This window comes from Caretta caretta, chromosome 4 (genome assembly GCF_965140235.1).
Source record: "Caretta caretta isolate rCarCar2 chromosome 4, rCarCar1.hap1, whole genome shotgun sequence".
In the NCBI taxonomy this organism is placed as follows: Eukaryota; Metazoa; Chordata; order Testudines; family Cheloniidae; genus Caretta; species Caretta caretta.
In genome coordinates, this window is record NC_134209.1 from 83516577 (window position 1) to 83660755 (window position 144179).

The 144179-nt window shown below is 39.3% G+C and overlaps 2 protein-coding genes and 1 long non-coding RNA gene across 17 annotated transcripts in view; 2 read left to right on the forward strand and 1 right to left on the reverse strand.

Annotated features, from left to right (window-relative positions):
• LOC125635727 (uncharacterized) overlaps window positions 1-17364 on the forward strand; it is a 21505-nt gene extending 4141 nt beyond the window's left edge. For 3 of the 4 annotated variants that reach the window (XR_012668142.1, XR_012668144.1, XR_012668145.1), the window contains exons 3-5: window positions 4676-4800; window positions 5775-5888; window positions 12140-17364. This is a non-coding gene — a long non-coding RNA (uncharacterized LOC125635727). The remainder of the gene's footprint in view (window positions 1-4675; window positions 4801-5774; window positions 5889-12139) is intronic. The other variant, XR_012668143.1, reaches the window with a different exon arrangement.
• Window positions 17365-23496: 6132 nt separating this feature from the next.
• On the reverse strand, window positions 23497-49695 carry FBXO8 (F-box protein 8). The gene is made up of 6 exons (XM_048847773.2): window positions 49508-49695; window positions 38769-39105; window positions 36797-36923; window positions 26386-26504; window positions 25030-25226; window positions 23497-24131 (listed from the first exon to the last, which is right to left on the reverse strand). The coding sequence occupies exons 2-6, from the start codon at window positions 39095-39097 to the stop codon at window positions 23944-23946; spliced, it is 960 nt and encodes a 319-aa protein (XP_048703730.1). The 5' UTR covers window positions 39098-39105; window positions 49508-49695; the 3' UTR covers window positions 23497-23943.
• Window positions 49696-49706: 11 nt separating this feature from the next.
• CEP44 (centrosomal protein 44) lies at window positions 49707-93359 on the forward strand. 12 transcript variants are annotated; one of them, XM_048847764.2, is made up of 11 exons: window positions 49707-49791; window positions 59761-59911; window positions 67546-67696; window positions 71485-71631; window positions 73415-73522; window positions 76200-76331; window positions 76824-77033; window positions 83307-83382; window positions 85644-85771; window positions 86034-86071; window positions 92867-93359. In XM_048847764.2, exons 2-11 carry the CDS (start codon window positions 59823-59825, stop codon window positions 92955-92957), a joined length of 1170 nt encoding a protein of 389 aa, XP_048703721.1. In that variant the 5' UTR covers window positions 49707-49791; window positions 59761-59822; the 3' UTR covers window positions 92958-93359. The 12 variants fall into 12 exon arrangements, with proteins under 12 accessions (XP_048703721.1, XP_048703725.1, XP_048703723.1 ...); XM_048847768.2 differs by lacking the exon at window positions 49707-49791 and adding an exon at window positions 49826-49908; XM_048847766.2 differs by lacking the exon at window positions 49707-49791 and adding an exon at window positions 49917-49996.
• The last annotated feature ends 50820 nt before the right edge of the window (window positions 93360-144179 follow it).

The window sequence follows — 144179 nt, forward strand, 5'->3', positions numbered from 1 at the left end:
CAAACGATTACAGGTTGGAAAACACATTTGAAAACAGTAAAGTCACATTACGACAAAGCTCTGGGCAGCATTAATGTGATGTTTGGAAAACAGCTGACAGTTTAGCCTCCCCCCCCCCCCCATTGGTCTTTTTTAAAAAAATAAATAAGGTTCCCCCTCTTAAAAATATAAAATAAAATCCCACCCTGCTTTCCTCTTGCAATCAGTGTGAGCATAAAAAGAGTTGTTTGTTCTTTCCATTTCTACTCTAATCGCAAATCCTCCTCCTAGTGGGAACAAATTATCTGAACAAAGTCCGCGTGAAAAGATCCTATATTTCTTGCGCATTTAACACTCTCAGACAGCCGGACCCAGCGTATTGCTCCGTAGTCCCTACTCTCATCTGGTGCTCAGCACTAAGCAGGATAAAGGACAGTGCACTTCTAATAGGACTTTTTTAGGGCGCGCAAGGGCTTCACCTTATTGGGCCCCTTATAGTAAGCTAAGAATGAAATCCTGCCGTCTTTACTTGGTCCTTACTCACTCAAAGTTCCTAGTTGTCCCAGTGAAAGCTTTGCTTTAGTAAAGATCACAGGCTCTGGTCCTTTGTATGGAAAAAGCCCAATATATAACATGTTTCTGCCTCAGAACCCCAGATGTGCCCTTCCTGCTTTTTGTATGGGATTGCTGGGAAACTGTAATAATCAAAACTGCATCTTGAAGACCTCAGTATTTGGGGTCCTTTTTTTATCACGAGGGTCTCCCCCCGATCTGGTAGTGGAGATTTAACTCCTGATTGTCCCGATTCGGAGACCCTAGCTTGTCCTTCTCTTCTCCCCCTGTCTGTGAAGGCAGCCCCTGGGGCGGAGAGGGAGGCACTTGTAAGGTTATCTGGTGTCTGGCACCCTGATATCTGGCTATGCTTGCCTGCGATTCCTCTTATCTAAATTCCTAACCTGGAGACTTCAAACAACCCACCCGAATGCAAGAAAAATACAGGTTTATTTTGTATATTCTCATTTCAAATAAACTGATAAATACTCGAGACATCGCCAGATTCCCCCGTTCATTTACACAAGGAAAACAAAGAGGAGATGTAATTGGCTCTGATAACTGCACCAGAAGTGACGCTAGAATGCACTGGATGCTTTCGCGGCTTGTTTCTGTTACAAGATACACGTGCCCTTTTTGGCTGTCCTGTAGGACAACAGGATCGCAAAGGGGCAGCTTGCAAAAAGCTGCGCGGCAAATAACCTGGTGGTAGTAGCCCAGGTTAACTCCAACCCCCACCGTGCCGAAGCGGTTTGCCCTGCTGTCTCTCCATCTTGCGGCGGGAACCCAGACGGTGATTTATGTGCTGGTGACACAGGCGAAATGACCATAAACCTGATGTTGTTTTACAATAGTTAGACCTGCAAAGGATCTAAGCAGGCTCTTAGATCACATGGAGGACTTGGTTTTTTTCTTTAATCCAATCTGCATTTGTACCTTCACAAATCAAATAAACTGTGAAATCTACATCGCTGGTGCCTAAATTATTTTCCCGAGGCGTGCAAGTTATTTCATGTTTTACACTGAATCTGCAGAGCAAAATAATGGTAAAACACAAGGGAGTTTAGGGGAGAGTTTTCAAAAAGTTATCATCCATATCACCTGTGAGGGACAATAATTGCAATATAATTTACCCTATCTACAGCCACTTAAATGGTACTAGTTGAGGCCTTACATTTGTTCTGCGATAAAGACGGAATAAATTGGCTTTACATGTGAAATTTATCTACCGAATAATCTTCGGGGATAAAATATCTTTTACTACTCAACTATGCTGTTCGGATTCTTTTGTGGCTTACATCTGAGATCAAACAGCAGCTCCTAGGGCTCTCCCCTAATCGCAGTGAAAAGATAAATGTGTGCTGTCTGCTTGGAAAAGGAAGATGGTTCCAGTAATTCATTATTACTAAATTTCACTTTCACTGAGAAGGAAACCAACAGATTTGCATCTCAGACCAATTTTGACCGATGCCTACCGATGAGATCGGTAAATCTCAATTTAGCTTGTCTGACTCTCCTCAATGACTGAAATGCCCTTTCACCATCCCTAGCATTGCACACAAGTCGCATTCGTTTTTATTTTTATTTTTGCTGTTTTGCAATTTTCTCCTAATTTGACTGAACAGTTTCAGTCCAAAGGTTCTATGCCCCAAGGGGTGACAAGATCTCTCTCTCTCTCTTCCTCTTCCTATATTAGTGCCTTTCAGATGAAGAAGGGTGGCTCTTTTCTCATGCAGTGTCTTGTATAGAAAGAGTGCGTTCTCTTTCTATGAGCGGTGACAGCCTGCATGGCATACCTTGGGCAACCGAATAGTCCACCTGATCCAGTTCTTGGGTGTCTTTTCGCAACTAGATTGCTTTTAATTATTTTCAGGGCAGATCCTCAGCCGGGGTAAACTGCCATGGCACCCTTTACTTCAATGGACGCTTTAGGTCAGTTGAAGATCTGCTGAGACTTGAGTTGCTGCTACTGCACTTGTCAAGGACAAGAACCCAGGAAAGGATTCCATCATGCCCTGACTCTCTCCGCGGGGAGAAAAGTGTACAGATCCCGCCGATTTGCATGGGAAATGGGTTTTTTTTGCCGGAGTAGGGAGTGAACAGGCGGAGCCGGAGAGGAGGCGGCAAGGGAGCTCACTTCGCTTAAGAAGAATGATTCCCCTGCACAGGAGAAGCAGCGATAGGGAGGTGCAATTGCAAATTGTGATTTCATCTGAACTGGGGATCAGGACGACCGTCGTGCACGTGTAACTACATGGATGCGCTGCCGATGGGAAGCGTACTAGAAATCCTTCATTGTTAATGCATTTATTCCAGTTTACATGGCTTAAAAAGTGCCCCAGCTCTCACCACCTAGGAAGATCATAAGACCTCCAAAAGAGTGAAATATAAAGCGAGAAGTCGCGCACCCTCCCCCCTTCAATTAGGGGTTCCCCCTTCTTTATTCTCCGGGAAATGCCCTGCCGAAGTTTAGAGTTTGAGCAAGGACAGGATGATTAATTTTTCCTGGGTCACCCTTTAAATCTCCAAAGGTTGCTTTGCTTAACTCTTTACTTATGGCAACTTCTCATGTCTCTGATGCTACAGCAGATAACTGGCACAGACCCTCTCCTCTTAAAGGTATAGTATTGTTTGATAGGGAGGCAAAATTCACACCATTTCAGCAATATTCTGTGTGTCTTCATAGAATAATAGGGTTAGACAAGACTGCAAGGGTCATCAAGTCTAACCCCCCTGCCAAGATGCTGGATTTGTTCTGTCTAAACCCTACAGAGGAATATGATCCACAATATTGTAACTCTCCTTTTGATTCTCTTTGGGAGTTCAGATATCTACAGGTAACTTACTTGTAAATTAGTACATTAAATTTTAAAAAAAAACCCTAAAATATCCTGTCCGGAGAGCCTAAAATATATTTGGGGCATAAGTGTTATTCTGCCCACCCATTTAAAAGTTCTAACAATATTAACATTTCCCCTCTAAAATTATACACCTTTCTAGAAGAAACACTACATAGAAAGAGCCAGAGACGAGCAAGATGTACAAATAATAAAGGATTTTTATTTATTTATTTATGAAGTCAGTCTTCCTTAAATAGAAAAGGAGTACTTGTGGCACCTTAGAGACTAACCAATTTATTTGAGCATGAGCTTTCGTGAGCTACAGCTCACTTCATCAGATGCATACCGTGGAAACTGCAGCAGACTTTATATACACACAGAGAATATGAAACAATACCTCCTCCCACCCCACTGTCCTGCTGGTAATAGCTTATCTAAAGTGATCAACAGGTGGGCCATTTCCAGCACAAATCCAGGTTTTCTCACCCTCCACCCCCCCACACAAATTCACTCTCCTGCTGGTGCTAGCCCATCCAAAGTGACAACTCTAACACGGCTGTTCCTCTGAAACCAGTCTTCCTTAAATGTTTTCCCTCTGCTAAGGTATACACACACACATTTGCCTTTTAATTCTCAGTGATATTTGTATTGGAGAAGACTGGAATTCAGGAATAAACTGCTGAAAAACATTAAATCTGGGAATTGTGAAATGCTTTATAATATCACTAGAACTGATCAAAGTTTACTGGAGATTCCAGTCAGAAAAGGAGTCTTTGTATTTCAGTCATCGGTAAATTTTACTTTAATTTGAAACATATTTGTAATTGAAGGCTACAGTTCTTGCTAAATATAATGCTCTGTTTTTTCCATTGAGAAGGTTCAATGGCAAAGAAATATATGAGCCTTAAAGAAAACTTGTGCACTTCTTGGAGTCAATGGGTGGTTTTGTCTGTGGGAGGACTTCAGCATCAGGACTTGGTTTACCAAACAGAAGTCACAAACCTGTTACATTTTTTATGGTGTGAAATCACAAGAGCACTGGGATAATATTTTTCCCCATCCAAATATGAAAATAATTGACTTTGATTTGGGTTAGAGTAGAGGGCCAGATTTTCAGCTAGTGAAAATCAGCATAGTTCCACTGATGTCAATAGACCTGTTAGTATAAACCATTTTAGGATCCAGCCTATATGTATATTACTCCCAGTCTGAGCTAAATAATAGAAATACATGAGGAGGTGCTATTGATGAGTTGGTTTTCTCTTATCTGAAGTAACTAAAACTTTCTTTACTTGGTTTCCCAGTTGTATATACTCTGAAGATCCTCGGTAATTGCACTGCAATATGAGCAAGAGAGAGAACGAGTGGCACACCCAATGTGAGCTAGCAGGAATAACTACAGATTTCATGGTTGTGACATCACCACCGGGTAATGTTTAATGGTTGTAATGTTAGCATCATAAAATCCAGCCAATAATATTGTACTCTATACAGTATATTGCTATCACACAAAAATGAAAATGTGAAGAGAAATGGGTTCTTAGGTTAAATTCAGATCTGGTATAAATGTCTGCCACTCCATTAAAGCCAATGAAACTGCACACTGTTCCACCATTTCTGAATCTGTCCCCTTGACTCTACAGGTACAATTCACAAATAAAAAGCACCAATCCCATACACTGTCAGAATGGGATATCTGCTCTTGTAAACTGCATAAAAGTCACACACTACTTCAAAAAGTAATTGCTTAACTCCCATTATATTCATCACAACTAATCCCCAAAACAGTGTCAACATGCACGTCAATTTTTTTTAATCTCATCTGCATTATCAACCAGTTTCCTCAGTCTCTTTCTACATCTGAAGATCTAAGACCTAAATGGTTACCCCTTCGACACATCACATAATTATTTAAAGACAGCATGTCCTATAATAGTTCCTTTATATCCCTTAAAAAGAAAAGGAGTACTTGTGGCACCTTAGAGACTAACCAATTTATTTGAGCATGAGCTTTCGTGAGCTACAGCTCACTTCATCGGATGCATACCGTGGAAACTGCAGCAGACTTTATATACACACAGAGAATATGAAACAATACCTCATATTCTCTGTGTGTATATAAAGTCTGCTGCAGTTTCCACGGTATGGATCCGATGAAGTGAGCTGTAGCTCACGAAAGCTCATGCTCAAATAAATTGGTTAGTCTCTAAGGTGCCACAAGTACTCCTTTTCTTTTTGCGAATACAGACTAACACAGCTGTTACTCTGAAACCTGTCTTTATATCCCTTATAAATTTTAGCTCCCTGTTACAGTGTGATCATGGTCATGTATATTTTTCTCATACGCACCCCAGTTAAATATGCCAGTTTTCAAATCACAGGAATCCCATTTTCTGCTTCCAGGGTCATTAAGTAAGATATGACAACTACAAGCCCCAAAATTCACCAGTTCCATTCTCCAGAAGCTTACTGCATAATTTAGACAGAGATCACAACAAATAATGAAGGCCGACTATGGTGAGTAGGAAGAAAAAATAGAGAATATGTCAAAGGGAATAGGACTTTTGGGAAAGCATGATCTTACCAGGAAAGCAGTTTACATAAGTTGTTCCTCTTTGAAGATTTCTTGTGTGTTGTAGCATATATAGACAGATAGATAGATAGCTGTTTTGTTGCATATCGGGTGCCTCAGAAGGAGTGGACAGTGCCACTGGAAAGGTTAGAATTAGATTAGTACGGATTTGAAGAGGGACTTGAAGGGGAGCAAGTTACTTGGCATTAATGAAAAGGGGGTGCTGTTTCAGGCGCAAGGCATAGCACCTAAAAAGGCACACAGCACTGAGTGGTGAGGGAGAGGAAATAAGAGCTGAGGCATTTCTATTTTTAGATATTTATAGAGGACAGATAGGGTGCATCATTGTAATTTCTGTGCACTGAGGCATGCATAGGACAAGGAATAAACTGAGTAATCAATAGCAAAAATTGAAACTGTGAACTCAAATGTAGAAATGAATTTGTTGTGTCTTGTTCATTCTTTTTGTGTTCAGTTTTGCAATATCTGAGCAATTGAATTTTACTTGCATGAATGCTTGTAGAGAGCAAATTTTATACACGTATGCCTGAGCTCTTTGGCATAGGACATTTTAAACTCACATTAGTATTTGCTCTGGAGAACACCCCCTCACACAATTACTTTGTGTGAATATGATGACAGAAAGTTAAATTCTGCATCCAGATAATTGCTCTTACCGTGGTTTCATATTTATAGGAATGATGCCTTGGGGAAGGCCTGCATGGGCCAGAAAGGAAAAGGTTTAACAATGTCTCTCTAGTTGTGTTTATTCACTATCTCAAATTCACACTGGCTTCAAACCCTCTTGGCTCCTCCTGGGTATCTAGTTGAGGAACAAAAACAATACCATGTGGCTTACATAACCAGTCATGACTAACAAAGACAGACTGGGTATAGCCTTAGGCCCTTTGTTTTCAGCTCTACCATATTTATATGAAAATTTCCCCAGTTTTTAAAAAGAAAGTATTTGGGTTTTACCCACTTTTAACCCAAATTTTGCAAGTACTTGTCTGGAACTCCCTGCACCTATCTCCTCCCATGCAGAGTCCTCACTGAATGGCATAGTGTAGAGTAACTTCTGCTTGATGTTGGCTGCTGTGCAGAGGGGGAGCAAGCCAAACAGTGGGCTGGGTCCTGGCAGCTGAGAGAGGCTCCCTGCCTGTCTCACAGTGGTTGAGGGAGGTGGGTGATAGTTCCCAACTGCTTTCCCTGCTGGACAGAGCCCCTTCCTGACCCCAGCCCTTCAGCCCAGCCCCATCTATTTCTTCTGTGTAGCAGGGAATGAGATAGGCAAATAGCCAGATTGCAGTAGCCAAGACGATCTGACCACTTAAGCAACAGACCAACGGGGAATGGAAGACACCCATCAATTCCCTGCCTGTTGCTCCTTCATTTTCAGTTTTTGCTGATTTTCATCCGTTTTTAATTTTTTTTATAAACACCGATACATTCCCAGGAAATGTTAAATAAAATAAAAAACAAAAGGCCTTACCTCCAGTGCACTATGGCTACTCTTGTGCCATGCTGCCACTATCATTCCCCCATGCATCCCCCAGGAAGGATCACACCAGTGCAAGGGAGATCCTGTGGTTGTGTAAAGCTAGTTTAGGGGCTGGTATGCCACATGTTCTCCCCATTCCCAGCCTAGCAGGGGAAAGGGGATGTTGCAGAAATGAGGGATAGGCCCACCGAAGTGATCTCAGGCTGTTGTTTTGACATTCACTAGCCATTAAAGGCTGGCATAAATTAGAGGAGCCCTCAGGCTGCTGTAACCCAGCCCAGGAGGAATAGCATGCACAGAGCAGTACCAATATTAGGGCTATGCAAAGGAAAGATTTAAGCTACTATTGCACACTACATTCTGATTTGTGTTCTATGCATTCTGGCTGTACCCAAGTACCTGGCCCATTGAGTATCAAATACTCCCAATAAACTCTTTACCATCATTCTCTAAAAGTAAAACAACAAAACAAAAATATCAGGAAAAAACTCCCATAACACAACTTACAAAAAAATTAGTCATGTACATTTGACTAGTGAATTAATTAGAAGAAATTACAATATACAGTCACTGCTCTGAGCTGCAGCTTTCTCCTTTTGTAAAATGGGAATGGTGATAAAGAGCTTTGAGGAAAGTACAATGAGAAGTATGGTCCCATCCTGCAAGCTGTTCCACGTTCTAGAAGAACTCTTGCACTCACCCAAATGGAACTACTTGCAGGATCATGACCTACATCTACAACTTTGGTTCTAAAAGCAGTTAATTTGGTCTAGCTCCAGAGCTACTGGCCATAGATTGGTACAAACTCTATTTCTTTGTGATCATATTCCCTGTATATAAGCTTTGTCCGATTTGTTCTCATTTCTTTTTTATTTAATTCATTTTATGGGCATTTCTATCACTCTCATTTGCATACTGTGGTCACCTTTTGTAATACAAATCATAGAGGGCCTGATTCAGCTCCCATTGACTTCAGTGGGATCTGCATAGGCACTATAAACCCAGCTGCAGCAAAGCACTTAAGCATTTGCTTGATGTGCCGGGTTAGATCACAGAAACCCCCTTGGGACTGTCACCTGATGTGCTAAGACTACCTCTGAGCCTGTTTTCTCTGCCAGTTTGTGCCTCCAGAACCCTGCCTTGTTGAGCCAGACATGCTAGCCTGCTGCAACATAGACTCAGGGTCTGAACCATGCTCCCCAAAGCTGCAGGCTTAACTGAAAACAGCTTAAGAAGTGCTCCTGTCTCCAGCTCCCAGACACCAAGCTCCCAATGGCATCTAAACCCCAAATGAATCCGTTTTACTCTGTATAAAGCTTATACAGGGTAAACTCATAAATTGTCTGCCATCTGTAACACTGATAGAGCGATGCACAGCTGTTTGCTCCCCCAGGTATTAATTACTTACTCTGGGCTAATATATAAGCAAAAGTGATTTTATTAAGTATAAAAAGTAGGATTTAAGTAAGAGACAGAACAAAGTAAGTTACTAAGCGAAATAAAACAAAACACACAAGTCTAAGCCTAATACATTTAAGAAACCGATTAAAGATAAAATGTCACCCTCAGAGATGTTCCAATCAGCTTCTTTTACGGACTGGACTCCTTCCTAGTCTGGCCCAATCCTTTCCCCTGGTACAATTCTTGTTAGCTCCAGGTCAGGTGGTAACTAGGGGATTTCTCATGACTGGAACTCTCTTTGTTCTTTTCCACCCCCTTATATAGCTTTGACACAAGGTGGGAATCTTTTGTCTCTCTGGGTCACGACCCCTCCTTCTAAATGGAAAAGCACCACATTTAAGATGGATTCCAGCACCAGGTGACATGTCCTATGAGACCCCCAAGCCTACATTCTTCCTGGCCTGACTCACAGGAAGGCTTGCAAGTAAACAGAGCCATTTACAACCAGTTATCCTAGTTGATGGGAGTCATCAAGATTCCAAACCACCATTAATGGCCCACAATTTGTATAATTACAATAGGACCTCAGAGTTATATTTCATATTTCTAGTTTCAGATACAAGAATGATACATTTATACAAATAGGATGACCACACTCAGTAGATGATAAGCTTTGTAATGATACCTTACAAGAGACCTTTTTCATGAAGCATATTCCAGTTACATTATATTGACATTCATTTGCATATTTTCATAAAATCATATGGAGTTCAACATCGCACTTAAGTCTTATTGACTTCAATGGGCCTTAACCAGGTGCTGAAAGCTAAGTATGTGCTTTACTGAATAGGATGGGATTATTGACATGCTTAAATCTGAACACATACTTAAGGATTTTACTGAATAAAGTTAGGATTACTCACATGCTCAAAGTTAAGCATATTTTCCTATGAATAAAATATGCTGAATTGAGGCTATGTACATTTTGTTTTTCTGACAAAAATATATATCTGAGACTCTTTTTACCACTCAGCATCACATAAGGTAGTGTGACAGAGTTCAATGTATTATTTACCAGTCTTGATTGTTGTAAACTCGGTTAATGATTGCTTTAATATTTACCGTAGCAATGGATTATATGGCATCTTCATAGCTTTTGCTATAAAAATAACTCCTTTGTCTCACTCTGCTGAGGCCCAGCTGTGGGACATAATGTAGGATGAAAATTCATATTGAAGGATGCAATTAAAATAGTAGATGAAGACTCTTGAAATAATTAATAGCTTTGACATAAGAGATGCTTTATATAAGCACATCACTATTCAGCATTCTAATTGTCGGTTGTTGAGAATAAAAAGGCTTTAGTCTGCATGTGAGTAGAATGGAGATAAATTTGTGTCTAAAATGAAGTACATAGTCCTTATCCATAAGTATCTTTGTGACAATTCGCAGGAATGGAATTTTAATATATTGTGGGAACATAGTAGCAAGCCATGTATCTTTCACCACTGGAGAGAGAGAGAGAGATCTTCCTTCATTAAAGATAAAAGATAGACAAGAATGATAAAAATAGGGCAAGATCTTGAAGTTATTTCCCCTGATATTTCCCCAAACTTTAAAATGCTTCTGTCTGACAGCATGGAAACGTATGGTGGATGGCTTTCATGATTTCAGTATGTTATTAACATGTACTGATAATGTGTACAGTTTGCTAACAAACCTAGTCCAAACCTGCTATGAAGAGATTTAAGACCCAGATGCAGGGTCTGACTTTCCTTTAGCAACAAGAACAGAGGCTTTTTCAGAAAGACTAGGAGATTTGAAAACTAATTGTTCAAGCCCATGCTGAATATATCATTATTTATGCCTTGTCCTGTCAAATTTTCTATGGGACTTTTGGGAGTAAAAAAAAAAAAAATGGGTGAAAGGTGAATATTAGACATATCCCACAGCATAAGAGGGGGAATCATATTTTTACCCCACTTAAGCTCTCAAGCAGAAGCTCTAACACTTTATGATGTGGCTGGTGACAAAGATTCTATTTCTATTTTGTAAAGATCCATTCAGAGGCCACCCGGTAGTCAGATTGTCAGCCAGAGTGTGCATCATACTGGTCAGATATATTGCTGATTGGAGTGCTCTGTTTGAGCCACAACATTTCCACAACATTCCTACAGGTGACTTGTTACTGAATACAGTATGGAAGCCTGGTAATTTATGCAAAAGAGCACCACTGTGTTGCCTGTGAGAATGTGCGTCAACTTTCTTTTGATCAGAAGAAGGGTCAGTCTTATAGTCTGGAACTCCAAAATGTGTGTGTGAGATATGGGTTCTTTTGGCTTTTGATATTGGGTTATCAACTGAGTGCGCCGATCAAAGCTGGATGCTCTTACTAAGTGTGATATCACTCACTTTTTCTTTCACATTGGCCAATGTGACACTGTACGGAATATGACAGGTTTCAGAGGAACAGCCGTGTTAGTCTGTATTCGCAAAAAGAAAAGGAGTACTTGTGGCACCTTAGAGACTAACCAATTTATTTGAGCATGAGCTTTCGTGAGCTACAGCTCACTTCATCAGATGTATACCGTGGAAACTGCAGCAGACTTTATATACACACAGAGAATATGAAACAATACCTCCTCCCACCCCACTGTCCTGCTGGTAATAGCTTATCTAAAGTGATCAACAGGTGGGCCATTTCCAGCACAAATCCAGGTTTTCTCACCCTCCACCCCCCCACACAAATTCACTCTCCCGACTTGATTATGTAAAGAGTTGTCACTTTGGATGGGCTAGCACCAGCAGGAGAGTGAATTTGTGTGGGGGGGCGGAGGGTGAGAAAACCTGGATTTGTGCTGGAAATGGCCCACCTGTTGATCACTTTAGATAAGCTATTACCAGCAGGACAGTGGGGTGGGAGGAGGTATTGTTTCATATTCTCTGTGTGTATATAAAGTCTGCTGCAGTTTCCACGGTATACATCTGATGAAGTGAGCTGTAGCTCACGAAAGCTCATGCTCAAATAAATTGGTTAGTCTCTAAGGTGCCACAAGTACTCCTTTTCTTTGTATGGAATATGTAAGTGCTTTATAATATTATTAATATCAATATTATAAAATTGCAGTTAATCATGCCAGATATGCCATGCAAGGTATCTGTGAAAATGTTATAATTGACCAAGTATGCTAATCTTGTTTATATGTTTGTATCACTTTTGTATTATGAATTATAGATATGTATGATATATCTGTATTTCCAAACTTGTGCTGTGTTTCTTGGTGATACCCTCAGACAGATTGGCATCAGCACTGAGCCTGCTGGATGGCCCATCCAGAGTCATCAGCTGTACAAAGAACCCATTGAAAGAAGCTAGGGGTTACACTTTGAGTCATCAGGACTTGTAGGGGCATGCCTCTGGACAGGGGACTCCAAGGTATTTCCATGCCATGTGCTGTGAAGCTTGCACACACAAAGTACAAACCAGATGGCAAAAGGAATATAAAGGGCAGCTGCATCATTTCCATTTTGTATTCGTTCCTGCTTCTTACCTCTGTAGTGACTTTTATACAAACAAGGGTCTGAACAAAGGAGTGAATGACCCATCCAAGCTGTGGATGTATTCCAGAGAGACTTTCAAGCCAGCAAACTCACCAATATTGCTAAGAACCTGATTTATGGACTTTGAAGTCTCTGTATGTATCTGAGTGCTTTATCATTTAACAACTCTCTTCTAGTTCTTTCTTTTTTCTTTATTATAAAGCTTTAGTTTTAGACACGAAAGGATTGGCTGTCAGCATGGTATTTTGGGTAAGATCCAAACTAATATTGACCTGGTAACATGGCTGACCCTTTGGGGTCAGAAGAACATTTTGAATAGTAAGCAGAGTTTTTAAATAACTTCTCACTGTACTGGACCCATATGCTGCTTGGGAGCCAGAGAATTGGAATGCAATAAAGGGGGCTGTATGATTTCTTTTTTCATTGTCTCAGTAACCAGTGTAGGGGGATCAGAAGCACAGTTTGTGACTCGTTGGTGAGTTTAACTTCAGTGTTACTCACAAAACTAATCGTTATCTGCTCTCCCTTTTGCAGCCTGCCCTGACCTTGGTATTTTCAATGAGCGCTGCCCCACTCACACAAGGTCACAGCCAATACACTGTTCTGTCTGTATAGTTTCACATAGTTTAAGACCAGAAGGAGCCATTAGATCTAGTTTGACCTGCATAGCATAGGCCATTACAAATATCACCCAATGACCATTGTATTGAGCCCAATAACTTCTATGCGTGATTAAAGCATATCTTGGGTTTTGCAGATCTTCCAGAAGAACATTCAATATTGATCTGAAGACATCAAGAGATGGAGAATCCACCCTTCCCTTGGTAGTTTGTTCCAGGAGTTAATCACCCTCACTGTTAAAAGAGTTTTTTCAGAGGGTGCGAGAAGTCTAGTTCTATAGTTACTGGGATTATGGCAATGTTCATCTACTTATATGGTATGCAAAAAAGAAACAATCTTCAAACTATGAAAGGAATGCTGTCAGGGGGACAAATTCTTAAATTACTAATCAGTTTTTACTCATTCCAAACACAGAGTGTATAATCCCAACCCATTGCAGACAATGCTAGTTTTGCAATTGACTTCAGTGGGGCCAGGATTTCACTTGAGTAGGTTTTTTATGCAGCATAAAAACAACATGGTTTTATTGAGTTTAGTTCCTAGTTGTTAGCATACTCATCCTCTAAAGTAGCACAAATTCTACACGAGATGCTTCATGTTGCTGTATTTTACAAAGTAATAGACAATCCTTTAAAACATAAAATTAACAATCTTGCATGGATGACTTTAATTAGATATTCCTGGTATAAAACAACCATTATGTACATTTTATGGTTATTAAATTTATTAGACATAAAGATGCACTGGTTGCAACATTTATTTGTATGATTTTGGTATGGAGCTTATATACAGCTTATATCTGTAATTTAACTTTCCAATACTCATTGTAAAATAATTTCACATTTCTAATTTCTTATGTTTGTTGCACTGTACTCTGAAAAACAAAATATATAGAATACAGTTTGTATTTTAAAAGGAGCAAGATTGTTGATGTTATAGATGTGTTGTGTATTCTAGGCCATTACCCTCTCCGTATTCAAGCTCACTACTTTCATGATGCCCATAAAAAGTGAACAAACACAACAATCTTGTAACTCAAAGCTAATCCTTCTTCTAGGCTTTCCAGGAGTCCAGGACATCCTTCTTCTCCATTTTGTCTCTTAGGATCCATGTTTATTCTCCTCAGTAACATTAAATATGACTCACTTCAGAGGATCAAGCTTTTATACTGTAAGCATTTCAGGTTATTTTGGGTGAAATTCACTACTATCTAGAGGGCTAGTAGAAGGCCTGTTTGGTATTTAAATCCTCAAATTAAGTCTTAAATAATGTGAATATTACACTGTGGCTTATATAGCACTGAGTAAATTGTCAACACTTAAATAACAACAATAATGATAAATACCAAGAAAAGGAAATAATATTAATGGGTTTATAAAAATGATGGTTGAAACAGAAGTTGCCAAAAGAGTTAGATTACTAACTATAAGTTCTCTATTTTAGTAATTGTTTAGACATTATTAGTAAAGGTGAAATTTAGTCAATTCTGATCATATTTCTAATAAGACAGTTCTAGCTTGGAGTACTTTTCCTATACACAAGTCTTTCATTGACACATCACATGAGAAATGGAAGGTACCTGCCAGTTACAAATATGACAGATGCACTTAATTAAGTGGAGTCCATTAATAAGAGCTTACATGTCATTTTACCATATGGAAAGTCTTAGTCATCATCAAGGAATATATGAAAGGAGAAACAGTTTTGCAGTTGGATAGTTTCCTTGTTTTAGCTTTGTCACACAGATGATCCAAGCTGTAGAATGCAAATGTAAGTCTTGCAATCAAAAGTGTTTTTGCAATAACTGTGTTGTTTAGGACATTCTCCGATTATAGAAGGGCCAGATTAACCCATGGTATAAAAGGCCAGCACAAAGCCCTCTATCGTGCTTGGCTCACATGGGGCTGCACGGGGAGACTGGCCAGCTGAGTGGCTGGGAGAACTGGTCTCTGCAAGGTCAGAAAGGAAAGGTCCATTTTGTGATGGCTTGGAGGTGGGGAACTGTTGATGCATACACATAAAGATCTAATGGTTTCAGTGCCCCATACAACTGGCCAAAAGGGGCTGCTGTGTGGGTGCCCCTAACCCTGGCTATGGAATGAATTTTACCTCCCTAGCCTCCTCACACCGCATTCATAAAGAGTCCAAACACGCAAGCTTTGTGTGGGCAATGTAAAATTTCTGCACAACAGAATAAAATGCAAATCACAGAAGGTGAGAAAAAGAATTTTCTTAAACAACAGAATGAACAAACAAAAAAGCACCTCCCAATGAATTACTCATTTTCTTTAATGTGGTTATTGCATAAGTGATCTTTACAGGATTATGAAATAAATTCTGACCACAATGTGTGGGCATGTATAAATTTGCCTGACTTAGGGCCTTATACGGCAAAACTTGACTTATGGTCAGTAGTTCTTTTGGCTGCAATAATCTACTCACATGCATTAGGGGTTGTAAGGATCAAACTCTCAGATTTATAATCAGAAATGAAACAGGTTGCTCCAGAAAAACTTATTTGAACAAGTTTTTGAACCATATTAGCTTGTTCACCCTTCCTTTTAATTAAAATCTAATTTCTGGGGATCTGATTTTTTATATATATTTAAAGGTAAGTTAAACGTCTGCTATGAAAACATTTTAAAAAAAAGAGTATAGTTGTATCCATTTTCAAAACCGGACTATTTAAATAATGAATGATGTTCACTTCCTCAGAATGTGTAAACGTCCTAACTTAGAGTTAAACTGTCAACAGCTGAAAGACAATACCATTGACATGTACCTGGCACTAGTTACTCAGGTTTATTTTTTCCTGGAAAGCTGTTTGGGGCGACAGAGTGGCGTCCGGGTTTCCCAGGTTGTTGTGCTGACAAACTGCAGCGGTGGTAAAGGCACGGAGTCTGACAAAATCTCATTAATCATTTTAAATTAAATCCAACATTCCGCTCCAACACTGCCAAGAATAAAGCTAAACTTTTACAAATGAACATTCCCTCTGAAAAGATTTGATATCCTGTCCTTGTTGCTCTCTAAATAAATATATTTCACACACACACGAACTAATATTATTTCTAACCTTAAAAAAACAACTTTAGGGCTGATTGTCAGACATGCTGAGCTCCTTCGGGTCCTGCTGATTTTAAATGGAGCTATGAGTGTGCAGCATCCCATCTGAAAAGCAGACCCTGTTTGTTTAGTTACTATTTTCCCAGAATCTCAGGAATAAAAACTTTGAAAAAACCTGTTAAGCAAATACGGAAATTTACTTTTTTTAAAAAAATGGAAAAACTTCCACATGAGGATAGGAAATTTTCTTTGTAATGGTTTTATATCCCATCTATTCTTTTTAGTTTGAAGGAGTAAGAAAGGAAAATTACAAACCAATTAACAGTGCTGGCAAACTCTGTAAAATGATGTAGTAACAGAAATGTGTACATTTCAAATACAGTAAAGACATTTTTTCCACAACTAATATTAGCTGAAATCTATTATGCTTTTACTCATGCATATTTTATACTAATAAAATATATCTTAAATATATCAAAAGATTTAGATTTATTTTAATTGCTAAAATCGCTATTGTAGGATTGTAGGTAGATCATACAGTTTTGTATATTATTGCTCTTTAAACCAAAATGAAACCATAGCATGCCTATGGGAGATGCAGGAAATCCTTCAAGTCTGTCCTTTGTCCATTTTAATAGTGCTTTTGAGATTAGAGCGAAAGATTTTACAACGGCAGAAAGCTAGTCGTCAACCTTAATGCTTATTAGTTTTGATACTTATTTGAAATATGTTAAAAGAAAAAAAAAATAAAAACCTTTACTTTGATTTTCAACAGTAATTCAATAGAAGGGAAGTAAATCTGATTTTTTAAAATACTTACAGCTGTGTAATTGTGTGCCTTTTCTAAATGAAAATAGCGCATCAGTGTTGCCAAGGATTGAAAATGGTTTCAGATTTGCTTCTTATAATATAGTTCACTTTACAAAACGGAGTGGATTCCACAGTGACAAGCTTGGACACAAAAAAAATCCACCATTATGAAAAGAACAATTCTTGCTGACAAATTAAATAAATAGTGTATATAAATCTATTGTGCATACATTAGAGAATGGAGCTAGTGATGCTGATTTGGGCATTTCATGTTTCTAAATACTTATTCTCAAATTGTTTACAATTTTCTCAATGATTTTCAGTGTGGGCCAATATGGTTTTATAATTGGTCTCATCTGAAAGGTGAATTTTATTTTAAAGTTTCAAGAAAATTGAACTGGTTTTGACTGGCAACTTCTATTCCCAACCTTAAAATAAACAGACCTATTTTATACTTAAAATATGTTTGTTTTTTTGTGTCATTATATCTCAGACAGCTTCATTTTATTTTAGAATGTCAAATTTGGCATAAATCTGTGATCTTCAGTGATGGATAGTAGCTATGCAAGTTAGTAACAAGTGGTTTTGGAAAAAAAAACCTTAGACATTAGAAGAGATTGAAGATGACATACTGAGCATGTGCAGTACATCAGATTCTTTAATGAAATAAGTACACAACATTCCACACTGACACACACACTAGTTTCATCTGGATGTATGCAGAACAGTTGTGCTTGTGTCACACTCGAGTATGGCTGAAGCCACCATGGTGAAAGATTTAAAATGTGGTCTCTCAGAGTATGTTTTATAGGGCTCTGACCTGGGTGTTGCTCTGAATCCCCTCCCCCCAGCCCATACACCAGAACTGTCACTCAAATTTAATGGTGCTTTCAACCTGGTCTAGCTGGCAGAGCTGGGCATATGAATTAAAGAGAGGGTTACTCACCCTGTGCGGTAACTGAGGTTCTTTAAGATGTGTGTCCCTATGGGCGCTCCACTCTAGGTACTGCGGCACCCCCTGCACCTGGGAACAGAGATCTTCACCAACTGTGCCTGATGGACTTCACATGCGCACCTCCCCTCTCCCGCGCTGTGTGCGGGACGTGTATATAGCACTGTATAATCCAACTGCCCCCAGTTCCTTCTCTGCCGCAGAGCTTATGTTTTTGGCTTCAAAGCAGAGGGGAAGAGGGTGGAGAGTGGAGCACCCATAGCGGAACACATCTTGAAAAACCTCAGTTACTGCACAGGGTGAAAAGAAAAGGAGGACTTGTGGCACCTTAGAGACTAACCAATTTATTTGTGCATGAGCTTTCGTGAGCTACAGCTCACTTCACGGCTGTTACTCTGAAATCTGCACAGAGTGAGTTACTCTCTCTTCTTTGAGTGGTGTCGCTGTGGGTGCTCCACTGTAGGTGGCTATAAAGCAGTGCTCCTAGTTGGAAGGATGGGCTTTGGAGTGACATGTACTGCCAACGATAGGACAGCATGTCCAAGGAGAGTGTGCATAATAGTGTAGTGCCGGGTGAAAGTGTCTGTCGATGCCCACGTGGCAGCCTTACAAATGTCATAAATGGGGACATTATTAAGAAAGGCAATTGAGGTAGGCAACGATCATGTGGAATGTGTTCTGACTGAGGTAGAAGGTTGTCTATCATGGAGTTTGTAAGATAAACATATACACTGTGAGATTCATTTAGAGAGGCATTGTTTCGATATAGTAGTGCCTCTGGATCTTTCGGTGGTGGAGAGGAATAAGTGTGGCAATTTCCAGAAGGGTTTAGTCCTGTCCAAGTAGAAGGGTAATGCGCACCTCATGTCTAGGGTGTGTAGAGCTGCCTCCTGTTGATTACTGTGTGGCTTCAGAAAGAAGTAAAAGGAGGTGTGTTGGTTGGTTGAGATGAAAAGATGTTGGGACCTTAGATAAGAATCTTGGGCATGGTAGTGTAACTTTGCCTTTATAATACACTGTGTATGGTGGATATACCAGGAGGGCCATGATTTCGCCCACTCATCGAGCAGAAGTGATGGTGACAAGAAAGGCCGTTTTCATTGATAGGTAGATGTAAGAACAGGTTGCCATTGGTTCAAAGGGGGCCTAGTCAGAGAATGTAGGACCAGGCTTGGGTCAGGTCTTGTATATGGGGATAGAGATTTTGAATACCCCTCAAGAAGCGCTTCATGAATGGGTGTGTGAAGATGGAGTGACCATCAATGGGTGAGTGAAAAGTAGTGATTGTCACCAAGTGTACCCTAATTAGAGCTATTGGCCAATCCTGACTGTTTGAAGTGTAGAATGTAGTCAAAAATAAGTGGCAAAAGGGCCACTGCATCAACCTGGTGTGAGGTGCATCAGCAGTGAAATCTAGTCCATGTGAATGTAAGTGCCTTTGGTCGAGTCACTCCTGTTATTGTAAAGTATCTTTTTGACTGTGTCTGAGCAGGTTATTTCCGGGCCCCAGAACCATGGAGGAGCCAAGCTTTGAGATGAAGCATCTGTGGATTGGGATGGAGAATGCATCCTATGTCCTGTGAGAGGAGTCAGCGTTAGGTGGAGAGAGATCAGTCAGCATACCATCATGCATAGAAGATAAGTATACCAGACCTGTTGGCAGGTGAGGAGGAAAAATGTAAAGTTGCGGGAGCCTCCTCTTCCTCCTGTTCTTTCTTCTCAGTTGGCACTGGTGGCAGTTCAACTTCCTGAGGGTGAGACACTAATGGAGAAGGGAGAGGTGTAGGTCTCTGGCTTTGCTTTCTGGGAGGATCCTGAATTGTGCCCTGTACTTGGCCCAAGGGTCCCCCTATGGCCAGTTTGGTGGGAGTGGCACATGTGGCTGCATCCATGGTGGTCCCTGCCAGGATTGGGGGCCCACAGGTAGTCTCCATATAGTGAGGATAAGATGGTGCAATTTGTCCAGTAGGGAACAATGGAACTCTGTCCTCCTCCTCACTGGGGAAGGGAGATGCCATCCTCAGTGGAGAGAGGGAGAAATGTCATGAGTCTGGAGAGGTGGGTAGAAGTGCGGGGACCTCCCATTGAAGAAGCAGAGACTCTGGAGTGTCACATACCAGCAGGTCTTTAGGGTATCTGAAGTCTTGTAGAAGTGGAAGGAGCATCATTGATGCCGTTGTAACACACAGTGGGGAGGGAAGAGTTTATGTCCCTGAAATTTCAGAAGATGGTGCTGAAGACTTGGCTGGTGCCGAAGATTTCTGTGTCAATGAGTCGGTCATTGCTGGTGACTTGGTCAGTGCCGATGATTTTGATGGTGCTGAGGTCTTACTCTCAGTCAACGGCTTCATCGGTGCCGTAACTCCTGCAAATGGGCTGCCTTGGTGCCCAGAGCTGGGGAACGGTGCCGAGAGCTGAAGGTTTGTGCAGATAGGATCTTGAGACTATTTATTTGAGCCAGTATACTTAAATGAACCCCAGAACTATGTCCCCTGTTGGATGAGGTTGAAGCCACTGACCTAGCCAGGGATGTTCTGGTGGGCTGCGCCTCAGAGTGTGAGGAGGAAGAAGCCCATTTCTTGTCATCTGCACGATCACAAGATGACTTTCTCTTCACAGGGCATGTGGGGGAGGCAGCAGACGACCTGGCAGAAAGTGAGGGTATCTTTGGGAAAGAATCTGGGCCCGAGCCTGATGCTGGATGTAGCATTTTCTCCATGAGGAGAAGTTTCAGTCTAATGCCCTGTCATTTCTGGCTCTAGGTTTCAGGCTGAGGCAGTGAGAACACTTTTGTGAAATGTGTGCCTCTCCCAGATATACACTGCAGGTGGCCATCTGTTATTGAGAAGGTGGACCCGCATGAAACGCACCTCTTAAACCCAGGAGAGCCAGGCATAAGGGCGAAGGGAAAAGGCTTCCCAGTTGGGAAGGACAGGAAGTGGGAAAAATGGAAACCTAAGCTATGAGAAGAACTGCAAAGTTAAAACAAAAACATTGGTTTTAAATAGAAGGAGAAGGGGAAAAAAAAAAACTAACTACACTATCAGGTAAGGCACTGTCTAATAGGAGAAGCAGGCTCTGCTAGCAGATTCCGTCCCAGATGAAAGGCACTAGAGAAGGAATTGGGAGCGGTTAGACCACACAATGCTATATACATACTGCGTGCAACGCGCGAGAGAGGAGGTGTGCATACATGGTCCGACAAGCACTGCTGGTGAAGATCTCCAATTCCAGGCACAGGGGGTGTTGCCAACCTCCAGTGGAGCACCCATAGAGACATCACTCGAAGAAGCAGCCTGGGTTATTTGCAGTGAAGATGAAGACTAAATCTGGTGCTGCTAGTCCTCCAATCCCTCCCACAATTCCTCCTGTATACCCTGAAAGACAGACAAGTTCTCCTACAATTCATGGGGAAAAGAACTATAGAGTGACTTACTGCATCACAAAGAACCATTGGAGATGCCCCCAGAAATCCTAGTGCTACTCATGGTGGAGTCACAGGACCAGGGAAGACACAGGGTGGGTTCCACAAAACTCATATTCAGCTGCCACCTAACTCTGTAGGTGCTTAAACTCAGTGCTTAAGTTTCTGTAGTAAAAGTTCCCAAAGCACCTATGTTCCTACCACTAGACATCTGATTCTAGGCCTGCCAGCTCTCAGATGAGTGTGCTACCCCTTGGGCAATGGGATATTCTGATGTGGGACCCCTTCAGTTTCTCCTGTTGAAGTTGTTCCACTTTTTAAATAACTGAGTGATTATTTTGACCTGAGAATTAAAATAACTCTCTAGCCCAGGGGTTAGGGCACTCACCTGAGAGGTAGCAGATCTCTGTTCAAAGCCCTTTGCTTCATTAGGCAGAAGGGGGACTTGACCCAGGGAGCTCTCACATCTGGTGTGAGTACCCTAGCCACTGGGGTAAAGGTTATAAGAGAAGTCCTCCACGTCCCCAGTTTTATGAAGTTAGGCAGCCTCTGAGCTCACCTACCAGATCAGCTCACCTACATGGCTCAGACAGTGGAACACCTATCTTTCCCCAGTTCGTGGATCACTAGCAGCAATAGGCATCTCCCTGCAGCCCAGACTTAGACACCTACATCCCAGAGAGGAGAAGGGCGTAAGACACTCCCTTCTCATCAGCATCTCCCAGAGGCTAGCTTAGGTGGCACTGTGCTTGTGTGCTGATTTTGTGGATTGCAGTGTTGTTCCGGTGATTTTCTAGGTGCCTAATTTCGTTTTTTTGCATCCAGGCCACTGTAACTTGAGGTTTCTTAGTAGAGTTAGGATTAACCTGTCATTGCTGCGTCTGCTCTTAGGTCTTCTGAAAGAGGATGTGCTAATAGACCTGGCATACAGACAAAAGTAGTCATGTGGTAGAACAGAGCAGTACTGTGGAACTCAGGTCGAAAGACCATCTGCAATACCAGTGGTTCTTGTCCTCTCTGGTGTAGGCTGCACAAGTACAACTGGAGTGAAGACTTGTTTTGAGGTACTGTACTTGAACCACACCTGCAATATCTGGGTGCATTTTTGTATGTGGATGAGAGATATATTAGAAATACTATAGGCACTAAATACTGCATTTACCAATAGCAGAACTCTCTTTACTTCAGTTTAAATAGCCCGTATGCAGCTTGATAGCACCTAAAGAAAGTGGCACTGTGGTTAAGGCAGTTGACTAGACCTCAGGAGATCTGAGTTCAATTCCTAGCTCTATCATGGGCTTCCTGTGTGACCTCATATGTAAAATGGAAATAAAAATACTTACAGATCTCACAGTGGACCCCAGGATAAAATCATTAAATGACTAACACAGATACTGCAGTGATGTGGCTATACATGCATCTAAATACACATCATCAGGAAAGAAAATTAAGGAATAAGTAAACCTCATGCATAATATAGAGAAATGCGTATTGAGAGTTACTTGGCTAACAGCCATACAGCTCCCCATTCATTGTAATAGAAGCTGCAAAGCTAAAAGTACCCTTTAAATTGTAAGTTAGTACATAACTGAAACTATGTTCCTGAGTCTAGAACCTGCCTACATGACCACTAGACGAGGAAAAAGGTGCTTTTAAAAACTGTGTTAGCTAATATATCACCTCATGTTGGCACAGTTTAACAACTTCACAATTGTGTTCATTGGCTGTGTTTATCCCAAATTCTCCATCAATGGAATATCTAGATTGGAAAACTGGTCGAGGTAAGGTTAAGGTTAGGAACAACATGTTAATTAACCTCCATCGTGAGCTAGTCTTGACATGCTCCGCCTTATCACACAATGAGCTAACACAATTGTAACTTCATCTCTGCTATGTGTCAAGGCTGCTTTCAAACTTGAATTTTTAAAAAATCAGTGTTTCTAGTCTATTCATCATGTAGATAGGTCCTCAGGATTTGTCTAACTACAGTTTGTGGTCCCATTTTAACTTGCATTAATAACTGACTGCCAATTAATTTAAGTTAGCTAATGCAATAGTAAACGCTAGTTTAAACACTCCACAAATGTTCGGTGTGTCCTGGAACAAACATTGATGGAATGTCATGGCCAGCATTTCTCTAACTCAGATATCTGAGAAAACCAACATCATGAAAACAAGAGCAAAGTTTGCAATGTAAAGTGAAGAAATACAAGACTATTTTTAAGAGAGAAAAAGGAAAAACTTTAGTTAAAATATTTTACAATAAAATAATGATTATAAATCTCTTTAGTTAAATATGTACACATTACATGGTATTTTAAAAAATAATGGAACTGGTTAAAGTTTTCAAGCAAATCTAATGCACAAATCCACCATCTTGTCAGCTTTAGATTGTAATGTCAGTTTAACATTCATAAATGGCTGTGTCAGACTAATGGCACTGCTTTGTGCAAAACAAACAAAATTAAGAAAAAAATCACCAAAATCCTTCCGTTCCCATGGTAAATTTCTAAAAAAGGTAGTACATACAACACACATTGTGATTGTATACAGAGGTTAGAATGCCCAGCACTAATATAACCCCCATATCTACAAAATAATTAACTCCTTGGGTAGCTTTAGTTTTTGTAAACTACTAATTCTTAGTCCTAGCAAATTGTGCTTTTAGGCAGCCACGTGGCCAATAAGGTAGATGTTGTCATAAAGGTGCCCTACAAAATCTTCACTAATGTTCTGAGCAGCACGTCGTGTGTTTCGGATAAATTCTCTCTTTGACATTTTGTTCTTCACATGAGGGCTGGTAAGATCAATGGAAAGCAGAATCAAAGAGTAGCATAGTACATAAACTGCATCTAAAGAAAAGAGAACATTATGAAGTTATTGTTTACAGAACCGTAAGTATGGATGGCACTTTACAGGCAACTAAAATTACCAGTCCCTGCTCAAGGATCTTATAATCTTAAGGGCTTGCATGAATAGATATGCACATGAGTAACTTTACTCACATGAGTAGTCCATTGAAAACAATTTATTATTATTGAAAAGTTATAATAATGCAGTGCTAAATAAACACCAATGAATTTATTTATATATATAGAGTATCTAAAGTGTGCAAAATTCTTTACAAACATGAAGGTAGACTGATCCCTTCCCTGAAGAGATTTCACTTTAAGGCCCTGATCCCACAACTGCGAGGCACATTCTAAAGACTAAGTATGTGAGCAGTCTCACTGGGTAGAATCCTGGCCCCACTGAAGTCAATGGCAAAACACCCATTGACTTCAATGCGGCCAGGAATTCACCCTATTTGCTTCAGTGGGATTATTCACAGGGTGTAAAGTTAAGCTTATGTGCAAGTCTTTACAGGATCAGAACCTATAGAGACCACAGAGATAAAGGGCAGACAAGGGTGAAGGGAAAAGATGCAACACAACTATTTTTTAAAATCACTTTTTGTACATGAAAGTTGTTTGCCTGTCAGGTATGTACAAGAGGAAAATCAGTAAGTCAAAAGTTTTTTTTTTTTTAAATTACTATTACTTGTCTGTATTACTGTAGCTCCTGACAGGTGTCTGTTTGCTTACTGTATACAATATACGCAGACCTGACCCTCTCCCAAGACTAATCTTTCTACTTTTAGAAAATTTGTAATTGGACCCTGATTTAAACCCACTATGAAAAGTAACATTTTTCAAAGTATATGTAGATAAATATAGACTGATTCAATGCACAGAAGTCCTCTCTTCTTACCAGGGCTAAGGCCAAGTTCTCTCATCAAATCAGGATTACAAGCACAGAATCTGTGTGAGAACTTTGTTATAAGAGTCTCAAGATACTCCCCACGCTCCTCAGGGGCATGAATGTGCCTGAAAAACTCTCTCAGTGCATTTGGCAAGAACTGATTTCTGAAGTTGTGCAGTGTCACAAGGTCATCCAAAACATCTCTCCTGGTTGGGGGGGCAGGGGGGAAATACAAAAAACATTTAGAGAAATTTCCTTTCTACTGTTTAAACATGAAACAAGGTTTCACAGATTAAAATGAAGATTTCTTAAAGAGTCTTAATTATAGGTATTTTCTGTCATGAGAAAATGAAGAAAAAAATCCAACAATGATAAAGCAAGAATAGGAAACACACGTTCCTCAGACTCCTACCACAGCAGCGTACAGTTCAGCCTAATACTTTAGAGAAATTATAATAAAAGCAGTATTCTAAATTTGTACACACACACAGAGTACAGAGGAAATTGAGGCTGCAACAATACCTGAGAAAACTAAGGAAACCATAGTCAAAGGAATAAATATACAATATGTTTTTCAGGGCCTATGTACATTAACAAGCAGTTAAGGCAGTACTCTCTTAAAACCAGGCTCAGCTAAGGTGATATTCACTGATGGTGCATAGGGCTGGCATAGAGGCCCTCCGCAACGCTCAGCTTCAGTGGGAATGCATGCTCAGTCTATTCCCTGAATATCAAAATGGCTTGGTGTGCAAGGGAAACTTGGAAGCAAGCCAGGGGAGCGGCAAGAGAGCCACAAATGTACTGATCCAGTGGCTGAAAACGTCCCAACTAGGGGTTGTAGAGCATCAGCATCCAGAATTCCAGCCTATGGTCTATTCTTTTGCACATCTACAATTTCCACGCCCCAGTCTAAACACAGTGTCTTGCTTAAAGCCTGGTTACTCATTCTTTCGGGAGGAAAGGTGAATTTCATTCTTAAGAAACAAGAGAAAATATACATAGCAAAATATTAAGAACAACATTCCAATGCTAGAGAGCAAAGATCTCCTATGTAAGGTGACATTCCAATTAAGCTTGGAACTGAAAACATGGAAATAAGTACACTATCTGACCTTTACTAGATAAACACAGTATGCTTATATACATATAGTGGTGCATGTGCACACATGCTAGAACGGAGTAAATGTTCTGCTTTAGGAATAATATATTTTAGCTGAATCTCTGTTTGAGCTCTTAATTCAAATTTTTCTAATTAAAGATTATTTTTCATTAGATTAGTACATGTAAGAAGAGTGATTACAGAAAGGTGCTACAGACTGAAAAAAAGGAATATAGCATTTTTTCCTCATTACAGATTCAAATTACCTTTCATCAAGATAGATCCTCAGTTTCTTCCAATTTAGTGTTCTTGTACAAAAGATAAACTTAGCTATTTCCTTTGGTGAATCATCCAGTATACCCTTGGACATAAAGTAGTTAACTCCCTGAGACAAAAAAGGACATTTTTATATAAATAAAATTGGTCTTAACAATTCTTTTATGGGCAAATATTGTAATGAGTAATATTGGAACATAAGTCTGCTAACATTTTAGCATAATACCTCCTTCATCCTCTAAACAGCATTTCAACATGCACAACACAATCTAAAATTAATATAAATCAAATGCAAATAAAATTAATGCAACATTATGGTTGAGATTTTACATGTACTAACAGTAGGAAATTCAAAATTACACAGCCCACAGCAAGCATAATTTGATTCTGTTGTATTTTCTCTTACTATTTTTCTGTCATATGTATGTACATGGTGATTAAATTATGTTTGTTGTAGGGACCATAATTTATAATTTCCTAATTATGGTGCATATAAAAATCTTGGCTTTTTGCCTTTATTTTTATCTAAAGCATTGATATCAATGTTCTTCCATGTGTATGGAATCACATTCAAATAAATGCACTATATACATTTAATTAAATGTATAATAACTCAAATAATGCAAGTGTGTTTATTCAAAGTGCAGATCAAGATACACACACATATACATATAGTATATATGTATAAAAAAATCCAACAGCACTCTGCCTCTCCCTAATAAAAAAAAAAACTAGTTTAGAAAGTGACAGAATGAACATATATCATATGCTATCTATTCAATTATTTATTACTTCTACATTACAACCATTTTTTCACACTTTGCCAAGCACACACTTTTCACTAAGAAGTATGTACATGCCAAATTTGAACATGTAAATACAATATTTAAAAATTTTTTGGATGCTTTTCTTGAATTCAAGTATCTTAAAGCATGAAAAACTACTTTTGTCATGGTCTTATAATTCAAAAGCAGTTTACTGCATTTTAACCAAAAATTTTGGGGAGGGGTGGGTAGAGGGAGAAAAACCGTGACCTATTTAAACGCAGAGCATAAAACTTTTTTGGGAAGGGGCTTAAACTCAAATTGCGTCTTCTGCAGTAAATATGGCAACACAACAGTGATAATATAATGCTGAAATATGTACCAATGTGCAATCTAATGCATTATCTTAATTTGATTTAGACATCAGTGTATCAGTGCAACTCCCTAAATCACCAAATAAGATAATCCTTACAATTTTTTTTCATTATAAATCTTCTGATTCCAGGTACTTTACAATATATTCCAAATTTCCCCTTTTGGATTAAATTATATCTATAAAGACACAGTGGGGGCAACCTAACACTTTGTTTATAAGCAACCTTCCCAGTGATGTCAATTGAAGTTCTGCATAAATAAGGAGTGCAGGACTGAGCTTTTAATCTGGAAAGTTATTTTATAAAAAGTGAAACAGTTAAGTAAGACAGAAAAGCTGAACCATGTCAAGCAAACATGATTCTAGAAACTACACCTTGAGATGATGATCAGGGACTTCACTTAAGAGACCTGAAAGACTAGCACACACATACACAACACACATAATATGCTACTTAGTCTTCTTTTTTTTAAACTGGTTCATAATTTGTTTTTATATTTGTGGAAAATGTTACCTGAAGTAACATAGTTCTTTAGTTATAATCGAAACAATGTTTTAAATATATGCAAAAAATTAAATATATGCAAACAATTTTCTATTAGGAACAAGGAATCTAGGCAACTTTAGGGCCTGATTCAGGTAAGCATCCCTATTCAGGGCAGCATTTAAGCATGTGTTTAAATTAAAGCATGCACTTGAGTGTGTGCTTAATACCCATTGACCTAATTGGGATTTATCTAGGCTTTTCCAAATAGGAATGGCCTTAAACACATGCTTAAGTGCTTTTCTGAATCGAGGCTTAAATGGGAAACTAAAATGGATTATCAAAATGATTAAACAATTGCTCACTGATGCCTCAAGTATTTTGACAATTGCTTAAATATGACAAAAAGCAAAACATCAACACTACAATATCTCATTACATCTTCTGTTTAACTCTGCCTCCTTAATCTTGCACCCTGATTCAGCAAAACATTAAAGTAGGTGCTTACCTATAAGCACGTGCTTAAAAGTGTTCAGGTGAACTGGTGCCTTGCGGAATATCCTATTTTTAAACAAGCTGTGTCCTCACAGCACTTACTCTTCTTACTACAGGGTGTTACTAAAAGAGGGAGACATTGGACAATCGGAACAGATATGGATTTACCATCTACCTTCACAATGAAAAAAGTCACCTGTTCTACACAGACAATCTGAACTTGTTCTCCCAGAACTGGGAGATGCTGGGAAATATTTCTGTGCTATATAAGGCTCTTCAGAACCAGCAGTGTGTTGTTGGTACTCATTATACAAGCGACCAGCTCCTCATTTGACATCCTCAAACCCACCCTAGCTCTACTTCCTTCTTTTATTGTAACTTCTTATGCCACTGCCATCTCCTCACTCATTTCCTTTTCCTCTTTTTCACACACACACAAGGTGTGATTGCATATTCATTCCAACACAGTAACAGTGACACTTTGGAGTTACTGTTATTTCGCCTCAAATAACAAATAATTTGAACCAAACTGAAATGGTTTCTTTTAAAAGATTTTCCCTATTTTTTGTTTGCTCACATTGAGTGAAGGTTATTTATAAGGACACTGGACAATCTGCTCGCTAAGTGTGTAAAACTGTTGTATGTTTATGGCATCTCCATCACCTTCCTCCCCAACAAAATAAATCACCTTTGTTAGATAAGCATGTTTAGCTATGAATGGACACTATTCGAAGGGCATAATTCTACAAGGAAGCGAAAACTAAATGTCAGATAATCCGCTTTAAAGTCCCATTGCACTGATCCATCTTAAGCTGGCATCTGAGGATTTCCCCAGCAAAGGGGAATCCTTGGCTGGAGTAAAGCCAGTCTATTGAGCTTTATGTCACCTGTTTCTCACCAATTTTTGGGTAAGAGTGGTTTAAGGCTGGTGGGGGCACACTGGGTGGGGTGGAACAAGGACAATATACTCTGGCAATCATGGTCTAGTGAAATGGTCCTTAGAAGACCTTTCCAGCAGCCATGATTTACAGCAGTTTCATGGCTGCTCTAAATTGTGTTTGTGGCCAGCTTTGTCCTTTGGCTATCCTCAGGACTGGGGGCTTAGAAAAGGTGATTTAGAACTACCCGTGTCTTCCTTCCTCATTGTGCTGTTTATGAGCTCAACAAAGCCCAGGATGCAATCCTAAATTTAAGAAGGGCAATTTAAAGTATATGCAACTAACAGTCATCATGCTTGACTAGGGAGGCAAGTAACTATCACAACAGGTTCTAGTTTATGGTCACTAGTTGTTCATGTCACCCCTTTCTTGTGTTACCAATTAATTTTGATGCAGTTCACCAGTTCTCATTTGCATTCCCTCTGATCTTTCCCCTTTGTCTTTAGAATACCTCCATCTTTCCTAAATGGATGTCTGAAATTGTGCAATATCGATTTAATTTTTCTTCATCAGCATTCACTTCACTCCACATTACTGCAGTACTCCTGTGGTTGTTTTCTTCTCTACCCATAATATTTTCAATACGCATGTTAGACCTTTTTAGCTACTTTTCATCCTCTGCCTTAGGGGTCCAGCATCCGTCACACATATACAAAGATGCAAATTCCATGCTGGTTAACCTTTGAACGCTGTCTTTTCCTCAAATTTAGTTTCAGATGTACTCAACATGCCAAAGCTAGACTATTCAAGATTTCTTGGCATACTATTTCTTGTAGCACATGGAAATGGATTAAAAGTAATAGATGCACAGCAGGAGAGTGGACAATTTACATGCGTGAGGGGGCTGAGATGCTCTTTGAAACATATCTGGGTGATTAGCAGACTGGATTGCCAAGCATATGGCTTGAAAGAGGGAAGATCAGATTGGAGGAATTTATTCGAGATGCCACTCAGAATTGTAGAGAATCTGGTTACTGGAAAGGGGCCAGTGTTGGACAGCTTTTATTTTTATCATTTGTTTACAGCTATATTGCTTGTAGATATATTATGGTAGGTATCTTGTAGCAGCTATTACAGATAATTAAGATTGCAAATGGTTTACATTATAACAGCTCTGTTTTCATATGCCTATAACTTTCTGCAACTATTCACCTTTTGGGCTGAAGTTTTCTATGCTTATGCCTGATGATGATTTGTTTTTTTAAAAAAAGTTTGAATAAAATTAATTGACAGTTCTGAGTTATAGGACAGTGAAGCACATTTTTGCCAATGGCATTAATCACCCTCCCCTCCCCTAAAAAACCCACCCTAACTATACTTTTCTGATCAAGGTTAATGCAAAAATTGGAAAAAGTTTAACATTTGGCATACATAGTTCTGAGTTTTGTGCATTTGCTTAGCTTTTAAAATATGTTTAAAATACAAAAAGATGATTGAAATAAAGAATCACTACTGAGCAGGTCAGTGACCATCTGCTAAGATTTTTAGCACATTTTCATTAACTATTCCTGTATGTGACAGCATGGGACATTCTCTCTGCTGGAACTCATTAGAGAGTTCACGTAGAAGCAGGGGCTGCTGTTCTCAGTCTGCTGCTAACACTATTAGTATGAATTAGTATAGATTGTAAATGCATCATTGATACACACAACAAAAACTACGAAGTATGTTCTCTCCACAAGTTTTACTGCACTCTACAATTTTCTGCAGATTGTAATCTTTTGCTTTACAAAGAATTTAAGAATACCAGACTGGGAGTCTAGTCCCAGTTCTGCCATTGGCTCACTATGTGAAGCTAGGCAAATTGCCTCCTCTCTGTGTGCTTCCTCTGCCAAAAGGGGATAATGATGTTTTATCTGCCTTTGTAAAGCACTTTGGGATCTATGGCTGAATACTATATACATATTAAGTATTATTCTACTGCACTATAACAAAGATACGGCCAGTATAAAATAAACAGTTGCAGTGTGACTGTTCTCTTCGGTTTCTGCAAGAAGGAGTTATCTTCAGCTAAACGATAGGCCTGATTCTACTTAACTCAGCATGCCTCCTTCACAGTGCCAAGCATTCTCAACTCTCACTGAGGTCCAATGGGGGCACTCATGCCACCCCCATACAATTCACCTCAGTATGCTGTATAATTGAAAGCCTAACTGGCAAAATGGAAATAGTAAATCCAGGCATTTTCCTTTTTTCCACTTTTTTTTTTAAGAAAAAGATTTCAAAAGCAACACCATCTTAAAACTTTAAGGTGCAGTTAACATTTTTTAAAAGTTAGAAAATAGAGAGGTTAAAGCTTCTACAGTAATGTAAGCTCAACTGCTTAGATTGTAAGCTCTTCTAGGGCCTTGTGTACAGTGCCTAGCACAGTGGGGTCTCTCCCTGACTGGAATTTCCAAGCACTATTCTGTTCTTCTGGTTAAATGTTAAGCTTAATACATGACTGTTTATGTACTAAAACATATTCCATTAAACATATTAAAAGGCATAATGTGTCAACATTACTATAGATTATTTATATGAGCATATTAAGGTTCAGAAACCAATCATTCAGGAGTCAAGAAATGCAGATATAATGTTCAACATTCAATTTGAACTCTACCTCCTGGTGCATATGACTTTAAAACACTGTCTTTCAACATGGGAGGCAGAGGAGATAGGGTACTAAAGTGGGATTCATAAGACCTGGGTTCTATTCCCAGCTCTGTCACTGGCTTGCTGAGTGACCTTGGGCCAGTCACATCCCCTCTCTGTGACTCAGTCTGCCCATTTGTAAAATGGGAATAATATTGACCTACTTCGTAAAATGCTTTGAGATCCACAGATCTATATATCACTTTTTATCTGTATATCTCAAAGCATTTTACAAAGTAGGTCAATATATGTACGTTATGGATTATTTTTAGCCTAAAAAATTAAAAGTTACCCAGCTTCCAGAACTTGCCATTTCTTAGAATCAGAGCTTTTTGACTTGACATCTCCTGAATATAGACTTTCTAATGTGGTTCAGCACTCTAGACGACTCTGCTTTTCAGTGTGACATATGACATTATCCTGCAGTATCCTCCACAAACCTAACTGAGTTAAGCTTAAGTATTTTAGGAGTTCTTTGTATTAAAAATGCAATTTTTAATGTAATATTAAGGGATTGTATATAAATCCACAGAGAGAGAAAATTACAACCCTTTGAACTAAGAACAGTGAGGGTGGTTAGGCAAATTCACTCAGGTTGTAACACCTCCAAAGAACTTCACCACCTGGAGAGATACTGGCACATACTGGTTCAAACTGGATTCTCCAGGCACCAACAGACCAAAAACAGACAAAAAAAAAACCACAACGGATTTTTTACTATGTAGGCTGATTTAAAACTGACTCCAAGTCCTCCTTCTTATACAGCAAGTGGACAGGACCTTTGGCCCAATGGGGAGCCTAACCCTAAGGGAAGGGTTGAAAGATCTTTGGCCCACTGAGACCTCATAAGACTTGGATGCTATTTTTGAGCTGAAACGGCGATGAATTTATGACCACGGGAAATACCCGGGTGGGGTTTGAAGGACTAATCACCATCCAAAGCTTTTGTTGGAGTTAGGGAGTCATCTCTGGTCAGCTTATTAGCATGCATGTAGGGGTTTTCTGTTGTTTTTAATTTTTTTCTGTAATGCTTTTACCTGAAGAATAAATATGCTTGCTTAGAAAGAACTAAGTTTTGTAACTGAACTTTGGCAATTACACTGTGTGCTGCCTCTGATTAGAGAAGTGATTCAGACATGCTTAGGAAATCTGTCTTTTGCTGCACAATATAGTATGGGGACTGTGCAGCCTGGAAATGCCCTGGTCAGGAGGGACAGAGATGCATGTCTCCACTCAAGAAAGGAGTCATCTGAGTGGCCTAGAGCCTAGCGTGGGTGCCCTTGTGGGACCACAGAGGGGTAATACAGATGCAGTTGCCCTGAAATGTGACATTCAGGTCAATTAAAAAAATTATAAACTACATACATATGATATTCCACTTCCAATTCTCATAACTTTAAGGCAGCTGAACATTTCCCTCTAGCTTATTCCTTAAAGATGTATAAAACAAACCAATTTGATGTTTTTACCATGAGCTGTTAAATTAACCTTGCACAAGAATTTGGACAGAAACAAATGGGAAAGGGAGTATTTTCTGCACATAAGCTTAACTCTAAAACAAACAAACAAACAAAACAGACTAATCAATTTTGCTCAAAACTTCTGAAAAAAATCACTTCTAAACTGGAAAGCATTCAAAATCCCCCTCACCAACCAAATCATGAATTAGTCCGACAAAATTAGGAGCAATTGAAAAAAAAAAGGAGGAGGATGAGAAAGTAAGCTGAATGTCCAACTTAAGTATAGACACACTATACTCACTACAATTTAGGACATTATTATATTGTATGGGTGAAATCCTGGGCCCACTGAAGTCAATAACAGTTTTACCATAGACTTCAGTGAGGCCAAAATTTCACCTTTTATCCACGAAGGAAAACATTAATAAAACCAGGAATTCAGTAAAGACTATTAATGTTAGGAGTAAAACAGAAATTGGGCATCTTTTCTGAGGCAAGTGTTCTCCCTCCCACCTCCACTTATCGTTTAAGTGCATAACTGTGCCTCATAATAATTTTGGAAGCATACTTTATGATTATGATTATTTTAGAGAGAAAGTTAAATCTACCCATGACACCTCCAAACTTTGAGTAATAACTGCATGATATGGAATGAGTATTGTGCGGGAAAGTTTCACACACTGTACATTATTTAGAATAATATATTGGCAGAAATTAAGTTGGCCTATTATAAAAAATAATTCTCAAACTCTTAAAATTCTTGATACACTTGGAAGTAAAAAACAAAATAGATTTTAGCTATGAGGATACTGCCAATGGAATAAAAATTAAAAATAAGTCTTGCACATGCATAAGGAGGTTATGTTATGTGTAAACACGTGGTCAGGCACATCTTTCAGTAGAATGTGGTCACCTGCCATGAATTATGCAAGCTCATGCACACATTCAATACAGCATATACAGCAGATTTCACAACGCCATGCACACAACAATGGCGAACCAGATAATCCTACCACAAAGTGTGCAGACGCTCTCCCCCACCCCGTGAGCCACTGCTAGCTCTGGAGCTGTTGCTGTGGAGCTTGGTTACCCATTTTCATGACATGGGCGGTGTCCTTTGGAGAATCTTGCTCCTGTGGCCGTAAGTATTCTTATTTTTACAATATTTTAATCAGGTCTGTTACTAAATGTAAAGCAGAGTTGGGCAGGAAGTTTTTAGACACAGGATTTGTAATAATGGAATGTCATTTCATATCATATCAGTCACAGTGTCCTTATAGTAATAATTCTGCCAATATCACAGTTGTAAACAAAACAAACAAGTGAATGCTCTTGGAACTTTCAGACCCAGAACACTTCCTGCCAGGCTATGGTGCTCCACAAGGAGAGAAGACCAGAAGCGCCTAGGAGATACTATGAAATTCCAGGCTCTCAAGGGACCTGAAGCTGACTGTTCATATTTCAATTGACAAATGGACCATCATGAATTCTGAAGTAGCAAATGTATTATAAAAAATTAATATATAAATTAGCCTATTTTATAGAATATTTACAAATTATTAATTTTCATTTAATATAAAAATTACTTATTTGTATATAGTACATTTTATTCTAAAGAATCCCAAAGTGCTTTACACTATACAAAAATTACTTTACCGCTAAATTGGAGCGTAACTGCACATTGCAGTTTAGGACAGGAAGTGAAGAATAATATTATATCCAATTAAAACTGCAGGGGGAACTGTATGTAGGCAGAGCTGTTACCAGATTTAGGACTTGGCCTGGCCTTGGCCTAGGGTTAGCACTTGTACTCTTGTAAACAAATCTTAAATATCTCAGTGTAAAGTTTCATTTGTAAAACTTCTTCTCTAGTAGTATCTCCACTAAGATTATTTTGGAAATTAATATATGAATCATTCTTAACCTGAGCTGCAAGATACCGATAACTTCAATGGGAGTCTAGAGTATTCTGCCCTCTTCTTGTACAGTATCAAAAGAACTGAGTATTATATTTTGTCATCTATAAAAAAGGGCATGGCTTTCAGCAGTCCAAGAAAAAAAAATGTGTGCCAGGGCAAATGAGACTCAAAGAATTTAAACCAAATCACTTTGCTGTATTGGCTTATATGACTGCTTTATAATTTTGTCCAGAAATTGTATGTTAACATTATCTGTATGATACTGGCATAGCGAATCATTTGTTTCTAAACGCAAAACTGATTTATCCAATTACCACTTGTGTGTCTTTATTATATAAATATACTTAGAAAGTGAAAACTCAGTTTTGTTCAGGGTGATTTACCATCTCTTTGCAGGAAATGTGATGCATGAGGAGTCTAATTTTATACACAAGGGAATATTTTCAAAATGCTGGTGGGGTTTTTACCACGTATATCCTAGGTTAAACCTGGTTCAACTCTCAAATTTCTCCTTACACAAGCAAAGATGTGGCTAGATTGGGAAAAAGCAGAAGTTAATTCATATAACTAATCAAAACCAAACGAATAGATAACTTTTGTTTAGTTCTGAGATTTATTTAAAATAAATGTACATATTTAACATAACAGAATGAGTTATGTTTATTAAAAAGGAAGCATTCAGAAAAATAAAAATCAGTTCTATTTACAAAAGTTCAGCCTTTAACAGTTTTGTTCCATTAGTGTAATTTTATAGTATATGTTATAGGCAGGGTAAGTTAACAGATATTATTTCAACATTTGCACCTTGAAATTAGAGGACTTATGAACAGTGTCCCCACCATCCTAGATTCAATTGGTGTTCCACTCTATGGCAGGTTTCATCTGCATTTAGGGCTTGATCCTGCTCCACTGAAGTTAATGAGAGTTTCGGCATTGACTTCAATGAAAGCTGGATAAAGGCCATATAACATAATAAGATTTTTTAAACATTTATTTCTGTGGGCATATCACAACCATTTTTGAAACTGCCCATGGTCTTATTTACCAGGATCCCACCCCCATGTCAGGATGTGGTTATGAATTTCTGACATCTGTTAGACTGCTGGGCAGAGTACTTATGAGTCAAGCAAGTAAATGATATGCCTGGGAATTGTAAGCATAAAAGATCAGTATAGGGCCATAACTTAGTATTCAGGATTCACATAGTACAACACAGTAGCCATTAAAAATTGACTTCTAATGTTGCTACAAGTTCAATGGTCTCATGTACAGTTTTTTTTAAACTGTATTAAAATTACTGCAACTGTTATTGATGTTAGCAATACTCCACTTACCTCATCAGGGTTGGCATTAAAGGTAAGACTGCCCTCATCCAGCTGCATATACAATCTTCTAAAAGAAAACCCTAGAGGTGGATTCTTATTGTATATAGAGCAGTGTCCCCAAGTGGATTTGCACAACCTACCAAAATAGGAATAAATCTAGTATGAAAATACTTGGCATATTGAACAATGGGGATAAAAAATATCGAATAGCTGCTCATTAATTGATAACCAGTCATCCTATGCACTAAATGAGGCAAGGCCCTGTGAAAAGTTATATGGGATCACGTAATTAATGACAGTATTATAATCCATATGCACAAGGGAGCTGAACAAAGACTGCACAGATGGTGTTAATTCTGACATTTCCTAACATTTGAGTGCTTGACTATGTAACCTAAACAACATTCTTACATTTTTTTTCCCATGTAAATGTATAATATACCTCAAAGGAAAAAACAGAAGAAGATTCAACTATACAGTATAGACTGAAGAGCTGATTTCTTTTCTTCTTCCTTTAGTCTTTATGCTTTATGTATACACTTTTATTTTAATGAGAATATCTGTGCCTAGTCTAAGATTTCTATGGAACCAGGACAAAACAACAGTAATACCCAGTCACAAATGGACTCATGTTAGGTCATGTGAGAGGGCTTGCAAGTTTTGATATTTATACATTTACACAGCATCATTGGGTGCAAGAAGTGCATCACTGCACCTTTCCACTGTAAAGTGTGAAATTGCCAGATGTTTAATTCTTGTGCCCAGGCGTGGTGGTAGTTGTTGGTTCCTTACTTCTTCCTGACCAGAGGAAGATAAGATGGCAAACTGTTTTTAACAGCTAAAACAAGTTTTAAAAATCACACACAATATGAAACAACCAACCAACCCAGAATGGAAAGGAAAGGCAGAAGGAGCCCACTGGCTGAAGCAAAGTAGAATTGACCATGGCACTATAAACCTGATCCTCAGCCTCTAGAAGCTCAGTCCAGGTCAGGACTCAGTGCTGGCCAGAGCCTGCTTGCAGTTTCAACGACATGTTCATTTAATTTGAAACTGGGTCTTACGAAAGGATGACTCTTATCTGAACTTTGTAAAATCAATTTTTATAGCGTTTTAAATTTAAGTTCTCTATTTTTGACGGAGACAATGGATTCCTGACTTTTCTTCTCATTACTGACTACATAAAGGTGATGTGGAATGTAGACTTACTGCCACTGCAATATGACAATTCCGCTTTACTGCATCAATCCTTTCTCTTTGTTGATGCTTTTCCATTTAGATTCTATATGCTGAACTTAGACCCACTGTGCACAACAAAGGTTAACATTTTTGTTGTCAGGCACACAGTGGGCAATGAAAAGCACCTGTAGAGACACCAGTGTGCTAGAGGGCTTGTCTTCATTTCAGTGCTAAAGTGAGCATAGATAACTCAAGCTAATGCCTTTCTAGCTTGAGTGAGAATGACAACACTGCAGACAACACTTGAGCAGCACAGACTAGCTGAGCTACCTCTACATTATCAACTCCAGCATCGCAATCACTTGAGCTTCAACCCACATCTGTTGATGGGCCAGCTAGCTCAAATTTAAAGTACCACTGAATCTGAACTATAATATTTTGTGTGTGCATGGGGGGAGCTGGATTAGGGGCAAACCTTGAATTACACTGCAGTGAAGACAAGCCATTAGTCTTCTTTCTAGAAGTGATACCACAAACAACAGAATGATTATAATTTTCACATAGATCTCTATTTGCACTGAGCTCAGATTTTCCCCTGTCAAGTCTGAATTGATCTGGGTAGTATTTGTTTGGAAAAAGACAAATAGGAAATCCTTAAAAATATATAAAACAGTTAATTAGCATGAGTTAAACAGTAACTTTTCACATTTGAAACCTTGTTTAAAAGGGTAAACAGTGTGACAACCAACAATCAATCTAGTAATCCTCTTTATCCCATGCAGATGACCCCACATTAACTTACCCTTGCCAGAGAAGCTCATCATTAGCAAGATCCTGCCAGACACAAGAAGCCAGGCAGAGGTCAGTTGCATTCAGATATGACAAAATGGTAAAACTAAGCTCAGGGGGCAGCATTTCCAGGTTAATGAATCCTTCTTGTTCTTTAGATTTTCTTGTTTTCAACAGATGATAGATGTCAATTCCTCCTTGGGCTTGTTTACGGTGACTTGTGTTTGAAATGCTGTTAGTAGCTAATCTTCTACCATTCTCTCTGGTGAGATAGCCTTGCCCACTGTATCCTTGGTGTTGCAGCTGCTGGTTCCTAGCCACTCTCCACAGCCCCTGACCCATCTGCGAGCCTGTGAGTCATAAAATCCAAAAGAAAGGTTATTTAGAAAAAAACCTCAGCGGGCATTTTAATGGCTGTTAAGGAAATTAGCTTATACATTTACAGTTGCATTGGCAATTTATGAAAAGTTTTGGGAAATATCTAGTAGATATTGAAAAGCTGAATAAAAGCAAAGGTAGAACTGACTTTCAAATAGTAAGAAAAGAGTAACCTTGTCAATTATTATGCCATAAGTTTATCTCTGTCCCCAGTAAAATGAACAGCTACAGAGAACCAAAAAAGTCAATGAAACTTAGAAAATAAAATTTGCCAAACATTATTGCAGCTCTGGACAGAATTACAAAATTCAGGGCCTGATTCTGTAAATACTACTGAGCACAATGCCTACTAATAATGCTCCATTCAACTCAACAGGACTTGCAAGAGGAAGCACCATGTTTGGAACTAGTGTTTTCAGAACTATTTGCAAATTAACTCAAATGGCCTGTCTGGAAACAATGTAATGCAGACTGAGACTATACTCAAGAGGTAATGATAAATGGTAGTGCACTGTCATGTGGGGTAGTGTGTAGTAAAGGCAGGGATTGGTATTAAGGTAAAATCTAACAACTTTGGAATCTATTCTAATTTAGGAAGATCTGCAATTATTGGTGAAGACAAAGAAATAATACTAAGATCGACTACTATTATTAATTTATTTAGACACAAACAATGCATTGTTTCTTTGTCTTCAAAATGCTCCAAAAAGAGAAGGTGGATTCATCTTTAGCTCTCATGGTTACAGACACAAAAACTTAATTTTATGTGTGTGTTGCAAACAAAATCAGATTCCTATGTATTCAACTGAGTCCAAGAACTGGGCTTTTTATAGCAGTGGTTCCCAAACTTGTTCCATCGCTTGTGCAGGGAAAGCCCCTGCTGGGCCGGTTTGTTTACCTGCTGCGTCCACAGGTTCGGCTAACCGCGGCTCCCATTGGCCGCAGTTCGCTGCTCCAGGCCAATGGGAGCTGTTGGAAGCGGCAGCCAGTACGTCCCTTGGCCCGTGCCACTTCCAGCAGCTCCCATTGGCCTGGAGCAGCGAACCGCGGCCAGTGGGAGCCGTAATCGGCAGAACCTGCGGATGCGGCAGGTAAACAAACCGGCCTGGCCTGGCAGAGGCTTTCCCTGAACAATCAGCAGAACAAGTTTGGGAACCACCGTTTTACAGATGTACAAAATACTGTCAGATTTGTAATAAAATCAAGTGCTGACAACTCTGCAACATACATTTGTAATGTGATATGGCTATAAAAAGACCAATCTCGAGCTGCATTTAAAGAAACATTGTAACACAAATTAGGGAGGTATAGTTCTTCTCAGTGTAGCTCAGGTGTGACTGCACCTGGATTAGTATGTTTGATTCTGGGCATTTTACTTAAAACATACTGAATGGGAGTAAGTTCACAGAAAAACAATTAAGATGTTAAAAAACAAAATCAGATGGCTAGGCTGGAGAGTCCGAAGAAACCTAGAAGAGCTAATCAATGTGAAAAAAAAGCTTTTGAAGAACTAAGGAATGATTAAGACAAGAAACATGATAAAGGTCTACAAATATCTGAAGGATGTATTCATCATTGCTAGTGAAATTATTTGATGATTATGATGAAAGGGGGTATAGTTAGAAGTAATAGGATGAAACTAAGAAAAATGTAGGCTGAATTTTCAGAAACATCCTGACAGTAAGATCTGTTATGATGTGGAACAGTTTTCCAAGAAAGTGATAGAAGCCCCTTTGCTTAGAAAACTTAAAAATCAGACTAGGTTGAAACACTAGAAAAAATGTCATTTTCTGTTTTCCTTCACTCTCTCAGCTAACACAAGTTATTTTCTTCTTCTTCTCCTCTTTCTTTTTTTTTTTTATATTAAAGATTGCAATATATTCTTCTATGGCAAGTTTTAAATATCATGAGATTTAGAAAGGGTGGGTTGAGGACTCTATTTTTTTAAATGTGGAATTTATGTTTCAGTAATAAAGAGAATCTTCATCACAACACAAGGCATTGGTCAAAAGGCATCCAGGCCTTTCTTTTCATCACAACCAACGTTGTACTTGGCTTAGCCCTCTTTTTACCAGCATCTTGGATGTGCAGCAGCTGTGTTTGTGACTTCTTTTCTTACTTATTGCTAGTTAGTTATGCTGTAGAGTAGTAAATGCAGCAGATTCTGAAATCTAAGTCAGCAACCTTCTGAACTAGACAATTAAATCTCAGTGACAAATATTTCAGTAATAACTTGTATTTAATCAAAGGGACAAGGAAAGTAGTTAGCTCACAAAGTAGGCCACACTTGAACTCACGACCCACATCAGGAACGTTCTTTGAATGCTAGTATGTTTTAGAACTACACAGTGAAACAGTCTTATTTTTATACCCCTGCTATGATGGCAGAACATAAATTAATAAGCACTCATTCCAGAACTCTGCAGTCTCCTGTTGCTGGTGCGCGCGCTTTCTCTCTCTCTCTCTCTCTCCCCCTCTCCCACACACACACACACAACACATCTGATCTGACTTGTGCATTTGGACACTGGTCTGGTAGGAGCTCACATGCATGCTATTATTCATATTCGGGTAGCACCTGGAAATCAGAATCAGGGATCTATTATATTAAGGGCAGACATATGATTAAATGACCCCAAAAGAGCTTAAAAAGGTAACCAGTAGGAAACTAACAATAAGAGAAGGTGGCGGGAGAATGAGGTTAATGGTCACAAAACTAAAACATTAAATTATTACAGAAGCTTGCAAAAGTGGGATATTCAAGCTATTTTGTTTTTTATTTCTGCCCATTTCTACTTTTTGAACTCTTGAATGGTTTCTATTTCTACTGGAACGTCTGTCTTTTTTTTTTCCTGTTTAAACCTCTTATTTTTACATAAACACTTCTCTCATTATATATCTATATACATACACACATACATCTTAGTGGGGAGTGGGTGCTTTTAGGAGGCTAAAAAACACTGAAGGAGGGAGCGAAAAATGAAGAAGAAGAAATGGATGGGAAGAAAAAGTGTAGGCATGGAGAAGAGGGAGTAGGTGAGGAAGAGGGTGAAAGTTCTGGTGAGGCAACCAAGTAACTACCATTAAACGTCCATTGAAAAGTCCATTAACTGCAGCTGAAGGAATCTAAGGTCAAAGTAACAAATTCAAGAAAATTTAGTTTCTATGTCAGGTGTGGATAATGGTGCCTTCCTCCCTTGGTTCTGCTCTTGCTGAGGCTGGGGTCATGAGGAAATGTGATCTTTACAGCTGTGAGATTATGGGAGTGGGGTGGGCTGTATAGTGGAAGACACTTGCCAGAATCTGGTATCTTGTGCCTTCATTTAGGCTGAATTTTGAAGGACAGATCAAATTGCCTCAGATCTGTCAACAGCCTGCAAGATTAGCTGGCAGGCTTAACAATTCCAAAATTGTATTTGAGTGGGAGGATCCTGTCACAATGTCAAGACACTGCATCAGAATGTGATGACCTGTCATGACAACACCAAAGCTATCAATGCAAACATTACATCACTTCCCCAGGCTTTGTGAGAAGGTGTTTGTGAGCAGCAGCAAAGCTTAAAATGAAAGGAGGGGCTGGTTGCACTAACTTATTAAAGGCGTTTGATGCTTTCCACTATAAAACCATGATTTTCAGTTGCTAATAGTTTTGTCAAACTATAACCATTTGGGTTGAAATGCAGGTATCCACCTCAGGCTGAATTTTTGGGGGGATAATTTCAACCAGCTGGTTCAACCATTTCTAATCAAGGCTAGGAAAAACATGTTCCCCCATGTAAAAAAAATTGGCAACCTTTACTTTGCTGTAGCACCCCTACACTTTGGATCAGGGACGTGAATGGGGTAGGGATGTGTATTTTGTGACCTGCAAAAAAAAGCCACCCAAATCTGGCCAAGTTACAAGCATCTGAAAAAAATCAGTTTGCACATGTTCAGTAGAGACTTGCTAGAGCTTAATAGCTAAAATCTCAAAAGAATCCTCACTGAACCTCTCAAAAGAATCCATTCTCCTTTCACAACTGCTAGTGCTGACCAGATGCTGTGTGTGCCATTCCCACAGAGTGACTGAGCATGCTCCAGCACAGGGCAATGGGGATTAGAAGGATTCTTTCTGTAATGGCTGCTCTGGGCCTGGGATGAGCATCAAAACTGAAGCCTGTCTCTCCTGCACTCTTAACCCCCTGCTGGCACCCCATATGTCTCAAATGCACATGCGACAAAAGCCAGTTGAGAGTGAGGAAAAGGAGTAAATTGAGACAAGAAATCTGGTGAGATAGGGACTGGAAGAGGAGGGAAGAGAGACTGGGAGCTGGAGGGAAGAGGACTAGGACTAGCTGGGCAAGGAGACTGGGACCTGCAGAGGGAAGACTGGGTCTCGGAGCTGGTGAGGGAAATGGAGGCAGGGACTAGAGACGTTGGCTGCAGGATAACACTGGGAGTGGAGAGAGACTGGGACTAGAAAACAGTGTGGAGAAAAAGAAAGATCTGAAAAGGATCTGACATAAGGGGATAACTGGGACTGGCTGGGCTAAGACTGTGGCAAGATGCTGGGGAGGAGGGGAAGATGTGTGTGTGTGGGAGAGAAGACTGAGATGGGATATGGAGCCTGGGGAGGAAGAGTGGGAGGGAGTGGGGGAGGGAACTTTGAATTGGACAGGTTGGGCAAGGGTACTGGGTGCGGTGAGGGGAAGAGGCTGGGAGTAAAGAAAGGCATGAAGATTAGGACTTGGAGAGCAAGATTGGGGTGGAGTAACTAGGACTGACTGGGCAAGGTGGCTGGAACTGTGACAGGAGCCAAGAGTGGGAAAGAGACCAGACAGGGGAAGGGTGAAGAGGCTGGGTAGAATGGGTCAAGCATGGGAGGAAATAAGCCTACTAGAACACTCTCTCTTGTAGAGCATGAAATGGAACCAAGATTCCTGAGTCCACATTTTAGTCGTGTCAGTAAATATATGGGAAATCCATTGGCAAAGTGCATCTCATCCCCCTCTAGTACTGGTCCATACAGGGGATCACAACCTACTATTGCTATGAGTTACTCCATTAATTTAAGTGGCTGAGGTCACTGCAGAACATCTAAAGGTTCTAGCCATAATGATGACTATGTGGATGTCAATATGACAGCACCTAATTACATTTCTGTATCTTCAATTTACCTTTTTAAAAATCTAGGAAATTATATAAAAGATCCCCTGCAGTAAAACAATATTATTAAGGTTGCAAAGTCAAACACTCAAATATTATAAGATGCCTGTGCTACATGAATTTGTCCCCTTTAATTCAATCACTGGGAACTGTGGATGAAAATATGAAGTATTATATAATGCTATAAGTACACTGAAAACTCAGGTCCTATCTGTCTCAAATTAGGTGCCCAACATAAGTGGCTACTTTTGATTTTAATCTCTCAGTGCATCAGTTCCCCACTTGTAAAATGAGGATAATACCATCCCCTCACATCATGGGGTGAATATAAATTAATTGTGTGTGAAGCACTTATATACCACAGCGATTAGCACCATAGAAAAGACCATGAAAAAAATATCAATAATTCTGTCTTCAGAGCAGGTTTTGAATTCAATAAGGCATGGGGTCACACATTGAACAATAAAGATAAAATCTGTTGAACAGCTGCTCATTAGTTGAGTACCATTTCCATCACTGTACACAAAAATCAAGTGTAACAGTAATGTGTTTTCAAATGCATATTTAAACTGAAATATAATTCATATACAGCCACTACAATTAATCCAATTTTTCTCTCCACTATTTTAACAAGCTGTTTCTATGAACTATAAATATCACTATATCCATTTAAAAAAAAAAAAGTCCTCTAGCAAAAGGACCAATCTAGGAAAGACCTGAAGTTGATGATATGAACATTCAACACAGATTTGTTCTTCTAAAAGTGACAGGGTCATCAACATTTACAGGAAGGGCTCCACCAGGTTTTGGGTCACATAACTAATTCAAAGACAAATGCACAAATAGCAGCTAGTGAGAGAGGTCTCATGGATTTGAAGACACAGCTTCCCTTTTCCTAGACAGGTTTTAAACGTAACTAAAAACTGAATGAGATTTGTTTTTCAGCTGTATTAAATACTTGCCTTTCCATCCCTTCATCAGTTTTCTTCTTCTTAAAAACCTTAATGATAAAAGACAGTCATAGGTAATTGCTGTTTGCAAGTTAGAAAGTGAAGATTTTTAATAAAACTAATTCCAGAAGTAAAATTCAGAAAACAGCTAGATTTTAAATTTCTTGATTCTGAAAAATTCTAAGCAGTTCAATATTTCCACATAAAAGCTTCTTAACCAGGTAAATCTAATTTGTTTCCTCACATAACTAGAACAGCACGATGTATATTTCTCAATTCAATAATATGAAACGTTTTCCCTTCCTTGATCTACTATTACTCTCTCAAATCTACAACATGGCTTACTGAATTTTACTAGACTGGACAACAGATTAAACCAGCACATGATCAACTAATCCTATTGTAAAATATTAAGCACCTATTTTAAAACTGCTTAATCACAGCATGTATAAAGTGACACAATCAATCACATACATATGAGAAAACAAGCAATTTACTTCTGCCTTTCTTTGAGAGGAACACCTAAGCTTAAAACCAAAAAACCCTCAAGGTTGTTAGCAGCTTCAATCTAATTCAATAGCAAGTAATGATCAAATTAGGAAGGTATACTTTTGAATTTTTCCTTCTTAATGTATGTAACGCAAATATAATTGTAACCATGAAAAAAATGTTCCCAACTTAGTGCAAGTCAATATTTTAAAGTGACCAGGGTTGGTGGGAAGGGGCTTATGCAGGAGTTTCTGGAAAATTTAAGTTTCATTTAGAAAAAGCAAGTTTTTAGCCCTTAACCTTGTAATGAGAACCTTCTGAACATGGAGAGAATATAAATGTAAATGTATCTTCCTCACTCTGGAGGCAGATTGAAACAAGAGGTAGCAACTGCTTAAGGCCTAAATCCTGGTCCCAGCACACAACCTGGGCAGTTGTGTTATGGAGCTCCTTTGGGATGGAGATCATCCTGAAGGGTTGAGTTGCTCAGTGGCTATTTATCTCTTCCACATGGTGAAGAATAACTGGTGGTTCTGTACAGTGGCAGATTCACCAACTCTGCTGCTTCCTGTCATTAATATTTAATTCACAGAGGCTCTGGAGTTGAGCTCTGTGGTGCCTTGTAGGCTATCAGAACCCTGCCCCCTCTCCTGCTACTGCACAGTCTAGTGGAACTCCATTTGTTTTGTAGCCACAAAGGACAGGGAAGGATTGACTCTAAGAGGCTTTAACTGTTTCCATTAATCTCTATACGGCATTACTGCTGCAGTTTGTCTTATAGCAGTCCCTAGATATGCCAACTGAGATTAGGGGTCCCCTTGTGCTAGGCACTGTACATGTACAGGTCTTCGAAAATTGGTGTGTTGCTGGATCTGTGGGAGACTTCAGCCATCCCCAGCCCTGCATGTAATTTGAGCATTGGCAGCAAGTAATTAAACTTGCAAAAACTGTAGATGTAAATGTTAGAGGCTCTTTATGTTCAGAACTTCTGATGTCTTTTTGAGTGAATAGATTACTATACTAACAGATAAACAGTAATGTTAAGCTTAAGTCTTAAGCCCATCAAAGTCTAATAGCCTCTTGTAGAGTCTAATATATCCCCACCAGTGTATATATCTAGTGACCCTGTCCTCTGAGAATATCTTCTGATATCCTGTAGTTCTTTGAAGCAGTGATGATCTTTATTTTTGCACATTGTACAGTGCTGAGGATATTGTTGGAACTAAATAAATGATAAAATAATAATTAGATAGCAGGAGATCAACACTACTGAGGTGTGAAAAAGGAGAAAGTAGGGTATGGGAAAAGAATCCTCTGGGCTATGAAAAGTGTGAGGAGAATCCCACAAATTAAGATTGCTAACTCAAGCTGTCACTTTTTCCAGTATTACAAGATGTTGAAAGACCATTTTTTTTCCAAGTCTGAGTATTCAAGAGAGGTTTACAAGTGAGAAATAAAGAGCATTATCAGAAATAGGGCATTGAATGATCACGCCTTCTGAATTATCTAGTGGACTTTAACACCGCCAGGTAAACACTCAAGTTTTTTTTTATACTAGCTTCTGATCCTCTGCAAAATGGATTATCTGTCTAAAGGTAGTACTTGTGTTCATAATGGTTGCAGGGGATTAAAGCCTTCCCTTTAGCTGTAAGTAAAGCATGGAAAAAGCAGCTACACAGGGTTTTTATACACAAAAACCAGTCAACACTCATTTATAATGAAAGAAAATAAACATGTTCTTCGTGCTCCTGATAATCTTTTCACCTCAGAAGTCAGACCACAATCACTTCTAATCAATTTCACATTAGAGAGTAATCATGGCTGATATCCAAGGATACAAATGCAAGAAGTATGGCAGAATATTTAAAAAAGCACGTTCTTTGTGAAATACTCCCATACTTTTATGGAAAGATATCAAAATCTGTTTAAAAAATCAAAATCCTTCACTAAAATCTTACTCATTATAGGAATGATAAAACAAAGAACAATAGGTATTTTAAGTTAAATACCAAATGAGCAGATTTCACAGATACGACAGATTGAGACACATTTTAACTACCTAAGCACTCACTGATCATCATAAAGCCATAAGATGTAATACACTTGTAGCTAAAAAGAAAAGGAGTACTTGTGGCACCTTAGAGACTAACCAATTTATTTGAGCATGAGCTTTCGTGAGCCACAGCTCACGTCATCTGATGAAGTGAGCTGTGGCTCACGAAAGCTCATGCTCAAATAAATTGGTTAGTCTCTAAGGTGCCACAAGTACTCCTTTTCTTTTTGCGAATACAGACTAACATGGCTGTTCCTCTGAAACTTGTACCTAAGAGTTTATCTGCCATTTGTTAGATCTGGTGTCTTATTCCCCCCCCCAATCAAGCAATTATTTTCAGTTTTGCAGTAATCAAGATGAACACTTTAGAAATTCACTATTACGTGATGGGTAAATCCATTTCTGGGCATAAAAACATCTGAGAGAAGGAGTAAATAAGAGTAAATGTAGTTGTATTATATAAAATAGTAGCCAGTTTAATTTTCTACTTGAAAGTCTCCATCTTTAATGTTTATACCAAAATAAATCATTTAGGCGTATTTCCAAGACCTCAAAATTGTACATTGTTCCCTACCTATTGAGACTCTGATGGATTGGCCTGCCCTTGTGAGTAGAGGAAAGCCAATAACACTTGTTTATATATTCACTATCCTATCTACCTTTTTTCTGTACAGACTATCACAAGTAGGCCCCAATCCTGGACACAGCTTCTGTGTGCTACTTTATAGTAAGTATTACATTGCTGGTGTGTGCTGCAGAATACTAAAAGTCAAACCGTGGTCTCACTGAAATACCATATTGTCTGAACTGTGTGAAACTGCAGTGATGTACCCTATAATGCTACTGGCCTGTGCTTACATCAGTGACTGTTTTGGTTCAAGATAAATCCCAGTTCCTTAGAGCAAATTTGAAAATCCCACCACTTCGTGAGCACAAGGGCTAGAGCACTGTGCACCTTCCCCTCTTGTCAGGTATGCAGGTCATGAAGCATCATTAATATTACTACTGAACATGGATGTTTGGAAGCCAAAGGTGCATTTATTACAGAGTTTTTTAAAAGTTTTTCAAATGACTATTTTAGTTACTTAAAAGATTATTTAGTTTCCCCATGTCCATGATTGTCAGAATTGTCACTATCTCCTTGGGAAATCCAAAGCGCCAACAGCCCCTTTCCTTTGCTGTGGACTCCAGGCAGCCCCCACTCTAGGTTACACGTTACTCACACACGCTGCTCCGAGCAACTCGGAATCACGATCAACCTGTTGTATCGTCACCTATCTGCCCCCGCCTTCAAACCAATAAAGCTCCCACCCATGGACAACAAAGGAATAAAAGCCATCAAACCCCTCCCCCGCTTTTCCCCCCCCAGCGCTCTGAGGGAGAAGGTGGAGGGATCACTCGCCCATAGGCAGTGAAGGGGGCGTGCGTGTGTGCTGGCAGGGGGTGCCTTGTGTGGTGCTGGGAGGGAGCTGGCAGGCGCGGGCACGGCGTGCGCGGCGCGGAGCAGGCAGGAGCCGGCCGAGCAGAGGCTCAGCGGTCACCGAGCAGCTTTACGGTAACGTTGCTCCCAGCGCCAGCCTCTGCCTCTCACCCAGACACAACCGGGCCGGGAAAGTTCCGCCCCTGAGCCAGATTGGCCCTTTCAGACAGCCCCACCCTAGCGCCGACCTCTGATTGGCCGGGGCGCCCATCACTCCGTACCGACCCCACGGACCAAGCTCGGGGGGTCTCTCGTACCTCTCCAAGCTCCGATCCCAACCGCCGCCGCGACGAGCCGAGTCGGTGCGTGAGCCTCGCCGGCTGGGAACAGACTCAGGAAGCACTGGGCACGGGGAGGGGGGAAAGGGGGAGGGAGAGGAGAAGTGAGCCCTTGCGCCGCCGTCGCTGCCACCGCCCCCTTCTCGCTCCTGAGTTTTGACGTTTGCTGTTGTTGCTGGAAGTGAGGTCGGCGCCGCGAGAGTTCACAGAAGTGGAAACTACTGTCAGATTTGTGTCCGCAGATTCTGCACAAACCGACTTTAGTCAGTGCCCAGAGTTAAGTAATCTTCCCTGTCCCGCCCCTTCCCGCCCCGCCCGCAAGTGGGAGTCGCCTGGCAACAGGGCCTCGCTCTGGAGGTGACGCGGGCGCCCTGAGGCAGGTAGGCGGTGGAGAGCGAGCGATGAATCTGCCAATGCGAATTGGGAGATGACGTGGGGGCGGTTCCCGCTGCTGGGCTTGAATCGCCGGTAAAATACAAACCGCCGCCGGGAGCCCTAGGTGGGTGTGGGCGCTGAGTACAGGAGAGCGGGGAATCGCTGTGAGGGAGTCGGAGGAAGGGTGGGGGCTTTATCTGTGTGCGACCCTCTCGGCCCCGGCTTCCTGATCCAGCCCGACCCGCTGGTCCGTGTCTGTTTCAGTCTTTGCCCCTCCCCCCGCATACCGGGGGAACCGAGACTCATGGGGGGTGGGGCGAAGTTTTCTGTGCGTCTTCCCTGGGGTGGGACACGGTCCCGGCGCCTCTCGGCTCTGTTCCGCGGGGCCGCCGAGTCTCTTGGGCCTCGGCCTCTGTTTTCTCTGTAGGGGCTGCAGTCTGCTCCCTCCCGTGCAAAGTGGCTCTGGGTGAGAGAGGGGCTGAGAGGGGCTTCCCTTGTGCTTCTCTCCAGCTGCAAAGCACCGGGCTGGAGGCCCTGCTTTTCCCGGTCTTACATCAGCATCTCCGGAGCGGGACAGTACCTGAGTCCGGGGTCATTGCAGCTTCCTGAGGACTTGCAAGGCAGAAAAAGGGCAAAACGTGCACCCTGCCCGCCTTTGCTTTGCTGAGACTCCTGTTGGGAAAACAGACTCCTAGGCTGCTGACCATTTTGGGAGGTCCCTGGTCACAACCGCCAGGATCCTTCTGCCAGGTAGTGAAATAGGAGAGTGCCATAATTAGGGTCCTACCAAATTCAGGGTCCATTTTGGTCAATTTCACAGTCATAGGATTTAAAAAATCATAAATTTAATGATTTCAGCTGTTTAAATCCAAAATGTCACAGTGTGGTAATTTCAGGGGTCCCAACCAATAAAGGAGTTGTGTGTGTGTGGGGGGGGTTACAAGGTTTTGTGGGGTGGGAGTTGTGGTACTCGTACCATTACCTCTGTGCTGCTGTGGTGCTGTCTTCAGAGCTAGGCAGCTGGGGAGCAACGGTTGCTGGCTGGGAGCCCAGCTCTGAAGGCAGCGCCACCGCCAGCAGCAGTGCAGAAGGAAGGATGGCCTCGTGTAGTATTGCCACCTTTACTTCTGTGCTGCTGCTGGCAGGGCACTGGCTTTAGATCTGGGTGCCCAGCTAACAGCCGACACTGCTCTCCAGCCGTCCAGATCTGAAGGCAGTGCAGAAGTAAGGGTGGCAATACTGCGATCCCCCTCAAATAATCGTGTGACCCCCCACAACTCCCTTTTGGGTCAGGACCCCCAATTTAAGAAATGCTGATCTCCCCTGTAAAATCTGTACAGTATAGGGTAAAAGCACACAAAAGACCAGATTTCACAGTCTATGATGCTTTTTTCATGGCTGTGGATTTGATTAGGCTCTAGTTGTAATCCTCCTACCTGTACCTCAAAGCTAAGGATAGCGATTTAATGCTGCTTCTTGCCATTGGTATAAACCAGTAGAACTGTTCCCATTGCTGCTTCATCACTTAAGTGATTGTCTCATCCCATGCAGTTTGAAACAATCATTGGCAGTTTATTACTGTTCATAGTTAGTAACTTCTTATCTTTTACAATAACAATATGTAACATTGTATAATGCACAACTTTGTGTAGATCTCAAGTTCAAAACTTTATGGATCTATTGCCGCATATATAGTCTGTGGCAGAGAATGATCCTTTTTCCTTCTTTCCATCACTGCAAAAGGAAATGTTTTATTGGAAGCTAATGCCCTCAGTATTTAAATCGTGCAAAAATGGGAAGTAGGGTGAGAAAAATGGAAGGGCTAAATTGTAGCTTTTTTAGAAAGAGCCACACTAACTGAATGCCACTGCTATTTTTCTGTTACAGGCATTAGAAGGAAGTTTACATATTTCTTCAATGGGTGGGGTTATTATATTGATGTCACCTAGCTACTTTGTGGTAAAAACTACAGGTGCCTTGTTTCCCGTACAATTTTACAGTAGGATAGCTAATGTGCATTAGTTATCCCACAGTAAAAACACCATCTTTTTTTACAGTTAAGACATTGCCTAAGTGTAAAAACAACAGTTGGCTTCCTCTTCTGTTGGAAGTGTAATTCTTCAATGGGAACTCTGTTAGTCATATTGAATAGGTCTTTCCTTTTTGTCTTTTTGATCTTACTGCCTATTTGTACAAAAAATGCCTCTTATTGGTATTCCATGTAAAATGGACCCCTGGCCCCTATGTAAACACAAGGAATTTCCATTAAAATGTAGGGGTGTCATGTGTTTAAGGGATCTTTTGACTACCTATTCAGTTATTTTAATGGGCTCTTCTGCTTCTGATAAATGTCTAAAACTCTGGTAGTGTAACTTGTTTTCAACACTTTTTTTTCACATTCTGTCGTTCCAATGTGAAAATGGCAGTGGGAAACTCTCATCTTGTTAATTTAAATGATACTCTCAAAACAAAATTATGATTGTACCCCGCATTGTAGATTAGAACCTCCATTTTTTTATAGGACTCTACTTTGTGTCATGTAAGAGCTAGTTTAAACTAGTGTACATATAGCCTGGTTGTAATGTATAACAAGAGAAGAAGGAGTTGAAGCACTCCCCAAGATGAGAAAACACTTAATGAGACATCCCGCTTGCACCCAAGGTCTGACTTGCTCCTTACTCAATTGGCTCCATCCCTCTTCTGAAGCAAAGGGGATTGTTGATGTGAGTTCAGCATGGCTGGGACATTAAGGCTTCAGAGCAGGACTCGTGATCAAAACTACTTATATAGATGAAGGCTTGCGTGCAAAAGGGAGACTATTGCAAAGAAGAGAAGATTGAGCAGTAGGAGATGGGTCAGGAGGATCCTGAATTCTCAGAGGGACACTCACTGAGACTCAAAAGACTAATAGGAAAGGTGAGGAAACTGAGGGAGGGTCATGAGTGTAGCTGTTTGTTGTTTTTGCTTAGATCTGTAACTCGTGTGCTTGCCTGTAACTATTCACTTTACTTAAGTTCCTCTGCAAAGTCTTTTACTTGCTTTAACTGGCTTGTTGTCCCTGAGGAGTTCAATTGTAAACCAGATACCCACGAGGGTAGAGCTCTGGGGACGGCATAATAAAGCTATCGGGGGGCTTGGGGCTTTTGTACTGGTCTTTGGACCTAGAGCAGCTAGACTGTGGGGTCCCATATCCTAGGAGGACTACTAGAGAGGGGTCTGTACCCCAGGACTGTGCCAGAGAGGCTGGATTTAGAGACTGCATGGATGTTGCTCAGACATAGTAGGCCGTATCCAGAGGTTGGGTGCGGTACAGCAGTCTCTTTTCTGATCACAATGGGGAAACTCAGCCAGGGCACTCTCCCCAATTTTTAGCAAGAATTTAATAGGTGGCTGTAGTGTAAAGTCTTATTGCACAAATTTCACTAAATTACCCAGGTTTTGAAAAAAAAAGACCAAACATACTAGCTGCTGGAGTTAAAAAAACAAAACACAACCAAAAAACCAGAAGAATGTGTTGAAGCAGCACCACCTTTGCTAGGAATCTCAGCTTTTCTGCCCCACCAGCTTCTAGAATTTTTGTTAGTGTGCTGCCTCTAGACCTTACTTAAGGGGACCTCCATCTCTCTCATCAGCCTCTGGTTATTGGTAGGTCTGAAACTTGAATCTGCATCTCCTTTTCCATTACCTCCGGGGGCTATAGGTAACTACAAGGCAGGCCACGAGGGGAGGATTTTAACTACTTTACCCTAACTCACCTTCCTGGCCATTGTGGTCGGACAGAGGTCCTTGTTACTTTTGTCCTCTCCCAGAATTTTCTGGCTGGTGGAAAGAGGACTGCTTCCCCAAACTCCCAGCCTATTCTTCTCAGGGGGAAGGAGCGGATGGCCCTCTGAGTCCTAACTCCAGATCCTGCCTGTAGTGTTACCTACAGTTTGCCCAAGTTGCACATGGTTCTTAAGTGTCACTGTTGTGCATGAGGTTCCGAATAGTTGTGAAACTGATCAGATTCTTATTCAAGTTACCGTGCACCTGCTTGGCAAAGCTATAAGCACATGAAGAGGCACTGAGACTGCCTGTTTCCAGATTCAGGGCTACAGCACTATATCATTCTACACTGAGTCCATGTTTGGTATGCTGAAAACCTTCTAAAAGGACTAGAAACATATTCTTCTAATTAAAGCTTAGATTCTGCAGAAATTTATGATATAGATCTTTTCACTCACTGAGGTCTCAACTAGTGAATTTTTCAAATCCTGCTTTAACAAATGTACTGCAGAATATTTATTATTGTAACTAGTTAAAATTACTCTTTTCAAATGACTTCCCTCCCCCAAAAAACCCCTTTCATTGATTTGCTTACTTTCTAAATTGCAAATTATCTCCCTCTCATTACATGAATTAGCGAGATTCTGTTGTATTTATAGTTCCTGGGGAAGTTGCATACAGTTTTGTGTAGAGCTTGCCACGCCGATTGAAACATACAGTAGTAAACAAGCATAATGGGGAAAATGCCATCTTCTATAATTCGGCACTGCATATTTTTCAGAATTTTTCTTTGAACTAATTATCTCTTGGAAACCTGCCTCACTCTTTCACTAATTAAATCTTTTCACAAAGCACTGATAGAGGAATCTTGGCAGTTTGCTAATGGATCTTCTTGTGTTCAAATAGTTTATGCAGAATTCTGAAACACTGACCATTTGTTTTCAGTTGGGACTTGTAAAAGTTGGGCTGTCAGCCAGTTTGTACTTTCAAAGTCTAACCATTCTGGAAAGCCACCAAGTTTGGTTGCATGTAACTTCCAAACACGTACTTGTAGGATGCTGCAAAAGCTCTTCACAAAGCCTTTCTAAATAGAAATCTAACGTTTAAAAATATGAAGCAATATGAATTTTTTATAAAAAAGGAAATTAGTATGTGATAATTCAGATTCTGTGATCCAAAGCCACCATTCAAGATTAATTTCTTTTCAAGACATGTCAATCAGGCATAGCTGCTGTAATACCAATAAAATAAAAACCAGCAGGATCTTATGAAAGGGGAAAAGGCAAAATGCCACATTTATTGTGAATACAGAAAGAATCATAGTAAGCAGTTAGTTATAGCTATAACATTCCATTCAATTTCATATTTATTCACACATTCATTCATACACACACACACAGGTTCTGCAAGGTTGTTATCATAGTTACCAGCCTTAGAGTTGCTCATGCCAAGCCACTGGCCAGGTGGCCTGGACATGAGGAGGGAGCAGGGCCTTGTCAAATGCTCATCTGATGCTCCTGGAGGTTGGTTTGCAGAATCAGACTCCAAAGTCCTCACTTTCTAGAGTCCATTTTTAGAGGAATTTCTTCCTATGACAGTCTATGGGAATTGCTTCATCATGCTGTTGCTGAATCAATCAGCAGATGGCACATTCCTGACGGCTCCGTGCTGCCAGATGTTATCTAGTTCTTTTTCAGGTAGCTCTTCTGATGAGACCCCCAGATTTTTCTTCCATTTCCTGAATACCCACATAATTGGAAGGAAAGAAGAACAGGTAGCCCCTCAGCCCTCCCATTCTTGAGGCTGTTGGGTGGATTCCAGTCTGCCCTCCGGGGGTCCTCTGGTTATTTCCACTTGACGCCGCCTTCAGCCGATGGACATTGGATTCTTAGGCTGGCACCTCCCTGATTATTCAGTTATTATCCACACCAAGCATCCATCCGCATCCATCCTCTATCTCTATTTTAATCACAATTGTTAACAAAGCGAGATGAATACAACAAAAGGGCAGGGAGTCTCTGGGTGCTGTTTCTGTTGTTACAGAGTATTGCTTTGAGTCTCTCTTTGTGTGAGTAGTTGTTGTTACAAAGAACTGCTTTGAGAACAGACTCTGTCTTAGAATGTACTAACATAATTAGCAGCTTGCAAGTTTCACACAGAGAGGGAGAGAAACAGTATAAAAAACCAAGAGACCTCTTAATTAGTAATACCCTGGAATTTAAACTATGGGGGATCAAACTCATTTGTGATTTTAATACAGAACTTCTTTAATATGATCCAACACTGTCAACAGCCTCAGATCTCTTTTGGCAACTAATCTTCATAACATTCTCCTCCCCTCTCCATGTAAGAATTTCCTCTGTTTTTCTGTTCGGAAGAATGTATATAACACAGCTTTTTCCAGTCTCCATATGTTCTACTGGAAGAGTTAAATTGTGGGATTACAGGAATTTTAAATCTTGGCCTTTTCTGTGTTTGTCCCCTCTTCCTTGTGCACAATTTTGAAACTTCTCGGCAAGACAGGCATTTTCCTCTGTAGGAATCTCTTCTGCAGATCAGACTGAGTGAAACTAATATAAGCCTTAGTTTCTTCTGCGAAGGAAGGCCCACAGATCTTAAACAGTAAGTTGTCAGTTTGCTTACAGCTTGGGCATCAGAGCCAGACCTGTCACATGCAGGGTGGGAGTGACCCTGAAATGCCCAGCAATTTTGCTTTGCCTTCTCAGGTGTAAATAGGCTTTTTCAGATGATGCAAATCAGAAACTGAAACCAAGAAAAGTATTTAATTCAATACATTTGATCCTTTCAGAACTGTATGGTCTGGTTCCAGGTTTGAAAGAAAGCTTTTTTGTTTTGTTTTTGGCTCCTAGTCTTGCTCTTGTTGTGGCTTTGCAGCGATTAGTGCCCCTGCAGCACTGCTGAGAGTGCAAATGTGGTGGACAAACAAAAAGGAAAGATCTTTATTGCCCATTCTTCCTTTATGGAATGTGTAGATGGAGATACTCACCACAGAAAGTGGGATAAGCTAGGCCTGTCTTCTGAGGCTCATCTATCTAGATATTGCCCAAGCCCCCTTTTGATCAGGCTGCAGTGGAGCCAAGTGCACTCAGAGCAGCCTTCTAAGGTGGAGAATTGCTGAGAGGTGCACAAAACAGTTGTGCCAGTTTGGAATGTTGCAGAACCCGCCATGCTCACATCAGCAAGTTGCTGCTGCTGACTATAATCCCTCATGTCATGTCCCCCCACCCCGGGTTTTCCAAATCCAAACTGTGAAGGGATGGATTTAGAAACAGTTTGGACCCAGCAAAAGCAATAGGATGGCATTAAAGGGCCCGTCTCTTTATTCATTTAGCCTATTCTTTCTTCCTCTTTTCCAGTAGTTTGGCCAGCCCTAATTTCGAAGAAGGCCCTCCTTATTGGAATTTTTCAAAGTCCTCCTTGATTGGAGGTTACCAATCCATAGGATTTACTTTCAGGGGCCAGGGCAGTCCTGTTCCCCCAACACAAAAGTGAAAAACACCTACTCCGAACCTCTCCATGGTGTTGTGGAGTGACCCTTTTGGGGAAATAGAGACTAAATCAAAAAGGAGAAGAGTGTTCACCTTTTTCAGGTAGCTCTTCTGATGAGACCCACAGATTTTTCTTCCGTTTCCTGAATACCCACATAATTGGAAGGAAAGAACAACAGGTAGCCCCTCAGAAAGGAGAAAGATTCCCCACTTTTCCTTCAAAATCAGGAAGAAGCTGTCATATCTTTCTTGAAAAGAAAAGGAGTACTTGTGGCACCTTAGAGACTAACAAATTTATTTGAGCATAATCTTTTGTGAGCTACAGCTCACTTCATCGGATCACGAAAGCTTATGCTCAGATAAATTTGTTAGTCTCTAAGGTGCCACAAGTACTCCTTTTCTTTTTGCGAATACAGACTAACACGGCTGCTACTCTGAAACCTTTTCTTTTTGCGAATACAGACTAACACGGCTGCTACTCTGAAACATATCTTTCTTGGTGTTCCAAATCTCTGTGTTGGAGTTTCTGGCGATGAGAAACTGGCCAAGGCTCGGGTGGCCAGAAAACACAAACCTAAATCTTGCCATAGGAACTTCTGTCTCTTCATCAGAATTACTGGAGCATAATGTCTTGAAACTTAGGACATCTATAGGCTGGAAAGAAAAAGACTGGAAAACTTCTGCTCCTGTACCTGGAATGAGGGTTAGCTGTTGGTGCTGGAACCCAAGGACCAGTAGGAAAAGACAGGATATTAACCCCAGGATATTTGAGATGCTTTCAGTTGTCACAAGCCTAGTTCTTCCTCTGGGACAATCCCCCAAAAGAAAAAGGGGAAAAAAAGGGAAGAGGGTATGGGTGGGGTCAAGAAAGAGAATGAGATTAGTAGGAATTTTTTCCCCTTGGAATACAAATTGGAATTATCAGAATTTCTATGTATGGATTACTAAAGGATCTTATTGGACCTGAATGGGAAACTTTTGCAAAAACAAGTATCTGGGAAAACTTGCTAAAATATTCTGTAAAATGCTACACAATAGGTCAGGACTAGTGAATTGATCCAAAGTGGATATGGCCCTCTCCTAGAATGGGCACCTCTGAATGTTTAAAAAGCAAATCTCATGGCTGAAGCATATTTCTATGGAATATCTGTCAGCAGCATTCATGTGTTTCTCCTCGGGATGCCCTTCATGTCTCCACTAGGGCAATAGAGATAGATCAACAATTGTCTCAAGGGTCTGACCTCACAGGGTCCCAGAGCCTGGACTCCAGCCCGAGCCTGAACATTTACATGGTAATTAAAAAGCCCCTTAGCCTGAGCCCATGTTATCTGGTATGGTCCAACCACGGGTTTTTAACTGCCGTGTAGACTTTTTGTTACCATGCATGTGTGTTCTGTCACAGTTGGACTCTCCTGTATATGGCTGATTGATATATACCAGTATCCACAATATGCTAGAAAGGTTGAAGTGCTGTATGAATAGCAATTTATTTTGTGGATGAACTGCTTGTTACACCGGTCAGTAATTTTTTAGATTTTTTTAAGTATTTGGTCTTGAGTTGCTACAGAATTGGTTATGATCTGTTTAATACCTACACTGGTCTTAGTGGGAAAGATATTTTCCCCCAGTAGGGATGGTTTACAGCTAATTTTACTCTTTTCACCAAAATTTATGATAGTAAAGTGCACATTCCTCACTTAATACCACAGACATGTCAAGTTTGAAGATTTCAGTCTGAATTGTTCTGAATTTATCAGACACTGAAGAGACATCAGAATAGTTTTCACAGAGCACTGAAAACACTGAAGGCTTTTTGTTTTTTTGTTTTGTTTTTGGTTTTTTTTTTAGACACATTCCTAACTTAAATGGTTGGATTTTCTTTAAACCTTAAAGGAAAAAAATCTCTAAGTTTAAAATAAGACTTGAGACATTCATGCAAAAGATTTTTTTTGTTTTTTGTTCACCTAGTTTCTTTCTCTGCCTTTCTACATATTTCCCCAAACTGAGTTTAAACTCCATCCCCTAATGCCACAGAACTGCTGTCTGCAACACCTTTTTGTATTTTTATTACAGTTAAGTATGCTTTTTCAGGGCTTATGCAGCATTTATATAAGCTTTTATATAAGGTTTTTTGCTTTACACACTTCCCCTTATAATACTCTCGTCTTTGCTAAAAAACCTTTGTTTCCTTGAAATAAAGATTCATCCAGATCCCATAAGCTGGTTGTATAGAGCTGTCTTCAGACTATAATGATACGACTACCTGACACTGAGTAAAACAGAGGTCTTTGTTCCACCTGAGCAAGCTATTTAGGAAGCAATAACCCAACTATAAAATTTGAACTCTGATTTCCCTTTCTAACAGTAATAATTCTAGTTTACTGACTGACCTGTATATTCCATGCTTTTAGTTTGAATGAGGAAGTACATAGACATTAATTTGTGTGGTACCTTGGCTTAATAGCATATTGGGAAATGTTATAGAATGTCAGAAATAGGACGTTGTCTCGGGAAGAAAAACTGGACTTCACTGGTAATCCTATTGCAGTTTATAATTGTCATGTTTGTTTTTTTCTTTTTAAGAAAGAGAATATCCTGTATTAAACTTGTCCCAAAAATCTAAAAGAAGAATAGTGTGTGAAATAATGGCAACCGGAGACTTAAAAGGAAGTTTACGCAAGCTAGAACAAGGACTTCGCTTGTTAAACTATCCTAGGGAAGTGGATTACACAGGGTAAGAGGCAATTAGATATTTTGAATGAATTTGTGTTTATACATCATGATGACCACAAGAATGTAAACAGTTCTGGTAATTGTTAATAGAAATTCCACCACAGAGTTAATATGGAAATTATGATCTGTGCATGCGTGTGCTAATGGCAGGGTATGGTAGATACGTAGGCAGATTGAATACACATTTCAAACCATTTAATTATATAGTGTCAAATTTTGAGTGTGCGCACTAAGAAATAGGTTATTCCTGTTGACAAAGCTGATAGAATACTGATGTTTCTGGGTTGAGATTGGGCCATTTGCCACTGTAGGCAGTCATGACTTCTATTAGCAAGTATCTTCAACAGCCAGAGATGGGACGTTGAAGGGGCAGGATAATCTCAAATAATCTGAAATTGACCAGATTCTTATTAAAGTTACGATGCACCTGCTTGGCAAAGCTATAAGCAGAGTTACTACTGATAATTCTTTCTCAGGTGTCTGGCTGGTGGGTCTTGCCCATATGCTCAGGGTATAACTGGCTGCCATATTTGGGTTTGGGAAAGAATTCCCCCCCCCAGGTCAGATTGGCAGACTTGAGACCCTTGGGGGTTTTTTTTTGCCTTTCTCTGCATCATGAGGAACAGGCCACTTGCTGGTTTAAACTGGAATAAGTGATGGATTCTGTGTAATTTGAAATCTTTGAATGAAGATTTGAGGACTTCAGTAACTCAGCCAGAGGTTACAGACCTGCTTACAGGAGTGGGTGGGTGAGGTGCTGTGGCCTACAATGTGCAGGAGGTCAGACTAGATGAGCATGAGAATCCCTTCTGACCTTAAAGTCTGTGACCTGGTTCAACTGCAGGTATTTTAATGAACAGTAGACATATGTATATATACTAATATCACCCTTTGCAGCTGTTCAGCATTTCACAATTGAGTTGGGACACTTCTCTGGGTTTCACTTTTCTCTGAAGCATTAGGGTAGGGTCCTATGTTGGAAGCAGGATACTTTATGACTAGCACTAGGTATTATTTACATATCTCTTATGGGAAATCTATTAATAGTGCAGCTTCACCAGTGTTGGTAACAGTGAGAGCACTAGGATAGAAAGACACTGGTATTTTTACTACTGCCCTCTTCTTGGTGCAGGTCTAGAGAGGTAGTGATAAGAAGTGGCACTGCTCTCTATACTAGCGCACTCATTGGTAGTAGTTCAGTACTGAGAGAAAGCCCTGCAGTTCTTCCCTCACTGTCATCTAGACCTGAGCAGAATCAGATGACACAGTGATGAAATGCTTGTGCATTTTCTACTGTATCACTACCCCAAGTGTAGCTGAAGTGCTGAGAGATTTCACAGAAAAGGTTATAAATCTGAGATGATTTGCCTTCTTTACACAAAGAAGTTACTCTTCTCCCTAGTGAATGGATTCAGTATTTTAATAATCTGTTGAATGTACAATGTCACAATGAAAATATTCAGTATTTAATACAACAGTTCTTGCATGTTCAGTTTTCCTTGGTATCACCAGTCATTTGTGTAAGTAATTTCAAATCAAGATGACTTGCTCAGTAACAAATTGAGTGAAGTGTATTTGTCCTTTTTTCTCTTTAGCAATGCTTTAACATCACAGGTGACTTGGAAATGGGAGCCATATCCAGTTTAGGACTGATGACAGGGTCCATGTAAACAGCAGGCATAAACACTATAATTTTGTAACCATTAAATACCAGCTTCGCAGTGAGGGTGTAAGAATTCTGCAATATATATTGTCCAAATCCAGAGCCAAATATGGATTTTAAGTTACTTCACTAATGTAATTGGACTTTGATATCCCCTTTTCAGTATTCTATAACTTGTGGAACAGGGAGGAGGAGCATTTTAACTAACTTTTATGATGGCTCTCTGAGCTATTGAATGAGGTAAGAAAGCTTGGGAAAAAGTTCTTGGGGCCTGATTTTTATTCTCTTTCCTACCTCCCAAAGCTGTCTTTTTCTCTTCTCCCACCCTATTTGGTGTCTTGCCAGCCTCAGAACAGGCATTTGGTTAGCTCAGAGCTTCTGTATACAAGCATTTCCCGAGCAACAACCCCTGCAGTGTGAAACTGAACAGGCACATTTCATATATGTTCCTTTTCAGTTTCACTTGGGAAAGTACTTGTGCTCAAGAGTATAGTGTTAGTGTCTGTGTGACTCCTGGGCACAGAATCTCCACAGGAGTCAGTAAATGGAAAAAACAGCTTGTTACAAGGGAAGGTGGATCCTAAGCTACTGGACTGCAGATGTGCTATATACTTGGTTGACTAAATGACACAACACGATTGCAAAAGCTAAAAAAAAAATAAGCCAGAGTTTCCTTATGCTTGCTGCAGAGCTAGGCACTTAAGTGCAACAGAATTCTAGAGGCCCAGGGTAACAGTAGGGTTATTATGAAAAGTGTAACATGCAAAACTTAAATATTATCCAAAAATTCCCAATGGTGCATGCACAAATGCAAGAGAGAGGGAGATTTTTGGCATATTTGGTGATTATAATTTGATCCACCGTTTACTAGTTTTTCCTGTAATGCCTTGATTAAAGTTGGATCTTTGCAAAAAATACACTTCTTCCACTGTGCTGTGGAACCAATAGCATGTCGCTAAAGTTGTTTATAGTGAATACTTCACATGTGGCTTAAGGAAAGTTCAGCTGGAGTTTTTCATTTAAATTGATCTTAAAGCTAATGCAATTCTTTCATTTATAATCATGTTTATGAATTTTGTACAAGAGGAAAAAGCAGTACATTTTTCTGGAAACAGAGGACTGGCTTTATAAATAATCTTAGTACATTAACCAGTTCCTTAAACTTAAGTGGCTGAATAAAGCAAAAATGTTGTTTAATCCCTTTGAAGTTTTAGTTCTTCAAAAATGGGGAGTAAATGTCAGTTAACATGTCTATTAGAAGATATACATTTTAATATACATAAGGCCTATTGGTAGAGGTGGAGGAGTAATAAAAAGATTTATATGGCTATGCAGGAAGATTGAAAACAATGTTAGTGCAGAAAACATGGTGTATGTCAATGTTCTTCTTTGAGTTGTTGTCTTCATGGATTCCACTCTTGGTGTGCATCTGGCCCATGCACGTGAGATCGGGTTCTTATGGCCTGCAGTGTATGTTTGGGTCTGCACCTGTGTCCTATATTTCCTTGCCTGTTCTCCTCTTCCATGCCCCAAAAAACAGGGTATAAAGAGCAGAGCAAGCCCAACCATCCCTTGTTTCTTTCTTACTAACGATGGCAGCAAGACAGAAACCCTGCAGTGTCCAGTTACTTCTCTGTATTTAGTGTTAGTTAGTTAGTTTTTAGTCTTTTTCCTGTTGGAAAAAATAAATGTGTTTAGTCAGATGTTTAGGTTTTAGGGCCTGCTTCACCCCCTCCAGCAAAAAAAAGAAAATACAGGAGCTCTAGCAATATGGAAGAAGTGAAATCCCTGGCATTTAAAACTTGACTCTCTCAAGAGAAATTTCAACACCACTTAATAGGTACTCCAGATGCTTTTGTTTACCTAGGTGAGAGATATGTTCCATTGAAGCTGGTTCAATAAAAGATATTACTTCACCCACATTGTCTCTCTAGTATTTCATATATCACTTCTCAAAGTGGATTCAGAAAGCTAGAGAAGCATTCTTAAAATCGTTCCTCATGTAACGCTCTATGTCCGCCTCCACAGATGCCAAAAGGAAGGCTGAAGTGAGACCTCAGTTCTCCAATCAGTCCCGCTCCATGAGTACTCCAGTGGGCTAAGATTTCACCCTGAATTTGCACACTATGTTGACTAAGAGGCCTCAGTTGTCTACCTCCATTCTAGCATCAGATATGAGCTGAGGCATAAATTATTCTCTCCAGTGCCTACCAAGTCAGGACACGAACGAGCAGGCATCTGACTTGTCTTGGGCTCAACAGTTAAAGTATAGTCCAGTGGCCTGACATAAGTACATCTGGTGCCTTGTTACTGAGTGTTTAGCATGTATATGTAGTACCGACAAAACATGTGGACTGCCCTTGCTCCATCATTGGCCCCTTGGTACCTGGTGTGCAGGTACCATCTGTACTGGCACTTAAAGCATATATTTTACAGAGTGATCTAACTGTAGGATTAGTAACAGTGTCAGTGAGGATGCTGATAGCTAAGCCACCAGTTAATGAGTCATCAGTACAGCAAATGAAGGAGGTATCTCCAGTACCAACATCATCCCCTGCCCAAATAGGGAAAATACAGCAGAGCCAGAGCACTCCTTAAAGGATGGCCTTCTCGCCCCTTTTTGAAAGAAGTATACTCCTTCTCTTCATCCTCATTGAGACTCAGTCGGGAATCCTTTCCTATATAGCTACTCTCTCCCACTTGGGTAGCACAATATCATCAGGAAGCAACCTGGGAGTCACAGGGAACATCTGTCTTGGTACACCCATCCCCGAACCTATACCCTTATCAGCCTTGGCCCTGCTGGATACCTCTGCATATGCAGTCATATTCTCATAAGCCTGTAATTTCTTCCCTTTCTAAAGTTAGACTGCCCTTCCCAAAGAGGCAGTATAGACCAACTTAAGCAGGCCAGCTATTGCAGCCTCAGATACAGAGACAGGAGGAGGAGGAAAATTATATGGAACAACATCTACAAGGGAAGGAACAACTTTTCCCTGCTTTAATTTCCTCATCCTTCCCCTAAGAGGCAGTAAGTACTCATTGGATAGCTTCAGGGTGTTCCAGGACTTCATCAAGCATATGGAAAAGACTGGAGATATTTCTGGAAGTGGTACAAGAGAAATATGACAAGCTTCTGGAGAGCTTGCACTCTTCCATACCTGGCAGGCAAGCAATGCTGACAAATGAGGAGGAGTTGTAGCCTGCAGAAGACCTTTGGCAGACTCCAGCCACACTCAAGTGTTCAGACAGAAGGAACAAAGTCTCTTCATATGCCTACTTAGATAGGGCTGTCCCATAACCATTGTTTAAGTAGGACTCCTTCTACCTACTTCTAAGCAAATGGACAACTGCTTGTTAGTCACCAAAAGTGGACAATCACTTGAAGAAAGGTTACTGTACCTTCAAGACACATTCTCCGAGATGCATTGTCCACCTGGATTCCATGACCTGCCTTCCTTTCTGGCTATTACAGAATCCCTGCTCCTCCAGGTTTGTGCATTGGTGAAGGAATCTGAGGGATGGTTGGGCTAATTGCCTTTTATGCCCTTGAATGGATGGAAGCACACTTCTAGGGCATATATGTGGCCTCAATTGATGCTGATCAAAAGAATCCAATCTCATGTGTATGGTGTTCATGTGCACCAACAGTAGAGTCTGTGGGCAAAAAATCTTCAAAAGACACAGTTTATCTAAGGTAAGTAACCATTTTTTAATAGAAGCCCAAAAATTGTAACAAAGGTATTGTAGCTAGATGGGTTCTTTGAATTATTACTAGACCTCCAAGATTGGTCAATGGATTAAATAAGCAAATGGAAAGTAATAAAGAATTTAGGCTTGTTTTAATAAATAGGTGAGTATTTGCAAGTGTTTATGCCTCTTTGTGGCCATAATCCCTTCTGAAAAGTCTTAAATTCCATCAGTTTTCAGGCTGAGTGCATATGGCTTCAATAAGACTGGCCTTTAATGTATTGATGAAGGAATAGTCCTTTTTGAAACACTTTTGTTGCCCACATAACAGTGTTTTGGGTATTGTAAGTAGTAGAATTCTTGATTACAGTAATTCTTTAATGAAACTGAAGGCAATTCATGTTAGTCTCACTATGATATTCCATTATTGCATTCTGCTTTTGTCTTTGTCGCTGCAATAGTAACTTTCTTTAATTTCAGGTAGGAGGGTATTCCAGTTACACAATGCTGATAATAGGGCTTCATTAATTCATTGCCTTTGGCCTCCTGCTCATCCACAAAAGGACTCGAGAGAGAGAGAGACTATAAGATGTCTGTGTATCTGCCTCTAGTCTTTGTGGTTTGCTGAAGCTGCAAAAAATATAAGAACTTAATAACAAAATGCAGTTTAATTACAGGTGTTAAGCAGAGCTTGAAAAATTTACCAGACCCCTATTATCTGAAGTGTAATCCAGATAGAAGGTAACAGCAAAGGATACACATCAGTGAGAATCAGGGCAAAGTGTTTTCAGTCTGGGTGGAAATCTGGCTTCATTGGATTAGCACCAAAGAACTGGAATGATATAAAGACACAAAACAAAAATAAAAATATTCAGAGACACTATAAAATACTTATTACAATAATAATCCCAGATACAAAGGCTGAATTTAGGTAAAGGTGAAGGACTATATTTCAGTTTCTGAGTACCGTCTTTCTTTTCTTTTCCAGTATTTAAATGGTAGGTCTAGATTTCTACACAAAATCTGTTTGCACAAGAGGTTTTCACTGTTCATTGTGTCAGTTTATAAAGTGTGGCAGTAAAATCGTGGACCATAGCTCAGAATAGTTTTGTTTAATTTAAAATCTATACTTTGTCCCACAAGCACAACACCAGTTCTTTGTGTGTGTGTTGCATATTTGGATTGGTTTGGTGGAAAATGGGAATAGGTACTGAAAAAGCAATTAAATTGGGTAAAAGTGTCCGTATTCAAGGTCAGGTAAAAGTGGTAATTTACACTCTACTAAACACTGGTCTTCGAACATCATATATGAGTGTCTTTTTCTATGAGGAATTAGTGTGGCTTATGAAATAAATTGCATAATATGTGCCTTGAATGTCCATTTTATAACTTTGAGAGTTTTTTAGATCTATTCTTTTCAGGAATTGTCTTTTCCAGAAGAAGTAAAAATCTCACTCTCTCTATTAAAATTTTGTTTATACCAGGGCTCTATTTCATATAGAGGAGCGCATTAAACGTCATATTCAATTACTTATGGGATATAAATTTAGGATTATATACTCCCCACAGTGCATAGTAAAATGCATGCTGATGTCCCTAGGAAGTTTGTAGAGGAATCAAGACAATGATGTGGCCATTAGTTTGTAACTAAACGTTTGGCTATTTTGTTCAGTGCATTATGGTCACATTTACTTCCCAGTGACAAGATCTGCTCCCATTTGGGCCACTGTTATTTCTGCCCTTTGTTTCTTTTCTTTCCCATCCTTCCTCTTCTCCGTCTTTGTGAGCCCTCGGCTTTCTCTGCATTTCCTTCTGTTCAGGAACTTCCAGTTTCAGACCCAGTGTGCTTCACTCCCTCCTATTTCTGCATTTCATCTGCTAAAATGCTCAATATAAAATACTTTAATGTTGACAGTGAAGTATCATTGTATCATTTTAGAGTTGAAACTCCAGTATGATTCATAGGGAGAGAGGAGTGAGAGTCAATTTCAGGCTGTCTTCAGACTCACGCAAACTTCACTGAATCAGGTGACCTTCTAAACATGAACCATGTTTTTATCTCTGAAGCCAAGAGAGCTAGAAACTTACTTAAAAAGAAAAAAAGAAAAAAAAAAAAGGGGCGGGGTGGGGGAAGGAAGCTGAGCTTCGACACAGTTTAGATACATCTTGTGGGCCACACAGATATACCTTACAGGTTGTATGTTTGACACCACTGGTTTATACTGATTGTTGAGTATTTACTTCCATTTACTGTGCAAAATACTTCTCCTTTTTTTCCCCAGCAGTTTTGTAAAGGGTGATGCAGCTGCGTTTTTACCCATCATCAGTTATTCCTTCACATCCTTCTCAACTTACATAGCAGAACTTTTGGTGGAATCTGATGTAGAGCTCACGGCTAAAAGCGATTTGCGTTTTATTGAAGCTATCTATAAGGTATCTAACTTTATGTTCATTGAACAAGAAAAGCAGTTTTTAAGTATGACCTGATACTTACATGGCCAAACATTTAATATGCGTCTCTGCTGGCTAATAGAATAATTTTGGAAATGGAAATATTGGTGACGCAATCATTTGGTAACTCCTGCACAAGAGGTTTGTCTAAACTTAGCTGTGTTGATTTGTAAAGCATATTCAATGTGTCTTCTGCTTGGTGTCTAGAGTCAAGATTTCAGAAGAGTCATGACCTGTATGTGGCAGGTCCAAATTTTGATTTATAACTTAATGAAAACAGTGAAGGTTGATATTAGCTCAACTTTACTCTTTGGCTGATACTATTATTGTTTGTATTATTGTAGTTGCTAAGCCCGCCAGTCATGGACTAGGACTCATTGTGCTGGATCCTGTACAGACAGAGAACAATCCCTGCCCCAAAGAGCTTACACCAAAGTGTAAGACAAGCGACAACAAATAGGTACAGGCAGATTGATAGAATACAGGGGAAAAATGAGACAGTAGTGGTCAGAATGAGAAGCTGTGGTATCAACATATCAGAAGCCTAGCCAGTGTCAAGTTATTAGCAAATACTGTGAAATATTTTTCTATTAAATGACATCTTAAATCAACAGACTGTAGATATGTAAGCTTACCTGAAACATTCATTGTGCAATGTATTATGCTGCCTAAAGTTGACTGAGTGTGTGTCTTATTGCCACTGAGGAAATTAAAACCAATTCTAAGTGTTCATTTTGCAAACAACTGTTCTTGAGTTGTTCTTATGATGTACCTTTCACACTGGTGTCTATAACTAAGCTACATGAAAATTTGATCTTTTTGATACTTCCCCAGTAATCTCATCAAGAGTATTAGAAATTCTGTACAATCTTAATATTAAAGATACATTAGATTTAAAAATCTAAGAATTACTTGCATCATATCCCGATTATTTTACTGTTGATCTAGTTTATAATAATTGGAGAAATTACAATTTGCTACTTAAAGTTGTTTTATATCAATCCTCATGGTAAGTATTGAGTAGAGGGAATAATGCCAAACTCTGTGGCTGGAGGGAAGTATAGGTTAGAGAATACATTGTGTAGGAAAAACTGTGCACCATAGGTTACAATAACATAAGGAATATTTAAGAGTTGCTATTTCATATATAAAAACACATTTCACTCTTACATGCTAATTAAATGAAAGTGAGCTGGCTAAAGCTCAGCACAGACAAGAATGAGAAGATGATGTTGGCTGCAGGAAGCAATTGGAGGAGAGGATGGATGTAATATTGGTTTCCTTGCTTGAAAGAGTGTCTGCCATGAGCTAACTTGGTTTGCAACTATGGATGATTTTGGACACCCTCCCTCCCCATGGTTGCAGTGAGGTGATTCTATAGTACTAAACCAGTCAACTTTTTACAATCTGGTTCTGACTAAGAGGTTATGAATTCTCCTTTTGAAGACAGACCTTGCCACTGTTACCCACATCTGTTACTGTAAGATTAGACTTTTGCAATAGACTGTACTTGGTGCTACACCTTAAAAGAGTTTGTAGGCTGAAACTGGTGCAGAACACAATAGTGGGTCATTATTGAGCAGAACATCTCATTAGGAGCATGTGACACCAGTTCATTGAGATCTGTGCTGTCTGTCTGGTCTCCAGTTAGTTTAAGGTGTTGGCTATGATCTCTAAAGTCCTAAATGGCCTGCAATCTGCATATCTTGGGGATCCCTTTTTTCCCAGTGGCATACTGCCACGGTTGCAGTCAGCTGTGGTGCACAAGTGGGATTTCAACTTATAAAAAGATGGGGGGTTGTGTGTGAGACGTTGTGTGTGGGCTCCATGGCTCTGGAAGTTGCTCCCTCACCTTGGTCCAAAATAGCTTGATTTTGGGTAATCCTATGGGCTTTCCTCTGGCTTTTGGAGTGTGTTGAGGGTATACTCCTTACATTATGAAGGGATGAAAAGGAGCTTTTTTATAGGTGCCTGGCCAGTTCTTTTCTGATTGACTGCTTAATGCTTCTGGTGTTACTAACTGAGGGTGTCTCTTCACTGCAGCTGGGACCGTACTTCCTTGTTCAGGTAGACAGTAGGTTAGCACACTAAAAGTATCAGTACTTGGGTGGCTAGCCCTATTGCTGCCCATGCTGCTGCTGCAGCCACACTGCTATTTTTAGGATGCTTGCTTGAGCAGAGCTAGCAAGTGTCGGTCTACCTGAAAACATGCTTTCAGCTGCAGTGTACATGTACCCTGAGAGCTAGGCTGTTAAGCCTGTAAATGCATCCTCTTTTTATATTTTTATTCTTTTAAAATTGAAATAAAATCTGAACAGCAGTTATTAATTTTTAACTTTGTCTTATATGGTTAGGTAATAAATATTGTAATGTAATTTGTTGCTAGCTGGTTTGTTAATGTGTGTTTCAGTTTAATCTAAAGATTGTACACAAAAATCTTCCCATCAAGTTTGTGTTCATAATGTTCTGCTTAATGAATATCCAAGATTTCTAACCTTTAGATCTTGATTCAAACTGAATCAAACTATCAGCTGTTTTTACAAGGGTTTTTTTTCCCCCTCATGGAATTGAATAGACTAATTTGTCAAGTTATTTTTTTGAAAGTTTCTTTATAGATAGTTTTAAACCTTCCAAATTTTAAGTCATCATGTTTTAAACATAAATATGAAAATTTACAGGGATTTCTGCTTGTTATATACAGACTGAGGTATAGGTTTTTCACTGGTACAGACTGTAATTATCCTTAAATTACCCTATAAATATGTCGTATACCTGGGTTAAAAGTAGGTGTGTGGTGCCATCTTAGTTAAGACACTTTACAAAGGTGTGGGTTGTTTTTTTGTTGTTGGGTTTTTTGCTTTTTTGGGGGGGTGGGGGGCTGGGGGTCTTTTGTTGTGAGGGGAAAATACTCAAATGTAGGTTTTTAGCTGGGTAGAGATGTGCTGCCCATTTTAACATTAAGTAAAAATATGGTTTCAATTCTCATATTCCTGTAAGTGTCAGTTATTGTTGAAATAAACATCATACTGATATCAATAGATTAAGAATAAAAATATTTGACTTTTGCAGAGCTTTATATTTAATCCAAAGAGGTTCACATAAATCCTTTTGTCAGATTTTTTAAGGTGTTCTGTGAAATTCTGCTTTTTTGTTATAGCAATGCACTTCACTACATAACACTACACTTCGTATCTATGATTCTGTACATTTTCTAATTATAAGGGGATTTAAGCGCTATAATAGGTTTGTATGGGAGGTTGTAGAATCCCCGTAATTGGAAATTTTTTAAAACAAGCCAGACAAACACCTGTCATGGATGGTCTAGGTTTACTTGGTTCTTCCTCAGTGCAGGGGGCTGGATTTGGTGACCAATTGAGGTCCCTTCCAGGCCTTCACTTCTATGATTTTATGATTCTCTCTCTCTCTAGAGCTGAAACAAATAAAACTGTTTTTACTGTGCATTCTTATTTCTGGAACTCTCCAAAACTTTTTTCCAAACTTGCTTAGTTATTTAGACATGTATTATGTTTGGTATTTGTATTTGCTTTTGTTTTTTAAGGAGTGATTTGATTTAAGAGTGCCTGTTAGATTGGCATATGATGGGAGTTCCAATTATGGGGGCAGCTTAGAATATACAAAGACCAACATGTGAAAAGATTCACTGGCAAAAGCTAAGGGGGCAAAAGGGGCAATTGTGCAAAAATATAGTTTCTACAGAACAGAGAATATACAGAGGTTTGGGAAACTAATTAAGTTTTACTCTCTTGCAGCTACTTCGAGATCAGTTTCAATACAAACCAGTTTTAACAAAACAGCAGTTTCTCCAGTGTGGCTTTGCAGAAAGGAAAATACAGATTGTTTGTGACATTATCAGTGCTGTGATGAAAAAGCATAAGGAATTAAGTAATATGAATAAGGTACTGAGCAGGGTGATACTTCAGATATGATTTACAGTTTTTGAGAAAAAGATTAACTATATTTTGTAACATATTTCAGTTCAAATGTTGCTTTAACTAGAAAAAGAACTATGATAATGATCACTGAAGTTAGAATAGGGAGGAAAACTGTAAATCGGAGTCCATCCCCTTACAAATTCAGTATGTACTCTCCCAATATACAGGATGTATCAGATATTTAAGTGATTCTGCACTTGTTGCTAGCCAAAGGACCTAGACCAGGGGTTCTCAAACTTCATTGCACTGCGACCCCCTTCTGACAAGAAAAATTACTATACGACCCCAGGAGGAGGGACCAAAGTCTGAGCCCGCTCAAACCCCGCCATCCTGTGTGTGTGTAGGGGGGAACATAGCCAAAGGGCTTCAGCCAAAGGGTGGCGGGAGCCCTGTAACCTGAGCCCCATCACCCAGGGTTGAAGCCCTCAGATTTTGGCTTCAGCCCCACATAGTGGGACTCGGGCTCCAGCAAGTCTAACGCCAGCCTTGGCAACCCATTAAAATGGGGTTGCGATCCAGTTTCAGAACCACTGACATAGACATATTAACATTTTGTAGTGAACATAGAAAATTTCAAGCAAAGATAAATTCACGCCTATTAACAATAAGTTTCATGTACTCTGTTACGCTTCTGGATGTAGTGAGAATACCATTGCAAAACAGTTCATTGTACTTCTGGAACAACTGTTAAGGTAGATAGGAACAAAAATTGAACATTTGCTCGTTTGGAGTGGGGATTTTTTTTTTTTTTTTTTTTTTTTAATTTTCTGAAAAATGTGACACTAACAGTACAGTGTTCGAAAACAAACTTTTAAGTCCAAGCATTTGCAACAAATTGTGTGGCTGTATATATTCTTACAGCTTGTATGTGAGTTTTAGTTGGATTTCACAATACACATTTTGGGTCTTATTTATATATAGATCTTAATATATATCGATTTAGTATTAGGGCAAGTAAGAAATCTAACATATCAGTTGATACTGGGTGTATGGGCAAGTTCCTTTCAGAAAAGAAATTTGAAACTTGCTCCTCTCTCCTACGAATTTGTAGGATATAGATAGTGGTGGCCAAAGTGCAGCTCGCGGAGCCCTCCATTGCCCCCCGGTCCCATTCTCTGCCTACCAGACTGGGGGGACAGGAAGAGCTCGGGGCTTCAGCCCCACAGGAGGCACCTGCCTCCCGCAGAGCAGAATTCCTTAGCCCCACCACACTGCTGCAGAGCAGGAGCCCTGTAGGGCTGAAGCTCTGAACCCTGGCAGGCACGCCCGGCTCTTGAACTTCTGAAGATTATCACATGTGGCTTGGAGGATCAGTAAGTTTGGCCACTCCTGATATAGATAATCATTGCATGTAACACTAGCGTTAAGAAGTTCTATTCTATGCATTTGTAACTTGTGACCCTTATTGCTATAAGGATATATTTTTCTACATTTTTTTTTTTTTTAAAAATCAGTGTTAAATACCTTACAAATATTTTTTTCTTTTATATCCATGATCAGGCTAGACCCAGCTTCATATGTGCAAAATGTGGTTTGTACATTAGATTCATTTTCAGGTGTTTGATTTATCCACTATTAGCATTCTTAATTTCATATTTTTTTCTATTTTTGGTCAACATTTTATCATGAAAAAATCTAAATGTGTTTCATATGTATGATATACAATCGGATCATATAGTGATAATTTTTAACAGTTTATTTCAGGGGGAAAATGACTGCTAATGTGGGTTTTTTGTTTATTTTGAAGGCCAAATCTCAAACAAGAAAAAAAACCAGGTCTTTAAAATCTGAGTCACAGGCAAATTGTGAGAAACTTCTTGCTGTTCCTGTTTGCAGGACTGCGATTTCTCAGCAGGTATGAAATAGAAAGAAAATTGTTTGCTTTTTTATGTATACAGTTTAAAGTTCTTTGACACTGGTGATATTAACAAATCAGATTAGGGCTGATCTGCAGTTGTTCAGCCAGCCAGTACCTTCCTAGAATGTAAGCTTTCACTTAAAATAAACAAAAACAAAAACTTCAGTTGTGAAGATAAGTGTAAAAACAAGATGGAAACAGATGTAAAGAGTGGCTCTGAGAAATGTGCTCTGCTTCAGTTCACACTGAAGTCTAATGATGGTATTTAAAGTATCATTATAATTTAACTGTTCTATTGGTGATCAAATTGCAAGAAAGGAGAGGCATAAACATAATCTATTGATGGTGGGAAGAACTTGGGCTGTGAATGTAGTCTGAACTCTTTCCAATCTGACCATAGGTAATGCTACAATAATCTGTCATCAGAAATACTTTTTGATATTCTGCCAAAATCTGAAAATGTCTCTTCATAACACATTTCTCATTTCTCAGTACTGTATGTTTGATCTACTAGCCTCTGCTACTGAGGGAGGCAAAGAGGTTTTACTCTTATTCTTTGCCATAGAGGCAGCAAAGTTACACCCTGCAGAACTTTACAGAACTGTAATTGCTTAGTAAATCCAGACAGTCTCTGCTCAATGCCAGAACATAGCACCACTAACTGTTAAAATCTGTCCCTGTCACAAAGATTACCTGCTTCTGGTGTGATTTACCACCTGGCCATACCCTTTCTGGATGATAAAGTAGAATGGGGAACATGTGGGACTCCTATGGACAGATAATCCACATCTGCTTTGAAGAGAGGAATCTATCAGCCGCACTAAAATATGCATTAATCAACTAGCATTGAAGAAACCATTGATTGATGATTGCAACTCTGCAAACCGTTGACCATTAGTTACCTCCCTTTTTAACGTATGCTAATTGAGAAGCTAGCAGAGAAGTCTCCAGATCTACCTTTCAGCTGCCAGTGTTCTGGGTCCTTTTCATTTCAGCTTTTGGCCAGTGCATAATACAGGAAAAGAGCTTATTGCTATGGACAGGAGTAGGTCTTCTATCATAGACAAGAGAAATTGATTCCTATTCATTTTGCTAAATTTCTTGTGACACTTGATACTATTGATCACCCAGTACACCTGTCCAGTCTCCAAGAGATTTCAGGGGAAAATGGAAGTACTCTAAAATGGCTCAGATTCTTATCGTGCTGAAATCAGAAGGTCATCATGGACACCTGCTCTTCCACTTCCAAAGCCATCACCTCTGGAGTCCCACAGTGCACATGATTCTTCCCTTTATTATTCTGTCACCAATAGGAAGCCATCAAGGGAATGTGTACACTGCAATTAGACACCTGTAGCTGACTGGGTCTCTGGCCAATGGACTGTTTAATTATGGTGTAGACATTTGGGCTTGGGCAGCAGACTGAGCTCTGGGACTCTCCCACCTTGTAGGATTCTAGAGCCTGGGTTCCAGCCTGAGCCCGAATATCTACACTGCAACTAAACAGCCCCTTGGCCCAATCCCTGCAAACCTGAGCCAGGTGGTACGAGCCAGCTGCTCGTACCACCTGGCTTTAAATTGCGCTATAGACATACCTTGAGAGATTTCTTAAAACAGGCTGAAGTGCAGGTAGTACATGAATGACACCTCAAGTTCTCTTCCAGCCATATGTTTCTATGATATGTATAATGACAGGTTTCAGAGTAGCAGCCGTGTTAGTCTGTATTCGCAAAAAGAAAAGGAGTACTTGTGGCACCTTAGAGACTAACAAATGCCACAAGGTGCCACAAGTACTCCTTTTCTTTTTATGATATGTATGTGACTTCCACACTTGATTATTGTAACTTGTACCTTGTAATGAAGCCACGCAGCCTGAAAAAGTTCAACTGATATAAAATGCAAAAGTTCATTTGCTTAGCAGTGCACATTACCATGAGCACGTCACTTTGGTGTTCTGCTTTTTCCACTGGCTTCCCACTGATTAGAGTACAGTTCAAGGTCTGTGTCCCCTTCATGAGCCTGGACCTAGCTACCAGTGAGCGTGCCCTTCCCTCCACAACTGTGACTTCCCATGACTTCTAAGTTCCGTTGGAACAATAAAATTCTTAAGCAGTAGAGTGAGAGACTTGTGAGCCTTTGAAATCGGAACATTCAGAGGAGATGGGCTTACACAATGGAACTCTTGTGAGAAGTAAGAGACCTTGCTGTGCTCAGAAAGAAATGTAAAACTCATCTTTTGACTTGGCTTTCCCTCAGTAAGTCTACCTAGGGGGAAAAAAAATAAACAAAACCACCTAATCAAGCTATTTTTCTAGAGGAAAAGGAGAGATGTTTGACTTTAAATATGTGGGAGGCAATAGCGGTGATGAGCCATATGATTCTGAAAAGATTATCAAGGATCACTTTGTTTTTGTTTTAACAGTTTAAAATAGGGATCGGCAACCTTTGTCACAGCCCGTCAGGTTTGTTTACCTGCAGCGTCCACAGGTTCGGCCGATCGCAGTTCCAGGCCAATGGGGGCTGCGGGAAATGGTGCAGGCCAAGGGATGTGCTGGCCACTTGGGTGTATCGATAAAAGCAAAATAATTAAATGCAGAACATTGTACATTTAGTTGTCAAGAATGTTTTTGTTGTAATAAATCGTACATGTGGATTATTGTTTTTACATACAAAGAAACCTCAAGTGGAACGTCACCCAGATAATGAAGTTAATGTGCATGTCTATGAGACCGCCATTCCAGTAGATGGAGATAGCGAAGAAGAATCCTGTGTATCTGATGATGTTTTGGAAGTTGTGTGTGAACAAGTAAGAATTTGAATTTTAAAATGTAGAGTTTGGTATGATAGCCTAAGTGGCTTCCAAACATCTTTTTTGATTTTTCTCAAAATTAAACTTGATCTATAAGCATATAATACATGTGTAAAGAACATTGGTAGTACAATTGTACTACTTGTTAAGAGGAGAAGAGGTACAACAAACCTGTGGGAATAGTCATATTGGTTGGTCTTGTCTTGATTATTATTTCAGTATAAAGCACCCCCAGTTGCCCCACAACTTCAGAGTCAGCTGGCTGGTTTCTGGCAAGTGTCTCTAATATGCAAACTTTTTGCATAAAGCAGTTCACAGCAATTTCTGAAGGTAAAAGCATTCATACTGTGACTCATCACAATGGTTGACATGAACAGTTTTTCTTCCCCGCTAGGTCAACACTTCTGCACAAGTCTATATCACGTCTGTCCAATTGTATTTATGCCTAAAATTAGAGAAAGTAAAATCTATTATTGTCCTTATTTCAAGGCCACAGAAGATCATAGTCAAATGGAGCTGCTAAAGAGCCAGCTTGCTGATTGCCAAGAAAAACTTCATAAGCTAAGTTGGATGGAAGATAAACTACATATTTTAGAAGAGAGACTTCAAGGGAAGGTGATTATAGATGAGAAGGACTGGAATAATCTCCTAAGCCGGGTCTTGCTCCTTGAAACAGAACTGATGTTGCAGTCAAAAAAGGTATATTTTTACCATAAAGCTTCTATTTTATTAGGGAGGTAGAATCTGTAGCAGGGTGGATTGATTTTAAATTGGAGGTTTTAATCATATTTAGCATTTGTATGCTATTTGCCTAAAGAAAGGATGATTCTTATTGGTTGGTATAACCATCAAAATATGTTGTTTTGCACCTAAGTATGTAGAACCTTAGAGTTACGAACATCAGAGTTACGAACTGACCAGTCAACCACACCCCTCACTTGGAACCAGAAGTACACAATCAGGCAGCAGCAGAGACACCCCACCCCACAAAAAAGCAAATACAGTACAGTAATGTGCTAAACGTAAACAACAACAAAAAGGACAGTTTAAAAAATATTGACAAGGTAAGGAAATTATTTCTGTGCTTGTTTCATTTAAATTAAGATGGTTAAAAGCAGCATTTTTCTTCTGCATAGTAAGGTTTCAAAGCTGTATTAAGTCAATATTCAGTTGTAAACTTTTGAAAGAACAACCGTAACGTTTTGTTCAGAGTTGTGAACATTTCTCGAGGGGGTTCGTAACTCTGATGTTCTACTGTGTAGCCTAGTACTACTTTTGCTAAACAGGGAAATACACTGTATCTGTGCACATTTAAGCAATTATAAAGCTTGACATACATTTATTCAAATTCTTAATTTTTACTACTTTGTTAGAAAACGGCGAATGAGGCAATTCTTTTCTACTAGATTAATTTTTTTACTTGTGATTTGCATCAAGATACATGTAGATGAAAATTGTAATGCAATTCAAAATATACTAAAACAGTATTCAAAATTTGTTTGCTAGAAAAAAAGTACTTCAGAAAAAAAGTAATTTTTTTTTATCAAAACCTGTTTTGCATTTAAAACTGAATTGTGAAACAAAGGACATTGTGATAAATGAAGGGTGGGGGTAGCTTGCTTTTATGGACACCCAGCCAGCCAGTTAGCTATAAGATCCCTCTTGATTGCTGTTCTCAACTTACTTTACCTGTAAAGGGTTAACAGAGTTCCTCAGGTAAAGGAAAAGGAGTGGGCACCTGACCAAAAGAGTCAATGGGAGGGCTAGAACTTTTTAAAAGGGGGGGTGGTGGGACGGGACGGGACGGACCTTCCCTTTCTTTGTGTGTTGTGTCTCTCCGGGAAAGAGGGGAACAGAGGGCAGCAGGAATGCTGTGTAAGGCTTGAACCAGACATAAAAATTCATCTTCCATACCTAGAAGAAATTATTGAACAGAGCATGTTTAAATAGATGCAATTAGGGTTGTTTTGTTTTTTGGCTTGTGGATTTCCTCTGTGCTAACCCCAGATGCTTTTGTTTGCTTGTATCCTTTAAGCTGAACCCCCAAGAAAACTATTTTGGGTGCTTAATTTTTGTAATTGTTTCTTTTAAGATCTAGCAAAAAGCCTAAGTTCCAGATATATTTTTTTTCCTTTTTGTTTTAAATAAAATTTACCTTTTTTTAAGAATCAGGATTGGATTTTTGGTGTCCTAAGAGGTTTGTGCATGTTGTTTGATTAGCTAGTAGCCACAGCTAATGTCCTTTGTTTTCTTTCTCAGCTCTTTTGGGGGAGAGGAAGGGCTTGAGGGTATCCCACAGGGAGGAATTCCCAAGTGCTCCTTCCTGGGTTCATAGGGTTGTTTTTTTGGTAGTTTTTTTTTTTTTTGCATTTGGGTGGTGGCAGCTTTTACCGAGCCAAGGTCAGAGAAAAGCTGTAACCTTGGGAGTTTAATGCAAGCCTGGAGTCGCATGTATTAATTTTTAGAATCCTTGCAGGTTCCTACCTTCTGCACTCAAAGTGACAGAGTGGGGATTTAGCAGACGTATTATCTATAGTTATCTATATCTATTATCTATGGTATATCTGATTGTTTCATAGACTCGTAGAGTATGTCTACACTGTAATAAAAGACCCATGCCACAGCTGCAGGGCAGGGTCTGTTTACTTGGGCTTGCGGGACTTGGTTTATGGGCCTGTAGAATTGCTGCATAGATGTCCGGGCTCGGGCTGGAGGCTGGGTCTGGGGCAAGGATCTTACCACTCGGCCCCCAGCCTGACCCCCAGTGTCTATGCAGCAGTTTTATAGTCCCGTAGTCTGAGCCCTGCGAGCTTGAGTCAGCTGACCCGGCCCAGCCATAGGTGTTTAATTGTGTATAGACATATCCAGAGATTCTGGTCACTGTGTCCTTCAAGATTTTAGAGCTAGTAGATCTCATCCTCACACCTTGTTTTTATTCGTACATTGGAAGAGAAAAGCAAAGAGTTTCTTCTTCTTCAACTTACTTCTAATGACCTAGTGATTAAACTGAAATTGTTGAATAAATTGAAATGGAAAGAGTGTTCTTTCTGTACTTACAGAAGAGATTACTGCTGTCAAAAGCTAGGTTAGCATTTCAACATATTAAATGGTTCCAGGTGACTCGCACCACTTCAGTGGCTTGACTTTCTTTACAACTTCAGCAACAAACACATGCTGCTTAAATACTACCTTTTCATTCAATTTAAATGATTTAAATAGACTTTAGTAAGGTTAAGCCTGATGTAGGTTTTCGTAATTTCAAATTTCATTGTCAATAGGTTTATTTTTAAAAAGAAAAATGTATTTAATTTTAAATTTTAAAATGGTTTTGATTAAAAAAAAACATTTTGTCTACTCTGATCTATACTAATATTTAGCAATTAGAATATCTACTATTTGTAAGGTGATGTGTTGCCATGATCACATGACAAAATTTTAAACAAGGCAGAAACCTCAATTTCCTCATGAGCCCGCTATTCCTCCTCTTTCCCAATTGCGCTCTCTCCCCCTTCCGGGGCCCCCTGTTTCCCTCTCATCCAAAAAAAAGTTAGTGGCTTATTACTGAAAAGTGCACAGCTATTTCTTCAGGACTTGTGGAACAGCACTGTGCATTGTAATGGAGTTTCCCAGAAGGAGCCTGCAGACCCTGAGGGAACTACAGAAATAGCTCTGCAGTTTATCAATGATAGCCACTGTGTGAGTATGTGGTACTAATACATTTACTGAAGGAATGCAATTACAGTTTGAGTGGTTGCTATTGTGTTATGAAAAAAATCAGCCTGCTTAGTGGCACGTGGTTTTTCTCTTACTCTGTCTCATCCTACCCAGTTGGATTTTCTCCCTGTTACTGTAATAATTTATATGAGACAGCCAAAGTACCATTGATGAAGCTGAATACTATTTAATTTCCCAAGGCAAGGTATATCATATTTTGAAAATAGAGAATCTTTTTACAAGAACTTCTTGAAAAGGTTAGACTTTCATTCTGTTTAGCATTATCTGGTTTCACACTAGACATCTTCATTTCTGATTGTAGAAAAATGCACTATTTCATATCTTCAGGCACACCATCTAGAAACTAGATGCAAAATTAAGAATGAGAATTCAGCAGATGGTTTACTCAGTACTGTGGGAAACTTGCTTCATTCATTGGGCAAGTTTCTAATTGATCATCATCTTACTGATTTCTGATTTAGTGGTTGGCATTTCTCCAATTCTTTCACTCCTTGTTGGTGACATCAGGTAAACTTTCTAAATGCACATGAGATTTAGTGACGTCACTATACTGGGTATGTTTAACATGCCACAGCAAATCAGCATTTTTCCTCAAAGGAGTGTATTTTTTTTTTTTTTAACTTTAAAAGCTTTTGAGAGGTAGGGTGTGTGGGTGTGTTTATAAAAATAAACATATTGAAAAAGTTTATATACATCTAATGCTAGTTTTCACAGCACAGTATATTTGTGAATATGTGTTCAGGATCTTCCTGTAATGCTGTAAATTACAGTCCTCAAAATACTTCAGTTATTGTGAAAAGCTGTCCAAAAGTTGAAAATCTTTGCAAAAAAATACTTAACTGATGATGCAGTGTCTTGCAGAAGTGTTAGAATGTTGTCAGTCACACTATTTTGTTTGGTTGTAGAAAGTTGTAGATGTCCTTGGTGTTATAAACATATAATATGGTTCTCATTATACATTTATTGAAAACGCATTGTTTATCTAAAAGAGATTGGGTGGGGGATAAATGAGGAAAACTGCCATCTCTCCATGGTGTTTCAAGATGCTCACTTAATAAAATGTAAAAGAAAATTCAATGGCTCAAAGGATGAATATGGAGCTTTTCAATTCTAGATCATGTCTGAATTTGTCTCAGGTCAGTAGTGACTGAAATGTGATACCATCCGATGTCTACTAATCAGTCATTGTGGATGAATTTGGTCTTATTTCTCAGTGTCTGTCCAAATTGCACAGCCATTGTTAACAGTTTGTTACCCTTGCTAGCGCTCTCAGGAAGCCAAGGATTGGATGAGCATAAAGAGAATTGCCCTGTCTTTCACAGGTCACTTGTTGAGCCACATTGTGGTGGAAACAGTGTGAAAAAGCTGGCCCTCAACTAGCCCAGCTGTACCCGTTCTGTGGCTTGATAAATGCCTTCTAATCTGGAACTTTTCAATACCACTAAACCCAGTTAAAACAATAGATAAATATAGATAAATATTCATTATTTTGCACTATACTGTGGATTAGACTAGCCTGATATTTATTTGCCACTTAAATATTTTAACAGTAGTACCGTTTTTGAAAACTTCTAACCAGATTGTTTCTTTTTAGTCTAAACTATTGTTGTAAGAGCAGGAGTACACAAAAACAAGTTTGATTTTCGTTTGTGTGCACCATGGTTGCTCATTTTTCAGTACAGTAGGATCTGGTTCTTGAAACTGTCTTTTGAGAAGCTTTGAAATCTCAAAATAATGTGAACATTTTTAAGATCAGGCCCATGCCATCGTCAAATCAGCGGCAGCACACATTGCACTGAGAATACCTGTAAGCTCTCAAGGCAGTTGCAATGGAAGGGATTGGGGAGAGGAAGCCAGTCCAAACTTCTCCCAACTTTGAGGGCAGTAATTACTGTTTGCCCACCCCCAAATGTCCTGGGAGGGGGTAGGAAAGACAGCCCATGCAGAACTTGGGACCCTCACCCCACCCCCTCAGGGTAATAGCCTTCTGCTGCTAGTTAATGTAGTTAGCCCAGTAGCTCAAGTGGTAGATTTCTGTGTTGTAGTACTGAATGTTCAGAGTTCAAACCTTGCTGATCACTCACAATGGTGGGGGGCATGTTTTTCTTGGGGGGGGGGGTTATACTTTTCCTTTAAATCAAACTAGGAAATTACATACAAAAATCTAGATTAAAAGTTGGCACTGCAACCTTAATTCTGCTCCTTGTACGTTCACTTTATGATACAGACTTCAATTACATGATCATATGCTATTTTTCTACAGGACCCCTACATCTTTAGTGTACAAGATGGATGCTAGCAGGCAGAATTAAGGTTGCATTGACAGCAGTAAATCTGGCACTTGCTAACTTTTGAGTTCTTGACTTGTAACCAAAATAATGTTGTTTAATGAAGTTTTTGTATTAGAATATATGTGGCTCTTAGAATGTACATTTTACATGTGCACACACCCTACTCCATAAATTCATATGGTGCATTATTGAAATGAAAACAGTTCTAGTCCCAGAGGGTTTTCACAAGGGTGGGGGCATCCATCTGCATCGATTAGCTTGCAAGATCCGGGTCTAAAATAGACAAACATAAGTTCATGTTTCTGAAAGGAAAAACAGTAACTTTTGATGGTCAAGGAAAAACTCTAAAACTAACTTTTTATTTTCTTAGCAAATTAATCCTGAAGAAGAAAATATAGGATTAATATTGACAATGTATAAAATTTGTTTTTCTCATCATTTGTATCATGAGCCATGTGGGTATTTTAGCTAAAATTTTCAAACTTGATTATCTAAAATTAGACAACCAAATCCAGCAATAGACCTCCAATCAGCTACCAGAGAGTCAGAGGAGCAGAGCACTTGCTGCCACCTGTAATCAGTCATTCAGAGCTGTTGATGCACAGTGTTTTAATAAACACCACTCTGCCTGATCAAACAATCACACCTGGATTGTTAGGCATTCCACTGTGAAACTTTTGGGCTCGGATTTTACAGCAAAGTTGGTATTTCAAAAGACAAAATGCTTTAATGAAATGACCATTTTTTATGACATAAATGGGTATACTAATATAAAGGGTAAATTTTGCATGCTTTACTCATAGGAGTAATCACATAAAGCTACTTCCAAATGCTAGAAAAGTGTGGTCAGTACTGTACATAGATATGCATATGTTCACTATTTGATTATAATTCTGAATTATAATCACTTTTTTTTTGTAAATGGCAAAAACAATTATTGTTTCAGAGTGACTTATCTACAGAATTTAACAATATGAGTGAAGACCATACCTCTAGTAGGAATATGACTCCAGTTTCTCCTGGTGAGTGTTTGCAATGCTCTTTACTGAAATGGTTTTCTTTTAAGTAGCTTTTGCTAACCTTGCATAAAATTGTGTCACAGTTAGGATTTTAAGTTGTTTAAATGGATACTGTCAACTTGAAATATAGTTAGTTTTTTTGTTTGTTTGTTTAAGTTCAGCTGTTTCAGGTACGAGCCAGCCCCTGAAATCACCTTGTTAGTTTTGGGGCTTTTATGTACATTTCCTATTTGATAAAATGTGATGTGTTTTCTCCCCTCTCCTGTGTTGCTGTGTCTATCTTCACAAAGATAATCAATTATTAGAGAAAAATATTTCTTTCTTTTTGTTTATAGTAAGCTCAAAAAAAGTCCTGGGACACACATGTGATTTATTTATTTTTTTTTTAGTTGATATTCAGAGACCCAGATTATCCTTTTTTTCCCTTTAACAAACTGTAGAATACTAGTAAAAGTAGTGGGTAGTGGCCAAGTAAATTTCTGAAAGTGTACACGGCAAGCTTTTGAAGTTAACTAATTCCTAAATACAAAGGAACCCAGGAGAAAGTAACACTAAGTATCTTCTCAGGTAAATACCCCCCTCTGGGCAGCCCCATCACTGAGGCCAGGGAAGTAGTGGTACAAATGTGGAAAACTGAATCGAATTTTTCACTCACTCTCCTACTTAGACTTCATCCATATTGCCTCTCAAACTGTGGTTTGCCTTGCCACTCACCCAAGTCTGATCCATCCTTAGTTTCCTAATTCTCCCACTTAGTCTTATCTGGTAATATACACTTAAAGCACTGAGATGCGCCTACAACTTAAACTTCCCCTTAAAGTGTTCTGTGCAGGAATATATATTACCCAGCATGTTTATGGTACTGTCTGTAGTTCCATAGTAGCAGCCGTGTTAGTCTGTATCCGTAAAAAGAAAAGGAGTACTTGTGGCACCTTAGAGACTAACAAATTTATTAAGAGCATAAGCTTTTGTGAGCTACAGCTCACTTCATCGCTCACAAAAGCTTATGCTCTAATAAATTTGTTAGTCTCTAAGGTGCCACAAGTACTCCTTTGTCTGTAGTTTAAAATCTTTCTCAAGTCAAAATCATATTTTTAATGAGTCATAGCCTTAATTAATTTACATAATTTTTGTAGACAGCAGAGTAAAGGTAAGATTGTCTCTGACTGTGATGCCTGGTAAGTGAAGTGGCAAACTAAATCTTATACACCATTTACCTCTGTAGTATTTTTCTAGATTGTCCTACATATCAAGCTTGCTCTAATACCCACAATTGTTTTGTCAGAATATGTAAATTTGTGTTAGTGGGCTATATAAGTTTGAATTTATTTACCTTATCACATGATATAGATCAGCTGCCATCTGGAGCTTTTGAGATCCACTACTAAATAGTGCCGTTTACAATGTTGTTTTCTGAATGCAGGACTCGGGACTTGTAACCTGGATCCATAGACTGTAGCTTTAATTAAAAAACCAAAGCCAAAAAAACAAACCCCACCTTTTTTTAAATGGGAATTTTTGCTTTCCTCAGGAACACAGATTTTTAAAATAGTTACTTTTTTTTTTAAAATGCTAGGATAGCATCAGGCTTTTCCTGATACAAAGGGTAGGGATTTTCTAATGTGTTTGATATGTTGCCCTAGCTCTGCTCCTATTGAAACTGGCACTTACTGCTGTACAAACATTTAAAGCCTGGCTCTGCTGAATGAATACTAGCCCTAGATTATTGGAAACTGACTACATTTTTGTTTGTATTTCAGTTATTTATACTGTAAATCACTTACTGAACAGAAGAATTAAAAACATGTTTGGAAAAGCTTTTCATGTTATAGTAAAATATGTTTACAAAGATAATTACTATATTGCTTAAACTTTTTTTTAAGTTTAAAAGATCCCACAGCTGTATGAGACAAGTGGTTTATAGTAAGAAAACAAATGTGAGCTGTCTGAAATTATTATTGAATGTTTTGCCTAGTAATTGTACTTGCCTAAGTGTTTCAATTGACCATAATCGTGACAAATGCAACATTCCTGGATAATCTTTGTTAGAATTTCTTTTTTGTCTGCATCATACTGAGCATACTCTGTTCATGTTATTTTAAAAGAATATGAGAAACCCATCTTGGACCTTTACCAGTAGCCTTTTTCTTTCTAAACAATGCATTCTCTTCTGTTATTACATACTGTAAATCAAACTGTTCGATAGCTGACCCTGCTGCAAGAGAGCAAAAAGGCAAAACCTAAAAATGAATATTTCTCCACAGATATTGAGAGGAAGGAGGAGATGCCAGAGAGTCTTCATCAGTCGTCTGGATACAGTTCACTATTATCCACAGACCCATCTCCCAAAGCCGCAACCATTAATTATCATGGTTTGACAGAGATTTCAAAGGTAAGTAAAACTGGCAAATGCTTAGTTGATTTCCTTTCTAAGGTCAAGAGAACAAGTAAGCATTAGTTTTCGTTGTATATACTACTGGCAAAAAACAGCAGAACTATGCAAAACTTCATCTAAGTCTGTCTCATAAAAATCCTTTTGATATGTAAACAGTGCTTAAAGTAATTTTTTTGCATGAATTCTCCAGGTTAAAAGTCCATTTCTGAAGATTGTTGGCTTTGAAGAATTGCCTAAATATGTTGCTTTTCAATTGCAGGAGACAACAAGACAAAGAATGGAAAGGATAAGTAAAATGTAAGTAATAGAAAAGGGCAGCAGGAATTCATTTCCCAGTAGGGAATTGTACTGGACTAAGGCATATATAGAATGTGCATATGTGTTCCAAACCTCAAAGGTCTCTACATCAGGTGTGGCATTTCCTTATGACTCCACTGGATAATAAATCCACTTACAGTTCTGTGTTTGTGGGATGAGTCACTGTTTTGGTTTTTAACAAGCAATATAATGCATTCTTAATGGTATTAACTAGGGATTAAAGAGTGTTTAGAATTTGGTTGACAACTAATAGGAGTATTATCTGTCTTTTGATAAGAGTTTACTGGAACTACATAACATTTGTGTTCAAACTTTGAGGTGAAATATTAAATGAAAAGAGGTAGGCCAGTTTCAGGCCAGGCATCACATAAAGATACCTCAGAATAATAAGCAGAATCTACTGCTGGTTCTGAGATTTATAATGAAAATTTGCAGGTAGAAATAACTCATTACACTTGCTGAAGTAAAATAAAATGCATCATCACAGTGCAACTGTTATTCAACAAGATTTCTGTATCATACAAATGAATTACTTCAGGAAGTTGAAGTCATTAATCTTGTCTGCCACTTCGCAAAAACCTAAGCTCTCTGATGGTGACAGCCTTTTTAAAGCTAATTTGAGATCTACAAAGTGTCAATTATCTCCTCCATTAACTTTATTTTTGTGAATTTTGTGCCTTCTCTATGTATATTTTTTTAAATGTCTCTCAAATAACAGCAAATCTAATAGCCTGACCAATGTAAAAACAAACAAACAAAAAGTCAGGAATGCTGCTTTGTTACTTTAGCTTTATTAATTAGTAGTAAATGTTTGTTTTAGTCTTTGTTTTAACCAATTTTAAAAATATTTTTAGGATTGAAGAAACTTCAGAATTGCTGAAAAATTCAAGTAACACATCGTAGACCATTTTCTGTCTAGACTTCTGGATCTCAAAACTATTATGTAAATTTGTACAATTTTAAAGTTATTTTGAATATATTATCCATTTTAAGGACTATAATTGTTTTAAAATGTTTTTATTTTTACTTGAAGAATAAATGTTTTCTCATACCTTTGTCATGATTACATTAATTTTAACTTTTTGCTATAGAAAATTGCATTTTTTGTGGAGTTGAAGTCATTACAGAAGTGTGTTTTTGTGTTGACATTTGTTGGCAACGTGCTAAGTAATATGTTTTTTAAAGTGCAGGCTTGAGGACCATGGTTTACATCCTGTTGGAAACACTCCAGCTGGGACTTGCATATTGCACCCAAGAGACTCTCATACATACCATCTTGCCATCTGTACTGTTCAATAAGACTTAATGAAAACTTAAATGCACATATTGTAAATGTGTACCTTTTTTGTTTTGTTTTTTTAATTATAAATTTTCATGGTTAGTCAGAAAGCACCCCAACACATTATGGCTTCCATTAACACTGACAAAGTGAAGGTCATTTGGATCCTAAACACTAAAATGTGTAAGTAAGTCCACAGACTTTGACTATGCGAGATGTGGTGAGTGTTTTAGTGCTCTATTACCCAACACATTTTAAGACCGGCAGCACAGATGGAGACCATCCAGTGTACAAAGACGTACAACATTTTTATGATTTGAAACTATATAAAATTTCTCTTTTGAGACATAAGTAGATGTAAGACTTCCATAAACTTGATATAGTCAAATCAAAAGTGTCAGTGTGGGCTGGATAGAGAGATGGTATTTCATCCTTCTTTTCTAAATTACTGGTTATTTAAAGTGTTATGTAAGGAACCTTTTTACAACATGCTGTAGCTATCCATATTACTTGGATTCACATGAAAAGATCAAAAAATGACATTGCAACTGCTGAAGATATCAAGATTTAAATGGTATAATTTTCAGATGGAGCATCTGTTTGCTCTTCCTTTTTAAAAATGATTTATTTGATGATGATAATAATTTTGAATATGTTCCTCCATAAATATGTGATTAATTTCATTTTACATATCCAAACTGAGTAACATACAATAATCTGTTGTTGCTCCATAAACTCAGTGAAAAGCTTAAGGACATGAACGTACTTGTAATAAACTCCCATTTTTTTCCAGTATACTTAAATTGCAGATTCCCTGGAAAGCAAGCTTTACACTCATGATGGCAACTTACTTTAAAGTTTATTTGGAAATACCCCTTGTTCACAACCCACTACTCCACTATCCTAAAGAATAATTCTTTAAATTGTTTCTTCGAGAGAGAAGAAAAATTTCCTACTGATCTGAGATTGTGTGTCGTGTGCAGTAAATAGAAATTATAGCACCATCTTGTGGTGCATATTTATTCGAAGTATTTTCGCAATTTAGAATAAAATTGTTTTGATACAGAGTACCGACAGTCAGTTTTGCTTTGAAACAGTAATGACAATGTTTTGAGTATCAACTTTTCGTTGTTTAATATATTGTATTGAAATAGGCTTCTAACTGGTAATTTAGCATGGAAATTAGGGTGCAAACAAAGTCCATTGTGTGTGGTTTCCATAGTTCAGTACCAAAAAACCCTAATGTTTTGTGCTGTAGTGTGAAGAAAGAGGAGAACAATTTTAAACAAACATTTGTGTTCAGGATTTAAGAAGTTGATGCATACTTGATGCAGCTTAATATTAATATTAAAAGAAACTTTGTGTCTCTGACAAAGTAACATGCAATCTAAAATATTCCTCAAAATAGTACTGCACATTTCAAAATACACAATTGTCCAACACTTTCCAATTTTCAAACTTAGCATATTTAGACTTTCCTTTACTACTTCCTTAGTTTTCGCCTGATGCCATTATCGTGGGATGACTTTTTTTTCCCGTAACACACCTGAGTTTTGTAAAGTGCTTTGCGATTCTTGGATTGCAGGTGTTGAGAAGTGCCTCATATTATTCCTTATTTTGAAACCTTAGGACTTTTTTTCTGAGTCAGAAGAAACTATACATGATAGAGAATGTTCATCTTTTAACAGTCTTTACATGTGTCTGCACTAGAATTTTTTGGTAGAAATCCATCTGTGGAAATTTCAGAGATGGAGCACTGGCATTTTTACTATTCGATGGCGGGGGGGGGGGGGAAATATACCAGTGGCATGCTCCCAAAAGTGCAGCTCCACTGTTAGCAGCAACAACAGGAACACTAGCATAGATGAGCAATGCCACTTTTATCATTGTGGTGACTAAAGGTAAAAATTCTAGTATCCCATGTATACTAACACACTGGTAGATCTCCATGACTGGTAATGAAACAGTTGGCGATTCTCCTCCCCACCACGAGTTAGACATTAGAGAATGTTCTTCCTAACAGCTTTTATCACAACTAGTTTCTTTCAACTTGCCTAACAAAAATTCCGGGGTTTCAAAATGTGGATGTTTTACATGACTGCTGTTTTTATCTATTTACTGTGCTGCTATTCACGCTTTAAAGTTATTAGAGATGCTTCTTTAAAAGAGAAGAAAAATCAGTCCACTGTAGAACAGGCACTCCTTTCCTGAATACCTTTCTTTTAATTTATATAATTTAAAGAAATTAACTGAACTCTCTCTCTCTCTCTCTCTCTCTCTCCCCCCTCATAGATCATACAAAAGAATCCCACCTTTCAATTCTTATGACATTCATGATCATGCAAGGGATAATGAAGCATAATTGTATTAAAGTGGAACACTGAAGCAGGAGCTCTTCCTAAAATTGCAGTTGATCTTGGACTGGGTTCTAAATCTTCTAGTAAATGTGAACTGAAACATGCATGCTTGTTTGAAGAGTCAGTTTAACAAAAACCCCCAAAACCATAGCAGTCATCCAGTATTTTTTAAAAATTATTTAGAATATGCTTAGCTTGTGTAATAACCATAAAAATCTGACAGTTATTGAAATGTAATCTGAGTCACAGCCCTTTTGTTAATCTTACTTGGGGTTGCTGTAGAGGGCTTCTTGGGTTTTAATATTGGAATGCTGTGAAGCATAGCTAGTAAGGAAACCATTGCAGTATATGGCCTTAGAATGCACTTTAGGCTTTATCATATTGGCTTAGTTATTCTAATAGAGATGCCAGAAATAGTATCTCGCTCAGGTCCTGACCTAACTCCCCTAGACCTAAATGGTCTCAATACAGTAATGCTTTTTGGGGGGCAGGATTTAATTCTTAATTCTCTATAGTAGCTGTGATCTGTGCATATGTGGGGGGGGGGGGTTTAGTCACCATTATTACTAAGTATGTCCCACTTTCTTGTTTTTATGCTGTTTCTATGAATTACATTTCATAACTTTACACTGGTCCTTGGGGAGAAATATATTTCTTCCTTATATTATTGAGTAGCTCACCAGCTGGTCAGAAATATGCTGGGCTTTTCAAAGCTAAAATGTTTCATGAACACACATAAATTTTGAAGAAGTTTTCACGGGGAAAGTTTTTAGGGTCCAGGGTTCTTTGGTCACTTTTAACCAGAAAGAGACTAACACACTCCGTAGCATGGTGACGTTTAGGCTACTGGCGTGGGATGTGGGACATGCAGGTTTGAGTCCTTGCTCTGGCTGATTCTAGAGTTTTTTCATCCAAGATCACTCCGAATCAGGCAGAGCAGGGACTTGAACCTGGTTTTCCTACATTCTCAGCCAGAGCCCTAACCACCATTCTGTAGAAGGTGAGAGTACACTCATCCTCTGCTCAGGTTTTGAACCCACAGTGGATATTTTGACAGAATTCTGTTTTTCAAAAACATTGGAAAGGTTTCTGTTTTGTTCCAATGTGGAATGAAAACATTCTGAACCCTAGAAAGTTGCCATGAAATGGAATTATTGTCTCCAGGTGGCTCTACTGAGGGGAGAGATCCTTTTTATATATTTCATCTGCTAGTGTTTGATTTCCCCATGGTGTAATCTTCTGGAGTGTTGTTTGTTTCTGTAGCACTCCATAGATGATGTGTAGAGCTCATGTTGTGAATTCTAAGAAGTGGGTGTTATGCCGCTCTTTTAACCTATTAACATGAGGTACTGGTGCAGCTTTGAAAAAAACACTCCAGTATACAAATGCTCTCTGCATCTTAAGCACATCTGAAACCTGTCTCCCTGGCAGGTGTATTTGTTACATTGGAATTGTATACATTGGAACTGTAACAAATAAATTTTAATTTATCATTGTTTTCAGTCCGAGAAAAAAGGCACTTTATTTTCCCACTGGAGTTTTTCCCATAACTAAAGTGACATCACTGACAAAGCTAAAATTCTGGTGCAGTAGAGCTGTTTTTGCCTGCGATCTTGAGGGGATACATGTTGAAATTAGGACCAAAAATTGATGGTAATTGGGCAGTCTCAAATGCAGTAAAAGAATATGGCTTTTGGTGACACACCCTTGAGCCATCAGAAAGACAACTGTGGCCGTATTGTGTTTGTAATGATTTATACAAGACATAATATTGTGTTTAATCACTGACCTGCAATAAGTCACTGAAGGTATATTTTTAATAGATATGTTCCAAGACTGCCCATGAATTTTAATCTGTATATTTCTGTTCTAGTGTAGGTCAGAAAATTGAATAGAATTTAGAGATAATTTGTTTGGGATTATATGTGAGCCTTGAGTATTGGTCAAAGACTCTTGATTTCAGGGAGAGAAAAGCTGGAAAAAGCTTTTCGTGCAAAGTCCTGAACTTGGCTTATACAAGAAAATGTATTTCTTTGTTGAGTCTCTGTGAATGTGGCTCCCGCCCATGGTGTATATACACCTGCTGCATCTGAGTGGGATCCAGGTACACAGAACATCTTGAAGAATCAGTTACTATAAGGTGGTAAACTGTTCTTTATTGTATAGTTTGTATTGTATAGTTGTATGTATAGTATGTATTGTATAGTTCTTTATTGTATAGAAACTTTATATTCGAACTGATCAAATGAGAGCAAATGTTTGCTTGGAAGACAGTATGAAATAGGATTATCCCAACCTTAGGTATATAGGGAGGTAGATGTAAACTAAATCCAGCAGTTTGTTTTATGCCAAATTTGCAGTAATTTGAGTATTATCAACATATCGAGGAGTATAGGTGGAGTTCTGATTTGCATGTGAATAGATTATAGTGGTGCATTTTATTTTGATAACCGGTATAGTATGGATGGGCTTGATTTTACAGAGTAATGTTTCCATTTCCATATTATGCCAAGTTAAGATTCAGAATTACATAGTTTTCAGATGTATGGCCTTGGCTAATTAATATACAGTAACATCTGTACCTCAGTTTTCACCATCTGTAAAAAGAAGAGTGATGCCTGCCTGTTTGCCTCATGGGAGCATTTTGAGGATTGATCAGTTGTTTGCCTTATGCTTTGAAAATGTGGAGTACTAATAATTTCTCTAAGATTGTAGGTATAATTTTCGGAGTTCTTTAATTTTAAGCCAATCAATTCCTTTCCTTATTCATTTATTTAGGCTCCATTTTATTCTAGTCTTAAATGTTTAACTCTTTTTGAAATCCTCCTCTCTCAAAGTACTTCAAAGTTTTATCAGTACTGTAACAAAATATGGAAGCTGGTGCTGGATGGGCTTCTTTGTTTGAATTTCTTCATCAAACTAATATTCATCCTATGTTACAGTGACACTGAGACCTTGCAAGACTATCGACTTAAATTTTGCTCCTTTCTTTTGTCTCACACACTACTGTTAAATCCTGCATTTCTGTGTCCACTTCATGCTATATAGTTCAAAGTGATGTTGATGTTAAGAGTTGTGATTTTTTTTTCTGCCATGCATCCTATTTCTAGCAATGTACTCTTTTTCACTATTCCATAGGTCCATCTGTCAAAGTTCCTGGAAAAAATCATGCTCCGCAGCCAGAGTTGTGCTAAGTGCTTCTCAGTGCCAAGGTACACAGATGCCTTGAACAGGTTGTTCTTTCTAACAAGAAAATCCTCAAACAAGAGCACCTTTACCTTTACCCCCAGTTCAGAATTTTGCAAATGTATAAAAATTGGAAGACTTAAAAAAAAAAAAAAAAAAGTTAAAATGGCAATTGTGCAATCTTTGTACATTGTTTTGTGGTCTTAAGTAACAGCCAATTCTTTCTTTATTTCTGATCTGTCCTTGATGATTTTTGTGTTCCTTTTTTCATGAAGATGTTCTAGCAGTCAGTGTTAACAAGTTAACAGCTTGTGGTTAAGTATCAGAATGAGATTAAGAAAAGGTTTAATGAATTTTAAAGTGATTTCAACTTTTGCTGTTATGATACTGCTTTGATCCACTGATCATTAATTGTCCCCACTATTAAATATCCACACATGCATTATTCTCTAGTAAAGCCTTGTTCTTCATATATTACTGGCCAACAAGGATGGCATGTTCTCTTCCAGTCTGATTTTTTGCCCCTTGATATAAATAGACCTAAATGTTTGGTTTAAAAAACAAACAAACAAACAAAACCTCTTCTTTAACATCAGCCATTTTCATAACTCCCAAAATTCAGCCATCATTTTCAAACTGAATGCTCTATTAAAATTTACTGAGCCATTGTTCTATAATAGGAATGTATGACCATAAATAGTCATCAAACAAATCTAAACATCTTTGGTTAGTAAAAGCTATCTACTGAAATAATAAGTAGTGCACTGAGTGAATTATTCTAACACTTTTATTTCACTGTAACCATTACAGGTTCCCCCATTTAGTTTTACTGTGAAACTGTCCCAATTTGCAGCATATGCACACTTTTCATTCACTCTAGATTCATTTTGTCTTAACCTCAATTATTTTGTAATAAGACCGTCATTGGTGCAAGTCCTTGAAGACTTTTACAGGTTTCTTGTCCCTGTTGCCTAACTTCTGTATCCTCCGAAGGCTTGTTGTTATACTTTATGAACCCTTTAATGGATGCCCAAGGTTATACTACTGTGCAAACTGCCTTGTTCAAATGTGAAACAGATTCAATGGGCAGTAGGAGAGCAACTCTCATATTTTTCTGGTTGCCCCAGCTAGTGAGGACCAATAGATTTATAGTGGATATTTCATAATCTGACAATAAACTCCTTGAATAACCTTGCTTAAGACATGGAGTAGTTGAAATCTGATAGATATGACTTGCTTTTCCAATTTATTTAGCATTGCAGCTCTCAATAGATGGGACTGTGGTTCTCAGGACCTTGAAAAGTGGCCTTTCAGTAAAATCCTCAACAATAAGCCCCACTTAATTTTAAACAAACCAATCACTCAAATAGTCCATAGAATCTGACTCTCATCCTTTTTAATTTTGCCTAGTAGATAAGTAGAACTCAAGAGATGGAGAATAACTTAAGAAATTTCAACAACTCCTCTAAGGCACAGTCTACAATAGAAGAGGGCAATTGTGTTCAAATTACCATTTCACAATACAGTACGAACATTGCTCGCCTTAAATCAGATTTTGAAAGTGCATGAGTTGCCAGCATGGCCGATGTCAAACAACATTTGAAAATGATTCTCAGAAACCAAGAGTTCAATCCTCCGTGCGCTGAGTTTACCACTGGTCAACTGAAATGGCCTGGCATACCTTAAAGAAGCCACAGGGCTTTTCTAAGTCAGCAAGGGGTAGTGGTTCTGTAGGGACTGTTGCACTGGCTAAAGATCAGGCAGAGCACCATAACCTACATTTTGGCATTCCCATTATGGGTAGAAGGGGAATTCTCAACTGCCCCTTCAGGGTAGATTTTTTTTATTGCTTTCTGCTGCTCCTGAAGCAATGCAAAGTGGCCAGGACCAAGGATCTGGTTCCATGTTTTCAAAAATCAGTCTGGAATATAGTTCTTAAACTGATTAAAACATGGTTTCTTCACTGGTGGGCAAAGCAAATCTGAAATTAGTTCCAAAACTTCTAGAACATGACTCTTGACAGAACCGAAGGTGAATGAGATTCTACTCTTATTGCAGCTGTGTAATGTGGATAATATAGGGCTGTAGCACACCATCAGTTCTTAATCAGAACTTCCCTCACAAATAAGCTGTCAATACTACGGGTGTGGCATAGTAAGAGTGTAAGGTTGGTTGGTTTGTTTAGTAACGTAACAAATCCTCACAGTAAAGATTTAGTTATTCCAACAATATAGTAGTTTTACGTCAGAAACAAAGAAGACATTTTAGTCCTTTTTGGTTCTTGACAATGTGCATTTGTGCATCTTCTCCCACTCCCATGGGAACCAGGAAAAAAACCCTCAAAACCTTTTACTAAAAATAAACATCCTGTACTGAGTAAACTAAACCTGTTGTTCAAAATTAATGTTTGAACCTGAACTTTTCAAGTCACAGAATTTACTAAAGGATCATTCTTTGTTATTGCCCCAGTAATAGTCATTGTAGAAAATAAATAAGGTTGACTCTTACCACAAGTAAGGCTCTGGAAGTGTAGGTTGTTCATCTAAATGAAGCATATAAATTATAATTTGAGTTTCCTATTTCAGTGTAGTTCATTGGCTAGCTTAGACAGAAGTGTCTACCATAATGTAAACAGTTTAGTCTTTAAGTTACATTTTTTTCATACAAGATTGACATTTGCGGCTTTTTCCAGATAACAGTAGCCAACACTCTTCTCAGGGAGAAGATTGGCTGCAGTCATTGTATGCATAAATGGTCTGCAGTTGGGCCTTAGTTTTTAATCTTTTCCTAAACACAGACATATTTCTCAGCAGCCTGACCAACTGGTTCTTGTGTCCAGGAAAATCACCATGTAGCTTATAGGAAAAATGAACTGCTGATAAACACCTAAAATGAAGTGCAAATTAAACAAAACTCTAACTCAGGGGATAGTCCATATTTTTAATAATTTTTATGTATATTTCTGGCATTGAGTTTTGGCCAAATTATTGTTTCTTGTGAGATATAGCTATAGATGCCCTAACCAAGCAGCTATAATTGGGGGGAAATTGAGTTTTCAATTGAAATGATTTCTTCCACAAATGATTTTTTTTATAGACATATAGCTAGCAAGGTTGTTTGAGAACTCCAGAAAAATTAAATAGCATTATAAGTGTTTCAGGTAGAGATTAGGCTAAATATAACTTTAAGCATGACAAATTTGTCATTGGGTAATGGAGGGAGCAAGCAATCTTGTTAATTAACAAAAAATTTAGTGTTCTGTATATAATAAGATGGAATTTATTTCAGTTACATTACCAGGAATCACTTAGGAGGAGAAAGAGCTACTAAAGACTTGGGGGTTTTTTGGTTGGGTTTTTTTTTTGGGGGGGTGGAGGGGCGGGGTATGTAATGTATTTACAGTATACTGTTATCACAGGTTCTGGTCTTTATTAGTTCTGTATATATGCTGGTAAGATAAGCCGTTGCACAAATACTAATACCTTACATGTGAACACTTTATATTATATACCGGGAGAGCAAGGCTTCCTGAGTAATCATCTTTTTTTTTTTTTTTTTTTTAAAGCAAAAGAGAATGTGTGTTAAATACCCACTTATACATCTCTTCAACATTAGCTATGGTGCTTTAGTCAAATACTACTCCTTTTCTTTTCTTTTGACCTAGTGTCACTAATGGACAATACAGATCATGTCAGCTGTTTAAGCTGGAGTTAGGTAGACACAGATAGTATTCCACCTCATGTATTCAATAGTCATGATTGTTAGAGGATAGAACTTTGACCTTTAATTCTAATACTTAGGCATTACTACCACTAACAACTATGTCCTCTCAGTGGGACAACCACTGCAGAATAGAAGCACACTTGTCTTTTCACCTTCCCTTACAACACCCAATGCCTACAAATTAACACCCACTCTAATTTCTTGTGTCTCAAACTTCTTCTCCCCACAGTAGAAAAGGGAGATTGATAAGACTGAAATTTATCACGTCTGATGCACTGAATGGGTCAACACATTTCACAGGCCTTCTGCTGCTGCCGCTATTTAGCAGGTACCTCAAATAGTCTTCAATGTATTGGCGACATTGAGGTGAAACTCTTTCTGTGTCAAATAACTTTGTTTTATGACAGGTATAAGAGAGATCACCCATACAGTATACATCTTTTCCTCCTGATATTTCCTTCCTTTTTAGAAATGCAGCTGTGCATTCTTTTCCCCAAATCTCCTCCATTGGATTCTATCTGGAATATATGTTTGGGGATTAGGAGTTTCAGCTGTCACTGGTATTGTTTCTTCTAATACTACAGCTACTCCTGCTGATTGGTATTGTCCCCACAGCTCCTTTAGGTCTGAAAGTGCTGTTGCAGGGGAGAAGGAGAAAAACAGATTGTCCTTGCCAATGTTCTTGAGGTCCATAGGATCATGATCTACTCTAGGTGCACATTCAGCAAAAATATCAGATTTGTTTAGGTAGAGTCCGTGTACAGGATAGTACGCTAGAAAGATTGGTTGGTAGATCAAAAATAGTTAGATTAATCCTTTAACCTTCCTACAGCTGTATTGTCCTAATATGTAAATAAGCAAAGAAATTCCTCTAAGTCCTCAGTCGTTTTCTGAATATTAATTAAACTAAGTAGTTCAATTTCATGCCCCCCTCCCCACCCGTTTTACTGAAGGGAAAATTTATAATGCAACATCTTACTCTTTCAGGTGAATACAATGTTGTTTCTTTCCTTAAGATTATTTTTTTGCTTCATAACTAGTGCTTTTGGCAGGAGTATAATACTGTTTGTATGATTGGCTGAGAGTGTTTCAGTGCTTTATGTAATTCCTATGAGACATGGAGAGGAAATAAATAGGATCAGTCAACTGACATCACTTAAGTGATTCTATTGACATCTGCTCCACGTATATTGTAGAGAATATAAAACCATTTGGGGGATTCTTTGGTAAAAGGGAGGCACAAAAGGGTTTTCTGTTGATGTATCCAGCACATGAAGTTGAAGTATTTTGATCATATTTCATGAATAAGATTGCAATCTGGAAAAGGTATTGTTGGGAAGAATACCAGGAAAGCTATAATCCAGTACATTAGCAAAATCTTAACTAGAGAGGTTTATAAATCAGCCTTGAGGAAGACGCTGGGGAATAAACACTTAAACAGTGAACCCACGAATCTGAAAATGATTCTGACTGACAAATGCAGTATACTTTCATGTCAACTAGAAACTGATCTATTTGAAGGGTTATTTGCATAGGAAATCTTATAAATGTGCATGATGTCATCGATGTGTTTGCATTTCTCCTTTCTATTCTGGTGGCAAGTAATTGTAGTGTAACCTCTTAGTTTCATCAAGTGTCAGAATTCTCTTTAGCAACAGTTAAAGCTAAGGGTGGGATTTTCAGAAGCACTTCTCATTGGCCTAACTCTGCTTCCATTGATCTCAATGGGAATTTTACCAGTGGCTTAAATGGGAGCAGAGTTTAGGTCAGTGCTGAGTGCATTTGAAAATCCCCATCCTAATAGAAGTTGATATGGAAACAGGGAAGACTCTGACTTCTCAGTTTCAATACGTGTTGTAATTGAAAATCTTTTAATTCCACTTTTTGTCATTGACCGTTGCTGCTGGTGGTGCTCCTTTCCTTGGAAAACTGAAATTTTCCTCTGCATTGCATCTACAAGTCTGCAGGTGAGATCAGCCTTGATCCGCCCTCTCAGCAACATAAAGGCTGCTCAGTCAAAGTTTGGTGCCAGAACATCGTAATAAGAAAGGTAGCACAGCACATGGGTCAAGTTAACTGCTGCCATACAACGAAATTGACAGCACCTTCTTATCTCTAAGCTTATTTCATTCTATACTGTTTCATCTGGACCACATTTTATTTCTTCTTACTAACTTTTTTATTTCTATCTGTGCTTACTAGGACTGTTTTTCTGGAAAATGATGGATATTACATCATTGTATGATGATGTGACTGTGTCTTCCATCTGTTTCTGAGACGGTGGCAGAAGGATAAACCCCTAAAGATAGAAAATGTTACAATTTCAGCTCATTTTAGAAACTACCTCTTGTATCAGAGGGGTAGCTGTGTTAGTCTGTAGCCACAAAAAACAATGAGGAGTCTGGTGGCACCTTAAAGACTAACAGATTTATTTGGGCATAAGCTTTCATGAGTAAAAAACCCCACTTCTTCAGATGCATGGAGTGAAAATTACAGATACAGGCATAAATATACTGACACATGAAGAGAAGAGACTTACCTTACAAGTGGAGAACCAGTGTTGACAAGGCCAATTCAGTCAGGGTGGATGTGGTCCACTCCTCGCTTAGAGACAGCTCCCCAACCTGAAGCAAACGCTCACCAGCAACTACACACCACAGCACAGAAACACTAACCCAGGAACCAATGTCTGTAACAAACCCCATTGCCTATTCTATCCCCATATCTACTCTAGTGACACCATCAGAGGACCCAACCATATCTGCCACACCATCAGGGGCTCATTCACCTGCACATCTACTAATGAGATATGCCATCATGTGCCAGCAATGCCCCTCTGCCATGTACATAGGCCAAACTGGACAGTCTGTACATTAAAATAAATGGACACAAATCAGACATCAGAAACAGTAACATACAAAAGCCAGTAGGAGAACACTTCAGTCTTGCTGGACATTCAATAACAGATTTGAAAGTAGCCATCCTTCAACAAAAAAACTTCAAAAGCAGACTTCAAAGAGAAACTGCAGAGCTACAATTCATTTGCAAACTTAACACCATTAATTTGGGCTTGAATAGAGACTGGGACTGGCTGGCTTACTACAAAAGCAATTTTCGCTCTCTTGGTATTGACACCTCATCAATTATTGGGAGTGGACCACACCCACCTGGCTGAATTGGCCTTGTCAACACTAATTCTCTACTTGTAAGGTAACTCCCTTCTCTTCATGTGTCAGTATATTTATGCCTGTATCTGTAATTTTCACTCTGTGCATCTGAAGAAGTGGGTTTTTTTACCCACAAAAGCTTATGCCCAAATAAATCTGTTAATCTTTAAGGTGCCACTGTACTTTTTGTAGATTCTCTTTGTTAAAAGAATTTGCTCCATATTCAAAATTTTCCATTATGCTTTATTCAGAGACCGCCCACCTTTGGCCCAGCGTGGATGTGCTTGCTTCACATGTGACAGGCCCTTCTATTTTCCTCAGGGATGATACTTTTTCCTCTCAAGAAGTATCTTCTTGTACTAGTAACATTCAGGAAACAGGCACAGGGATCTCCAGTCTTCAGCTTCCCAAGAAACACTTTTTTTCCTCATCATTGGCCTGATCTTTTTCCTACTCTAACTGGACCATATCTTATGTCCAGAATACTACAATTCCTAGTGATGGAAGAGTCCATGTTATGTGGGCTAGCTGGATTCCTCTCTTAATCAAAATATATGAGAAACTAAGACTTTAAGCACTCTTAGGAAGTTGCTTAAGCACTTAAGAATTCTAAGTAGTAAGGTAAAACAAAAATTCCCAAGAAGTTTTCCAAGAAGGCTGCCATGAAAAGTAGAGCCTTTTCCATGGAAAATAAATTGTCTTGATATCACCCCCCATTTTTCCCTTTTCCTTTGCTGGGTCAGAGTTGGATTTTTAGCATGTTAGTTCTATACAAATTTCATCAACTAATGGCAAATATTATTCAGAACATAGATATTAAATAGAAATTGTTTAGATCCCCTTAAAATGAAGACTGTTGTTTTCCCTTTCCTAGTCCCTTGAGGATGGGATGGACTCTGAGAAGAAAAAACACTCATCAGCCATGTGTCACAAACAGTACAGAAGGATAAGGATGATAAATTTTGTTGTATTCTCTCAAGTGGTTACTCCTGTTTTGTCAGTTTCTTAAGCCTTGGCTACACTTGCACGTTATACTGCAATAAAGCTGCCCAGAGCACTCTAACTCACTCCCCCTCCACACTGGCAAGGCATGTAGAGAGCTCTGACTCCCTGGTTAAAGCGCTGCTGGTACTCCACCTCCCCAAGAGGGATAAGGTTTGCTGGGTGAGACGCTACAGCGTCAGTGTGAACGAGGAGTTACGTTACAGTGCTCTGATTGCCCTCCGGAAATATCCCTTAATCCCATTAACTGAAGTGGTCTCTCTTGTCTTTGTTGTGAACTCCGGCAGGAATGAAGAAGTGGCCCTTTCAAAGCTCCATTTCGGAGTGTCAGCCGCTAATCAGCTCCAAGGAAAAAAAACAAATAGCTAATGTTTGAGTGAGTGAGACAGAGGCGGGGGAGGGAGGTGGAGTCTGTACTTACAAGACAGTGTGCTGACACACTCTCAGCACCCCAAAAACCCACTCTCTCTCCCCCCACATACACGCAACACACTCCACCCCACCCCCTCCCCATTTGAAAAGCACGTTGCAGCCACTTGAACGTTGGGATAGCTGCCCATAATGCACCACTCTCAATGCTGCTGCAAATGTGGACAAACTGCAGCACTTTCCCTACTGCGCTGTACGAAGGCTTGTTTAACCCAAAGCACTCTACATCTGCAAGTGTAGCCAAGCCCTTAGGAAAATAGTGACTCCCCCAGAGTGCTGCTGTGATCAGTCATGGTACATATACTTCACATGGCTCGAACCTCAGTGGTAGCTCTTACAGACTTGGGTAATTTGTTTCTTTAAAGTATCTTTAAGCTGTGGTTAGCACCTTTCTTGCTTATGCACATCCTAGTTTGAAATCAAACATGTTGAAACAAAAAAACACACAACTCAAAAGGCTCCAGTTCTCTTAAGGCTTGTAATCACTACGGAATGTAATGATTCCGGAATGACTTAGGGTGTAAGTCAACCTAAGTTACGCTACTCCAGCTATGTGAATAATGTAGCTGGAGTTGATGTAGGTTAGATCAACTTACCCCGGTGTCTTCACTGCTTTGTGTAGATGGGAGACGCTCTTCAGTCGACTTCCCTTACTCTTCTCAGAGAGCTGGAGTTCCAGGGTTGACCGGAGAGCGCTCTGCCATTGATTTAGTGGGTCTTCACTAGACCCGCTAAGTCCATCCCTGCTGCATCAGTTGCAGCAGCAGCAATCTCCCCGTACTGGAGACCAGCCCTTATTCTTGATGTTGCATTATCTGTTTCATATTCCTTATTGTTCTGTGATTTGTTCCACAGCAGCTAGACTGAGCATCGGGCTAAGTTTATGGCAATGGACTCAGAAACTTGCCTCACTTAGAACACTGAGGCTGTTCAAAAATCTCTTTTGATGAGATCATCAAGGATTCCACCAACTTATGTAGTTAACATTGCCTGAGAAGAGCTAGGAGAAAAGGTACCATTGCAAATTTGAATTATTAAAGTTTCTGTCAATAGAGGCAATCATTTCAGCCCTTTCTTATGGAACTAACCAAATAAAATATTATTCAGATGTTTGTGGCAGGTTGGGTCACAGAAACCCGCTTGGGACTGCCACCTGATGTGCTGAGACTACCTCTGAGCCCATTTTCCCTGGCACCTTGGGACTTTAGTACCTTGCCTGGTTGTGCCAGACATATTAGCCTGCTACAAACACAGACCCAGGTCTGAACCACGTCCCCCAAAAGCTGCAGGCTTAACTGAAAACAGCTTAAGAAATGCTCCTGTTTCCAACACCCAGATACCCAGTTCCCAATGGAATCCGAACCCCAAATAAATCTGTTTTATTCTGTATAAAGCTTATACAGGGTAAGCTCATAAATTGTCCACCCTCTATAACACTGACAGAGAGAGATGTACATCTGTTTGCTCCCCCAGGAATTAATTCTTGCTCTGGGTTAATTAATAAGTAAAAAGTGATTTTATTAAATATAAAAAGTAGGATTTAAGTGGTTCCAAGTAATAACAGACAGAAAAAAAGTAAATTACCAAGCAAAATAAAACAAAAACATGCAAGTCTAAGCCTAATACAGTAGGAAACTAAATGCAGATAAATCTCACCCTCAGATGTTCCAATAAGCTTCTTTCACAGACTAGACTCCTTCCTAGTGTGGGCCCAATCCTTTCCCATGGTACAGTCCTTGTTCCAGCTCAGGTAGTAGGGGATTTCTCATGACTCCCCCCTTTGTTCTGTTCCACCCCCCCCCCTTTTTTTTTTTTGCACAAGGTGGGAATCCTTTGTCCCTCTCTGGGTTCCCACCCCTGCTTCTAAATGGAATAGCACCAGGTTAAAAATGGATTCCAGTTCAGGTGACATCACAAGTCACTGTAAGACTTCATTACTCACTTGCCAGCACACAGGTGTACAGGAAGTCTTACAAGTAAACAGAGCCATTTACAACCAATTGTCCCAGTTAATGGGAGCCATCAAGATTCCAAGCCATCATTAATGGCCAACACTTGGCATAATTACAATAGGACCTCAGAGTTATATTTCATATTTCTAGTTTTAGATACAAGAATGATACATTTATATAAATTGGATGACCACACTCAGTAGATTATAAACTTTGTAATTATACCTTACAAGAGACCTTTTGCATGACGTATATTCCAGTTACATTATATTCACAGTCATTAGCATATTTTCATAAAATCATATGGAGTGCAACGTCACAACATTGTCAGCAGAGACCAGATGGCCTAACCCTCAACTTAACTAGGAACCCATAATGAAGGGCAGCTGCTCCAAGCTTCTATATGCAGTAGGCTCCACACTTCCTCTATGTGTAGACTAGTTACATTAATGACAAAAAGTCTCTTGGGAAATAGCATATTCCACAGGATTCATCTGATTTCTTTCCTTACATAATCAAGTAGTCTTACCTCACGTTCTGAGAAGAAGGCAGTGTATTTACAAACAGATGAAACTTTCTATTCATGCTCACCATCCCAATTCTTACTTCAATCGCTTCTAAATCAATTACTCCAAGTATTTATTTTCTAACTTCGTCAGTAACCTGGAAGGTTCAGGCCCACTTTAGATCTGTCTCCTTCAACTGGTCAATGTAAAACCCTCCATTTTGAATAGATAGTCGTCTTTTCACACAACAAACTTCCTGTGAGTGCTTCCTCTGCTTTACTTTTAGAAAAGTTTATATTTTTTAGGCTGCTGTTCCAGCCTCTTCTCAAAGTGCTAGACTATTTCCTGTATGTCTTCCTTCTTTTCAGCCTTTGAATTGCTCCTGGAGGCTTTTCCAAACCTATGGCAATCTAAATGCTGAGGATCAAGGAAATCCAAGGATTTCATAGGATGCTAGTGCAGACTTTCCATCACAATCTCAGTGGTCTTGTCTCTTCTCCTTTCCCCCCCCAACCCCCCCCAAAAAAGTGTGTTACTGACAGGATGGTGGGTAGTAAGGTCTTCAATATAATGATGATGTTTCATCAGCAAGGGGTTAACTACTATTGTTTGTTTGAATGGAGCTGTGACCCTTTGCTCCCTAAGGAAGGCACAAAGAATTTAACCATGGACCCATTATTACCTTGGTCGTTTGCTCTAACTGTCCAGGTTGTGTTGGAATTCAATTTGCAGATGGCAGCTTAAATTTTTTCTAGAACATCTAGATGTTTTTTCTAGAACATCTAGAACAAAACAGGCTGAGTTTCAGCCAGAGAACAGCCAAAAGTAGCGTGCCTGTCATCTGATGTCTTCTCCTTTTCAGGTGAGGCCTCAGACAAGACCTGTGAGGCTGGTAATAAATGATTCACTTAAGCCTTTCCTTAAAAGCCAAATATCCATCGCCACAGAACCAAGAGTCTAAGAACATACCTCCACTCCCTCCCTGGGGTAGCTATATGTCAGCATAGCTCTACTTGGACAGCCACCTTCTAGTGGCTATTGAAGTGGTGCAACTGGCATGAGATAGCAAATGTCCAAGTAAGGAACCTTAAGGGCAAAGCATATAAACCATCTGTATTGGCTCCTCCCCATTAAAATATTTCCAGCACCATGAGTAACCGTAACCAAACTCCTGAATCACCCTATAGTACAATTAGAAATCCTAGTCAAAACCAGGATCTTTATACAAAGCTCCTACTATGCCCAAGAAAATAAAAGGTCATTGGTAGATGCAAAAGAACCAGGGCCATCCTTAGGTATATGCGGCTGCGTAGGACACCTGAAAATTTGGGGCACCCCTGGGTCTTAGTGTCCACCCAACAGCATCTTCCTATCCCTGATCTAGTTCTTAAAAGTGAAAAAGCCTTCCAGCCTGCCGGACCTATTAGCACAATATTGAAACTGTTAAAGAGCCATTAAAGTGCTCATGAAGCCATTTAATAGGCATTTGCCAAGCCCCAGGTATAGACTGTCAGTTTCTGAATTTACTGACAAAAATAGTTGTGCATTACTGTAATATTCACTCAGAACATGTTAGTCTCCAGGACCTTCGTTTAAAATTTGCTTTAAAAATATTTCATTAGTGTGTTGTTGAAGATTATAAAATCACATCTCTAAAAAGTTCTTGCATAGATTTTTAGATGCACAATCTGAGTATTCATCTTTATCCTTAAATGCTTGGAACTTCAGACTTTTAAATAAATCCTTCAAAAAACCCAACCTTATCTAAAATACACATTTTAATTAATATAGTACAAAAAACTTGCTTCCAAAGTCTTCCTGTCCTTTCTGTCCATCCCTTTCTCGCTTCATCTCCCACCCACACCTAGTTGAAGAGAGCTCTTAACAGGACAACACCCCTTTCCTTCCAGATATCTGGACAAAGAAGTTTCCCTTTCTTTACTACTTATTATTTGATTAACTAGTTTTAAGAGAATCCCTCCAGCAAAATCAGTACCTTAGTAAGATATAAAATCCTTTGGTATGCCTAAAATCTTTGGAAACATTTTTTAAAGTTGGTGAAATTTCATAACATGTATATTGTTATGGAGATCACACGAAGTAAATTAGTGTTCCCTTTTTCTAAAGGCAATGAACATTGTTATGAACACATTAAACTTCTGTGACTGATTAATTTAAAATAATGTTGTTTCAGTGAGTTAAATATGTAGTAATCTGGAACGATTGCTTTATGAAGGCTTAAGAGAACACTTAAAATATAAAATCACCTTAGAAATACTGATGAAGAAAATGTAAAACAGAGAAGAGCTGCATCATGTATTCCATAATATTTAATGTTGTATTCAGCAGCTGACTTGCCCTTACTACAAAGTTTTTGCAAATAAATCTCTGACAAACTTCAGGGTATATTTAAAAAAAAACAAAAAAACCCGTGACTGACATTTTTTATTCTCAAGTTTAGTGCTCTTAATTAGGTACCTTATGCATGTCCAGTCTTCACCATCTGGCATGCAGTGGAAAATATGCTGAATTTCTTTCTAAAGAAAATGGAGAAGAGTGTTTTTTTCAAATGTCATTTGCTTCATTTGGGTTCAGGGATCTGTCTGGAAGGAGTTGAGCAGAGAGGGGGAGGGAGACAGTGGGGAGAGGGCGGGGCCTGGGAGGAGTATGTGTGGGGCCACAGGCAAAAGAGGTGGGCTGGGGAGCTAGTCTCCCCAAGCGGCAGCTTCACCCACTGCTCATGACAGCAGGTAAGAGCGGGTTGGCTCCCGCACACCCAGCACGCACTGCAGTCTCCTTAGGCAGGGGCTGTATTCACAGAGCCGAATGCGCTGGTGCCGCGCATTCTGCATGAGGCAGAGGGTATGGGGGTCTCTGCAGGGAACTGTGATTCTCCATGGCCGTGAGGCGGGCCAGGTGGCTCGGTATGCTTTGCTGCCTCGTCCCTCCCTGCACGGGCTGCAAGCCCAGGCTGCCATTGGACATAGGGGCACCAGTTTAATAATACTGCATACGGCCCAGTTAATCCTAAGGATGGCCCTCAAAACAACCTCTGGAACTCCTTTTATAATGCTTCCTAAATCCTGTCCCTGCCAGGGGTTTCATCTTATGCACTGTTCCTAAATCCAGTCCAGCATGTCTCACTCCTGCTGGAAAAGAATTTTAGCATAAATCCTCCCATGCTCCTACACTCAGTTACTGTGAAGGGGCTACGGCAGGACCAAACCCTGGGTGCTGGAGCCATGATGGAGACATGGCCTCAGGGAGGCAGTTGATTTTAAAGGCTCCCACCCAACCCTAAGCTTTGCTCATCCTCAGGTAGTGTATTAGGTATGGCATAGCTTTTTTGTTCACAGTTACTTTGCCCCCTTTCTTTGTGTGTGAATGTAACGGTGGTCAACACCCATGAGTTACAAAGTATGACACATTAGAGGTTCAATAGCTCTCAATGCAAAACTTGTGTGGCTGTCATCCAAATCTTTGGATGTACAATACTTTTAACTAGTTTTCCATTGTGTTTGACAGCTGTCAAGATTTAAAAAAAAATTAACTGTCTAGTATATCTGCAACATTGTTCACTCAAATATATTAAAACAAAAAACCCACAACCAGCAAAAACACTTACTTCACTGTTACAACCCTTCATTTTAGTTATCTGTGGTTATGACTAGGGCTCCGTGTTTGTCACGGAGGACACGGAAGTTATGGATTCCCTGACCTTCATGACTTCTTCAGCAGCCAGCATGGCTGACCCCAGGATCGCCCGAGCGACTGGCTCCGGGGCTAGCCGCTCAGGTGGGCGTGCGGACAGCCACACCGGCTGTTGATGGTGTGGCTTTGCAGCCAGCCGCTCAGGCGGCCCCATGGACTAAATAGTAGCCTTAGTAAACTTAGTTATGACCCCCTGCATACAGTCATTACTATTAAAAATGTAAGCATTTGCCAACTTTTACCATACAGCAACCTAGATACCACAGATTTTCCTTACGCTCTATATATGAAATAATGAGTAACTATAACCTTGCATGGTGACAGGTTTCAGAGTGGTAGCCATGTTAGTCTGTATCAGCAAAAACAACAAGGAGTTCTTGTGGCACCTTAGAGACTAACAAATTTATTTGGGCATAAGCTTTTATGGGCTAAAGCCCACTTCATCAGATGCTTTGTTGTGTGGTGTTTGGTTGCTGGTGAGTATTTGCTTCAGGCTAGCGGGCTGTCTGTAAGCGAGGACTGGCCTGTCTCCCAAGATCTGTGAGAATGAGGGATTGTCCTTCAGGATAGGTTGTAGATCCTTGATGATGCTCTGGAGAGGTTTTAGTTGAGGGCTGAAGGTGACGGCTAATAGCGTTCTGTTACTTTCTTTGTTGGGCCTGTCCTGTAGTAGGTGACTTCTGGGTATTCTGGCTCTGTCAATCTGTTTCTTCACTTCAGCAGGTGGGTATTGTAGTTTTAAGAACACTTGATAGAGATCTTGTAGGTGTTTGTTTCTGTCTGAGGGATTGGAGCAAATGCAGTTGTATTTTAGAGCTTGGCTGTAGACAATGGATCGTGTGATGTGGTCTGGATGAAAGCTGGAGGCATATAGGTAAGCATAGCGGTCAGTAGGTTTCCGGTATAGGGTGGTGTTTATGTGACCATCGCTTATTAGCACCATAGTGTCCAGGAAGTGGATCTCTTGTGTGGACTGGTCCAGGCTGAGGTTGATGGTGGGATGGAAATTGTTGAAATCCTGGTGGAATTCCTCAAGGACTTCTTTTCCATGGGTCCAGATGATGAAGATGTCATCAATGTAGTGCAAGTAGAGTAGGGGCATTAGGGGACAAGAGGTGAGGAAGTGTTGTTCTCAGTCAGCCATAAAAATGTTGCCATACTGTGGGGCCATGCGGGTACCCATAGCAGTGCCGCTGACTTGAAGGTATAGATTGTCCACAAATGTGAAATAGTTGTGGGTGAGGACAAAGGCACAAAGGTCAGCCACCATGTTTATCGTGACATTATTGGGGATACTGTTCCTGATGGCTTTTAGTCCATCTTTGTGTGGAATGTTGGTGTAGAGGGCTTCTACATCTATGGTGGCCAGGATGGTGTTTTCTGGAAGATCATCAATGGATTGTAGTTTCCTCAGGAAGTCAGTGGTGTCTCGAAGATAGCTAGGAGTGCTGGTAGCGTAGGGCCTGAGGAGAGAGTCTACATATTCAGATAATCCTGCTGTCAGGTTGCCAATGCCTGAGATGAAAAATCCCTGAAAAAGCACAGGAACAAATTTGCACAGACACACCCCTAGACCCCCGACCAGGGGTATTCTATCTGCTACCCAAGATCCATAAACCTGGAAATCCTGGATGCCCCATCATCTCAGGCATTGGCACCCTGAGTTTTTGGTAACTATAAGGTGTCTGGCAAATCTTGCATTTTTGAATGGCACTGTGTGTAGGTGGTACAATTATGTCTTTGGTGATAAAGTACTGTCAAATGTAGTTTATTTGCATATTACAATCCTTTTGGTGAAAATGCTGTAAAAATTAGTTGCTCCCTCCTCCCCCAATAAAACTACATTAGCAGTGATATTTATGGTGGGGGGAGGGATAGCTCAGTGGTTTGAGCATTGGCCTGCTAAACCCAAGGTTGTGAGTTCAATCCTTGAGGGGACCGTTTGGGATCTTGGGCAAAAATTGGGGATTGGTCCTGCTTTGAGCAGGGGGTTGGACTAGATGACCTCCTGAGGTCCTTTCCAATCCTGATATTCTATGATTCTATGAGATGACAACAGTGGAATGACTTTTGATAATATAGTTATGACTGCTTTTTTTGGAGGAGGGATGAGTGGGAAGTGGAATGTTTTCTGTATCTACTCAGGAGAGATATGTTGGGAGCATAAGTAATGTTTTTGTGAGAATCTATATTTAACACACAGGTATAAGGTTAAATATTGATAAGAGCTAAAACTGTCTATGATAAATTGGAATAAAATGTTTGACATCCATTCTATTGTTCAAAGCTGACTTTAAGGAATTAGTTTTAAATTAATAAAGTCTGTTTTGTATTTCATTTTTGGGTTGCCCCATTTTATAATCACATAAAAGCAGTCAGCAACCAAGTCAGTCAAGTTGCTGATGCACAGTACAAGAGTCAAGCCTGTACTCTTCTATACCATGTTTAGCAGAGTGCTTTCCTATCTCCTCAGTGAATAAGCTTGACAGTATATTACCACAGATGGGGAAGTCATTATTATTATTCACATATGTGTTTAGCGTCATTATTCTGCTTGACTAGAACTGAATCATATGGATAACAGGTGCCAAATTTACAATAGGTCCCCAAATACGCCTAACTACTTTTCACAGAGTTGAACAAAAGATTGTTTAGTAAAGATTATATATAGCATAGCTGTGCTTATCTAAGTAGTAATCCAATCAGTGGTAAGACCCAAAAAACCTAAACTAACAACAAAAAACTGACTGCAATTAGAAAATCTGAAATGAGATTAACTTCAACACAGAGCTTGCAATATGACGGTAAGAGGTATAGTCTGGAGTCAAAAGGAGGTGAGCAAATAGGAATATCACAAAACAAAATATGAATTAGATATTTTGACAATTTAACAAGAAAGAAGCTGGTCTAGATTGTTCCTCAGTTTCAAAGTCCTGACAAGTCAATGTGGGGCAATATTGTATTTTACCAACAAAACTGACCTATTTTTTGACTGTCAAACATACACCACAATTCTCGGAAAAATCCCTATAGTAAAACATTTAATTTTAGTGTTAGTAATTCTATAATTTCTTAATCCATTGTGAATATTTTGCCAGCTACACATCTAAACATTCCCAATTTCCCCAATAGAAAGTTCTACTGATTATAACCTTTGATTGTTCTGGAATAAATATGCTACGTAAACAAACCTGTAATCACTGAAGGTTTTGTGCTGGACAGACAGTATATGGAGATTATTCAGTCGAGCACATACAGTCTGTTTTCACATCGTGTTTTTAGGCCATTAACATTAATTTTCCTCCCAAGTAGATGGACCCAAAGCATGTCACTGAACCCTGTACCTTTGTGGAGTTGATGCCTAGAATGTTGTGCTAGTGATTAACTCATTTGCTATTTGAAGCAATCAGTCAAGCTAATGAGAGAAGGATTTCTAATCCAGGGGCAGCAGGCTTGGACCAAATTGAAAATGGAAACATGATTAGTGGGCACAGGTTTGAGGGAATTTGTGTTGGGTTTGGCAGCTTAGAAGTTTTCCACTCTGCTTTCAGGAGCAGTGCTTGAAACCTTCACTGCTTACATTTGTTATACTAAAAGTGGCTTGCACTTGCTAAAAATACATGATTTTTGTTATATAATGAACTGCAGCATCAATATTGACATAAATTAGAAGACTAATCGCAGATTCTAAATTAAGCCGAATTTTGACTCACCTTCTGTGTTTCATCCAGCTCAGTTTGTGATCTGGATGGTGTTTAGCTCTCATTTATCATTCTTGCATACCTTTTCACAGCTGGACTTTCTAATCTGATTTTAAGGTTCACTTGATATGCTTTCCCAAAAGTAAATATGTCAGTAAGTTTTGTTTTATTTTATATACTCATTCTTAAGATAGTTTAACTTAATACAAACATGTACCACACTCAAGAAATGTAGCCAGAGTTGGGCAAGACTAGAATCATTTCAGATTATGGAAAGTGATTTAGAAACACCTGGATCCAAGATTTATATCATGCCTAAATCCTGAAGTACTCTGGTTTTATAGCTCTTTAGAGGAAAGGCAGGAACTACATTAACACTTGTTAGTGTAACAGCTAATGCATTGCTGACTACAACTTCAAAAAAGCTTAAGATTATGTCAAATATAAAAAGGAGAAGAAAATAGGGGTGTTTTTTGTTTAAAAAAATTGGAGTTATACATTGTCTTACATGTTTGAAAAGTTCAGTGAACGAAAAGGCATTTTTGGATACTTTATGTTAATTTAAATAAAATACTTTATTTTGGCTTAATACTGAAATAATGTATGGACTTTAAATTCTAAGTCCTTTCAAAATATGTACTTAATAGATTTTTCTCCACTTACAATTATCAGGAGCATCATCCTGTTCACATCAGAGTTTAACAGGAGTTTTGCCATTGACTTTAGCAGAAATAGAGTCAAGCCAACTTGTTGCAAACTTAGATCTAGACCTTAGTCTGCAAAAACCTCAGCATGTGTGTAACTCTACCCAAGTAGTCAAAATCATTGGGATTTCTCCATGTGCTTAAGCCTTTTCAGACTTGGACCTCAGATGTGTTGAAAAGTTGCACCATGAATGTTTCAAAGAATGTCTCAGTTTAAAGACTCTACAAACCATACTTTCGGGTTCCATTACTTTGACTAGATTGAAGATGGCCACTGCATGTGAAAAACATGGCAAGCTGACTTCGCTCAAATTTATTGGAGCTTTACCACATTATAATAATACCAACTTGTGCTCTTTTTTTCCCCAGCAAATTCCAATCAGTCACAATTGTCATTCACTACTGACAGCACTCCAGCCAAAATAGTTACACTTTTGTTAGTCATAAATCATACTGTCATTTCTCAAAAGAGCATAAAATCATTCCACCAGTACATCTGTTAAGAATATAATGCTGTTCTTTCTAAGCAGCAGAACACAGAAGATTTAATGAGAACAGAAACCATTTAGAGGTGTCCACTAAGGCGTTTAGATATTCTGGCTAAGAAAGATGATTCACTTCCTGAGTGATATATAAATATGCATTGGAAGAATCTCTTCTATCCAAGCAATTTTCTATATAAAATAGAACAAAAATTGTTTGTTTAAATTATATACAGGAACTTAAAAGTAATAAGTATTTCTACAGTTGTTTGAAATGTTTGCACATAAAGTGGTCAATTCTACTATTTTCAGAAGAGAGTGACAAAAATCCACTTTCACAAGTTCTAACCATACTTTCAGTGAAAACCAGGTTTTACTGGTTTGGGGGAAAATAACTTTTTGTGTAAAACAACCACAAAAAGACTGCAATATTAAATGAAAAATGACAAATTTTATGGCCATTGTTTCATGCTTGGAAAACTTTTACAAAGTTTGTTCCTGCCCACTTCCCCAGCTATTTTATGGTGTAAACCCTAGAAATATTTCCCTCCTACAACTTCTTATTAGGGAACAGACAAAGATTGAGGACAAGTCTCCTCTAAGTAGTCTGTGGTGGTGTTTTTTTTTTTTTTTACTGCCTGAAAATCCCCATGATTAATTTATACATTCCTCTCCCCCGATTCAAGTCTGGTTTGACTGTGCTAAGAATAACTTGTCTTCTACAGCCAACACAACATCAACTTTGTTTCCAGCTTAAAGAATTAGTACTAGTTTAAAACTTATTTTGTCACTGGAAAAACTTTTTTTATATTTTTCATAAGGTGTGATATTTCAGGTGCTGATATGTTTAAAAAACCTCAGTGGTGTTTTTTTTTCTTTCTTTCAGGGCATAGATTCAAAAACTTTTGAAATATTTCATTTGGTCACAATCCAGACAAGTCTGTTTTTTCCATTCTCAATCACTTTTTTTTTTCATAGCCATACAGCTCCCAAACTATAACACCAATTGAAGATTTGTTGCCGTGACTATGCTGAATTACACATTCAACTTGTATAAATATTTAACCCTTCTATTGAAGGTTAATTCATTGCTATTCCATCATGCAACCTATCGCTTGAATACGAGCTCTTGCCTCGACAGTTGCGCTAGTAGTGGAATCCACAGCAAGAGTTGGCCAGGAGTGTAAGATCAAGAAAAGAAGGGGATGCATAGTTAAATGCCATCGTGCAAAGCAGGCTGTGTCCATAATGCACTGTGTAGCTACACATGTGAGTGAAAGGTTCTGGCAGGGGGAAGGCGTCAGGGAGCTGCCAGAACCTTTCCTCACTGCCTCCCACCTGCCAGAGCCTTGACCTGCTGCTGGAGCCTTTCCCTGTGGCAGGGAAGACAGGGAGGCAAGAGGACACTACGCTGCTAAAAGTAGCAGTGTGGATGGGTGGAGACACTTCTTAAGTGTGTAGAGAGCCACGGAAGGTAGAGAGCCACAGGGTTCAGACGTGTCTTTACTCACCTAAGCAGTGCCTCACCGTCTACTATTTATATCAGTCCTGGGAGGGACATGTAGCGTATATACTGTAGTGTACGTACTGTCAATGCTGCCGAACGAGTGTTCAGCGTGCAGTGTAGACATACCTTTACATAACCTAACTCCAGGAGTTCGGACTTCAAATAATACCTTAAAAGATGCCTATCCAAGGCTCCAGGCACCTTAACCCATTATTCATGCTGCTGAGATTTCATTATATTAATCATTTTAACAGGAACTCAGCCAATCAGACACCTACAGAAACTCCTTTCCACCCATTCATTGTTCTAGGAGCACACCTCTCAGCCCTATCGCAAAACCTTATCAAACAGCTGTCTTTTGCAGAGTGCCTAGAAGGTCATCGGTTTTGGTGTAGTTTGGACAAAGTGGGGAATAAATTCTGGAGCCCTCCCAGAAAATGGCTTGGCAGCCACCTCTTCCCTCTCCCCCTGCTCCTTTTGTAACAAGGGGAATCTAGCTCAAGCACAGCTGAGGCAGTGTAGCATTGAAAGAGGCAATTCCTAAGATAGGTGGGGCCCCGGCCATTAATTTACATATTCGAGCTTAAAATCATCACTCACTTCCAGAATATTGTCATTTTAGGGAATTTCTTAGAGTTTAAAAAAAAAATCTTCTCCCTACAAGGGCTATACAGTGTTGTGTATGGTACCAAAGAATCCTGCTTGTATATGCAGACAGAGAAAAAATATTTTAGAAACTTTTAAAAAAGTTTTTTAAAAACCATTTGGTAAAACATGGGGCATGGCCATATGGGGTAGTATAAAGGGTTTGGGATGACCTGTGTAACTCATTCATAGCTTTGAGATTTGTGAATGAGAGCTGTCCTAAATTCATGCCAATAAATCTTCATACACAACACCATTATATATTCCCTCTCTTTTTCTGTACATACATGTATGTATGTACATATGTGTTCATGTGTAGATATAAGATGTGTATCTTGATTTCCACTTTGGGACTACAGCCTAGTCAACAACATACACTTTTGAATATATCTTTTTTTTTTTTATAAAATCTCTGAGCCTTATCACAACAGTACTAAGTCTCATGAACCGTCATGCCCGCACTGCACCTTTTGCAAACCAGTGCTTCATATGGCTTGGCCTCTAAGGAGTTTCACTAACTTCATATTTACAGGTCTTGTTGTAAACTTTGCAAAATGGCAGCAGGATGCCACAAAAATGATGTCATATACAAAATTTAATGTATTGCTACTTATTTTATAAATTGTACAAGCGTGTTCTTTTTCTAGGGTAAAAAGCTATTGGTAAGACAAATGCAGCTGTTTCAACCAGTTCTACTAAGGAAGTGAGTCCTGCATGCAGGAGGAGATTTTTGTGGTATAAAGACAGAAGTATGTAATTGAGAAAATGTATCCGTGTTGTAATAAGAGAAGGTAAGTCCTTTGAGTTTCAATGTCACCTTGCTTTGAATGTGCTTGTGCCATTCCTGTTGTCTTCATTTTTCCATGCCAAATGCCAACTCCCTTCATAAGCATCGCAGAGTTTGAGGCAATTGATCTGTATATGTATACATTAACATGATATTTAAAGCCATGAGATAAGTAAGAAGCTAAAAGACTGGTTTGGAGAGAACTTTTGGACTTTCTGCACTGCAGAAAATTACAAGCTTGGAGTTTTTATAAAACATGTTCAATTGTAAGGATCTGCTGCTATCTCTTGGAAAAATACAGTTTAGAAATAATCGTTTCTATATTTTCTCTGCTTCCCTTTGTAATTTTATTATTCAGGGATGTTTTAAGAGACAAAATCATGTTTTTCGCTCAGTTCATCTTCCCCTGTTACTTATGTTTTTTAGACGTCCTAGTTTTTTTTGAGTGACATCACAATTACTTGCTGTGATGATCATGATATCACAAAGAGAAGACTGTAACTTCAGGTGCAGAATAAGAAATGGGCTTAAGATGCATTAGGACTAAACTTGATCCCCAGATCTGAACTTTGGGCAACTACACCTCCAGATGGGGAGCTAAACTTTAAGGCTTGGGCAGTCTATAATGCCCTGCATCAGAACTCCTTATGCCCCTAAAGAATCAGGGAAGTTGAAACTCAGATCCACATTTTGTGACTTAATCCTGTTTTTAAGCTAATTCTCTGTAATACATGTTTCTAAAGCTTTTCAGGAAACAATCATCTGTTAATATAGTTTACTACATTTACATAGAGCTAGAAACTTACACTGCACTCTGTCAACAGTATTTTGTTCCTCAAGCGGCAAGAAGGCAGTAGGAGAGCACTTGTGAGCACTTTTTGAGAATGACCCCAGATCAGCAATGATTCTGAATGCTCTTAGACCACAATTCAGTATAGCATCTATATTCAGGAAAGGCACTTAAGCATGTGACTAATTTGACTAACTTGAAGTCAATGGGACTCAAGCTCATAGACTTTAAGGTCAGAAGGGACCACCATGATCATCTAGTCTAACCACCTACACATTGCAGGTCACAGAACCCCACCTAGCCCATTCCTAAAATAGAGCCCGAACCTCTGTCTGAGTTACTGAAACCTTCAGATCATGGTTTAAAGACTTCAAGTTACAGAGAATTCACCATTTCCTCTAGTTTAAACCGGCAAGTGATGCATGCCCCATGCTGCAGAGGAAGGCAAAACCTCCCCAGAGTCTCTGCCAATCTGATCTAGAGAAAAATTCCTTCCCGACCCCAAGTATGAGTATGTGGGTAAAACCCACCAGCCAGACACCTGGGCTTTCCCCATCTAATGTCTCTCCCCATCAGCGCTCTCCCCATCTAGTGTCTCTTGGTGGGCCATTGGGGATGTTTGCTACTGGCAGTCGTAGATGAGAAACATGTGTAAGTGCTTTCCTGAATCAGTGCCTCTGTCACAAGATAAATACAGAGGAAGGCAGATGAGATCATAAAGTGGGTTATAAAATAACATCCTATAACATGGGGATGGGAGGAGATGGGATGGACCAGTAAAGAAACCTTAGAATGTGAAGGTCCTCCTGTATGGTACATATGTGCATTTGTTATAATCTTTCCCAGGCAATCTTGCCTTATTAAGATGAATAAAACAAAGAAAAAAACTTTAACTATTTAAATGTTAAAGAACCAATAACCATGTTCACCAGTGATTGATTTTACTTGTAATGAGTATGCCTTGCTCACCAACCTTCTTGTGTCATTTAATGTGCCCCATTAACTTTTTTGTTTATCTTAAACAAATGTTCATGAGCATAAGTACCTGCTTAAATACATCCAAAATACTAATAAAAAACCCTAAATATATAAGAGAGATAAGTGAATACAAATGGAAACAGATGAATAAATGAAGTAGACCCAGAGCTGTCATCAGACCCTTCACAATCACTAGATTTTTTTTTTCACCTGCTCATGTGGTGCTTGCCCTTCATCTGCTGGCAGTGACAATATACTTCATCTCTCACTAGTTGTTTTCCTACCATCTTTATGTGCTTTCCCTGAGAGCTTGCAACTTTATTAGTCTAAGTCCTGTTAAATGTACTAAGCAATGTAAAGTGGTCACCATTAAAAAGTCAACATTTATGTGCTGCCAATAAGGAGGAGCTCTTTCAAAAGTTCTCTCTGAGCTATCCTCTGGAATTTTTCCAAACTGATGAATAAATCCTATGTGTAAGGGTGCATGTGGGCTTACAGAGTGGAGGGCTGAGGGACTGGGATTCTGTAAATTTAAAATGATTCTTTAAGGAAAGCAATGCCACTTGGCAAACATTCATATTAAGCAAAAAGAACAAGTACTTATGGCACCTTAGAGACTAACAAATTTATTTGAGCATAAGCTTTCGTCGGCTAAAGCTCACTTCATCAGATGCATGCAGTGGAAAATACAGTAGGAAGATATACATACAGAGAATATGAAAAAATGGGGGTTGCCATACCAACTCTAATGAGAGTAATCGATTAAGGTGGGCTATTATAAGTAGGAGAAAAAAAACTTTTGTAGTGATGATCAGGATGGCCCATTTCAAACAGTTGACAAGAAGGTGTGAGTAACAGTAGGGGGGAAATTAGCATGCGGAAATAGTTTTTAGTTTGTGTAATGACTCATCAACTCCCAGTCTTTATTCAAGCCTAATTTAATTGTGTCCAGTTTGCAAATTAATTCCAGTTCTGCAGTTTCTCGTTGGAGTCTGTTTTTGAAGGTTTTTTGTTGAATAATTTTGACTTTTAGGTCTGTAATTGAGTGTCCGGGGAGACTGAAGTGTTCTCCGACTGGTTTTTGAATGTTATAATTCTTGACGTCTGATTTGTGTCCATTTATTCTTTTGCGAGACTGTCCGGTTTGGCAGTGTACATGGCAGAGGGGCATTGCTGGTCTTCTTGTCAACTGTTTGAAATGGGCCATCCTGATTATCACTACAAAAGTTTTTTTTCTCCTGCTGATGATAGCCCACCTTAATCAATTACTCTCATTAGAGTTGGTATGACAACCCCCAATTTTTCATGTTCTGTGTGTGTGTGTGTGTGTGTGTGTGTACATACACATCTTCCTACTGTATTTTCCACTGCACGCATCTGATGAAGTGGGTTTTAGCCCTCGAAAGATTATGCTCAAATAAATTTGTTCATCTCTAAGGTGCCACAGTTACTCCTCGTTCTTTTTGCTGATACAGACTAACATGGCTACCACTCTGCAACCTGATTCATATTAAGCTGCACTTCATTGACCTTGTTTCTGAAAACATATTCTATTGATGGTATAACATACACTGAACATATCTCATTTGACATAGAAAAGTATGTGCATCTGAGGGCAACAGAAAAGATACTGTAGTGGATTATAGGAGTATCCTCCCCCAGGAAATGTTTTTGAAAATACGTGATGCTTAGTGCAGTCTGATCCCATCACAAAGGCAAAGTATGTGTTTGCAGAGTTTGTGTTCCAAGGAATCTCTGGCAGGAGTGATTTAGCAGTATGGGGAGAAGGGGTTATTCAGTTGAAGGCATGGAAAATTGCCCCTGCCCATCTCTTCAGTTTGGTAGCAAAATTTTAGCAAGGAACTCTGTAATTTTATTTCAGAGGCATGTTGGGGGGCCATTATTCTAGGCGCTAGACAACCCCAAAATAGAAGGTGGTTCCTGCCCCAAAAGATTTACATCTAAAAGACAAGACTGATGTAGACAAGTAGCAACATGCCAAAAGGACAGAACTTTTTTGTTTCATAGTTCGTCATGCTTCCTGTATGTCTAGCCACTTGTCTATAGTTTTATACATGGGTTGTAAACTCTTCAGGGTATGGACCATTTCTAGGCATTACTGCAGTATAAAGAATTTTTGCTTAAATAGGAAAACAAATTGATAGGATCCCAGCCCCGCAGCCCTCCACTAGGAGGTGGGGGGACGTGGAAGGGGGCAGCTTTTAAAGGAGTCCTTGTTGGCCAAGGAAAGTGAGGCATCTACACTGAATTTTATGGCATTGCTCTCTGTCTATCTGTAGTACATTAACTTTTGAACACAGTATCTGATCAATGCCAAAATTTCAGGAAATGATCTAGGCATCAATGAGAAGAATCCTTTTGAAATGGTGAAATTTGGAAAACCAGGAAAGCCTCATTTAGAGGAAAATCAGGTCCACAGAGAATCTCTCTGTTGGAGGCAGCAGCTTAACTTTCTGTGTTGGGAGATAGACTCCAGCTTAAAGACAAACAGAAATAAGACCCTTACAGGGAGGGTTTGGAAGTGGCAACCAGCCAGGGAGGAGAGTGGAGTGACATGAAGGAGAAAATGGGGAAGACTGAGGGTGGGAGGAAGAGTAGGGCCCAGAGAGATGTGGTGGTGATGGGGAGCTGGGACCCAGAGGAGACTGGGAGGGAAATTATAGGGGAACCAGCAGGGACCCAGAGGGTGGAGTGGGGGACAGGGATCCAGAGTGAGGGGACAAGGGGAGGAATGGGTGGAGGATGAACCTTGTGTTTATCAGCTCAACTTCCACAAATATTGACTCTGGAAGTAGAAAGGCCCTGTGGAATGTGTGTGTGTGAGGGGGAGCCATTCCCAGCCAGGGCTTTGGGAAAGAAGGGGAGGAGGATTCTGGTGAGGGAGGGGTGTGAATGTGTGGGGTCAGGTGGGAAGGGGATGGGAGAAGGTTAATGAGAAACAGGAAGGTAAAGGACAAAGCAGCTCTCTGAGTGTAGGGGCTGGGAAGTATCTGTAAACCCCCAGGATCACTATCTCTGCCCCCCATCCGTATTACGCCTCTCCCACTCCTTACACATCCCTTTCTCACCACCAAATTTCAGCAAGTAGAGGACCTGTACCCCTGCTGCTGTGACACACATCACAGGCAGCAGCTTCATATGCTGCTCTCTCATTGGATCTACAGCTTGGCCCACAGAAGCAACATAGTTTGCAACTCTCCAGTAATAATAATTAAAAGTAACAGTATAATTTCTTTCCATCTTCCCCTTCATGTAACAACCCCTTTCCTGCCTCTGTTCCTGCTATGGTATCATGATTTTTTCCTGCAATTGCCACAGAGTGATGTGTGAGATACTTCATGTTCTAACAGGAAAAATTGGGAGGGAAAGGCAGGATTTTTCATCCTACATTGTGCTAGCAATGGGCAAATGTTGCCTTTAATTTGGCAGTCACAGTTTAGGGGGTTGTGTGTCAGCTTGAGATTACTTTATTTCATAGGCAAAAAATATCTCCTAATGAAGTCTGAATATCCTCTTTTGAAATAATACGGTAGAACCTCAGAGTTATGAACACCTCTGGAATGGAGGTTGTTTGTAACTTTGAAGTGTTGGTAATGCTTAACAAAACATTGTGGCTGTTCTTTCAAAAGTTTACAACTGAACATTGACTTAATACAGCTTTGAAATTTTACTAGGAGGAAGAAAAATGCTGCTTTTAACCATCTTAATTTAAATGAAACAAGCACAGAAACAGTTTCTTACCTTGTCAGATCTTTTATTTTAACTTTCTCTCTAGTTTTTGATAGTTTATGTTTAACAGAGTACTATACTATATTTGCCCTTTTTGATTTCTGAGTGTACGAGCTCTTGACACTACTCAGAATGTTCAACAAGGTGGATGAAATCATACCATTCCTTTTACTATGGATAAGGTAAGTGGAGATGTTTTGCCATGGAATCAAACAAGTGCTATCACATTCTGACTGGACTATATAGTGAATGATGTTCATCTATGAAAGCCAGTCACATGGTGACTCCTAGACTGATCCTTGGCTACACTAAACTTATTTTAGTTGTTCTTTGGGTGCTGCATATATTTAGAGACAAAGAAATACCCAATAATAGCACAAGGGGCATCGTTCTTCGTTGGCTCCTAGGTACTACTGTGATACAAATAATAAGGTGCACCATGCAGGCAACGTAAGGACTGAAGAGACCTTTGTGAAATATTGAACCCGTGGTCTTTAGTGCTGCTTTGTTCTATTAAAGTTTTAAATATACATGAAAATATTCATTTATTATTAAAAGCTGTTGGGTCAAGTTCTGATCTCTTACACCATGCTTAATCTGGAGAGCAACTGTATTGACTGGATTTACACAAGTGTCACTGACATCAAATGTGATCCATGTATTGAGGATTAACAGCTTCCTAACACACATTAGATTTTACACAGGTTCATAAGGCATTCTTTTGAATAAGTACCAATTCCATCCTGGTTCTCAATTTACTGTATTAATAGTTGTACATTTCTAATGAAATTATAATTACTAACCCTAACCTAATATATAAAACAGGTCACTACTACCTTGCACATAATTAAGGGTGTTATAATTAATGAAGAAAACAACATCTAAGGGCATACTAATTTTTTTTTTCATTAGAATGGCCTCTTAGGTTATCTTTAAAGGCAAAAAAAAATCTTATTCTGAGCCTTAATTTAATTGAAGTTTTTTTTTAAAAAAAAATAACCTTTCTGTTTCTGATCTCTGTACCAGTATAGCCTGAGAATTCTTAGCTCAAAAGAATGGTGGTAGAGACCGTGTTTGTAATTTCTTTCAGAGATAAAGATGTTGAATTCTGTACACATTCTGACCATTTGCAGAAATTATAACCCATTTGCTACAAAAAATCAATAGAACAGATCACTAGTTGATCTATGCTTTCTACCCCAACTCTTTGTGTCACATTGTGCGCACATGTCTGTATATCTATCCAGGATCTAACTACAAAGGAGCAGATGCTTCAGTTCATAAAAACACATTCACTTAAATTTAGGGTGCCTCAGTACAACTGTACCCTTAACAATAATCTATACCTTAATTTTAGCCATACCATTAGTTAAATAAATAGCTCTTGGTTTAATGAAGTTCAGTCTATTACTCTGTATAGTGCCTAGCACAATGGACTCTCCATTCTTGTTTAGCCTTTAGGCACTACTGTAATAAATATGTTTAATAATTAAATATTTCTTGGGAACTAAAGGCACTACACTTAGTTCTCTTCATCTGTCTTTTAATGGTTTCTACATAAATGTGCTTTAAACTAAACTAGGTTTGTAGCTTATGTCATTGCTTAGGAGAAGATTACTATAGTATATGACTAATTTTGCTTTAGCAAATTACAAATGCCAAATGGTTTGAATAATACCTAGAAATAATTTATATAAAAACGGAAGACAAATACGTATAGGGAAAATTTACCAGGAACACAATTTAGAATTAAAACAATCACTTCAGTTAAACAAACATTTTCAAATGACGCTATCTTCTTAATATATAGGAATGAATGTTCTCACCTGAAGTCTGATCCTGCACCATTGAAGTAAATAGCAAAATTCCCATTAAGGTTAATGATGCAAGCTCAGACGCCATAGCACCCAACTCTGTTCTGTTAATAACTTAAAAAATATATTTAAAGAATGTCTTTTATTTCTACTGAGTCAGAGATTGATACTTCCCTCCAAAACATGAGTGCATGACATCGTGTTACTTGTGAAATTGGCTGCAAAGCTTGTTGCGAATGCAGAGTCACTTATTGTGTGTGTGTCTGTCTGTCTGTCTCATATAAATATGGACATGTCTGTGTGTATATCAACTTACATCGGCATATCCCAGGGCAAAAATCGAGGGCCTAATGTAACCTGAAGTATTTAGCCTACCTGGTTTATATGGCTATTCACAACACGATCCATTTTTATCAGCATTAAAGGTGGTTATTTTCACCCCTGATATGTGCATATAAAACTTTCATGAGTGTCAGTGAATCTGTGGAAGTTATATACTTGTACTGTGGGGAAAACAGGCCCAAAAGCCCTTACAATTTCATGCTCAAGTGATATGGAGAAACATTGTGGACTAATATCAATTCCTTATTGAAGAGAACATAGACCTGTAGCTCTTCCAGGCACAAATAATTGATAGCTCTGAGAAATTAAAATGATTTCTGATGTTCAGTTCTGTGGTAATAAAATTAGATCTTCTATAAAACTGGGTTTTAGGGACTTAATGACCATCAGGAGGATATTGCCTGTTGCAGACCAGTCATTTGCAGTGTTGATATGCTACCCATATGTCTCAATCTGCAGTTATGGGACCTCTGAGGCTGTATAACAAAAGTCCTTGTTCTTGCAGCCGCTGGGTAATCTGCCTCCCTGCTGTGTGTATAGCAGGCCCTACAAAATAGTTTTGGCAATTAACTCTTAAAGCACTATACAATACTAAAACATAATGCTCTTCATTCAAACAAACAAATACTTGAGAGGTTCTGAACAGGTTCCCAAAAGTAAATAAAAAAACTAGGGAGTACTGTGATCTGTAGATATTTATTGGTCTGGTATTCTTGATTTCAGACACCATGGGAATGAGTGCAATATAAGAATCTAGATATATAGAACACATATTTAGGGGAGGGTCTCTATTATAACAAATCGTGACCTGTTACTATCCCTTATAGATTACAAGAGGATGGTGAATAAAAAGATAAAAGTATTAATATTAAAGATGCAGAAAATATTCCAAATTTCAAATTTTGACAATTTTTTGTTGAAAACTCAATTTTCAATGGAATTTTTGATTGAAAAACCTGAAAGTTTCCATCAGCTCTCATTACTGTATTGTAACACTGCAGTTTATAATGCACGTAAGAACAGATGTAGACATAAAAGTAGGAACACTAAGTAGGTTATCTTATGTTATGTTCTTTTGATTTAACTCACTTTTATTCAGGCAATTATAGAAGAGAACAATTATTGGAAGATAGAACACTAACTGGCCCCTAAAGCTAAATAAGATGGTTTAGTAGAATAATAGGTAGATTCTGACAGAATCTATTTAAACCTGGAAGTGGACAATACAGATGTTCTGGAAAAAAACAGGCCTGTTTTTTAGTATTCTGGTCTCTCAATGGTTTAATTCTATACTAGTCTAATCCACATAGTTTCTCGTACTACACTCATCACCACCATGGTATTTGAATGCCTAAGAAGTATTGCTGCAATCAGGGATTTCAAGTGCCTTTTTAAAATGCTTCTTTAGAAGAGTAGGGTTCTATACAATCAATCCCACCATCAATCTGTCTGAACTGAAGCAACGTACCACAGGACAGCAGTGCTCAGCCCTACCTCCACATAGTAGTTCAATATAAAGCACCTGAAAAATACCAATTGTTAATGGAATAACACCAACAGAGAATTTGGTCTTGTGTTTCTGGTTTCCTAAGTAGCTGATGACATTTGTCATTCCTGGAGGCTTCAAATCATGGCACCCGCGGGATCTTCCTTCACCGGTATGATAGAGTGCAGAACAATTTTAGAGACATATTCTGCAAATTGAGAAACAAATAGATTTATAATAGCAAATGGGAGGCAATAAGGGATTAAGTTAAGTAGGAGTAGAATATTTGCAGATGCGGTTGAATTTGTGTACTAATTTAACTTCTAGAAAATAGGTGCATTCATACTTGTGTGTAATGGAGAGCATATCCTGTTAGTAGGACCAAACACTGGCTGTCTTACTCAGGTGAGTTGTATGCCTTTCTGCTGAGTTGCATGCAGTGAGTAGGTTTAACATCTCAGAGAGACCCAAGGATCCTTTGCAATGGCTGCTACAGCATCACCTTTAAAACACTACTGCAGCCACTGCAAAAGATTCTGGGATACATTTTGGAACTAAATGTGCCCACTGCAGAAAGAGAGATCTAACGGTATAAATAGGTGACTGGTTTGGTGGAAAGAATGGAAAACTTAGGATTTCCCTCCCCAAATATCCCTGTCTTCACATACAGGCTGTTTTCTATAGCTCAGATGCTAGAAGGTGGTGGAACACTACCCAGAGTTGGCATCCCGGATGCCTTTTGATATGAATTTATTTACATCTAAATCTGTACTTGAAGCCTGCAAGACCCAAGTCCTATATTTTCTTTCAGCATATGGGAGCAGCAAGATTCTCATTTTTATTTAGGATATTTGATGAACTCCATAGATTCAGGTTTATAAGGGCTTGAATCCAAACCAGAATTTCTTTGGGTTTAACCATCCTCCCATAATAAGAAAAGGAGTACTTGTGGCACCTTAGAGACTAACCAATTTATTTGAGCATGAGCTTTCGTGAGCTACAGCTCACTTAATCGGATGTATGCATCCGATTAAGTGAGCTGTAGCTCACGAAAGCTCATGCTCAAATAAATTGGTTAGTCTCTAAGGTGCCACAAGTACTCCTTTTCTTTTTGCGAATACAGACTAACACGGCTGTTACTCTGAAACCTCCCATAATAGGCCACTTCCTCAGAGGTAGCGTTTGCATGTCTGTGAGTTACATTCATGGTGTTCATGCTGTTGGTTTTAATTTAATTTCAGCTTTATCACTGAGGTATCCTTAGTATTTTGTCTGCTGTCAATGTGCTGGAGTTGATGATTTTACTGTAGAGTGTTTACTATCAGCAGTCCAAACTCTTTAGAAATATTACAGTATATTCAAAAACCATGTGGAACAGGATAGTATTCATTAGAGACTCAAGCATAATTTATTATGGTGATTAGATATCCGTATGCATTGCTCTTGATGCTATAATATATGGTAATTGATATTATTATATATTTTATTACCAAGGAAATTTCATACGGTTATTTCAAAATGGCACACTATCATGCTCTGGCTGTTTGTTCTGCTATAATATGTAATGTAGTTGATGAGTACATTTATATCTACAAGACCTTCTTCACACAATGTGGTGTTTTCTCCATTTTTAATCCTCTTTCGGAACAGAGGTTGAGGGGCAGATTCTGTCCTCCACTAAGGCTTTACGCTGCTCTGGAGGCATAGAGGAGTATTACAGGCAGCAGAACTCTCCCTTTCCCTTGAGAATACCCCCAGTGCAAAAGCCGCACAGGGATAATGTAGGCCTTATCTTGCGCCTCCCCCCGCCTCTTCTGCCTTGCAGATCTATGCATAGGAGCATCCTGGGGGAACAGTTGGGATTTGGGGAAGCAGTTGGGATTGGGAGGAGCAGCCTTTTGGTAGCTGTGGAGAAGTAGGAAGCTGCTGGCGCACTGAGACCACAGTCTACCCTGCAGACCAATATTGTCTCATTGTTTCCTCGTACTTACCTGTTGGTCTGTCTGTCTCCATCTGTTCTCTTTTTTATAATTAGATTGGACTCTCTTTGGGGGAAGGATTGTTTTTCAGTTCTGTGGTTGTACACTGCCTGGCACAAAGAAGTCCTGGTCCATGATTGAGCTTCTAGGTGCTGATAATACAAATAATAAGTTATGGCAGATTCTACCCTCACTTACATCAGTATAAATCTGAATAAAATCTGTTGATTTCAGTGGCTGATGTTCCCCAAGACAAGTACAAGCTGCTAGGAAAATGGGATCTTCATAAGTCCCCAAGGAATTTTTCTGTCAGGGAAGAGGAACAGCATCACTACCTGTTGAAGGCTTTGTCTGCACTAGCACTTTTGTCGCCAAAACTTTTGTCAATCAGAGGTGTGAAAAAACACCCTCATGACCGACAAAAGTGCTGGTGTGGGCAGCGCTATGTTGGCAGGAGGCGCTCTCCTGCAGACTTAGCTAACGCCACTTGCTGGGGATAGTTTAATTATGCTGGAAGGAGAGCTCTCTCCTGCTGGCAAAGAATGACTACACGGGCGACCATACAGTGGCACAGCTGTAGCAATACACCTGTGCTGCTGTAAGGTCTGTAGTGTAGACATAGCCGAAGAGACAAGGTATGTTTGTTTTCTCTCTCCCTCTCCTCCTCTTTCTCACCCAAATCCATAGGACTTGAGGGAACTCCTGGAGAAAAGGGGCATTCTAGAATTCCTTTATAAATTTACTTTCTTATAGGTAGCTGGTGCCATGACTGGGCTTTGGGCAGTCAGACCCAGTGGTCAGAGCCAGTCAGAGCTGGGAACTGAGCCAATGGTAAGAGCTGGAGCCAGAGTCAAAGGCCAGCAGCTATGGGAGAATATCACCATAGCTGAATGTACAGTTATCCAGTAATTCTGATGATCAATGCCTGATTTGCAATAGCAGTATATTATAACATGACCCTCTCTCTATGTATAATTGTGTATACTCTCTCTCTCTCCTCCCATCCCCCTCATATGCCAATATTATGGTACCTGGAAAGGTAAATGAATTCATACTACCACACCAACTAAACTCTGCAGTGCGTGTGGAATTTCCCACTTGTAGCTGAATCAGATATCTGAGATGATTACAAACATTCAGTTGCATGAAGAAAATGATGGAGAATTTGTATGTAAGCCCTGAATTTTTTTTCCCGTTAGTCAGTATGAGACAGCAATGTTTCTCTGATCAGACTGGATACAGGAATATATCTGGAAACTAGTCACATGTATTCTTCCATCCTAATGTAACCTAAATTTGAAGAACTTAGAGAAACTCCAGAATGACTTTACATGGTCCCAGGGCTGCACAGAGGTTTCTGCATTGTACAGGGCAAAATGTGAAACTGAGGCCCCCCCACAACCTTCCAAAGAAACCAAGTGTGCAAAAACAGAGAGAAGAGGCCACAGGGGAGGAGGTGGTTGGAGCGGGAGCCATTCCCACCCGTTCCAACCAAACTCACCCTGCAGTGGCAGCTCCTGTCCCAGTACACAGTGCTGTCCACGCCAGTGGTTAGGTTGGTGTAACCTGCAAGAGGGTGGCTTATTCTGAGACAGTCCAGAGATATTTAAGCTAAGGGACACATACTTTACCTTAAATTTGGTATAATTTAATTTGCCAGTGTTGTATTGTTTTCAGTATAGTCTTATTCTATGTGAAGTTTTTCTTCATTTGATTGATCTAAGTATGAATACTTTTGTGTATATATGCATTTTTATAAGGTATATTTAATGTATTTTGGAAAATAGATATTTAATATAAATATTTAAAGAAAATAAACATGTTATAAAAGATGCTGATGTGCTAGATAGTCAACAATAGCTAAATTATTGACTATAACTAGTTCATTAAATATGTCATGTTACTTTTTTTTTTTTAAGTGAGTCAAGGAAAAAATTAAGCTAAGCAAGGTTACAGGATTTTCAAATGATTTTCAAGAGGGTTAGAAATATTCTGATCATCTGGGGACTGTTGGTAAAAGTTGCCAGTACAGTTATATCTCTGCAGCTTCATGATGTGTTTGAGGTGGGGCAATGTTGTCATATTGGTAATTATTTCTATACTCTTAATCCACATCCTAGTATATGGGAAAATGTTTAGAAATATTTCTGTAATCATAAAAATATGTATATAATCTCAAACTTTGTAAGTAGTTAAATAGAGTAATATTGTCCATTTCTGTGGAAGTAGACATTTCACTTTGTCACTTTGATCATTTGAAAAGCCCAGATACGCTGTTTATAGCCTGTAATATACTAGAAAATAGTAGTAGTAGTCCATCACTAACGATGATGACGATAGTGTTGCAATTCTTATCTGTGGCTACGTATATGCCTCTGAAGTCCAAACCCTTATGCACAAAATCAGCTGCACTGATGACATGAGAAGTCCATATGCATGATGTTTGACGATGCATCTCTGTAGCACCTTTCATGTGCAGACTGGAGATAATTTAGCTGACCCTGCTCAAATCTGTTGCTTGCTAATCGTGTCAGAGACCACCAGTGAGTCCAAATTGCCCACTAAACTAAACTGTTCTGATCTCTATTCTTGAGTTCTTTTGAGACTGAAAGTGCCCCACTGGAGATAACTTGAAGAACAATCTTTCAAGCGCTTAAATGGATGACCTCCTTTCTTTTGCCCTGCCTCAGCTATCAGCTCCCCATCTGTTTTGGGAGGCAGTGGTCTTCCATTCTGATGACATGTCCGGTCCACCTAAGTTGTGCTCGCAGTAGCATTTCCTCAATATTGGTTGTGTTTTCTCTCTCAAGGACCTTTAATATTGGCCATTCTGTCCTGCCAGCAAATGCTCATTATTGTGCAGAGGGAGCACTTGGGAAATTGCTCATGCTGTTTAATGTCCCATCTATAAAGATTCCATGTCTCAGAACCATACGGGAGAGATGTTAGGACCACTGCACTATAGATCTTCCATTTGGTGGAGTGACGAACGTTGTATTGGTTGAGGACTTTTGTTCGGAGCTGGCCAAGGGCCTGGTTGGCTTTACTGATTCTGGAGGCAATTTCCTTAGCAAGCGAACCATCACTAGAGAGGGTACTGCCCAAACACTTGGACTGATCCACATTTTTCAGCTGTGTACCTTGGATAGAGATGGTGGCACTGGGGTACTGGAATAAGGTACTGGGTGGAATAAGACTTCCATCTAACTGAGACTGATAAGGCCAAGGAGCTGGGATGCTTCAGAAAATCCATCAACAATGGCCTGAAGGTTATGTCATGTCTACAGGCCATCAGGGCATAGTCATCTGCGAAAAGTGCCTCAATGAGAAGTCTCTCCAGTGTCTTGATCTTAGCGTTATCTTCAAAGATCAAAGAGAGAATCATCGACTCGGTAGGAAATATATATCCCCTGATCCAAGTCCCTTGTGGCATGGTGGAAGACACAGGAAAAGAACAAATTGAACAGCACTGGAGCAGGTATGCAGCCTTGTTCACTCTATTTGAAATTTCACATGCACGAGAAGAATCACTATTGGAGAGCACCTGCACTTTCATGTGCTCACGAAATGGATGATTTGTATGAACCTTCTTGTTCATACAAATCTACACTAGAATAGAATTGTCTAGTATATCTTATTAAACACTGTTATGAGCCATTTTTTTACAGTCTGAAAGGACAGCACAAAATGTGCTGTGGACAAAATATGCTGTATACTAGTACAAGTCCCTTGAAAAACTTTTTAGTGCTGTGAAAACAAATAATAGTACACTTCAACTGCATGTGTTACCTGCCATCTGTGTTAGGCGTTTACCCCACTTTCACATGTGATTGCGGTAAAAACAGATGTTGTTAGGTCCTTGGACATTGACATCTTCCCTTCAAATATATGGCCCTATATGTTGTAAAGATGAATGTAACCGTTCTTATTGCTAATGCCACGTGGCAACCCGGCATGTACAATACTTGGCAACTTGTGGTCGTGCTTCATGAAATCAGAATATCTGCTTCTCTATATGTCCATTTATGGAGTCTGCCCATCCTGCTGTATGGTGTATATACAGACTTTTCAAAGATTGTTCTCTCCTGCCATTAACTTCTGTAAACATATAGTATACTACAACATTTTAAAGTGTATTTTATTAACTCAATTACTTCTTTATCATATTCTCAGAGATACAATGTATCTGGTTTCTGTTTCCTCCTCTCATGATAACTGGGATTTGCCTATCAAGGGACAATGTTTCACTTTTCTTTTTTCTTTTAGTTAATTCATCATCAGTGAGGAAGCCCCACTTAGCCATCACTGTCTTCTTTCTCAAGTAACTCAAACTCTATCTCACTGTTAACTCTTTTTCTGATAGTCTCTCGGGCCCCATATTTGACAGAGGTGTTGTTGGGATTTTTTTGGGTTTTTTTGGGGAACCATTCCAAAATGGCCCCCTTTGCAGCACTCTGGGTCTTAGAAAGTTGAGTAGTTTTTCTGCTGTGGGCAATAATGTGATGATGTCTCAATAAAATGTTCCATGCTCTTCGACATCTCAAGAGTGGTAGGTTGTGCTCTCAGAGGGCTATTATGGGGGATGTACTGTAGTTCAGGACACAATCATACTTATACCAGACTGATTTTTTGGAGTCAAATGATGGAGTAATTCCAGGTTACTGTGTGAGACTCTGAAAACAGCTGTTTTATTAAATATCTTAGACCCACAGCCAATAAAACAAGCATAGATGTAAGTTTGCAAAATTGCATAATTTGTTCCCTGCTCTTGTCTTACATTGTTGAGAACTGTAACTATTATGTCAGAGCACACTGTGATTGATAGGGTATCAGGAGTAGCACTTCATCCTCAAGTGAAAATATAATTGTTTGCAAACAACTGTTTTCTATTTATCATTTTTGTGTGTTTTAGTACTTGGAATCTGAGGACACAAATCTGCCTCACTTATAATAGATATAAATGTAGCACCATTTATTTCAATGGAGTTACTCCAGTTTTATGTTGTGGTAGCTAAATGAGAGCAGAATTTGGACCCACATCTTAGCTTTTGCAAAATTGCTGTAGCTGTGCAAAATGTTGATTATAAAACGTAGAGCTGCATGAAATACATGTTTTGAAAAGAAACATGAAGCTACATGTCAAAGGTTGCTAACATTCATAAATCCTTTGAACAGGGCTTGGCCAATTTATGCTTTCTGCAACAAAATAATGAAAACTTGTTTCCTCTTTCTCTCTCATTTTTTCATTTGATTTGCAGCTCCAGCACAACTTGCCCACTAATTAGCTTGGTCAGTGCCTGAACCAGCCAGCAGAGCTTTGAATATCAGAGAAATGTGAAAGATGATCACATAATTTTAAAAAATTGTAAAGCTTTTCATTTCTGGGATACATAGGTCTTAGCAGATGCATCATTCCTGGACAATATAGGCTACTATAAGACTGAATTACTAGGTATAAATTTTACACATGATTTACTCTCAGCTCATTCATAGAGCATTTGCATGAGAATGTGTAGTCATACCTATCGTTCTCTAGAGTATGGTAAGATCCTTGTTTTGTTCCTTTAATTGTCCTTGAGTCAGGGTTCTGAACCAGGCACCTCTTTTGTCTTCTTCCAGATCCACCTTAATATTCCCTTATTTCCTTGAGTTCACAAATACTAGCCCTGGGCAGTAATAATTCTCTGACACCAATTCATTATTAAAATGGCAGTAAAAAAAGACACTCTAAATTAGCACCATCTTCTGTCTCCCAGTATATTGGGATAAAAAAATCTTTATAAAAATACAGTTCTACTGATACAGATCACTGTGGAAATGCCGTCTTCCTCTTCCACAGATTTGGTCCTGGGACACCTTCAGGACCATATCTGCTGACTTGAAAGACAAGTGTAGCCCTGCAGTCATTACAGCTGAGGGAGATTGAGGTGGATTCTCTTCCTGCTTTTGCATCATCAGCAGAATAGTTTACTAAGCCTTGGTTGTGCCATTTACAGACAGTCCTGGGTTGGCAGCAACGTGAAGCCACACCACCCTGTGGGGAGCTTTGAGAGGCATTCTGCTTTGGGAAAATTACCCTTCAGAGCTCTCCTTGATGTGCAGGGCACATTGTATGGACTAATACATGGAGTCTCTATCTTTCCCACTCTGGGGCAATATGCACCTTTGGGGTTGAATGGAAGAAGCAGTCATTACGCTCCTCTGAGTGAGGGATTGTATTGTTACAAGCTTTTATACAGGACATATGCAAGTAGGGGATGAAAGCTCCTTGCTCAGTCATTTCCCACTCCCTCTTCTGCCCACAAATGAGGATAAACACAATCTGGCTCGAAGTTCAGATAAGTAACACTTGTATAGCTCCCACTGAAGACAATTTAAGTTATACTGATGCCACATATGGCCTAATTTAATCTGCAAAACTTTTATTACTGGTGACAGTTCATATGAAGAAAAATCCAATTGCACTCAGACCGTAAGCTGAATTTGCAATGACTGAGACATAATCAATGTGGAACCCTATTGTGCTTCCCCAGCCCCTAGTCACAACAGGTTTTTCAGGCCAGGGCCTATGTCTTTCTTTAGTGCAGATTTATACTGGTCAGCTCTTAAAAATAATATCATTATTAATAAAATGATTTATTATTAAACTAACATTTCTAAAATTCTCACTTTAAATTTTACACCTTGAAAACTTAATATTTTTATTTAGTAACTCAAATGGGCTGTAAAAGTGCAGGCAATCCCTGGGAGCCTCCTTGCAATCTGGTGTGGGTGCTGTAGGTGTATCCCACCTTAACTTCCCCAAGTAGAGCTGCAATCGATTCACTTTAACCACCCAGTGCAAGGGAAAGCCAAAGATTTTTTAACAAAATTCCATGGCCCCTTTTAATCAGATTTCCAGGACAGGAACCATTGTGACAAAGAGTTAATCGGGACCCTGATTCATGGCTTCCAAACATACAGTCCACACCCAAGTCTCTGAGTAAGTTTAGATTTGTCTCCTGCAAGATGTTTCAGAGTAGCAGCCATGTTAGTCTGTATCCGCAAAAAGAACAGGAGTACTTGTGGCACTTTAGAGACTAACAAATTTATTTAGCTTTCCGATGAAGTGAGCTGTAGATCACGAAAGCTTATGCTCAAATAAATGTGTTAGTTTCCAAGGTGCCACAAGTACTCCTTCACCTGCGAGAGTAACTGCCACCCACTGTATCTGTAGCCTTCCCGGCTTCCATTTTTTTCCCTTCCCCAACCCCCTTAATTATCTTCTTGATGATGTTGGCTGTAGGGTCCAGCCTGTCACTTAAAGGGGTGCTCTTTTCCCAATACACTCTTTCACACAGGAAAAAAAAATCCCTAAAGCTTCTTCTTAAAAGAAAAGGAAATCATTCCTCTTGAAATTGGCTCATGCTCTTACACAGCAAAAGTAAATAATCAATCTATATAAATTCACATCCACCACAAGGTGGCAGTGCAGGAATGGTTTTTACTCCAGTCTCTGCCATTCTCACTAAAACTGGCTTTGGTTCATTATATCTTTCATTTTTAAATGTAAAAGAAAATCTTCTGTTGCTTCTCTCTGTCTTCCCTTTTTGTCAGTCTGGGCTGTAAGTTCTTTGGGCAGGCAATTATCTCTCATGAAACAGTCAGGCAGACCTTCCAAAAGTCCCAGGTGGGGTGGGATGGTCCCACTTTGACCCCCCAATTTTCCCAGTCCCAGTTGTAGTGGACCATTCCCTACATTCAGGGCTGCCAGTGGGAGGTAGGCAGTGTGCCCTGAGTCCCTGGTTTGACAGGCCGTCCAACCAACTGGAGTTGTGATCTGGTGGACAGGGTTGCAGTGACCCTCAGGTCTGGCCTGGCAGCCCCACTAGCCCCATCTATAGAGGGGTGGCCAGGCCGAACCTGAGTGGCACTGTGTCATACTTTAGCCATTTGAATTGTTGAGAAGTATGGTAAAGTAAGAGGAGAGCACAAGCAGTGTAAAAAAAAACTCCAGGTCCATTCAAAGATAAAATCAGTGCTAATGTACCTCACTATCAATGTTCAGAGTAGAAGCTTCCATAAGAAGAATCAATTTGGTTGGGAAAAGAGGGGTGGGAAGAAGGGAATTACAGTGCTGCTGGCAATAGGAGTGAAAATTTATGTTTTTAACAGATTTGTTCACCCTAATTTTTCACAATGCTGCACATCATTTAAAAAAAAATTGGTGGAAAACTATGCAAGTCTCAGCTCTGGTGGGCTAGTTAAATTTTATCTGCACTTAATGATTTCCCAGTCTCGTGGAAATTTAAAAAATCACCTACTTTATATAATAGCCTAACTTGGAGAATACTAAAACCACAAAGTTGTGCTTTCACAAAACTCTGTTTTTCCCCAGCTGTGTAACATATGCTTAGTGTACTATGTGCTACCCAGAAGATGTCCCTTGAGAGCATAACATTTCTTATCTGACCAACTGTTACATCTACAGAGGATTTCTAAAACATATTTTGGGGACTTTTAGAAGAGAGCTGTTAGTACAGCCTGTTTTGCCTTTTCAGAAACAGTCACAACTGAGGCAGAAAATAACACTATAACATACAGCTTGAGGAATTTTACACAGGTAATGCACCAGTTAATAAGGAAAATGACATGGGGAGAGGAAGAAACTCTATACTGTTCTGCTCCTGAATTCCTTCCCTAGTGAGTGCTCAAATTGTAAATAAACCGGGACAAAAGGATTTCCAAAATGTGGATATATGCCCCTCTCTGTTTAAAAAATGATGGCGTGTTCCCACTAGTTTTCATTGTAAGATCTCTGGGGCAGAGACCATGTTTTTGTTCTGTGTTTGTACAGCACCTAGCACAATGGGGCCTTGCTTCAGAACCAAGGTTCTTAGGTGCTGTTACAATACAAATAAATAGTAGTAGTAATAATTTGGAGAGGATGCCTTTTCCCTTCCTGTAGGAAGTGGTTTCTCCGTGCACCCATGAGCATGCCCAAACCTTTTGCTTTGTTCTCAGGGCTTGGTGGAATGTCTGATGGCTTCATTAACCTACCATCAGTCCCCAAAAGGTTCTTTCTGCTCACAGCTTCCATGTAGTGTAGTATAGTATGCATGTGTATGTCTACATTATATAAAGTGAATTTTAAGGGCTTGTGAATCTGCCGTGCTGTCAGATTCAGTTTCTAACTTAGAAACCTGAGCCACATACAGCACCTGAACAAATATAACATGTCCCTCCTTGATCAGCATCCTGAATCTTCAGACTGAAAACAAACAAAAATTGGCTTCTACTGGCTAATTAAGAGGTACCTTTGTGACTAATCTATTTGCATATTTGAATAAAGAGAAACCTTTTCTGACTTACAGGAACAACAGAAGAAAACCATGGCTTTCAAACACAATTATGCAGAGAGATGCAAAACAGTGATATTACATAAACCTACCAAACAATGGCACAAAAGAGTTCAATATGGTAACATAAAGGAAGCATATTTAGACTCCAAAGGATTACACAGTAAGTATCTGTTCTGAATTTATAAATAAAAGCACAGGCCATGTGTTGGTACATATAATTTATCAACCCAGATGTCTTTGTGAGCAGCAAGCTATCTAACCTAGTCCTACATTAAATCTCTTTCTGGTGGGGAATTCACAGACCCAAAATCTCATTCCAGCCTAGTGCTTAGGAATAGCAGATCTATTGTATGATGGCCTGCTTGTGTCAGGAATCCAGTCCTGCAGCAGAGCTAGTCTCTGGGCAACCTAATAAGCACAGATAGCTTCTAGTAGGCTGCCTGACTGGCTATAGCGCATGACTGGTGGGAAGTCCCTCCCACAGTCCAGTCCGGTGCAGCCCCACTGGAGCTGCCATGACTGGGGAGAGGAGCCCTTCCGCTGGCCCAGCCCCACCGGAGCTGCTGCAGTGGGGAGAGGCACGTGCACTCTCCCCATCCCCAGCTCGGGTGCTGCTGTGGGGAGAGAGAGCTGGGGGGAGTCCTCTCTCCCCGCTGTAGCCCTGGGGAGAGCCTGCACCCCAAACCCTTCATCCCTAGCCCGACCCTAGAGCCTGCACCCCCAGCCAGAGCCCTCACCCCCACACACTCCAACCCTCTGTCCTAGCTCTGAGCCCCCTCCACACCCCAATTCCCTTATCCCCAACCCTACCACAGAGCCTGCACTCCCAGATGGAGCCCTCACCCCTCCCCACACCCCAACACTATTCCCAGCCCTGAGCCCCCTGCCAGACTCCAAACCCCTCCGCCCTACCTCACCACATGAATTTTGTTATGTGCACTAATATGGAGGTGATGTGTCACACATCACCTCCATATTGGTGCACATAACAAAATTCATTCTGCACATGGGTGGGAAAAATTAGAGGGAACACTGCTTAGTACTGTCTCCTCCTCCAACCACTGGGCCTAACTGCTCATGTGCTGGTGTCCTACAACTTGAACCCATGAGCGTTTCCCCTTTGGGTGTGGCTGGGCTGTGAAAAAGTCAGCCAGTTTTTCTATTGATTCATCATTTGTCAGTGGTGAGCCAGTAAATCATTTAACAACTGTACAGTTTTATTCTCCTGTAGTACGCATCATTCTATCAAGGTTATTGGGTGGGGGCCCTTCTTATGGGGCCTTTCACTGAGGCCACTTTTGAGTTGATATCAATATAGCACAAATGTTTTTCATTGTCTTGTGTGTTTTTGTATCGTTCATTCTCTTTGTGGCCTAGGTTGCATCTAGAGAGTAGGGTCATCTTCAGTATTTCATAACTTACGTGACTTTTGTTTGTGTGTCACCCGAGCAGCTCCACTTGTCAAGGAAGCTGAAGGGTTTTGGAATCCCTTCTATCACAATGTGAAAAAGAGAGACCCCCACCCTAATGGTATGATTTCTAAAATGTGAAGGAGATTTGAGGAAGTAGAGGAGGCAACATTTCATTTTTCTCTGTGGTGAATCCCTCTGGCCATCATGGAAATGACACTGATAGTATCGGGTCGGAGCACAAGTCCTGCCAGCATTGTTATTTATCTCACCTGGAAGTCAGCCTTTGCGTAGCTTACAGGTCCATCCAATACTCTTTGTTGCTTTGTAACAAGAGGGAAGTCTACAGATGGGGAGGAATAAAAAGTGACGATTTGAAAGAAGGAATCCAGTTGGACAAAAATGTACAGTCCACCTTAAAAATGAAAATGAGGGGAAGCAGAGTAAAGTTGTATTATCTATATCCATTATTCTGTTCGCCATTGTAATTTACAAAAAGACAAGAACTGTAAGACATGAGGCAAAGGGGGAGAAACTGATCATGAAGAGATTTTTTTTAAAAAATAAGTAAGTAATCTTTCAAAAGGCCTTCATAAACATCAGTCTTCTCTCCTTGCACCCTCAGGCCAAGAGATGTTAGCTATTCCAAAAATCAGTCTTCATAACATGCTAGATAACAAACAGTAGTAGAACTACCAATATTCATGCTCTGCTTCAGTGCTCAGCCACACTATGTTTTGCTTTCCCAGCCTCTATCCCTCTTTGTGTGTGGTTATCTGTTTAGGCCCCATACCTGCCAAACTTGCTTTGATGAATAATCCATAACGTTGACGTGAAAGGGATCCCTTGGGTTAGCCTTGCAGAGTTGGTCTGTAAGCTCTTCAGTGAGGACACCTTTTCTTTAGGGTTGCCAACTCTGACTGAAGCTATTCCGGGAGATTTTTTTCCCCCAACATGACATAATGTTGTTTTCTTAAAATATCCTATTAAAATCTCCTGGATTGCTTTCACTAGTCATTGGGAGATTGATGCCAATTCCGGGAGACTCCAGGCCAATCCTGGAGGGTTGGCAACCCTATTTGTCTTCATAATGATCTGTACATCTCCTGGCACACAGTTGGTGGAGGTACCATCCAGATAATAAATAATAACAGCACCATCCATTCTTTATTAAAACAATATGTGACATTTTTAGGAGAGGAAGTGAGAAATGATTTCTCCAGGTGAAAGGACGATTTTAGGTAGTCAGAAGTTAATAATTTGAGTTAAAATTTAGCCTAGAAATGGGGGTATATATTATACCTTAGTCCTGTGCAAAGTGGCAGGCAGTTTCTGATGCTCACAGATGTTCTGGAGTTCTGTTATGTCCTATTGAGTAGGAAATGGGGCAATTTGCTTATGAATTTCATTTTTAGAAATATTTTTGTTACATTATTTTGAGATCCATGAAATAGGTGAACTGTAAATAACGTTATATAAACGTGTGATGTCTGATTTAACAGCCACTTGAAAATGGACCTATGCTTCCCCTGAAGCAATCAGAGCTCCTTTATGTGTGTGTATCATTGTGTGCTTAGTTACCTGTATCTCTGGGTGTGTACGATATAAATAAAAGCATTTATGGACTGAGCACGGTCAGTAGGCTTGGTTTTCTGGGTGAAATTCACTTGATTTTATGCCATAGAAGTCCAACAGTGTCCCTGAGCAGAGCCCCCTGCAGGGGTGTACTTATACCCATTTAGCTGAGAGTTAGGGTTCATGCAGTCTTAACTAGTCTGGCGCAAAGGGAAACATTGGCCAAGGAAGGGGGGCCATATGATCTATGCTTACTTGGAACCAGTAGGCTTAAACTACCAGCCAGGGGTGCAGAGAGGAAACTGTTGCTATTATAGGCCATTGGTTGGAATAATGGGTACAGAAAGACTTGAGATGGGCAGGGCTCTGCTTTGCTGTGCGTACAAAGTCTGTTTGCTGGGGCTTTGTGCATGCTTGTGTGAATTTCACCCTCTGTTTATATATTGCTTGTAATCATTGTGTGAATTCTTGGGACCTAATAATGCATCCCATTCTGTGCATACTGAAAACCATCAGTTGTGGGGTCAAAAGCAATGCACGATCAGGTCCTTATGCTTCAGAAACCATGATTAATAATCATTCTATAAATGGACTTTATACTTCACTTGTGATTTTTGTTTCACTCTGCCCATACCATTCTGTAATGGCATCAATGTTTCTGTTGTAATTAAAGTACTTCGTGGGGCAGAGGGGGAGAAGAGAGACTAGAAAGGAATAAAGGTGAAACAAAACTACACATGTCAAACAGTATATATGATGGTGTGAGGTGCTATAAATCTTTGGACAAGGTTTAGGAAAACCCTAGATGACTCACTTTGGGCCCTGCCATGCGTAATATGGCAAACAGGTGGCAATAAAAACTTTATAGCACCCACAGCATCACATTATGTATAATGGTCTTAATTTTACACGGTGTAACTTTTCTTACCTTTCTAGCTCCCCAAAAGTTTTCTAGAAATTATTCAGCGTGATTAAGTCATAAGAGTAGCCCTTTTTTCAGTAACTACTCTGACAGGCTATTGGTGTGATAATTAGTCTCTAGTGGGAAGTCTCACTGGAAATAATTTCGATACACAAAATAAAATCACCTAAATGGTTACAATACAGCTAGAGGAAATATCAAGCTGTGACTTTTTTCTTTTAGCATCTATTTCTTTTAAATCATTCTCAGATGTATGCAAAGGCTGCACCTTACCAATCACATTCTAATTTTGTGCATTTCATCTGGAACCTTAGCAAATATCTAGTAATTCACAATATTGTGCCACTTCCAGAGTGCTGAGATAAGTAAAATTTTCCAGCCAAACATGTGCATGCAGTTATATTATTTGACTGATTAAGAAGTTCTTAATAGATGTTCTTCATTGTCATAAGAATATAGTAACTACCCTTTATTCATTAATTCTCTCTCCCATGCCTTTATCAGTTTTTAAAATCAGCCAGCATGAAAAGGATAATATGAGAGACAGGTTTCTTAGTCAGTGTTCTGGTGGAAGTGTACATTGTATTCTTACCCTCCCGTCTCTGCCTGTAATGTACTCTCTGTACTTTTTGAGAAAATGATGCACATCTCTTAACAAATAGCAAGGGGAAATGTGAAAGTGTTCCAGGAGTAGTTCTGTAAAATATCCTGTGGCGTAGATCAAAGAACAATTAATGAGAAAACAAAGTTTCTAAAATTCAGTTTGCTGCAATTCTTTTTTTTTTTTTTTTAAGTGGTTGTTGCAATTATAGTAAAAAGCTCTTGTGGCATCCAATACTGCATACACACAGACCACAGCTATTTCATTCTAATGGGAAACAAAATTAGTTCATTTAATCTGTGTACCTGCTGCCTTTTACACCCAAAGTACTCGAGAGCTTTCAATTAAGATAAGTGGTTTTCCTGTTTGTAAAATATTACTTCATTTTCCTGACTTTGATAAAAAATGTTCCCCATTCAAATGTTCCAAGCACCCAAAAAGGTAAACACACAGTTGGAAAAGAATAAAGGTCAACTCCTGGTCAGTGGTAGCAGAGGCCTTGCCCAAGTAGGACTCTGAACACGCTGTGGCTGTGCATTGTTTCTATTATTATTCTTATTTGTCTCCGTTATTAGAATCAACTAGGAAATTATAAAATTGTACACGTTTGTGGTGGGCGAGGGAGGAGATGGGATGACTGCTAGAAAATACACTGTGATAGACAAATTGGAGAGAGGAGATATGAATAAATATCGTAAATAAAATATATACAGGAGAGGCCTTTTAAACATGCACTCTTAACTGTAGATAATTCCTTTGATTAGGTACTCATGGTGCAATGCTCATGGAAAACCAGAATTTGGAGACATTGACCTCCTTCAGTTTCACTTGAATCCCCCCACACTCCTATCATTGCCTGACCAGTTTCTGTTTAAGTGAAAAGGCTGAGTAATTTCATAGTGTTACTGTGTTTGTTCAAATGTTAAACTGCTTGTTTGCACTGAGACTTGGAAACATTGTAGTGTTGCACAAAAAATTACATTGCATCTTTGAAGTCCTGGTAAATTTAATCACATTCGTGCTGCTGGCCTCTTACCTGCTTTGCATAGCTGAAGCTACCTGGACTTCAGGGGTGGATTGAGCCCTCCAAGGCATTTACACAGGCAAGATACCCATGAGTAGTACAATTGTTTTATGGAGGGAAGTGTAGTCAGTTATGACAGAAAAGCCACCTAGCTAGGGTTTGAAATCTGGCCCAAACAAACAAAGAATTCATCAGACATTGTCTATTCTGTAATCCCAGCAACCAGTGAGAATGCTTAGCACAAATACATTGATTGGCTGTTGGAGTTGTCATTTGGATCCTGGTCACACTATACTGACTGTTGTAACTGTTTTATTATGCTGGCTGTGCCAATGTATTGGCTTCTGAAACTGTGGCTTAGTCCAGGAATAGTATGGTGGACAGCTATTGCTGGCACCTGTACGTTCACCTCTCAATCTAGCTACTAATGTTTATGTTTATTAGTATTACAGTAGTGACTGGAGACCCCAGACTGTTCCTGTCCTGAAGAATTTACCATCTAAATTACTCAGGGATAATAACTCCCTGTGAATCTGTAGCTAGCTGAAATTAGCTTCCTGATCCAAATGGAAAGATGATCTAGTAGACTTCATAGCGGCATTGCTGGCCTTAGATTTCAGTACTGACAAGCCAGTCAAAGCCTGAAATGGTGTGAGCAGTGGCAGGAGATGGGACTGACGGAGAAAGTTGTTAGCACCTGTCAGAAGGAAACAACATTCCTTCCTTTCCAAACTAACATCCTTTGTAAAGGCCTGATCTTGCAAGGTACTGAGCACCTGTAACTCCTATTGTTTGTAATGGGAACTCATGGCATTCTGCTCCTTCCAGGTTCAGGATGTTAAGGATTAAACAGCCACACAATGTTTAGTTTACACACAAGTGGGCTTGGTCTTAATGGAAGTGGAATCACAGGTATGGGGAGGAGTCAGTCATGCAGTCAGTGTTGCTCTGTGAAGGCTTTAGAATTAGCGAGGTTTTGGAGAGGAGACTCCAGTGTAAGCCACTGAAAGAACTACAGTGCTAAGCAAGAAGACCATTAACATTGGGGTTGATCCGGAGAAGTGGGTTGAGCTTCAGTTTCTCCTGTTGAAGACAATGGGAATAGTAGGATTAGGCCCATAGTCAGTATTTGAATTTTGAGAGAGGGTGTGTTGGGAGACTGTTATAACTGTGAGCTTTTTTTTTTTGAGAGTTATTGAACAGAGGGGTTGAAACAATCTAAACTGTAGCCAGTCAGTGTAACTCAAATTTATTCCAGTTATTTAATTGGACCAATGCCAGCCTATTCTATTTGCATCCTGTGTCAATCCCAAAGTATTAGTTCCTCAATCAGGTCAGTGCCAGTGTATTCTATGGGCAAACTGTATATCCCAAAACATTTATTTCTTAATTAGGTCATTGCATAAAGTGTCTGTGTAAGTCCCACATTTTTATAAGCTATATTAAGTCCTTGTATTTTAATCAGATTTAGAGGCATGGTTTCTTTGCTTGGCTACTCCTAATATCTTCTTCTTGGAATCTGACAGCGGTGACCAGGCAAATAATTTGCATATACTGTATCAAATGTGCAGAGCTTTGGCAGTGATGTGGGCACATATGTCCAGTGCATTCAGCTTTGAGCAGTAGTGCTCTACTAATGTAAAACATACATATGTAGATAAAATAGCCACTATAGATTTGTCTCCAAATTCTTATAATCTGTCAGTTTTATTCAACTGGTACTTCTCTGCTAATGAGCCACAGAAAAGACCAAGAGCTACAATTTATGTTCTTTTAATTCCAGACTAGATTTCTTCTAAAACAGCAAAATGGATCTTAGAATGGTTAAAACACACTAATCCTGATCTGTCTATGTAATCCAATTTCCCCCCTATCACCCCCAGTCGAGATTATGGGCCAGATTTACAGCTGTACTTATTTACTCCAACTGTGAATTTGGCTCTCCATTTTCCTTCAGAAGAGTACTGATACTATAGTACTTCAGGAATTGTCTGGATTTGGATTGAATTTTAATTTTTTTGTTTTAACTTGTTTGTTTTGGTTTATTTAATTTTATTTTTATTCCACCGTCTTTTGTAAATTGCTGTATATCAGGATGACAAAGGACGTATCAAATAATAAGGGAAATGGGACCTGAATTCAGGAGAAAAATTGGGGCAGGGGTGTGAGGAAGAAGATATGCAAAGTTACTGAAAACAGAGATTTTGGAACTGGGATTTTGGATGGACAAAATCTGCCCACACAGATGCTATGGGGAGATGTGAATACCTGAGCTGAAGGAGGGGAAGATGATGTTGTTTGATGCATCCTCAATGTTTACATTGACTCAGTGTTTCTAACATTGCTTCTTTTTGTTTTGTGCTCCTCACCCCTGCTGTTGCTTCAGAGGGGCACTGTCTTTTTTTAATTTTTTTTTCTACAGCTCTCATCTGCTATTTTGTTACAAAACCAAACAAAAACCAAACAAACAAACAAAAAGGAAACCAGAATTTTTTTTTCCTGATTTTTGACTGCCCTGCTGCAGCCACAACTTAATAACCTTTTAAATTTTGTAAAGCACTGAGTTACCTTTTAAGGGTTAAATGCCAAATCCCAAAGCCAAACAACACTAATTACCTGTGTCTAGCAAAAAGGTCTGCCAGTTTTGCAACTTTGAATTAAAGAGTCAAATGGATTTTTAGTGGCATTATTAAAAACAAAAACAAAACCAATTGGTCCTTAGAATTTTACATATTTACACACACAGAGATAGATACATACATATTTTCTTTTCCTTAACATCCCTTCCACACTGCTCTGTTTTTTTTTTTTTTTTTTACATCTTACATTCCCTTTATACATTTGAGGCAGTTAAGTTCCAATAGAACCCTCTTATGTTCTTTTAGCAAATTTGACTAAATTGTCCAGTCAAATAATTTTAATCAGTTTATTTTTGCCT

What these genes read in the sequence shown, in the direction of transcription:
- FBXO8 (XM_048847773.2), bottom strand. Translation starts at nt 39,097, where the DNA reads ATGGGTCAGGGGCTGTGGAGAGTGGCTAGGAACCAGCAGCTGCAACAC. An exon ending in TTAATGCCAACCCTGATGAG is followed by an intron (nt 26,505 to 36,796) that starts GTAAGTGGAGTA and finishes TTTTTGTCTCAG; the next exon opens with GGAGTTAACTACTTTATGTC. An exon ending in AGGATCTATCTTGATGAAAG is followed by an intron (nt 25,227 to 26,385) that starts GTAATTTGAATC and finishes CCCCCCAACCAG; the next exon opens with GAGAGATGTTTTGGATGACC.
- CEP44 (XM_048847764.2), top strand. Translation starts at nt 59,823, where the DNA reads ATGGCAACCGGAGACTTAAAAGGAAGTTTACGCAAGCTAGAACAAGGA. An exon ending in TGATGTTGCAGTCAAAAAAG is followed by an intron (nt 77,034 to 83,306) that starts GTATATTTTTAC and finishes TTATTGTTTCAG; the next exon opens with AGTGACTTATCTACAGAATT. An exon ending in GTTTGACAGAGATTTCAAAG is followed by an intron (nt 85,772 to 86,033) that starts GTAAGTAAAACT and finishes TTTCAATTGCAG; the next exon opens with GAGACAACAAGACAAAGAAT.